Source organism: Oryx dammah, unplaced genomic scaffold, assembly GCF_014754425.2.
Source record: "Oryx dammah isolate SB20612 unplaced genomic scaffold, SCBI_Odam_1.1 HiC_scaffold_9, whole genome shotgun sequence".
NCBI lineage: Eukaryota > Metazoa > Chordata > Mammalia > Artiodactyla > Bovidae > Oryx > Oryx dammah.
Window position 1 is genome coordinate 2494349 of NW_024070193.1, and position 131875 is coordinate 2626223.

At 49.7% G+C, this 131875-nt stretch overlaps 4 protein-coding genes and 1 long non-coding RNA gene across 11 annotated transcripts; 3 read left to right on the forward strand and 2 right to left on the reverse strand.

Annotated features, from left to right (window-relative positions):
* The first annotated feature begins 512 nt into the window (after positions 1–512).
* On the forward strand, positions 513–7698 carry LOC120868082. The gene is made up of 2 exons (XR_005722135.1): positions 513–742; positions 7004–7698. It is a non-coding gene; the product is annotated as an uncharacterized LOC120868082 (long non-coding RNA).
* Positions 7699–44393: 36695 nt separating this feature from the next.
* CHCHD4 (coiled-coil-helix-coiled-coil-helix domain containing 4) lies at positions 44394–50464 on the reverse strand. 2 transcript variants are annotated; one of them, XM_040246678.1, is made up of 4 exons: positions 50283–50425; positions 46148–46246; positions 45283–45459; positions 44394–44975 (listed from the first exon to the last, which is right to left on the reverse strand). In XM_040246678.1, the coding sequence occupies exons 1-4, from the start codon at positions 50302–50304 to the stop codon at positions 44902–44904; spliced, it is 372 nt and encodes a 123-aa protein (XP_040102612.1). In that variant the 5' UTR covers positions 50305–50425; the 3' UTR covers positions 44394–44901. The 2 variants fall into 2 exon arrangements, with proteins under 2 accessions (XP_040102612.1, XP_040102611.1); XM_040246677.1 differs by having other exon boundaries at positions 44394–45459; positions 50283–50464.
* A 125-nt stretch (positions 50465–50589) lies between these two features.
* On the forward strand, positions 50590–68980 carry TMEM43 (transmembrane protein 43). 2 transcript variants are annotated; one of them, XM_040246682.1, is made up of 12 exons: positions 50590–50822; positions 59632–59781; positions 60679–60813; positions 61358–61452; positions 61819–61868; positions 62100–62169; positions 62879–62949; positions 63877–63998; positions 64266–64340; positions 64777–64878; positions 65474–65591; positions 67481–68980. In XM_040246682.1, the coding sequence occupies exons 1-12, from the start codon at positions 50811–50813 to the stop codon at positions 67681–67683; spliced, it is 1203 nt and encodes a 400-aa protein (XP_040102616.1). In that variant the 5' UTR covers positions 50590–50810; the 3' UTR covers positions 67684–68980. The 2 variants fall into 2 exon arrangements, with proteins under 2 accessions (XP_040102616.1, XP_040102617.1); XM_040246683.1 differs by lacking the exon at positions 50590–50822 and adding an exon at positions 59087–59433.
* Positions 68981–70919: 1939 nt separating this feature from the next.
* XPC (XPC complex subunit, DNA damage recognition and repair factor) lies at positions 70920–94499 on the reverse strand. Of its 5 annotated transcripts, none has more exons than XR_005722136.1 (16): positions 94327–94499; positions 88209–88404; positions 85812–85930; positions 83066–83189; positions 82094–82178; positions 81055–81212; positions 80669–80789; positions 79136–79225; positions 77454–78335; positions 76062–76222; positions 74881–74962; positions 73882–73927; positions 73449–73618; positions 72880–72973; positions 72437–72526; positions 70920–71654 (listed from the first exon to the last, which is right to left on the reverse strand). XR_005722136.1 is itself a non-coding variant. In XM_040246679.1 (16 exons), exons 1-16 carry the CDS (start codon positions 94412–94414, stop codon positions 71448–71450), a joined length of 2802 nt encoding a protein of 933 aa, XP_040102613.1. In that variant the 5' UTR covers positions 94415–94499; the 3' UTR covers positions 70920–71447. The 5 variants fall into 5 exon arrangements, 3 of the variants coding, with proteins under 3 accessions (XP_040102613.1, XP_040102614.1, XP_040102615.1); XM_040246679.1 differs by having other exon boundaries at positions 73882–74016; XM_040246680.1 differs by lacking the exon at positions 72880–72973 and having other exon boundaries at positions 73882–74016.
* A 123-nt stretch (positions 94500–94622) lies between these two features.
* LSM3 (LSM3 homolog, U6 small nuclear RNA and mRNA degradation associated) lies at positions 94623–102941 on the forward strand. The gene is made up of 4 exons (XM_040246684.1): positions 94623–94747; positions 95941–96051; positions 98281–98376; positions 102537–102941. Exons 1-4 carry the CDS (start codon positions 94727–94729, stop codon positions 102615–102617), a joined length of 309 nt encoding a protein of 102 aa, XP_040102618.1. The 5' UTR covers positions 94623–94726; the 3' UTR covers positions 102618–102941.
* The last annotated feature ends 28934 nt before the right edge of the window (positions 102942–131875 follow it).

A 131875-nucleotide genomic window follows, 5' to 3' on the forward strand; every position in this document is an offset into this window, starting at 1 on the left:
AGGTGGACAGAGCCTGTCGGGCAGAGCCGAGCGGGGCCGAGCGGAGCCGAGCGGGGCTGAGAAGAGGCGAGCGGGGCCGAGCTAGTCCCCGGGAGCGGAGCGGGTGACCGCAAGGGCGACTGAGTGGGTCCCGCCTGGTGGAGGCGGTGGCGGGATTGTTAGGGGTGAAGCTGCTCTGGAAGTCCTGCGGTCCTTCGCGTTTAGACCTCACCTTTTCAGGCTGAACCGGGGAAGCGGGGCGCTTCGTTCGCCAGGCCCGTGAGTCCTTTCCTGTGGCGGCTTCGGTTTCCCGGTTTGCACAGCTCGGGCTGTGGATGGTGGGGACCTTGTGCCCTGTCTGCCGGGACTGGGTGTCGCCTCTCTGGGTTGGGCCCTCGGGTCCGGTTAACCTGGGAGGGATTCTGGGGGACAGGTCTCCCGGGGCTGAAATTGCCCCGCCTCCCCGCCTCGTCTGGTGGATGTGTCCCCGGGCCGGAGCGGGGCTGGGACGGACAGACGACCCCAGCCGAGCCTGGGCTGCGCCGGCGCTTGGACCTGAGGCGGGAGGCGCTCCCCGGGCTCCGGGCGGTGAAGGAGGCCGGAGTCGGAGGACGGCCTTGGCCCGGGCGGGGGGCGACCTCGCTGAGCCCGGTTGTCACCTGTGAGATGGGTGGACACGCCCTCCTGTTGGAACGATCAGAAAGAGGCTTGGGGGATGCTCGGGGTAAGGACTTCGGCAGTATTATCCTGTGGTCTGTATATGGTAAGATGTCACCCCTTTTAATTCCTAATAAAAAGTGTTGCGTGCCAGGCACTGTTTAAGCCGGGGTGGGGAGGGGGGCATAGACATGAACATATAAGCCAGTAATCCCTGCTTGTATTCTGGTAGGAGGCAGCTATTCCTGGGATCTGGCCCCAAAATTGAGGCAGAAGCACAGCTTGGACCAGCTGTCCACGTGGCATCTGATTCCATCTCACAGTCCGTGCCTGTATTCCTAGGATGGTTTGTTCTAAAACACACATGTGATCGTGTCACTTCGGTGCTAAGAGCCCTTCAGTGCCAATGAGTCAAAGGCCTCGCTCAGAGCTGGCCCAGCCTGCCTTTCCAGGCGCATCTCCTTTCCCTCCCGGGATTTTCAGGAACGCTTGGCTACATTGCTCTTTGCCTTTATTTTACCCCCTCTTGTTTAGAATATTTAGAAGTGCTCGGCTCAGTGTTGACACAAGATGGCGCCAGAACTGTGCGCAAGGCTTTCTCTAGCGCCCGCTGAACGTGGAAACTGGCTTGGTTGTTGGGCCTTTTAGAAAGCCACTTAAAACTTGTTTTATTAGCAGCTTGTGTCTTTTTAGCACACCTCTCAATGAATTTTATGTATCTAATTAATTTTCCAGATATGAACATAAATGGGCTTCCCAGATGGCGCTAGTGGTAAAGAACCTGCCTGCCAATGCAGAAGACTTAAGAGATGTGGGTTCGATTCCTGGGTCAGGAAGATCCCCTGGAGGAGGAAATGTCAGCCCACTCCAGTATTCTTGCTTGGAGAATCCCATGGACAGAGGAGCCTGGAGGGCTACAGTCCATGAGGTCACAAAGAGTCAGACACGAATGAATGGACGTAGCGTGCATGCACACCCAGGCTTGAACACATATTAGTTTATTCTCTCACAGTTCAGCAAATAAACCTGAAGCTGAAAAACAGGTGTAGTTGAAGTTAGTTCCTCATGAAGGCTCTGAGGGGTCTGTCCCATGCCTCTTTCCCAGCCTTCCAGATCACCAGTAACCTTCAACATCCTTCCTTGGTGCTGTTCTTCCTTAACGTGTCTGTGTGTCCTCTTGCTTCTTATAAGGAAACCAGTCAGTGGAGTTAGGACCCACCCTGGTCTAGTATGACCTTGTCCTAAATAACTGTATCTTCAAAGACTTCATTTCCAAATAGGATAACCTTCTGAAGTTCTGGGTGAAGTTTGGAGGTTATGGTTTAACCGATTATAAAACTTCTATATTTGAAGGGGACACCATTCAATCCATTAAACTCTTATGAATGTAGTAAATGTGGGAAATCCTTCAGCTATAGCTCAACTCTTTTTCAGCAGTTGTAAGAACTCTGTTGGGTGCAGACAGTGTAGGAAAGTCTTCAACTCTAAATGATCCTCGTTAGGAATTGGAGAATTCATCCTGGAGAGAAGTCATCTATGCTGCTGCTGCTGCTGCTGCTAAGTCGCTTCAGTCGTGTCTGACTCTGTGCGACCCCATAGACGGCAGCCCACCAGGCTCCTCCGTCCCTGGGATTCTCCAGGCAAGAACACTGGAGTGGGTTGCCATTTCCTTCTCCAATGCATGAAGGTGAAAAGTGAAAATGAAGTTGCTCAATCGTCTCCAACCCTCAGCGACCCCATGGACTGCAGCCTTCCAGGCTCCTCCGTCCATGGGATTTTCCAGGCAAGAGTACTGGAGTGGGATGCCATTGAATGGCGAAAAACTTTTCAAAATAACCTCTCTCTTTTTCAATAAGAAAAATTCATAATGTATATAAGTCTTCTGAATGTAATCAGTATTTATAAGCTTTCAGATGCTTCATTAACCACAGTGACTGCACACTGGACAGAAATCCCAAGAGTATAATGTCAACAAAACTAGCTGGGAAGTAGAGCTCATTTACCTCAAAGATTTTATACTTATTAATATATTTTTATGTTGATACTAAGGTAATATTGGCATATAATGTTATATTACTTTCAGGTGTACAACGGAATGATCTGTTATCGGTATATATTGCAAAATAAGTTTAGGTAACATCTGTTACCATACATAGTTACAAATGCTTTGTTTTCTTGTGATAAGGATTTTTAAGATTTACTGTCTTAATGCAAATCAAAACCACAATGAGGTGCCATTTCATGCCAGTCAGAATGGCTGCTATCCAAAAGTCTACAAGCAATAAATGCTGGAGAGGGTGTGGAGAAAAGGGAACCCTCTTACACTGTTGGTGGGAATGCAAACTAGTACAGCCACTATGGAGAAAAGTGTGGAGATTTCTTAAAAAACTGGAAATAGAACTGCCATATGACCCAGTAATCCCACTGCTGGGCATGCACACCGAGGAAACCAGAATTGAAAGAGACACACGTACCCCAGTGTTCATCACAGCACTGTTTATAATAGCCAGGACATGGAAGCAACCTAGATGTCCATCAGCAGACGAATGGATAAGAAACCTGTGGTACATATACACAACGGAGTATTACTCGGCCATTAAAAAGAATACATTTGAATCAGTTCTAATGAGGTGGATGAAACTGGAGCCTATTATACAGAGTGAAGTAAACCAGAAAGAAAAACATCACTACAGTATACTAATGCATATATATGGAATTTAGAAAGATGATAATGATAATCCTGTATGCAAGACAGCAAAAGAGACCCAGATGGATAGAACAGTCTTTTGGACTCTGTGGGAAAGGGCGAGGGTGGGATGATATGGGAGAATGGCATTTAAACATGTAAATTATCACATGTGAAATGAATCACCAGTCCAGTTTTGATGCATGAGACAGGGTGCTCAGGGCTGGTGCACTGGGATGACCCTGAGGGAGGTGGGAGGGGGAGTTCAGGATGGGGAACACATGTACACCTGTGGCAGATTCATGTCAATGTATGGCAAAACCAATACAATATTGTAAAGTAAAATAAAACTGAAAAAAAAAACCAATTAAAAAGAAAAAAAAAGGTTTACTCTCTTAACAGCAGTCAAATTGCAATATACCATTATTAACTCTAGTCACCATGCTTTACATTATATTCCCAGGACTTCCTTGTTTTGTAACTGTGAGTTTATGCCCTTTGACCCCCTTCACCCATTTTGTCCCCCTTCACCCATTTTGTCCCCCAACCCTCACTTCTGGTAATCACATCTGTTCTCTGTAGAGAGCTGAGGTGTTGGGGGTTTTTTTCTTTCTTCTTTTTGTTTTTTTTTTAGATTCCACATAAAGTGAAACTACATAGCATTTGTACAATCCTTCTCTGACTTATTTTACTTAGCATAATGCCATCAATGTCCATCTATGGCACACAGACAAGATTTCATTCTTATTATGACTGGATAATATTTCATTATATATATCTCATATATATATCGCAGTTAAAAAATCTGTTCATCCATAGATGGATACAGGTTTTTTCCCCTTATCTTGCCTGTTGTAGATAATGCTGCAGTGGACATGGGTGTTCCGATATCTTTTCAAATTAGTGTTTTTTGTTTTCTTTGAGTGAATACCCAGAAGTGGAATTGCTGGATCATATGGTAGTTCTATTTTTAATTTTCTGAAGATCCTCCTTAGTGTTTTCCATAACGGCTGAATTTTTTTTTACCTCTTGAGCCACCTGGGAAGCCACACTACCCTTACTAATGGACTAAATTGATCAGAATGTGTGCAAGCCCCTAAGTTCCTTACCGTGCAAGAACTCACGCATGTGAATGAAAACTAGGAGAGACACATGTAGGTGGAGACACCAGTCTGGGAGATCACCTGGGAATGAAACCTCTTTGTGCATCACTAAATTTCTGTTGTGTACAAACCTAATTATTTTATGAGTTTGGAAAATGTGAAACTCATATAAACATTCAAAAGTTGATATTGTTTGACAGTGGTCATGTATGGATGTGAGAGTTGGACTGTGAAGAAGGCTGAGCGCCGAAGAATTGATGCTTTTGAGCTGTGGTGTTGGAGAAGACTCTTGAGAGTCCCTTGGACTGCAAGGAGATCCAACCAGTCCATTCTGAAGGAGATCAGCCCTGGGATTTCTTTGGAGGGAATGATGCTGAAGCTGAAACTCCAGTACTTTGGCCACCTCATGCGAAGAGTTGACTCATTGGAAAAGACTCTGATGCTGGGAGAGATTGGGGGCAGGAGGAGAAGGGGACGACTGAGGATGAGATGGCTGGATGGCGTCACAGACTCGATGGACGTGAGTCTGAGTGAACTCTGGGAGTTGGTGATGGACAAGGAGGCCTGACATGCTAGGATTCATAGGGTTGCAAGGAGTCGGACACGACTGAGCAACTGAACTGAACTGAACTGATACCAAACTAAAGATAAAAATTTATAAGACCATGAGCCTTCAGGATAAAATTTATAATTTTTTTCCATATTAAATAATTCAGGTAACAGAGTAAAAATTCCATATATTCGAATGGAATAGGAATATACTAGGATATGGCACCCCACTCCAGTACTCTTGCCTGGAAAATCCCATGGACAGAGGAGCCTGGGAGACTGCAGTCCATGGGGTCGCTAAGAGTCGAACATGACTGAGCGACTTCACTTTCACTTTTCACTTTCCTGCATTGGAGAAGGAAATGGCAACCCACTCCAGTGTTCTTGCCTGGAGAATCCCAGGGATGAGGCAGCCTGGTGGGCTGCCGTCTCTGCGGTCACACAGAGTCGGATATGACTGAAGTGACTTAGCAGCAGCAGCAGGATATAACTTCAGTTATATTTTTCAGTTATAACTGGAAGTTATAACTTTCAGTATCTTCACTTTTAAACAACAAATTTAAAAAGATGTATTTTTATGAGGGTCATGTACCACATGTTATCAAACTAGAATTGTTACATATTTTAAGTAACATTATTTTATTTATCACTAAGACTTTTTTAAAAAATTTCCCAGTCAAGCTGTGTCAGTTCAATGATTACAATATCCAGCATGAATCAGAGATGTTGAGATGTGGGTCATAAGTGAGTCGTAGAGCTGCTCATCTACATGGCAATTCGGTAATATTTCCTTACGTATATAGAGAAAGAGCATTGAATATGAGCCCTAATTCACAAAATGAAGTCTTTCTCATTCTACCAAAAATCTGAAATAGTGCTGAAATATGAATTGGACTTCTTTCTGTAATTTTGTGCTTTTCATTAAATCCATTTTTGAAGTCTGATCTTCTGATGTAACAAATGTCTAATATTTTCAGCATCTGTGTGGTGAAGGGTTGGCATCCATTGATCACATTGGTCACATTATCCTGATTCTTTGTATAGTGAATAACTTTAAATTATATTTAGACATTTTGAATGTTGTATTATATTTCAGTCCTGTTCTCTCCCTTTTGAGATGTTTTGCTGTAGAAGGCAATTAGGCTGGTATGCTTCAGCCTGTGTGTCCAATTCCGCTTCTGTGTGTTGGATCCACGAGCTCTTCTTGTGGGTGTAAGCTGTGTGTGTTTGGGGTTAGGCTGAGACACATGTAGGCACACACATGGAATTAGGACCCCTCTGTAGGTTTTCCCCTCTGGAATTCCCTTCCACACTCTCTGGCCCTCAAAGGCATCTCTTCTGTATCCTCCAGCCAGATGGCTATGGTTCCTATTACCACTGCCAGGCCAATTCATGGGTGAAAAAAATCCGTGAGAGAGAAGAAATAGGAACCTTTTTTATTTTTGTGTATTTTTAAAGTCTTTTGACCTCTGCTCATGTTTTAATTCCCATACTTACTTCTTTAATGTTTTTTATGCTTATGTTACAAATGTGATCGTTACAGGCTCTGTACTTTTACAGATACATAGTTCTTTCTTCTTTAATTTCAACAGATACTTGATTTTTCACTGTATTGAAATTTTAGTTTTTTTCCCTTGTATATAGCTCATCTTCCTCTGGAGAATGTTTTATGATTGAATTGTTATTTGCTTCTTTCTTGCTCTGGAGGACTAACAACTAGAGAATATATATTCTTTATCACATATGTTTGTTAATCTGAAGTCAAAATTAACATGAAGGAAATTCATAATTTCATAATTCTAGAAATTAAATGAAAAGGTAAAAAACTGAAGTGAAAATGCAGTGCAAATGTTTCATTTGGGCTATGGTGAAACCCATTGCTCTTGCTAATTGCAGATAAAATCTCTGGACAAAGTATAAAAGACAACTCTGAAGATCTCTGAAAAGTAAACAAAAGTGGGCCAGTTATGGAGGGAGTGTTTTAGAGATGCACACTGCATGAGGGTGAGTTTCCCATTTCTTTTCTCAGAAACCATGTTGTTCTGACAAAGAGCAAACAGGAGGAGGGGCCTCTGAGAGTCGGAAGGAAATTGTGATTCCTGCTGCAGCGAGGATGAGCCTTGAGAATTGTGCTGAGTGATCTGCTGCTGCTGCTAAGGCGCTTCAGTCGTGTCCGACTCTGTGCGACCCCATAGACGGCAGCCCACCAGGCTCCCCGGCCCCTGGGATTCTCCAGGCAAGAACACTGGAGTGGGCTGCCATTTCCTTCTCCAATGCATGAAAGTGAAAAGTGAAAGGGAAGTCACTCAGTCATCTCCGACTCTTTGCAACCGCATGGACTGCAGCCCACCAGTGACATAAGCCAGACACAAAAGGACAAATACTGAATGATTCCACTTACATGAGGACCTAGGACAGTGAGTGTCACAGAGACAGGAAGTACTGATAGGATGGTGGGTGCCAGGAGTTGGGGAAGTGGATGGAAAGTTGTGTGTAATGGGGACACAGCTTCAGTTATTCAAAGTGCAAAGAGTTCTTTAGATGGGTGGTGTGTATGCTTGCACAGCAGTGTGTCTGTACTTGATGCCTCTATACTATACATTTAAACATGGTGAACATGTTACATTTTTTGTTTTGTGTATTTTATCCCAGTTTTTAAAAAGTAAATGCATTGACCCTATGTTTATTTTACCTGACATTAAAAAGAAACTTCTTCTCAGTCTTTATGTGGTGTCTGTCCCACTCTGTATTAAAGTGTTCCTATCTTAGGATACAGCTAATATGGACTTCCAAAAATCATTCTCCATCTTTGCATTTATTTGGATGCTTTCGATGATTTTAACATTTTGGGATCTATCATGTTTTACGTGTTTTCTATTTTTCTCCTCTGTTTATTTTTCTCTCCCCTTTGCTTTCTTTTAAATTATTTGAATAATATGTGCTTTTAATTTTTATTTTTTTGGCTGCACCGTGTGCATGTGGCATCTTAGTTCCCTGACCAGGAACCAAACCTCTGCCCCCTGCATTGAAAGCACAGAGTCTTAACCACTGGATCGCCAGGGAAGTCCCTATTTGAATAATGTTAATATTCTGTTAACAAATGACATTTTGGCAATATGTCTTTGAACATTTTTATCTGCTGTAGCCCAGGGTATTACAATATACATATTTAATTTTTCCAATTAGTTTAGAATTAACATAGTAGCAGTTCATGGAATTTCTCAGACCCTCAGTGCCCTATAGGTTTATCACAGCACCGTTGCTGTTACATTTATTACATATAATGAACCCCCTGCTAGTCCATGTTACACATTTTGCTTTAAACTGTTCTGTGTATTTGAATGAAAATCTGAGAAGAGATAAAAGTAATCTTTCCTAGGCACCCAGGTGTTTACCATTTCTGGGCTCTCCTGTAATTTCTGAGGTACCGTGTTTCCCTTCGGCATGAAGTTCTTCAGCATTCCTCCAGGAGCCGATTGGTGGGCAAATCCTCTCAGTTGTACTTTGAGAATTAATTCAGTTTACTGTTTTTCCTGAAACATATTGTTTCTGGGTATAAAACAGGGTTTTTCGTCTTCTTTTTTTCCCTTGTGGCTCTTAAAAATATCTTCCACTGTCTTTTGATGTCTGTTATTGCTGAGAGAAATCTTTGGTCATTTGAATCATTTTTTCCCAATATGTATCTATGGTTTTTATCTTTAGTTTCATCATGATCTGCCCAGGGATGGTTTTCTTTTAATTTTTCCTGTTTGAAGTTTGCTGAAATCCATGTTTGTAATCACATTTGGGTAGTTTTATGACAATCGTCTATTTATTTTTTAAAATATAGTAAGTTATTTGTTATGTTTACTCTTTACATTTTGGAAGTCTTCCAATATCTTTTCTTTTCTTTCGGTTTTATTGAGATATAATCGACACACAGCACTGTAAAAATTTAAGGTGTACAGCAAATGATTTCAGTTACATACATCATGAAATGATGACCACAGTAAGTTTAGTGAACATTCATCATTTCATACAGTACAAAGTTAAAGAAACGGAAAAAATGTTTCCCTTGTGATGGGAACTCTACTTACTCTCTCAACAACTTTCCTACGTAACATACAGCAGCATTAATTATATTATCATGTTGTACGTCTCAAGTACTTACCTATCTTATCATTGAAATTTCATACCTTTCACGTGCCTTCATCCCATTCTCACTTCCTCTCCTCCCACTAGCCTCTGGTAACCACGGATCTCCTGTCTTGTTCCGTGAGTTTGCTTGTTCAGTTGTGAAGCACAGTTGGCCTACAGCACTATGTGAGTTCCAGATGCGCAACCCAATCAAAATGATCATCACAGTAATCTAGTTACCATCTGTCAACGTACCAAGACGTTATGTAATTATTGACTATGATCTCTACACTGTGCATTTCATCCCTATGACTCATTTATTTTGTAACTGCAAGCTGGTACCTCTTATTTCCCTCACTTATTTCTCTCTTCCGCCCCCCCCCTTCCCCTCTGGCAAGCACCTCTTTCCCCCGCCTGCCCTCTGGCAAGCACCTGTTTGCTCCCCGTGTCTATGGCTCTGCTTCTGTTTCGTCAGGCTTGTTTGTCTGTTCTGTTTTTTAGGTTCCACATATAACTAAAATCATACACTATTGCTTTTCTCTGTCTGATTTATTTCACCTATAGCCTCTTGGTACAGCCATGCCTTGTAAATGGCAAGACTTCATTCTTTTCTTACGGCTGAGTATAATGCTATTGTGTATATATAAACCACATGGACACTTAGGTTACTTCCGTATCTTGGTTATTATAAAAATAATGCTGCAATGAACATAAAAGTGCGTATATCTTTTATAATTAGTTTCTGTGTCTTCTTTGGATAAATATCTCGGAGCAGAATTGCTGGGTTGTATGGCAATTGTCTTTTTTTAGTTTTTTGAGGAACCTCTATACTGTTTTCCACAATGGCTGCAGCAGTTTACATTCCCACCATGAGGGTTCCCTTTTCTGCACGTCGTCACCAACACTTGTTATTTTTTGTGTGCTTGACAATAGCCAGGTGTGACATGATATCTTATGGTTTTGATTCGCCTTTGCCTGACATTGAGGACGTTGAGCATCTTTCACTGTGCCTGTTGGCCATCTGCATGTCTTCACTGGGAAAATGTCTATTCAGTTCCTCTGCCCATTTTCTAACTGGGTTGTTTATTTTTTGATGTTGAGTGGTATGAGTTCTTTGTATATTTTGGATATTAACTTCTTATCTGATATGGCACCTGAAAATATTTTATCCTATTCAATAAATGGTCTTTTTGGTTTTTTGCACAGGGTATTTTTAGTTTGTAGGCCTATTTGTTTACTTTTGCTTTAGTTTCCCTTACCTGAGGAGAAATAGAAATTTTTTTTTTTTTTTTTTTGCTAAGGCCAATATCAAAGAGTATACTGCTTGTGTTTTCTTCTAGAAGTTTTGTGATTTCATGTTTTATATTTAACTCTATAATCCATTTTGAGTTTACTTTTGTATATGTTGTGAGAAAATGTTCCAATTTCATTCTTTTACATGTAGCTGTCCAGTTTCCCCAACACCATTTATTGAAGAGACTGTCTTTTCTGCATTGAGTATTTTTGCCTCCTTGTCCTAGACTCATTGACTATAGGTGTATGGGTTTATTTCTGAGCTCTCTACAATCTGTATGTCTGGTTTTGTACCTGTACCAGGCAGTTTTGATTACTACAGCTTTGTAGTATAGTCTGAAGTCAGGGAGCATGATATCTCCAGCTTTCTTTTTTCCCCCCAAGTTTGCTTTGGCTATGCAGGGTCTTTTGTGGTTCAGTATACATTAAAATCCTAAAGGCTTACTTGTTTTAATTCTTCAAAAAATATCATGAGTATTTTGATAAGAATGGTATTAAATCTGTAGATTCTTTTGGGTGGTATGGACATTTTAGCAATATTATTTCTTCCAATTTGTTAAGACAGAATATCTTTCCACTTCTTTGTATCATCTTCAGTTTCCTTCATCAGTGTTTTACAGTTGCCAAAGTATAGGTGTTTCACCTCCTTGGTTAAGTTTATTCCTAGGTATTTTTTGATTTTTGATGTAATTTTGAACAGCATTGTTTTCTTGCTTTCTCTTCCTATAGTTCATTATTGTGTATAGAAAAATAACAGATTTCTGTATGTTAATCTTGTATCCTGCAACTTTACCAATTCATTCATTGGTTCTAATAGTTTTTTTATGGAAACTCTAGTGTGTTCTCTAGACAGTATCATGTCATAAGAAAATAGTGGTTTTTTTACTTCTTCCCTTCTAATCTGAGTGTTTTTTATTTCTTGTCTGATTGCTGTGGTTAGGACTTCTAATACTATGTTAAATACAAGTGGCAGGTGTGGGCATCCTTGTCTTGTTTCTAATTTTAGAGAAAAAGATTTCAGCTTTTCACCATTGAGTATGCTGTTAACTGTGGGTTTGTCATAACCTTTATTTTATTGAGGTTTGTTCCCTCTATACCCAGTTTGATAGGAGAGTTTATTATGAACAGGTGTTGAATTTTGTCTAATGATTTTTCTGTATCTATTGAGATGATTGTGTGATTTTTTTTTCTTGTCCTTTTGTTAATGTGGTGTCCTACAATGATTGATTTCTGGAATATCGAACCATCCTTACATCCCTGGGGAAAAAATCCTACTTGACCATGGTGTGTGATTTTTTTTTAATGTAATGTTGAATTTGGTTTGCTAATATTTTGTTGAGGATTTTTACATCTATATTTATCAGAGATATTGGTCTATAATTTTCTTTTTTTTGTAATCCCTTTGTCTGCTTTTGGTAACAAGGTAATTATGGTGGCCTCGTAGAATGAATTTGGGAGTGTTCCATCCTCCCACATACTTTCGAATCATTTGAAAAGAATAGGTAGTAGCTCCTCATTAAAAGTTCTGTGGAAGTTCCCTGTGAAGCATCCTGATCTCGGACATTGTTAGTTTTTCGATTACTATAATTACTATATAATAGCAATCAGTCTTTTCAGATTGTCTGTTTATCCTGATTCAGCGTTGGAAGATTATCTGTTTCTAGGAATCTATTTCTTTTTGGTTGTCCAACTTATTGTCATATGACTATTTATAGAGTTCTCTTATGACTCTTTGTGTTTCTGTGATATTAGTTATGACTTTTCCTTTATCGTGTATTATTCCATTTATTTGGGTCCTCCCTCTTTTTTTTAAAGGAAGATGTCTAAAAGCTTACCAATCCCAAAGAACAGCAATGCCAAAGAGTGTTCAGACTACCACACAATTGCATTCATCTCACATGCTAGTAAAGTAATGCTCAAAATTTTCCAAGCCAGTCTTCAACAGAACGTGAACCGTGAACTTCCAGATGTTCAAGCTGGTTTTCGAAAAGGCAGAGGAACCAGAGATAATTGCCAACATCCATTGGATCATCGAAAAAGCAAGAGAGTTCCAGAAAAACATCTGCTTCTGCTTTATGGATTATGCAAAAGCATTTGACTGTGTAGATCAGAACAAACTGTGGAAAATTCTGAAAGAGATGGTAATACCAGACCACCTTACCTGCCTCCTGAGAAATCTGTATGCAGGTCAAGAAGCAACAGGTAGAACTAGACATGGAACAACAGACTGGCTCCAAATCGGGAAAGGAAAACATCAAGGCTGTATATTGTCACCCTGCTTATTTAACTTATATGCAGAGTACATCATGTGAAATGCTGGGCTGAATGAAGCACAAGCTGGAATCAAGGTTGCCGGGAGAAATACTAATAACCTCAGATACACAGATGGCAGCACCTTTATGGCAGAAAGTGAAGAGGAACTAAAGAGCCTCTTGATGAAAGTGAAAGAAGAGAGGGAAAAAGCTGCCTTAAAACTCAACATTCAAAAAACAAAGATCATGGCATCCGGTCCTATCACTCCATGGCAAATAGATGGAAAGACAATGGAAACAGTGACAGACTTTATTTTGGGGGGCTCCAAGATCATTGCAGATGGTGACTGCAGCCATGAAATTTAAAGACGCTTGCTCCTTGTAAGAAGAGCTATGACCAACCTAGACAGCATATTAAAAAGCAGAGACATTACTTTGCCAACAAAGGTCCATCTAGTCAAAGCTATGGTTTTTCCAGTAATCATGTATGGATGTGAGAGTCTGACTATAAAGAAAGCTGAGCACCAAAGAATTGATGCTGTGGTGTTGGAGAAGACTCTTGAGAATCCCTTGGACTGCAAGGAGAGCCAACCAGTTCATCCTAAAGAAAATCAGTCCTGAATATTCATTGGAAGGACTGATGCTGAAGCTGACTCTCCAATATTTGGTGACCTGATATGAAGAACTGATTCATTAGAAAAGACCCTGATGCTGGGAAAGACTGAGGACAGGAGAAGGGGACAATAGAGGATGAGATGGTTGGATGGCATCACTGACTCAATGGACTTGAGTTTGAGCAAGCTCTGGGAATTGGTGATGAACAGGGAGGCCTGGTGTGCTGCAGTCCATGGGGTCACAAAGAGTCAGACATGACTGAGCGACTGAACTGAACTGAAAAGCTTACCAATTTTATCTTTTAAAAAAAGGCTTTTGGTTTCATTGATCTTTTCTCTCCTTTTTTTTTTTCCTGTCTCTATTTCTGCCTGATCTTTATGACTTCTTTCGTTGTGCTATCTTTGGTCTTTGTTCTTCTTTAACTTTGCTGTTCAACACCTTGTTTGATTTATCTGATATATAGTAAACTGTATGAATTTGAAGCATGCCAATGGATGCTATGGATGTGAGAGCGGGACTGTGAAGAAAGCTGAGCACCGAAGAATTGATGTTTTTGAACTGTGGTGTTGGAGAAGACTCTTGAGAGTCCCTTGGACTGCAAGGATATCCAACCAGTCCATCCTAAAGGAGACCAGTCCTGGGTGTTCACTGGAAGGACTGATGCTGAGGCTGAAACTCAATACTTTGGCCACCTCATGCAAAGAGTTGACTCATTGGAAAAGACCCTGATGCTGGGAGGGATTGGGGGCAGGAGGAGAAGGGGACGACCGAGGATGAGATGGCTGGATGGCATCACCGACTCGATGCACATGAGTTTGGGTGAACTCCAGGAGTTGGTGATGGACAGGGAGGCCTGGCGTGCTGCGATTCATGGGGTCGCAAAGAGTCGGACACGACTGAGCGACTGAACTGAACTGAATGAATTCTTTTCAATGTGTATTGAACATGTAAAACAACTACCACAATCCCCCAAACTTTCTTCACGCCGTTTGTAAATCTTACTCTCCTTTTCTTGTTCCCCTCATGCATTCCCAGACAGTCATTATATCCTTTCTGTTCCTTTACAGTTGGTTACTGGTTGAGAGGTTTAGTTCTTAAGACTGGGATTTGAGTGAAACTCATGAATTATCTCAAAGAGATATGCTGTTAAATGACCTGCCCTGTATTTGTGAGCTACATGTGTCAAAGTGAAGAGACTTAACAGACAAAGCCTAAGTCCACATATTTCAGTTAACGCAGAGAGCACAGGCTGTACACTGTAATTAATAATTTTGAAGTCAGTACCTTAAATCCTCTTTTAAATGGCTCACTCATTGCAGAATGGGCTTCCCAGGTGGCACCAGTGGTAAAGAATCTGCCTTCAATGCAGGAGATCCATGTTCAATCCCTTGGTCAGGAAGATCCTCTGGCGAAGGAAATGGGTTCCACTCTAGTATTCTGGTCTGGAGAATCACATGGACAGAGGAGCCTGGTGGGCTATAGTCCATGGGGTTGTAACAAGTCGGACATGAGTTAGCAACTTTCACTTCCATTGCAGAATAATTACATATTTAATGCCATCTCACCCATATGTATTTTAAGACCTTGATTATTCGCTTTTCAGTACTGATTAGCACGAAAGGACTGATGCTGGCATAGCCATTTCCCACAAGCATCTGGACACACATACGCACAGAGTCGATATCCCACAACACTCTTGAGAACCAAGAGACAGTTATGTCCAAAAAGTACATGACCACAAAGAAACTCATGAGGAATAGAATGGTCTGGGTGGCCCTTTCTTCTGGGGATGCTTTTGGAGAAAGCTTGGTGCTCTGAAGATGCTGGGTCTGCCTCTTATGCCTGTACAAGAGAGTCACCATGTATCCACTTGAGAGGGCCATGAGCCCCAACAAGCAGACGTCTTGAATGGTCCTCAGTACAAACTGTACGTACCTAAGGAAGTGAATCACGGGGTGAAGTGAGCAGGATGCAGTGACACGTAGAAGCTGGGCTGAGGTCACATTGGGGGTGGCAACAGTGGACAGTAGGAAGTGACCACTGATGCACATGTTGAAGACCCACAGGAAGAGAGAGCAGTACAGGTTGTGATGGGATGAGCGAGGTTTGAACTTGGCCAGACAGGAGCTTTGGGGGCTGAGGGTGATGGCCCGGAGGACACTCAACAGGCAGGTGGCACAAATGGAGAGGCCCCTCATCGAACTGTACAGGTAGACAACCAACTTGCATTGGATGTCATCCCAGGTTTTCTGAGACCCAAAGGTGTCTGTAGCCATAAATGCCACGGTTAGCAGCATGACTATGTGGATTAGGGCCAACTGACCAATGGTCAGGTCAGTGGACTTGGGTCTGTGCTCAAGAAGGAAGTTGTGGGCGTGGAAGAGAAGAAGGATGGTGTTGGCCAAGATCCCAATGGCAACTTCGGAGAAAAAGGCATTTCTTATGTCAATGAAACTGGAAAGTCTATTTTTATTCATCTTTGTGGAGGAAAATAAGCATGTAGTAAATACCTGTGGAGAAACTCAAGGAAAACTCTTTATCACAGATATGACCAATATCAACAACCTCAGCTGGCACTATTGCCACCATCTGAATAGGTGGGTTGGGCTCCCCTGGTAATCCATTGGCTAAGACTCTGAGCTCCCAATGCAGGGGGCCCACGTTCTATCCCTGGTCAGGGAACTAGATCCCACATGCCACAACTAAGACCAGGTGCAGCTACATAAATGAATGGATATTAAAAATGAACAGGTGGGTTGATCCCAGTTTATGCTGCTGCTGCTAAGTCACATCAGTCGTGTCCGACTCTGTGCGACCCCATAGACAGAAGCCCACCAGGCTCCCCCATCCCTGGGATTCTCCAGGCAAGAACACCGGAGTGGGTTGCCGTTGCCTTCTCCAACGCATGAAAGTGAAAAGTGAAAGTGAAGACGCTCAGTCGTGTCCGACTCTTCGTGACCCCATGGACCGCAGCCTTCCAGGCTCCTCCATCCATGGGATTTTCCAGGCAAGAGTGCTGGAGTGGGGTGCCACTGCCTTCTAGAGCTACACTATTACAATCACTGATCATACATCAAACTATACATTTGATCAACTGCTTCAAGTCTAGTCATCATTTCCGTTGAAGGTTCAGGCATATACTTGGTAATACAAGAAAGAATAATCTTGTAAAACAAGCAAAATACAAATGGTATAGTTAATAACGTTAGTGGAATTAAAAGTAAATATTTTAGCCATGAGCCTCCCACACCAGTTTTTTGTTTTTGTTTTTTAAGATTGTCAAGACTAGGGAATTGGTCACCTAGAGCAGAAATCTGATTTTTCATGTGGTTCAAATGTGTTACATTAAAGGATTTATCAGGTACAAAAATACAGCATTCAGTTTGAATTATAGCACAGATATCTCCCTGAGATGCTATAAGGCGTCAAGGGTCTTGCAGTTGTGTAGCGCTGCCTTTCTCATCATAGAGATCTCAGAATTCAATAGGCTAATAGCCCGGTTACTATCATTTAAAGCTTATGGAAGTTGTCAAGGCTTAGATATGGTCAATTACATCCTCCAACCCCATTGAAGGCACACAAACACACGCACACAAGCTGCTAAATGCTCATACGAGTAGAATATAGATCTTTGACCCATTGGGATCATATCAATGGTAGATAGGTTAGTTACCTGTAATTTGTTAACACCTTAAATTCATGGGAATCCCAGGCTACACCTTCATATCATCCCTGTAGCTGTCAAGGCCATAAATTAGTGCCACAGCTAAGACCAGGTGCAGCTGCATAAATGAATGGATATTAAAAATGAACAGGTAGGTTGATCCCAGTTTGTACTTTACGACTATTCAGTGCACAGGACGCTTTACCTATCCCCTGCCCAAACACCATCCCCAATATTCCTCTGGTCTCACTACTTCCCAGGCTTCACTGGCTTGTGTATCTCATTGCAGTACTTGCATAATACCTGAGATTTCCTCTATAGTGAGAAATAGTTTGCCTTTTATCTGTAGAAACGTGATATAAGGCTACATATATGAAGAGAGCTCTATCGTTTTTGTTGAATGAGAATGAGGAGAAATGCCTACAGGTGGACCTCAGGTCCTCTTAAACAAAGGGTGTCAACTAGATCGCCATGCCCAGAGTTGTTTTATCTTGGTTCTGTCTTTCCTCTAGCTTATTGATTGTCAGACCAAATATACAAAGACTAAATGTTGACAGGCACAGTCCCTGAAGAGGCAGCTTGAAATTAAATGTGTGATTGGACGTTGAGTGCAAGTGTGGCTCCAAGCAGCCACTGTACGTCTGAGCCTCAGTTGTTTATCTCTTGTGTAGAACACAGTAAACCACATTACCTCTATGCTAAAGATATTATGAGAATAATCAGATTAAGCGTGCCAAATGCAGAAGAGTGTATGGTGCCTAAAAGTCTCTATAGAAATGTTAGATACTGTTTTCAGTATTATCTAGTTCCTCATACATGTGACTGGGAGAGTTGGTGCAGTTCTCTTAATTCCTTAGCCCTGCTCCTGCCTCAGGGGAGAGGGGAAATCACTGCCGAAACTGTGGACCATTTAGAAAATCTCTGTACAGAGTGCCCTGATGGAGTGTTGCTCTGTTTTTGGAATCCTCCAAGGTAACTTCACATCGTACATATATTTCATTATCTAACCTGAAAACACGACTTTACGACTCTTTGAGTTGTCAGTCATTAGCAGGAACAGATTTCTTTTCTCTCCACCCTTTGACATATGGTACCAGGGTGGTAAATACAACAGCAGTTTAAATAGATTCTGGATTGTTTTCTTTGCAGGTTTTAATTAGAAAACTGGTGTTCACCCCACCCTGAAGGAGGTTTCTTTCATAGGGCTTCAGTACAGGAGTTCAAGCCTGCAGGTGTCCTTCAAGCAAGCACTGCTGTCTCGCTAGTCAGGAGGAACAAGCATACACCTTATACTCAAGAGTTTGGTGATAGCCTACTGGGATATTTTACTGTGCGATGCACGTATTTACTTTAAGTCAAGCCTTATAAATACGAGGTACATAGCATCATAAAATGGCTTTAGATATTTTCACAGGTCTGTTATCTGTAAATCAAGAGTATAGGGCTATAATATTTTCACAGGTGCTTAGCAAGAAGTTCTAGTGTGTTTAGTTGCTCTGAACATGCTGGGCTGTGATTAGTTGCTCAGTCATGTCCAATCTTTGCGACCCTGTAGACTCCACTGTCCGTGGGATTCTCCAGGCAAGCATACTGGAGTGGGTTGTCATTCCTTTCTCCAGGGGATCTTCCTGACGCAGGGATCGAACTCAGGTATCCCATGTTGCAGGCAGATTCTTTACCAGCTGAGCCACCAGGGAAGCCCATGAATACTGGCGTGGGTAGCCCATCCCTTCCCCCGAGGATCTTCCTGACTCAGGAATTGAACTGGAGTCTCCTGCATGGCAGGCAAATTCTTTACCAGCAGAACTACCAGGGAAGCCCCAGATTATCTCTAGGTTACTTACAATACTTAATAACAATGTAAATGCTGTGAATCTAGTTGCCAGCATGTGGCAAATTCAAGTGTTGTTTTTGGAATTTTCTGGAATTACAGAAAACATTTTCCACCCTGGTTGGTTGCATCTGTGGATGTGAAACCCACACATGCAGAGAACTGACTGCATTATGAAGATATGTAGCCATTTCTGTGCTAACATAGCGTTTTTATTAGAAAACATCCTGGAGGATTTGAATATTTCATAGACACTAAAAGAAGAGAAGAAAGGACGTGTGCACTTTTTCATAACAGTGCATAGTTCTTAGTGTGATGATGTGTAAGTAATACGCTTAATGTCAGCACTTAGGAATTAAGAGCATGTATATTGGTTTATCATTATCTTATAGGTCAGCTTCATCTTTGTTGTTACACTTCTCATCCATAAATCAAGTTAAAATGGTCCAAAGGTGTTTATAAGATGGAGTTGATCACGTACCACTCTAGTGGGTTTGGGGCTGCGGGTATATCAGGTATATTTTCTACCTTGAGGGTATATTCTCTACCTTGAAGCACAGCTGTTGCTGGAAAACTGTTAAGAGAACTGTAGAGAAGCATCTAGCACTCTCAGGAAAGCCCAAGCATCAGCTAGATGTCAGTACGGTGTGCAGAGCATCTGTGACGTGTGTAAACCCCAGAAGAATAAGGAAGAAAAACCTGGGGAGTATGTGAGTTGATGGATGGCAGCTATTTCCCAGAAAACATGGGTGAGAATTATCTATTGATTTTCCTAAGTGAAAGGACTGTGAAGTCCGATCTCAGGTGCTCACTTGAACCACAGTATTTATAATGTAAATATTTTTTATCTATAATGAGAAGAGTAATTATTTTTTCCAATTAAAGGAACATTACAACCCCAGAGGCTCTACATGTCACAAATATTAAGTTGTCAAACCTCAAGAGTGTAAAAGAGTCCTGTGTAAGAGTTGGTTTCCCTAATCAACCGGTGGCAAAATAAGAGCAGAAAGGCTTTCTTGCTAAACTGCTTTCACTTTCATTTATCATCACAGTCTTGGTATTTTAGTAACAAGAAGGGAGATTGGTTCACATTTATCTGTTTATTATTATAAATGCATGATAAGATACAGTTTGAAAAGTAAAATATAGTTCTCACCACAGGAAAAAAAAATTCTGTAAATATTTATGGTGATGCATGTTAACTAGATTTATTGTGGTGATCATTTTACAACATATACAAATATCAAATCATTATGTTGTACGTCTAAAATTACTAATATAATGTGTGTCAATTATGCCTCAACTGAAAAATCACAAAGATAAGAAAAAGAAAATGTAAAACCCAGGCATAGAGATAAGGGTTATAATTTTCTTCCTAATGAAATTTGTTCTGGCATATCCATACCAATGGAAATCTTTTAATGCATATGAAATAATATATGGATTAAAGATAAGCAAATGGACCCCAACAGTCTTTCTCCTCACAGATTTCTGGGAGATAATATCCTTAGGCAAGCATAGGAAATCTCTATCATCATCATCACTTTATTTTCTTAATTTTTAATGTAATTGCAGCCTCATTTTCACTGTTCTGTGATTTGAGGTTTGATAGCTGCTAAAATGTAGGTTTAAGTGCTGACACCATTAAAATTTGTGGCATTAAAACCAAGACAAAAAAGGTTTTCATGAAAAAAAATACTGCAGATATTTTATAGTTATGCAAGGTTAACGTCTCTTTATGAAACAGTTTTTTGAACAAAGAACCTAATTTCCTCATAAGGAATCTAAATTTTAAAAATTATACCAACTACAGAAGACACAATAAATATGATAGTTTTAGTTGCTTTGTGGGGAGAATTAAATTGAGTATATTTAATTAAAAGCCAGAGCTAAAATTTACCCTTTCATGACAAGTATACATATGAATTAGTAAAATTTCAGTCTAAAATGAGTAGATAATATAATCGTATGTAACTTGAGAACTGATACAGTTAATAAATGAAAGTCATTTTATTCAGAGAAATTGAATGGGTACCTAAAATTAATTGACTACTCATTTGAGAATCAAATAATTTTTATGAGTCATGAAATTAAATGATAAGCATATTTAGAATGTTCGTATTGTGTTGTAGATAAAGCAGTCCTCTGAGCTGTGGTAGCTGGCTTAGCTGGATGCCTAATCTGAGGCTACCAGAAAGCCTCGCTGTAGACCTGATTTCCTCCTCCCATGCCCTGTCTAGATCCTACCCACGCCCCGATTCTAAGTGTGTGGAATAAAGAGGCACTTACCCAGATGGACGTGTAGGGCGATCTGTGTATGTGAGAAGGACCCGCACGGTTTTAAGGCAAGGATGTCATCAGCTCATCTCTCTGCAGGCCTGTAATTTTAGTGTCTGTAGAAATGTGACAGGATCTGTCTGGGGACAACAGAACCATCCTGTCCCCAGTGGAATGTTTTACTTGTCCCCTGACTTTATTTTCTCTTGGAAAATAACAAGCTGGGAAGATCTGAGCTCAAAACTTTTCCACCCGTTCCCTTGCCACAGGTGTGTGGAGAGGCGAAAGGTCCCAGTAGCAAGTGCTCTCATTTTCGCGCTGAGATCACATTAGTGTTATCTCACTCCAGACTCTGTCATGTCGCCCTCGGGGGTGAGAGATTTCTGGAGCCTCACATGCGTTCACGGTGGCTGTGTGTGTGCTGCACAGCGTGTGATGGGCACCCTCTTCCCGGGGCTGATTCTCAGGAGAGCACATGGTTTCTGGGTGTTATTGTCCTTCTAGTCCATGATTCCTATTCTATCAGTTTCAGACTGAGTCAGATGCTAAGTTGTGTCCAATTCTTGTGACCGCATGGACTGTGGTCCACCAGGGTCCTCTGTCCATGGAATTCTCCAGGCAAGAATATAGAGTGGGTAGCTGTTTCCTTCTCCAGGGGATCTTCCCAACCCAGGCATCAGACTGGGGTCTCCTGCCTTGCAGGCAATTCTTTACCAGCTGAGCCACCAGGGAAGCCCAGTTTCAGATTAAATAAGACATTAAAGTATCCCTGTGGCCATAGGTGAAGACAGCAGAAACCCTTCGGAGCCAATTTCTTCTCATTTTCCACATATTTCCTAAAGTAGCCCCCAAATGTGATATAAAGACCCACCCCGTATAGGTTAATGGCCCTTTCTGAGATGGAATACACATTCTGAAAAGATCTGGGAACGTTTTGCGTTCTGTGACCGAGGCACTGAGAAGCCCAGCTCCTGATTCTTCCGGGGCAACAAGCGAGAACTATATTGCTATGGCCCAGTGCGGAGCTGTTGGTAGATTGTGGCAGTAGAAGTTCCTCAGAATTCAGGGACATAGTTTGTGAAAGTAAAAATCCCACACAGTTGGGTCTTGAGTGATTCTTAGCTTTTCTTTTTCAATTCATTAGGAAGGGAACCAGAAAAAAAAAAGATCAGTTTCTGCCCATTCAAAGCAGTTAAAAAAGAAAATTAAAATGCTCACGAAAAAAATTCCTATGTACCTACAGACAGTAGAGTCTGCCTGCAGTGCGGGAGATTCAGGTTCTGTCCCTGAGTCAGGAAGATCCCCTGGAGAAGGAAATGGCAACCCACTCCAGTACTCTTGCCTGGAAAATCCCATGGATGGAGGAGCCTGGCAGGCTACAGTCCATCAGATTGCAAAGAGTTGGACATGACTGAGCGACTCCACTTTCACTCTACCTAGACTAAACACATACCACTGATATTTGATAAACTGAGTCTTCATTAAAAAAGGCCCATAAACCATCACATGTCTTTCAGTGCTGTGGGCTAACCCAGACCATGACGTGTGAGGTCCACCATGTATGTCTGCACTTGCTGTCACCATTCAGAAACGTGGAAGCTTTATCTGCGGTTGCTAATCAGACACAGTGAACAACAAGGGAAGCCATGGAAGGGAGTGGGAGTGGTAACCACACAGGCAAAACCAGGGAGCTTCCCTCCCCACCGTGTCAACCAGACCCCACCTGCAGACGCGCCAGCCAGCTACGCTTGGCTTTTCCTTGTGCACTGTCCGTTAGTTAGTTCAGTCACTCAGTCGTGTCCGACTCTTTGCAACCCCATGCATCCTAGCACGCCAGGCCTCCCTGTCCATCACCAACTCCCAGAGTTTACTCAGACTCACGTCCATTGAGTCAGTGATGCCATCCAGCCATCTCATCCTCTGTTGTCCCCTTCTCCTCCTGCCCCCAATCCCTCCCAGCATCAGAGTCTTTTCCAATGAGTCAACACTTCACATGAGGTGGCCAAAGTACTGGAGTTTCAGCTTTAACATCATTCCTTCCAAAGAACACCCAGGGCTGATCTCCTTCAGAATGGACTGGTTGGATCTCCTTGCAGTCCAACAGACTCTCAAGAGTCTTCTCCAACACCACAGGTCAAAAGCATCAGTACTTCGGCACTCAGCCTTCTTCACAGTCCAACTCTCACATCCATACCTGACTACTGGAAAAACCATAGCCTTGACTACACGGACCTTTGTTGGCAAAGTAATTTCTCTGCTTTTCAATATGCTATCTAGGTTGGCCATAACTTTTCTTCCAAGGAGTAAGCGTCTTTTAATTTCATGGCTGCAATCACCATCTGCAGTGATTTTGGAGCCCCCAAAATAAAGTCTGACACTGTTTCCACTGTTTGCCCATCTATTTGCCATGAAGTGATGGGACCTGATGCCATGATCTTCATTTTCTGAATGTTCAGCTTTAAGGCAACTTGTTCACTCTCCTCTTTCACTTTCATCAAGAGGCTTTTTAGCTCCTCTTCACTTTCTGCCATAAGGGTGGTATCATCTGCATATCTGTGGTTATTGATATTTCTCCCAGCAATCTTGATTCCAGCTTGTGCTTCTTCCAGCCAGTAAGGAAGTAATTAAAATCATGAGAAGCCTACTTTTTGCTAATTTTCCAAAGTTTGAGCGAAAAAAAAAAAAGCTTGTCTCACTTTTTGACATCGACTAAGACAATTCCAAAGATCTGACCAAGAAATGAAAAAAATCATTCTCGGTTTTTTCTTTATTATTCTTGCATTCCAGTGTCGATGTTATTTTAACAGTTTATTATACATGATTTAAAATGTAAAACCTGCAGAATAATTCAATGAACACTTCTTAACAGGTTTAATAGTTATGCTCTTTCTGTCATTTGTATCTTCATCCACTGCACACCAGCCCACCACTTACGGTTCATTTAGAGGTTTCAAATTATTGTTTAAATGTACAAACCTTATCCACACAATTTTGACAAATGGAAGCACTTGTGAAACCTCCAAGCCAATCACAATATAGACTGTTTCCACTTTCCCAGAAGACTTGCTCAGGTGCCTGTACAATCAGCCCCTCCACATCCTACAGGCAACACTACGGTGGTTTCATTTTCCCCTTTGGTGAACTCTGACTTCACTAGAACTTACGACATCAGGCAGTATTTCCTCGGGGAGTCTGGCTTCTTTTGTTTGGCATAACAATGCCTGTGGAAGTAGTTCTGTCACTGGGATTGTTGAGCAGTATCCCACTGAAGTAAAATAACAATTCACTTCTTCAGAGACACTTGCCTGGAAAATCCCATGGACGGAGGAGCCTGGTGGGCTGCAGTCCATGGGGTCTCGAAGAGTCGGACACGACTGAGTGACTTCACATTCACTTTTCACTTTCGTGCATTGGAGAAGGAAATGGCAACCCACTCCAGTGTTCTTGCCTGGAGAATCCCAGGGAAGGGGGGGGCCTGGTGGGCTGCCGTCTCTGGGGTCGCACAGGGTCGGACACGACTGAAGTGACTTAGCAGCAGCAGCAGCAAGGACACTTGGATTGTTTCCAACTGTTGTCTACTGTAAATGCTGCTGTGAATGTACAAGCCTTTTCTTTTTTGTGGATGTGTTTGCATTTTTTCTGGGATAAATGCATATTAATATGTGGAATTGCTGAGCAAAACGGTAGGTTTATGTTTGACTCGATAAGAAACTGTCGCAACCTTCCAGAGTCATCGTATCATTTTACATTCCCACCAGCGATGTCTGAGACTTTTAGCTGATTAACATCCTTGCCACATTATATTCTACTGAATGTGTCAGTCAGTTCAGTTCAGTTCACTTCAGTCGCTCAGTCGTGTCCGACTCTTTGCAACCCATGCATCCCAGCACGCCAGGCCTCCCTGTCCATCCCCAACTCCCGGAGTTCACCCAGACTCACGTCCATCGAGTCGGTGATGCCATCCAGCCATCTCATCCTCTGTCGTCCCCTTCTCCTACTGCCCTCAATCCCTCCCAGCATCAGAGTCTTTTCCAATGAGTCAACACTTCGCATGAGGTGGCCAAAGTACTGGAGCTTCAGCTTTAGCATCACTCCTACCAAAGAACACCCAGGGCTGATCTCCTTCAGAATGGACTGGTTGGATCTCCTTGCAGTCCAAGGGACTCTCGAGAGTCTTCTCCAACACCACAGGTCAAAAGCATCAATTCTTCGGCACTCAACCTTCTTCACAGTCCAACTCTCACATCCATACATGACCACAGGAAAAACCATAGCCTTGACTAGACGGACCTTAGTCGGCAAAGTAATGTCTGCTTTTGAATATACTATCTAAGTTGGTCATAACTTTCCTTCCAAGGAGTAAGCGTCTTTTAATTTCATGGCTGCAGTCACCATCTGCAGTGATTTTGGAGCCCCCCAAAATAAAGTCTGACACTGTTTCCACTGTTTCCCCATCTATTTCCCATGAAGTGATGGGACCGGATGCCATGATCTTCGTTTTCTGAATGTTGAGCTTTAAGCCAACTTTTTCACTCTCCTCTTTCACTTTCATCAAGAGGCTTTTCATTTCCTCTTCACTTTCTGCCGTAAGGGTGGTGTCATCTGCACATCTGAGGTTATTAATATTTCTCCCGGCAATCTTTGATTACAGCTTGTGCTTCTTCCAGCCCAGCGTTTCTCATGGTGTACTCTGCATAGAAGTTAAATAAGCAGGGTGACAATATACAGCCTTAACGTACTGCTTTTTCTATTTGGAACCAGTCTGTTGTTCCATGTCCTGTTCTAACTGTTGCTTCCTGACCTGCATACAGATTTCTCAAGAGGCAGGTCAGGTGGTCTGGTATTCCCATCTCTCTCAGAATTTTCCACAGTTTATTGTGATCCACACAGTCAAAGACTTTGGCATAGTCAATAAAGCAGAAATAGATGTTTTTCTGGAACTCTCTTGCTTTTTCCATGATCCAGCGGATGTTGGCATTTTGATCTCTAGTTCCTCTGCCTTTTTGAAAACCAGCTTGAACATCTGGGAGTTCATGGTTCACATATTGCTGAAGCCTGGCTTGGAGAATTTTGAGGATTACTTTACCAGTGTGTGAGATGAATGCAATTGTGCGGTAGTTTGAGCATTCTTTTGCATTGCCTTTCTTTGGGATTGGAATGAAAACTGACCTTTTCCAGTCCTGTGGCCACTGCTGAGTTTTCCAAATTTGCTGGCATATTGAGTGCAGCAATTTCACAGCATCATCTTTCAGGATTTGAAATAGCTCAACTGGAATTCAGCTGTGAAAAGAAGAGAAGTGAAAGCAAAGGAGAAAAGGAAAGATATAAGCATCTGAATGCAGAGTTCCAAAGAATAGCAAGAAGAGATAAGAAAGCCTTCCTCAGCGATCAATGCAAAGAAATAGAGGCAAACAACAGAATGGGAAAGACTAGAGATCTCTTCAAGAAAATTAGAGATACCAAGAGAACATTTCATGCAAAGATGGGCTCGATAAAGGACAGAAATTGTATGGACCTAACAGAAGTAGAAGATATTAAGAAGAGGTGGCAAGAATACACAGAAGAACTGTACAAAAAAGATCTTCACGACCCAGATAATCACGATGGTGTGATCACTCACCTAGAGCCAGACATCCTGGAATGTGAAGTCAAGTGGGCCTTAGGAAGCATCACTACGAACAAAGCTAGTGGAGGTGATGGAATTCCAGTTGATTATAAGTTTCGGGGCCCCGTTTTGTCACAGGTTTTATAGTTGTTTATATAATTTTGTGTAAGCTACATTTGAGACTGAAGCATAATTCGATATTATTTATTTCAGAGAAAATGCAGACTGTTGGCTGCCTCTGTGAGGAAGAGGGCCAGGTCACTCAGGCTCCTCACACAGTGGGGTTGAGGTGGGCGGCACCTCAGCTTTAGTTATGTTCAATATGCCTGTCATGACCTCAGCTCTCAACCTCTAGCTCTGCCTCTTTTTTTTCTATTTTTTCTTTTATTTCCTCTCAGTTCACTTTTAAGATCGACTCACAGCTTGGAACATAAACAAAGATTTTGAAATCATGAACTATGTGAGCACTAATACTCAGAATCTGGTAATACACACTCCACCTGAGAACTGGCCTAAGGGTGTGGGTGTGCATCAGATACTCGAGGTGGAGGTCACGCAGAGCCACTGGAACTCGCCGGAGGGACCAGGAGTCTCTCACCCCAGAGGACAATACCGAGTTGAAGTGGGATTATTTTAGTTTGATCTTAGGATCAAAATGAGAGAACTAGTATTTTCTACCGTGACTGTTACCCTTCTGATCCTTCCACTCAGATGTGGCAAGGGAATTTACAGAAAAGTTTTGAGTACACATCTCCCCGGATATTTATTTTCCTGCAGAGAATGAATTAAAACTAATAGACAAGTAAAATGTTCCACTGGGGACAGCATGGTTCTTTTATCCCCAGCTGGATCCTGTCACCTTTCTAGACACTAAAATTACAGGCCTGCAGAGAGATGAGCTAATGACATCCTTGCCTTGAAATTGTTCCAGTCCATCTCACATACGCAGATCACCCCACACATCCATCTGGGTAAGTGCCTCTCTGCTCCACACTCTTAGAACCAGTGCACGGATGTGCTCGTAGGCAGGCTGGAGAAAGAGGCAAATTTGGTCTAATAGTGATGTTTTTTTCAGATGAGCCATGCTACTCTAACCATCTCCCAGGTCAGAGGATGGTTTTCTCTTTAATGGAGTGGGGAAATGTTCTTGTTAGTGTAGTTTATCCTTTAAGTTGGTGACTCATAAAAATAACGGGTCTTTTCATGTGAAACACTAAATTAATTAATTGCTGATATGTGTTTTTTCCCTGAATAAAATTACTTTTATCTACTTACTATTTCAGTTCTCAAGGAAGAGATTATACTGTTATGTTAGAGTATTACTAATATAATAATATTTTTCTTAAAGGAACAAATTTTTAGCTCTGACTGCGTTTTCATTAAATATGCTCAGTTTCATTTCTCTCATTTTCATAAATCAATTAGAGCTTTTAAAAATAAGTGCCCTCTGGGGTTTGGGTTATTTAAAAAAAAAAAAAAAACAACTAAGCATTTAGAAGAAAACCAGATTGTTTGTTTGAAACATCACTTTGTAAAGAGAGTTTAACCTCACATTCCTCCAAAATATTTACCACTTTTTTCTCATGAAGATCTTTCTTGTCCCAGTTTTACTTTCATAAGTTTCAAATTAATGTAGATAGGACTATGGTCTAGCAGTTAGGGAATTTCAAATCAGAGGACTGTGAAAATGAGGGTGTGATTACATAAAAAATAAAGAAAGCATAGTGCTGATGGTAGGCGTGTCCCCGGCTTGTCTGCTGAAGACCTAACGTAGAATCAACAGTATTTGGTGAGGGAAAAGACTTTGTGTCTTCTTCTCTTTTCTTCATAGGTTATTCATTTTAAAAATATCTGTTCCCTTTCATTTCGGATATGCCAGAACCCATTTCATTAGAAGGAAAATTTGGAACAAAAAACATTTTCATCTGCCCTGACCTCTATGCTTGAGTTTTAGATTTTTTTTTCCAAACTATGTCTTGTGAATTTATTATGAGAGAAGTGTGAACTGATCTTTTTTTGTTACTGAAATACAAAGAAGAAGATGATAAAGTAAAAACTCTGAAGCAAGTAAACCAGACCCATTCTCATGTAGGACTTTCTGGGTTTGTGATAAAGCACCTCTGGGGTTTTCCTTTGTGTTTGGAATAATGATTACTCTTGTTTTGCCTTTTCACAGAATAGATGTAAAAATATCCATGCTGTAAATACCCAAACGGCCATGGGTAAGCAACCACCCTGAGCTATACTTTTCAGTCCTTGAAGTCTGTAAAAACAGTAGATAATTCTCACCCCTGTGATTTAGGAAACTGCTGCTGTTAACATATTCGACCGTACCTCAGGTTTTTCTTTTTCATTCTCCTGAAGTTCATATGTTTTCAGATGCTCTGTACCCATCACTGACATCTGGACGGTGGTGATTTTGCTTCCTTGACCTTTCAGGTTCTTTCTCCATTGTTCTCTTCCCGGTTCTCCAGCTAGAAGTTGCCACAAGGTGGAATGTGTTTTCTAGCACACCCACAGTCCAAACCCACATACACGGCACATTGTCACTCTCTCCTCCCAGATCCTTTCTGTTCATTCCTACTTTGTAACAGAGGATAGCAGCGATGGAAGTGAAGGTGCTGCGCCGTACAGCGGTGAACCGAGATGTGCTCATTCACGTGTCTGCGGCACACTGCATACTGCTGAACATAAACCAGGGTGTTTATGCCTTATCTGCGTCCCAAGGAATTACTCTGCTCCTGGAGAGCGAACACAGGTGCGCTCTCCTCTCCTTCACCCTGCCATCTGTCCACAAGGTCACCCGTGTTTACCTCGGGCTCTGGTGCGGGGTGTCCTCTTTCCACTCACACTCGTCACTTCTCTGACCCCTGGCTCGAGTGAAATGACCTTAACATCCTTCAGGAGCGTGTGGCCCATTTTGATGGCACTGTGTATCACATGATTATCCGTGATTCACATAACTGCACGATGATACAATGTCTAAAGTGACTGCTTCCTTGATCGGGTGTTTGAAAGGCACCTCAGCTGTGAGCCTCAGTCTGCGCCATCCGTTACAGCAGCTCCTGGCGGTAATTTTCCCAAATGAATGCCTACGTTTCTCATTGACATGTATCACCCCATTTATGTGTTGTTTTGTTTCCCTTGTTTTATCTTTTGTTTTTGTTTCCTAATTTTCCCACATAGCTTTTCTTTCCTCTTTCTCAGTATAGTAGCCTCTTAGAATGTGACCTGTTTCAGAGTTTTCGTTTATGTTACTGTGCCTGTGACTTAGATCATTATGATCAAGCCCCTTTGAGGGCATCTCAGGTGTATAAATGAGATTGTTTGTGCTTGGTACGTTAGGCGAGCCCGATACCCTCTGAACATCAGTCACTGCTAAGAGGCTTATTTGAAGAGGGTCTCATAGATTACGCTGTTGACGGGAAAAGTTTCTGCTCTGTCACTACTCTCCTGAACAGTGGTGTGCAGTTCAAGCAGTAAGTGTTATGAAGCATGGATGTGCGAGGACACACAATACGATTTATTTTAGCTTGTTTTAATGAAATATTCATATTTTCCAGAATATGTTTGCTATTGAAGCACAGAAATAGGTATATATCTTTCTTTTTTAAAAACATATTTATTTATTTGTCTGCACTGGGTCTTAGTTGTGGCACTGGGGATCTTTATCATATTCATGTAAAAATAAACAAATAAATATTTGCAGTATGTTTCTCACTAATAGAGTTGTTTGTGAACCTTGAAGTCTGGATGTAGTTGGATGAGTAGAGGCATAATTCCTTTTGTCTCTCCTGTGCTCCATGCCAGCTGATGTAAAGGGGTGCTTTTGATTGTGTTAATCTTTGTCATCTTCCTGGATCAATATTTTGCAGAAAGGAGATCAACTTTTCTGCTTCTACTATGGAGTTTTCCTATAGAGAAGGAAGATTTGCCAGTGGTTTTAATAATGACTGTTGACTGTGAAAAGTAAAAAGTAAGGTAAAAATGAGCAACTGACTGCTATAAAGCATGACACTTAATTGTAGCGTTGCTGCTAGAGCCTGGCCCAGTAATGGGATGCATTATCCACCGTGGGTGGGTTGCGCAGGGGTGGGCTGGGGGAGAGAAGCCTAATGACATCCAGGTAGGCGTGAAGGCAGACTTGAGTATCAAGTCCATGGATGCCTGGTCCTGAAAACGGATGCATTCGGATCAGTCCACGTGTTTTGATGATGGTAATAGTGTTGGTTGAAAATGGTGAAGGTGATATTTGTGGTAAAGAGAATTTTTCTTGCTTTTCTCTTCAGACATTTACTATAAATAGATGTCCCCATAGAGATGGATAAAGATAAAGCCTCCAGTTCTGTTGCTATAAGAAATGCATTCTTCTGCGAGGTTGTGATTGGGAGCTCAGCCAACACTCTCCTCCTTCTCTTCCATGTCCACATCTTCCTTCTCGAGCACAGACCCAAGCCCACTGACCTGATGATTAGTCCCTTGGCCCTAATCCACATAGTCATGCTAGTAGCCGTGGGGTTCGTAGGTACAGACATCTTTGGGTCTCAGAACGCTTGGGATGACATCAAATGTAAATCAGTTTTCTACTTAAACAGGTTGACAAGGGGCCTCTCCATTTGTACCACCTGCCTGCTGAGCGTCTTCCAGGCCATCACCCTCAACGTCAGAAACTCCTCTTTGGCAAAATTCACACTTAAATCGTCAAATCACAACCTAGGTTGCTTTCTCCTCCTCTGGGTCTTTAACATGTCCACTCAGTTCAGTTCAGTTCAGTCCCTCAGTCGTGTCTGACTCTTTGCGACCCCATGAATCGCAGCACGCCAGGCCTCCCTGTCCATCACCATCTCCCGGAGTTCACTCAGACTCACGACCATCGAGTCTGTGATGCCATTCAGCCATCTCATCCTCGGTCATCCCCTTCTCCTCCTGCCCCCACTCCCTCCCAGCATCAGAGTCTTTTCCAATGAGTCAACTCTTCGCATCCGGTGGCCAAAGTACTGGAGCTTCAGCTTTAACATCATTCCTTCCAAAGAAATCCCAGGGCTGATCTCCTTCAGAATGGACTGGTTGGATCTCCTTGCAGTCCAAGGGACCCTCAAGAGTCTTCTCCAACACCACAGTTCAAAAGCATCAATTCTTCGGCACTCAGCCTTCTTCACAGGCCAACTTTCACATCCATACATGACCACAGGAAAAACCATAGCCTTGACTAGACGGACCTTAGTCGGCAAAGTAATGTCTCTGCTTTTGAATATACTATCTAGATTGCTCACAACTTTTCTTCCAAGGAGTAAGCGTCTTTTAATTTAATGGCTGCAGTCACCATCTGCAGTGATTTTGGAGCCCCCCAAAATAAAGTCTGACACTGTTTCTACTGTTTCCCCATCTATTTCCCATGAAGTGATGGGACCGGATGCCATGATCTTCGTTTTAAAGCTTGAGCTTTAAGCCAACTTTTTCACTCTCCTCTTTCACTTTCATCAAGAGGCTTTTTAGTTCCTCTTCACTTTCTGCCATAAGGGTGGTGTCATCTGCATGTCTGAGTTATTGATATTTCTCCCGGCAGTCTTGATTCCAGCTTGTGTTTCTTCCAGTCCAGCGTTTCTCATGAAGAACTCTGCATATAAGTTAAATAAGCAGGGTGACAATATACAGCCTTGACGTACTCCTTTTCCTATTTGGAACCAGTCTGTTCCGTGTCCAATTCTAACTGTTGCTTCCTGACCTGCATACAGATTTCTCAAGAGGTAGGTCAGGTGGTCTGATATTCCCATCTCTTTTAGAATTTTCCACAGTTTATTGTGATCCACACAGTCAAAGGCTTTGGCATAGTCAATAAAGCAGAAATAGATGTTTTTCTGGAACTCTCTTGCTTTTTCCATGATCCAGCGGATGTTGGCAATTTGATCTCTGGTTCCTCTGCCTTTTCGAAAACCAGCTTGAACATCAGGGAGTTCGCAGTTCACGTATTGCTGAAGTCTGGCTTGGAGAATTTTGAGCATTATTTTACTAGCATGTGAGATGAGTGCAATTGTGCGGTAGTTTGAGCATTCTTTTGCATTGCCTTTCTTTGGGATTGGAATGAAAACTGACCTTTTCCAGTCCTGTGGCCACTGCTGAGTTTTCCAAATTTGCTGGTATATTGAGTGCAGCACTTTCACAGCATCATCTTTCAAGATTTGAAATAGCTCAACTGGAATTCCATCACCTCCACTAGCTTTGTTCATAGTGATGCTTTCTAAGGCCCACTTGACTTCACATTCCAAGATGTCTGGCTCTAGATTAGTGATCACACCATCATGATTATCTGGGTCATGAAGATCTTTTTTGTACAGTTCTTCTGTGTATTCTTGCCACCTCTTCTTAATCTCTTCTGCTTCTGTTAGGTCCAGACCATTTCTGTCCTTTATTGAGCCCATCTTTGCATGAAATGTTCCCTTGGTATCTCTAATTTTCTTGAAGAGATCTCTAGTCTTTCCCATTCTGTTGTTTTCCTCTATTTCTTTGCATTGATTGCTGAAGAAGGCATTCTTATCTCTTCTTGCTGTTCTTTGGAACTCTGCATTCAGATGCTTATATCTTAGTAGTCGCTATTTAGTCTCAACCATCGCCACACCCAATGTGACCTTGGACTGTTTTCTGGTTATCACTGAATCCTGCTCACTTTGGACCTTGAGTTACTTTCTCAGGTACATATATTTCTCCCTAGCGACCTTCTCAGATATCTGTCTCATAGGGCTCATGGCCGTCTCAAGTGGATACATGGTGATTCTCTTATACAGGCATAAGAGGCAGACCCAGCACCTTCACAGCACCAAGATTTCTCCAAAAACATCCCCGGAAGAAAGGGCCACTGAGACCATTCTGCTGCTCATGAGTTTCTTTGTGGTCTTGTACTTTCTGGACTGCACGATCACTTCCTTCTCAGGAATATTGAGGAAGAGTGACCCAGGTCTTCTTTTTGTCCAGATGCTGGTGAGCAATGGCTACGCCACCATCAGTCCTTTTGTGTTGATCCGTACTACAAAGGATCAAGTTCTTAAAACTCATAAAAGGGAAGGACAGTAAATGTCTAATTATTCAGTGATAGATAGCTTCTCTTAAGTGAGCCAATTCACTAGTTTTGGGATGATTAATGGTGGTATAGAGGATTTGCTGTCTTGAATAATTCAAATATATGGAGTTATGCTTTTTCTCCTAAATGTATTTACTTTATATTTGTGGCTGGCAAGTACCTAGTAGATAATGTAACTCTACAACTATCTAAGAAGACACAAACTTCTAATCAGTCTCCTAAGAGACAGAGCTCTTAACACAGTTTCAAACTCTAAAGTGAGATGAAGTAGAACAGTTACTATCTGGAGATGCACAAAGGGCCAAGAAGAAACAAAAAGAAAATATAACAAAGGGGCACAAAGAAAATTTGGGGGTTGATTGTGGTTGTAGATACAGGAATAACCACCAATCTAATATAAACATGATACCGGTTAAAGAAATAAAAAGGACTCATAAAAATTCTAGACATGAAATTTTTAGAAATTGAAATTTAAAAATACTGTCCAGTTCTAGACCAGTGGATCCCACTCCTCTTGTTAAATGTGGCTGATATATTTGGACAAAATATTTTTTCAAAACTACCTGAAAACTCGGATAAGTACACAAAAACAAGCTAATTGTGGAGGAAGTCATATCTTGGAGATGCAACCTACGTAGGTGTCAGGTCTCCACTTCTCTTCTCGCATGGACTTCTAAAGATCTCATGAATTGACATGACAATGATAACAGAAATAATATACTTCTGGCCAGAAGAAACAGGCCAAAGGGCCAGTGCAGGTCAGAGACTGTTGGAGGGAAGCCCACAGGAAAGACCACCAGAGAAGTGCCTTTCTAACTCTGTGTATTCTTCAAGAGATGGGAATACCAGACCACCTTACCTGCCTCCTGAGAAATCTGTATGCAGATCAAAAGCAACAGTTAGAACTGGACATGGAACAACAGACTGATTCCAAATCGGGAAAGGAGTACATCAAGGCTGTATATTGTCACCCTTTCTATTTAACTTATATGCAGAGTACATCATGTGAAATGCTGGGTGGGATGAAGCACAAGCTGGAATCAAGATTGCCGTGAGAAATACCAATAACCTCAGATATGCAGATGATACCACCCTTATGGCAGAAAGCGAAGATGAACTAGAGACTCTTGATAAAAATGAAAGAGGAGAGTGAAAAAAGCTGGCTTAAAACTCAACATTCGAAAAACGAAGATCATGGCATCAGCTCCCATCACTTCATAGCAAATAGATGGGGAAACAATGGAAACAGTGAAAGACTTTATTTGGGGGGGTTCCCAAATCACTGCAGATGGTGACTGCAGCCATGAAATTAAAAGACAGTTGCTCCTTGAAGAAAAGCTATGACAAACCTAGACAGTGTATTAAAAAGCAGAGACATGACTTTGCCAACAAAGGTCCGTATAGTCAAAGCTATGGTTTTTCCTGTGGTCATGTATGGATGTGAGAGTTGGACCGTAAAGAAAGCTGAGCACTGAAGAATTGATGCTTTTGAACTGTGATGTTGGAGAAGACTCTTGAGAGACCCTTGGACACCAAGGAGATCCAACCTGTCCATCCTAAACAAAATCAGTCCTGAATATTCACTGGAAGGACCGATGCGGAAGCTGAAGCTCCAACACTTTGGCCACCTGATGCAAAAAACTGACTCATTAGAAAAGATGCTGATGCTGAGGAAGATTGAAGGCAGGAGAAGAAGGGGACGACAGAGGATGGGATAGTTGGATGGCATCACCAACTCAATGTATGTGAGTTTGAGTAAGCTCCGGGAGATGGTGAAGGACAGGGAAGCCTGGCGTGCTGCAGTCCATGGAGTTGCAAAGAGCGGGACACAACCGACTGACTGAACTGAACTGAATTCTGTGTATGCCCCCTCGCAAGTCTTGGTACAACCAGGTACACACACCGGACAGACCTGAACCAACACAGCTGAGACTGGAATAGACCAAAGAGAAGATGAAGCAGAACTTTCAGTTTTCCTCTAAAACAAAAGCATAAACATTCCCTAGAAGACTATAACAGAACTGAAAACATAGTGCAATATTCAGAAGTCCAAAATACAGTTCAAAATTACTCAACATAAAAAGAAACAGGAAAATGCTACCAATATACTAAGGCACAATAAACACATAGATGCCAAACCCAAGATAACACAGATATTGAAGTTATAGACTCAAAGAAGCTCTCAGGAGTTATAAGTAAAATAACGCAATTTGTTCATGCATTCACTTCTTAAAGGACACTGTAATTTGAATACTGTTTCCTCTACACAAAATGCATCGTTTTCCCCTGATAGACTTCAAAATATTTCCTTTGCCTTTAGTTTTAAGCAGTTTGTTTGTTAAGTATTTGTCCTGTATGGGATCCACTGAGCTTTCTAAACTGGTGCTTGCTAAAGGCAAGGGTGTGGGTGGGCAAAGTGGGTGAAGGGGATCAAAAGATACAAATTTCCAGTTATAAAGTAGGTGCGGGAGATGTAGAGTATGGTGACTGTAGTTAATACTACTGTATTACGTATTTGATGGAAGTTGCTGAGAGTAGATCTTAAAACTTAAAATCACGAGGAAAAACTGTGTAACAATTATGGACATGAGGGGTAACGTACTGTGGCGATCGTTTCACAATATCTGCGAACATCAAGTCATTGTGCTGCACGGCTGAAACTGTCAGAATGTTGCGCGTGAGCACGCTTAGTCGCCCGGTCGTGTCCAGCTCTTTGCGACCCCATGGACCGCAGCCCACCAGACTCCTCTCTCCATGGGATTCTTCAGGCAAGAATACTGGAGTGGGTTGCCATGCCCTCCTCCAGGGGATCTTCCCGACCCAGGGATCGAACCTGTGTCTCCTGGGGTTCCTTCACTGCAGGCATATTCTTTACCACTGAGCCACCAGGGAAGCCCAGCCTAATGTTATATGTCAATTATATCTCAATAAAAAATAATGTATATAGCAGATTTAGGAGAATTCCCGGCTTGGCCACACACAACTTGAGGACCAGCTCTTGCCCGGTGAACACAGGTGACTGTATAGAGCCTTGATGGCCCGCACAAACTCCGCCTTCCTTTTCGTTTCCCTTTGAGGTCTTGCTGGCCCTTTCCAGTCATCAGGTCAACCAAATCCATTTTTACAGCTCACACTCTAGTTTTAGTTTAGTAAGTGTCGTCTGTCTCTTTGCAGCCCCATGGATGGTAGCTTGCTAGAATCCTCTGTCCATGGGATTTCCCAGGCAAGAATACTGGAGTAGGTTGCCATTTCTTCCTCCAGGGAATCTTCCTGATCAAGGAATCGAACCCGAGTCTCTGCATTGGCAGGAGGGCTCTTTACCACTGCACTACCTGGGAAGCTGGGCTAGCCATTAGCTTCCCTTACTTTTCTTCTTTTTTTGCCAGTGTTGCTCAGTCATGTCTCACTCATTGTGACCCCATGGACTATACAGTCCATGGAATTCTCCAGGCCAGAATACTGGAGTGGGTAGCCTTTCCCTTCTCCAGGAAATCTTCCCAACCCAGGGATCAAACCCAGGTCTCCTGCACTGCAGGCGGATTCTTTCCCAGCTGAGCCACCAGGGAAGTAAAGACGCTTCTTATGCCATGACTATGCTGGTAGGGAGGGTCTCGGGTGACTGGCATCCAGTGTTGGCACACCCCCTCTGGGGTAATTTGGAGTCTCCAGGAGCTGGTGAATTTCTTTCAAAGAACAAAGTTGGCCGATGTAGTTTCTGCACTGGTTTTTCTCTTTAATAATGAGAATATATCAGCTAATTACTATAATCAACCTCTATCTTCTGAAAGAAGATAAAACAAGTAAAGCTCTAGCTAAAGCCTTAATTGGATCAAGGTAAGCCCTTTCAGCAATAATAGTCCATGGAGGCTGTGCCCCCATGGATCCACCTGGAGTCTGGGCTGGGGTTGCTCTGTGGGCTGGTGGCAGCCAGAGCTGCCCACTCCCTTTGCAGCTGTCCACGCACCTTGCGATGCCTGAGGGTCTGAAATCACTTACTGGAGAATATTCCATGATTGGCACCTGATAAAAACCCAGATTCATATGGCCTTGGAGACTGAGAGCTATACACAAAAATGGTTTCATCCACATGTAACTTCTTCATCATTTTCTGAGGATGAAAGAAGTCCTTTACTTTGGGGACTCCCTCTTTCCCTGTGACATGACAGGTACTGTCACACTTTTGATGCAACAGCAAGATTACTGGTCTGTGGAGAGATGAGCTAAAGCCATCTTTCCATATGAGCACATCCGGCAGCCTCAACACAGAGAAATCCAGCTGAGTCTCTCTTGATTTTTCAGCTTTGGAAGATCTAAGTGGAAGAGGAAGCAGAGGAGGCATGCTGAATTCTGACTTTCACTGAATCAGAACCTGGACATAGTTATTTATCTCTCAATGCACCACAGAATGTCTTTGAACTTTGGTAGCATTAGTATTTAGTGAAGCTTGTCTTAGATGAGTGACTCTTCTTGAATAAAGGCTTATGTAAGTAAAACCATTTCAAAAAGCCAGGAATTCCTAGGCTTACATTCATTTCTACGACTTAAAACTTTTCATATCCTGTTTTGGTAATTCACAAGTTCAGAGAGAAACCTGAATACCAAAAATGCTATTAATGTCATCTAATTTTCTGCATAGAATGTGTTTCCATGAAACTAACACTGCATTCTCATAAAATGTCTTTTGCTACTCTATATTAGAATGATTTCATCTTCCTTTTCAGTGGTTTAGTTGCTAAGTCGTGTCCAACTCTTTGCAACCCCTTGGACCGTAGCCCTTTTCTGTCCATGAGATTTTCCAGGCAAGAATACTAGAGTGGGTTGCCATTTCCTTCTCCAGGGGATCTTCCTGACCATGGAATCAGACCTGGGTCTCCGGCACTGCAGGCGGATTCTTTACCGATTGAGTTACTGGGGAAGGCTTTTCACTACCACGTAGATATTTTTTTAAACTTAGGCCAGGTGCATATTGTGCTCTTCTCTAAACATTCCAGGATGTGCTGCTGCTGCTGCTGCTGCTAAGTCGCTTCAGTCGTGTCCGACTCTTCGTGACCCCATGGACTGCAGCCCACCAGGCTCCTCCATCCATGGGATTCTCCAGGCAGGAGTACTGGAGTGGGGCGCCATTGCCTTCTCCAATATAAGGGTTACTTGAACACAAACACTGGGATGCCATGGATCTGATAATGGAGGCTGCTAGGTAACCAGCAGGGATGTGCTGGGCAAAAGAATGATTCACGTCCTGGGCAGAAGGGAACGGGAGGGCGCAAAAGTCCCTCATGCTGTTCAGAGCTGTGCACAGTTCAGAACTTATGAGTGAGCTTTTTTTCTGGAATTTTTAAATTTAATATTTTTGGACTGAGATTGGCAGTCATAACTAAAACAAAAAGTGAAATTTCAGAAAGGGGGAGTCACTACAATGGTGTCATCATAATGGAGACTCCTCCCTTCTTGGTTCCAAATATCTGACCATATAAATTGGCAGAGCGACTTTATAGGGAAATTCAGAAAATCAAATAAAATGGGAATGTGTCCATTCTCTAACTGAGTAGTTCTGTCTCTGGAGAGGCATCTGTGCACAGAGAGACTGTACCAAGGTGTCCTCACCAGCATGAACTTCAGTAGGTCAGAAATAAGTTAGAAACCATCTAAAGCCATCGAGAGAATAAATGCATAAAAGTTTAAGAGATATATTAAAATTTGAATAAGATATACTTACCTTATGTTGTAAGGATGCCATCAAAAGTCAGAGTGTTAGTCACTCAGTCATGTTTGACTCTTTACGGCCCCATGGACTGTAGCCCACCAGGCTACTCTGTCCATGGGATTTCCCAGGCCAGAATCCTGGAGCGGGTTGCCATATCCTTCCCCAGGGGATCTTCCCGACCCTGGAATTGAACCCAGGTCTCCTGCACTGCGGGCAGATTCGTTACCACCAGGGAAGGCCCGAAGCATGCCGTATGTTACTCAGAATGACCTAGCAGTACACAGACGTTAGAAATATTGTGAGTGACAAAGGCCGGCTGTAAGACATCGATTGGGTCTAGTGTGTTGGTGCCAAATGTTTAAAGATTTAGTATTGGTGACAGGTGTGAAAAATAGATTGGAAGGTGTACAGCCATGTCACAGCAGCACTATTCACAGAGGCCAAAAGGCGGGAACAACCCAAGTGTCCATGTGACCACATGGACGAGCCTGGAGGACATCAGGCCAAGTGAGATAAGCCAGTCACAGAAAGACAAACGTTATGTGACCCCACTCATGTGGGGTCCCTAGAGGAGTCAAAGTCATAGTCACAGGCAGTGGGAGGGGCAGGGAGAGGAGCTGGTGTTTAATGGGGACAGGGTTTCCGTTTGGGAAAATGAGACAGTCCTGGAGATGAATAGTGACGTTGGCTACACAATGTGAATGGATTTAATGCCACAGAGTTGAAAAAGGTTAAAATGACAAACTTTATGTTATGTTTCTTTTTCCACTGCTTTTTAAAAAGCAGAAAAATAGGGACTTTCCTGGTGCTCCAGTGGTTAAGAGCTGCTTGCCAATCGATTCCTGGTCTGGGAAGATCCCGTATACCACGGAGCAGCTAAGCCCGTGTGCCACAGCTACTGAGCCGGCTCTCCAGAGCCCAGGCCCTGCAGACCGCTGAGCGCAGGCGCTGCACCTGCTGAAGCTGCGCGCCTTCAGCCTGTGCTCCACAACGAGAGAAGCCTCCGCGGTGAGAAACCCTCGCACCGCAGCAAAGAGTAGCCCCCGCTTGCTGCAGCTAGAGAAAGCCCATGTGCAGCAATGAAGACCCAGCACAGCCAAAAAAAAAAAAAAAAATCTAAAAATATCATAAAAATGTAGATTGGAAAAAGAGCCTAAATTATAAGTTACATCTGAAGACACAGAGGACAGGAATGGGGACTAAAGGGATGTCAACCCGATCAGTATCTTTTTAAACGACTTTTCCCATCAGCCTTGATTTGAAGCTTGGAGTGTTAATTATAGCTGAGCTCAGGCAGCCACTGTGTGGGACAGAGCTATGCTGCCCTGAACCTCCCCCAGCATGGTTCAACAGTGTTGCTTAGCCTGTGCCTTTTTAACTTTTTCCATGGAAAGTTTCAGACATGTAGGAAAGTAGAATGATTCAAGTACCAGCTCCTGGGGGCCCCGGCTCTGTTTTCTTCCTGCCCTGTTTGGATGAACTAAGTGTCCCCTTTCTCTGCTGTTCAGGTGAGCAAAGGAGGAAGTCTGTCTGCCTATCCCCCTGTCAGCTGTCTTCCAGAAGCTCTTCAGACCCAGTGGATCCTGAAAGTTATTGGTGAAACCATCCAGGCACACATGACTTTTCTTTGGTTTTTCCAGGTGAGTGAGGAACCTTTTATTTTACATGAGGTCTATAGTTTCTAATCATTTGAGACAATACGGGTCACTAAAATATTACTAAGTTAAAATGTGTGCAGTCACATAACTTCCTGAGGACTTAACATTCAGTGTCCTGCTGAAAAGCCTGGCTGGTGTACTTGCCTACATCACAAAATAAAACCGCCACAAACCACTGGGCAACTGGCACTTCCAAGTCAGCTGGTCTTGAGCTGCCATTCTCCAGAAACCAGTTGTTGTAAAGCTGGTTTGGTGTTGCTGAGTTCTCGTAGCTTTTGCTTTTCTGTATAAACTTTTGATTTCTCTATCAAATCTGAACAGGAGCCTTGTTGGGTAGAGAATTCTTGGTTGTAGGTTTTTCCCTTTCATCACTTTGAATATATTATGCCACTCCCTTCTATCGAGTTTCCCTGGTGGCTCAGTGGGAAAGAGGAGAAGGCAATGGCACCCCACTCCAGTACTCTTCCCTGGAGAATCCCATGGACGGAGGAGCCTGGTGGGCTACAGTCCATGGGGTCTCGAAGAGTCGGACACGACTGAGCGACTTCACTTTCATGCATTGGAGAAGGAAATGGCAACCCACTCCAGTGTTCTTGCCTGGAGAATCCCAGGGATGGGGGAGCCTGGTGGGCTGCCGTCTATGGGGTCGCACAGAGTCGGACACGACTGAAGTGACTTAGCAGCAGCAGCAGGAAAGAATCTGCCTGCCAATGCAGGAGATGGGGGTTTGATCCCTGGGCCAGGAAGATCCCCTGGAGAAGGAAAAGGCAACCCACTCCAGTATTCTTGCGTGGAGAATCCCATGGACAGAGGAGCCTGGCGGCTACAGTCCACGGGGGTCACACAGAATTGGACACAACTGAGCAAGTAAACAACACCACCCCCTTCTAGCCTGAGTTTCTGCTGAAAAACCAGTTGTTAACCTTATAGGCATTCTCTTGTATGTTCTCTTTCCTTTGTTGCTTTTAATATTTTTCTCTTTGTCATTAATTTTTATTAACAGCCATTGATTACTATGTGTCTTGGAGTGTTCCTCCTTGGGTTTATCCTGCCTGGGATCATCTGTACTTCCTGGACTTGGGTGACTATTTCCTTTCCCAATTAGGGAAGTTTCTAGCTATTATCTGTTTTGAGTATTTTCTCAGGTTCTTTCTCTCTTCTCCTTCTGGGACCCCTATAATGTGAACGCTGGTACTTTTAATATTGTCCCAGAGGGCTCTTAAACTGTCCTCGTTTCATTTTTCTATTCTGCTCCACAGCAGTGATTTCCATTATCGTCTTCCCGCTCACATATCCATCGTTGACTCATTTACTCCAGTGATCCCTTCTACTGCATTTTTCATTGCAGTTATCGTTCAGTTCTGTTTGTTCTTTAAATCTCCTAGCTCATCGTTAGCCATTTCCTGTATCTTCTTAGTCTGTGCTTCCATTCTTTGTGTGAGATCTTGGATCGTCTGTACTGTCACCACTCTGAATTCTCTCTCAGGTAGATTGCCTGTCTGCACTTGATTTAGTCGTTCTTCTGGGGTTTTATCTTGTTCTGTCGTCTGTCACATATTCCTCTGCCGTCTTATTTGCGGTCTCCATTCTGCAGCCTGCAAGACAGCAGTTCCTCTTGCTTGTGTCTGGCCTCTGGTGGGTGAGGCTAGTCAGAGAGGCTTGTGCAGGCTTCCTGGTGGGACGGACTGGTGCTTGCCCACGGGTGGGTAGAGCTGGGTCTTGACCCCCCCTGGTGGACAGGGTCATGTACAGGATTGTTTAGAGGTGGCTGAGGGCTCAGGAAGACTTTAAGCAGTCTGTCTGCTGACAGCTGGGGCTGTGATCCCACTCTGTTGGCTGTTTGGCCGGAGGCAACCCAGCACTTGAGCCTAAGGGCTGATGGGTGGGGTTAGGTCAGTGCCTAATGGTGATCTCCAGGGCAGCTCAGACCAGCGAGTGCTCCCCAGTACCTGTGTCACTAGTGTCCTTCTCCCTGCAGTGAACCACCCCACCTCCCACCTCCCAGAAGACCCTCGGGACCAGCAGGTAGGTCGGGCCCAGGCTCCTATGAAGTCAGTTTTTTCCCCCCAGGTCCCAGTGTGCATGAGACTTGTGTGTGCCCTCTGAGTGGCATTTGTTATCTCAGTCCCACGGAGTTCCTGTGATCAAGCCCTGCTGCTGCTGCTAAGTCGCTTCAGTCGTGTCCGACTCTGTGTGACCTCATAGACGGCAGCCCACCAGCTCCCCCGTCCCTGGGATTCTCCAGGCAAGAACACTGGAGTGGGTTGCCATTTCCTTCTCCAATGCATGAAAGTGAAAAGTGAAAGTGAAGTCGCTCAGTCGTGTCTGACTCTTCTCGACCCCATGGACTGCAGCCTTCCAGGCTCCTCCATCCATGGGATTTTTGGCCCTCAAAGCCAAATGTCCTTGGGGCTCCTCCTCCCACTGCCAGACCCCCAGGCTCTCAGAACTCTAACTCCTGTGGGAGAACCTCTGTGATATATTCTTTTCATTTGTAGGTCACCTGCTCAGTGGGTGTGATACTTGATTATATTGTGAATGCACCCCTCCCTACCATCTTGTAGTGGCTTCATTTTCTTTGGACATAGACTATCCTTTTTCATCAAAGGTTGTTCAGCAGTTATTTGTGATTTTGGTGTTTTCATGAGAGAAGGTGAGCTCAGGTCCTTCTACTTGGACATTTTTTCCTAGCCCCTGGGATCTGCCTTTCTCCCTACTTTTCTGCTTTTAAGTAAATGCCGACTCCTGGCTGGACTGTATCTTCATGCAGTTGGGGACAAGATGGGTCACCTCCTCATGTCCCTAGGACATGCACCGTAGAGATTCCCTGAATGCATGGGATGCCTGGGGTCCAAGACACGGGCACAGATCAGTGACGCCTTGGTCAAAATGTTTCCGGAAAAAGTATGTCTGTTAAACGTGCAAGGCTCTGTCTGCAGTTCAAAGAAGTCCCAGGGCTTCTCCAGGTGTCAAGGCTTCCAAACCTGGCCACTCCAGCTTCTTGCCCCCATGCCCTCACCTGAGCGGGGCCTGCAGGCTTACCCTCTGGTGTCAGAGGCAGCCTCCTGTGCTGTGTCTCCATGTCCCTTGGGCACCGTGGGCTGTGACTCAGTTCTGACAAATACAACAGAAGCATCGACAGCAATGCCTATGTGAGAGCATCTGCTCACAGACGGCATCACCTGAGCTTTGTTTGAATGCAACACGGAAAACCTGACTCGAACTGATCTACCGGCGTCTTCAGAGAAGTTCAGTTGGGGTTTTCACAACTCCTATTTCCTGGTATCAGAAATACTTTTAATTAGTAAACACAGAGGACACGCTCACAATCAGGTAAAAACCGTGTTTTCCTTTTAATTGACAGTTTGCTCTCTTGCCTCCCACTCGTAATGATTAGGTCCCCACCTCTCAGGAGCGCTGCATCTGGACAGGCTGAGACAGAACCAGTGTGAACACGGTCCCAGAGCAGAGCTTTGGGAATAATAAGAACATCAAAAATCAGCCCTTCTTTTCACTTACAAAGGGATTCACTCAGAGGGTCCAAAGCTCTGCTTTCTAACCGCAGAAAACCTGGAGCTCAAGGCAAAACTGGAAACCAGAAGGAACCGGAAATGAAGCATAGCGCCTCCTCAAATACTCGAGGCCTGATCATCTCACCTCTGCTTACAAGGAATGTCCCCACCCCAGCATTTGTAAGGGAAAACGTTTTGTTTCTATTTCACTTTCCAACTGGGTATAAAATCTACTAAAAGGAACACAAAGAATCAAAACAAATCAGCTCACTCACAAGAGTCCCTCCCAGATAGTGATTTGTGGTTGCTGAGATGATTCAGCACGTTATTTCCAGGTGGCAAAGTTCAGGACAATCTGAGAACTCAAAAAAGTGGCAGCTGTATTCACCAACAGGTTCACGTGAGACACACATACACACAACCCCATTTTTCAGTGTAAATACGGCGAGGGGCCAAGACCCCCGATCAGCACAATAACTTATTTTGTACATTACAGTGCACAGAACAACGGAGGGAAAAGACACTTTCTTGGAGAGGTTCGTCTGGGCTCTGAAGGCGGCTGGAGCCCAGTGCCCCGGCCATCATTAGCTCGACGCCGCCTCCTCTTTGGCTGCGCTGGCCTCGGAGGCAGCGGCTTCCTGTAAGGGATCTGCTGGCTGCTCCTCCTCCTCCCCCTCCTCCTCCTGGGGGTAGAGGTCTGGGTACTTCTGCATGCACTCCTGCATGGCCCGGAACTGGCCCACACAGTCCGACCCCTTGACATCCTCCTTGCTGTAGTGGAAGCAGGAAAAGGCCGCCTTGAACTGCTCCCCGCATGGGCCGCTGGCCATCCCCCCAAGGCACGGGCAGTTCCAGTTGATGTCTCCGTTTGGCAGGATCAGTCCTGGGAAGGGAAGATGGGCAAGGAAGTGAGACAGCTTTCATAAAAAGCAAACCCAAGCCCGGGCCTCACAGGAATAATTGTAAGATGAACTGCTGCCTGGCTGGCACTGGCCGGTGGCCCTGCTTCCCCCTCGGGATGGGGTTTACACTCCGGGCAAAAACCCACCAAGCATTCTCGGCTCAGCTCAAGAGAAGTCACCGCGGGTGACTTTCTCCAGTTGCAGCTCTGCCGGTGTGCTAAGCTGGCCTCCAGGGCTGTGCTCAGGGCTGTGGCCGTGCCTGTGCTCAGGACTACACGGGGGAAACTGTTTAGTCCAAAGGCTTGAAGGAGGAGTCCTGGTCTCCCCCTTCCACACGGATGGTCAGGACCCCCCACGCCCTCCCTTCAAGCCCCTCCTGCTCCTCGGCTGCTCTCAGCACAGCGTGAGGACTGGAAAGTGAGGCTGGATGGTGTCCAAGGGGCGCTGGGCGTGTCAGAGCACTGAGGCTCCTCTATTTTGTCAAAGTGGAAAACTGTTCAAAACTCAGAAGCAACTCCTAGGTTTGGCCTGATGGCCAGGTCAGTGCACGGCCCCTCCCACCTGAGGGAGACGCACTTGTGTCCTGGGAGCAGTGCTGGCCGAGGCGGACACGCAGCCGCGGCCGGGAACACGGGACTGCCGCCCGCCGACCCCAGCCCTCTTGCTCACCATGCTCCTCGTATGGGTCATTGGGGTCGTCGGCCACCAGCTCTGCGTTGCTTGGAGTCTCGTGGTCCTCTTTGGTCACGAATATGATTCGATCCTTTCCTAGAGTTTGCAAAACAGAGGGAGCCACGTTTCACCAGGAACTGTGATGCATCCTGAACCCAAGCAGCCACGGAAGCCTTGTCCCATCTGAAACCGTGATGCGCTCCCCCAGGGGACCTGCTCACTGCCAACCTGGGGGGAGTCCCCACGTGCCTGTGGCTGGAGTGGGGAGGCGGGAGACAGCACGTCTCGGTGCCACCGGGCGTCCTTGGCGGGGAGACGAGACGCCCCGAGCCCTCAAGTGCAGCTGCCCTCAGCCCCCAAGCTGCTGGCGTCTCACAGGCCGGTCCTGCCCTGCTCAGAACTCCCACGGCTCCACAGCTTTGCTCCTTCCCGTGGCCTGGAGCACCTCATCCAGGCCCCGAGGGGCGTGCCAGCAGGTGCCCTCAGATGACACTCTGCCCACCAGGCTCCCCCAGCAGAGGCTTGGGAAGAGCGCCAGGGTGACGGTGTGGAGCTGAGAGGCGTGCAGGAGAGGGCGGTGCGGGAGAGGGCGGTGCGGGGAGGCGGGGCGGTACACCCTCCCCGCTGTCTCCCGGGCGGGTGACAGCGGTGACCGCTGACACTCCGCACACACAGGCCCACGCCTGCTCCAGCACCCCACACTGGACCTCAGAGGAGGCGGCTTGTCCCACATGGCCTGGGGCAGGACTGAGGCCAGGCAGTTAGGGCGTGCTGAAGAACCTAAAGACCTCGGGGACTCCGGCCAGAGTTCAGAACACTCGAAAGCAGTCCACAGAAGTGCTGCGCTAAGCAGAAGACAGAAGCTGACACGACCGCTCAGCTCCGCTCGGACAGTTTTGTTCACCAAGATCTCAGCCAGGCCCAGCCAGTGCGGAAGCTGGTGTTAGGCCCAGAGCCAAGGGGTCCAAGCCTGGGCAGTGACTTATCTTGTATCTCTCGCCCTGGTGCTTGATGGCCATGCTGGTTTAACAGACCAGCTGACAGTCAGGGCTCCACACCGTCAGCAGGAAGAGCTCACACGTGGCCCTGCGCGGGAGAGGGAGGGCCGGCTCGGGAGGCTCTGGCTCCCGGGGCCATCAGCATGCCAGAGGCTCAGGACGGGGGTTCAGACTGGGGCTCAAGCGCACCACAGCTGCTGAGTGCACGCCTACCTCGGGGACCTGCCAGGCTGTTCTGTCGTCCAGGAGCGTATTCAGACACCTCACAGCCACCTCTCCCTGACTTCAGACCTCCTGCTCAGATGGCATCTTCCTTCATCTCTCCCCATTGCCTTTAACTCGCCTTCTCTCACCCACAATTACATATCTGTTTACCACCCATCTCCCCGACTGACATGTCAGCTCCTCGGGGGCAAGAATGTGTCTGTTCCACTCACTGCAGTAGCTCAGAGCCTAGAACAGTGCCCGAGACATAGTGAGTAATCAGTATTCGTTGGAAAAGTGAATGGGGACATGAACTCTGAATTCAGACATGAAGATCCCAGGCCCAGCTGAGTATGGAGGACAGATGGCTATCACCATGAAGTAGGTTACAGGGAAAAAAATAAAACCTTGTTTGGGTGGCCTCATTTCCCCTACAACACATCATCGCTTGCCACACCCAACCTGCCCCCTCCACTGCCTCCACCATGCCACGGGGCAGACTACCCACCTGTGCCCACAGCCTCTGCCATGTGATCAGGGCTGGCACATCACAGGTGCTCAGTGACTGTTTACTGACAGAACAAGAAAGAGCAAGACCAGCACTAGAAAAGGAGGAACAGAGACAGGAGCAGTGCGGCCCGGGCCAGGGAGCCGGCCTGAGTCCATGCTGGCTGACTCCTGGAATGACCAGCTATGGCCTTTGACCCCAAGGCGGGGGGGCGGGCCCCTGAAGTCCAGTGCATGGGCAAGTGATTCCCTCAGAAGACGGGGCAGCCGTGTGTACCGGTTCCCTGGGTAACGCTGCGGGGGAAGTGGCCCATCTAATGCTCTCAGCCTGCTGCAACGCAAACAAGCCGGAAGAGGACAAAAATGCACCAGGTAATTTCAGAGAGTTTAGGATGTGGAAGACACAAAGGCCAGGGAAGACCTCACTGAGGAGGTGGCATCTGCACTGCATCCTAAAGGATGAGGAGGCAGCCGTGAGGAGAGCTGGGGGAGCGATGCACCAGGCCAAGGGAACAGCCAGAGGCCAGCCTGGCTGCACAGTGACAGGTGCGCAGGGACCCGCAGGATCCAGGCCAGGCCTCAAGCACACAGGCCTTACTCAGGGGGGAGCTGGGGCCGGTTCTCTAAGTCCCACGGGAAGCGTAAGGAATCCATGGACAGAAAAACAAGAAGTTCGGGACTGAGGGGACAGTGGTGTGGATAGATAAAAACCAGGCAAGGCCTAAAGTGAGTGCTTTTAATTCTTATCCCCAAAGAAAGAAAGAGATCTTAGATCCAGGAAAAGATATGGGTCTGAACACTTACCTCTGCTTCCCAGATAACATGTGACTCCTAGAAACCCACAAGATTGAGGATTATAGCCTCATTGTACTCAAAAGACTAAGAAAAATCTGCTACATAAAGGAGTGAATTAGACTCAGGACGATGAAATAAAAAACTAGAGGCCTGCTCTCTGACAAACTGGTGAGGGCAGAGAACTTCTGGTCATGGTAGAGTTCAGCATCAATCAATGGGAACTGCTCCTCAGAGACATCACTGAGCGTCCTGGCTTTGCGGCCCAGGGAAGGAGGGTTCCAGAGGCAGAACGGGGTACTGGGAAGTTGGTCACTCAGTCGTGTCCAGCTCTTTGCAACCCCATGGACTGTTGCTCTGTCCATGGGATTTTTCAGGCAAGAACGCTGGAGTGGGTTGCCCTTTATTAGAATTCCATGGGGACAGTCCATGGGGTCACAAAGAGTCGGACAGGACTGAGCCCCTTTCCCTTTCCTCCTCCAGGGGATCTTCCCCACCCTGGGACTGAACTCCAGTCTCCTGCATTGGCATCTGAGCCACCAGAGGTGGCCACTGGCAAAAAGGCTTGGTATTTTAAATTGAGCCGTGAGCTGAAGCTTGACACACGTCTCCTAACTGAAGCATGACCTTGGGCAGGTCACCTCCATCTCTGGGCTCAGGATTTCCTGAAATAACTGAGGGAGCTGGAGTATTCTCCAGAGAATTTCCTGGGACTTCCACTTCTCTCTGGAACTTCAGTCTCAGATATGCACCCTCCCCCTCACCTGGCATGGAGAAGGTACTTCATGAATATCTGCGGAATGAATGAAGACTAACTTCTCATTTTACAAGACTGGACAACTGGGTCTGGAGGGTTTGGGTGTCAGCTCAGGGACAGTTCGTGGTTGCGCGGGGAGGCCCGCGGCCCGCGGCCTGGAGACTTCCTAGGTGAGAGACCGCAGGCGGGGACCAACTTTTGTTTTTTTCTGCGGGATGTCTTCCCAGCGGAGGGCTCCCTGGACTCCACTGGGCACCAGACGGAGAAGCTCTGGAATCGGACCGCGGGCTCCAACCCCAGCTCCGCGAGTAGCCGGCCGCGTGGCTCAGCCAAGTCACCTCTGGGGTCCTGGTTTTCTCTTGGGATAAGAGCAGGGCCTGACTTAGGAAAGTCGCTGCGAGACAGGCCACTCAAGGCTCCTGGCGCAGGGCCCGACCCGTGCCCGCCGGCGGCACTCCCACCGCCAGCGTCGCGCCCACCGAGGGGCGACCTTCCGGGTCAGTTAGAGGCGGTGCAAACGGGAACACGTGGTGTGCGGCGAGAGGCGTAGCAACATAATTAGTAATCAGCACCTTTCCCGTTACCAGCCTCAGGCAGCGCGCTCGCGCCGCTCTAACCCCCGGGCCTAGTTTACGAGTCTCCCCACGTGCTGTTCCCTCCGAGGTCCAGGTTCGAGTCTCTCGGAGACCTGGGACAGCCTTACTCCTCCGCGAGCCTCGGTTTTCTCATCCGAAAAGTGGGGCTGGCGACCCCGCCGCCAACCCGCACCCTCCTCCCGATAACTTGTGCCCCGCGCCCTCAGTGGGGGCGCTGCATGGACCGCGTGTCCCCTGCAGGGCCTCGGAGGCCGTCTCCACGCAGCCCGCCCGCCTACCTTCCTGCCGGCAGTAGGCCATGATGCAGCCCGGCGCTCCGACCTCGCGGCGATCGCCTCACGCCGTGACCTCTCCGCGGCTGGGCGGGCGGCTCGGAGGCCCGCACGGACCCGCCCCCCAGGCCTGCCCGCCGCGCGCCTGCCTCGGCGCTTCCAGTTCGGCGCGCTCAGCCGGCAACTACATTTCCCGGCAGGCCGCGCGCCTCGCGGCCACGCCCCAGGCAGTAGGAACTACATTTCCCAGAATGGCTTGCAGTGCGCGGGCTCGTCTGTGAGGTGTCAGTGGGTTGCAACTTTCGGAAAGCACCCGACCCAGGACTACGTTTCCCAGGAGGCAGTGCGGCACGGCGAGCGAGAGCCAAAAGAGCCCGGGCTCCTTGGGCGGTAGCTCTGTGGCGCGTCCCGGGCTCTGGGCTTGCGCCGCTGTCTGCCGCTCTCGGGCGGGCGAGAGGTCACGGACTCAGTGCTGCGGGCGTAAACCCTACTCCGCGCTGAGCCGAGCGAGGCGGGCAGCGACCGGGCCCCACCATGGCCGCGAACGTGAGTGTCTCCTGGTCCGCCGGCCACACCCAGGCCTCCCGGTCCTCCGGCCCCCTCTTCCCGCGGGCGTGTTGCGGCCCCCTGCCCGGTGGTCCCCTCCGTCCAGCTCGCTCGCCTCCCTCTCACACCCGCGTCCGCGCCTTCCGGCAGCTGTGCCGTCTGTCTTGCTCAGCCCTGCCCGACTCCTTGGGTCCCGCGGTGCTGGGGACCCGGCCTCTGGTCCGTGGCTCCGGCTCGGGGTCCTCTGGTGCGGGGCGCCTCCCCGTAGCCCTTCCCTTCGTTCCCGGTTCCCTCCTGGACCTTCAGGCTTGTCACGTGTGCGGACTCGGAGGGCCGGACGGGGCCGCAGAGAGGTGGCCAGTCCACGGGGGCGGTGGGGAAGCCGATCCGCCCTGGTGGAGCTGTCCAGCGACGTGCTGTACGGGGCGGGCGGTGAGCTCCGTGCCCAGCGGGGTATGTAAGACCGGGGCTGTTATGATACAGGAGCGCAGGCCAGGTGGGGAGCGGAGACTTCAGGGCGGCGGGCAGAGGGGGGCATTTCCCTACGGCCGGGCGCTCGTCCTCCTAGAGGGGTTTAGTTGCAGAGACCCTCGCTGAGGGTGGGTGCCCCTGGAAAGGCTGCTGGCCTCCTGCCAGCAGCCAGCCTTTCTCAGGAACCTTTCTATTTAAGCCAAACATTCATTCAACAAACCGAGGGGCACCTCCCACCAGGGTGTTGGGAGAAGACGGAGCTGGTGACTCAGGCTCCGCTCCTCTGTGAGAGTGTCTGGAGCCAGCTCGGAGCCCTGCCAGCCCGGGCACTCCCTCCCTCTTGCTCTGGTTGAGTGTCCTAGCCACTCTCCGCTGCTCTGCTACACCCTTCCAGGCTCCTCCTCTGTCCCCAAGCGTCCTCTCTGCCTCCCACACCCTGTGAGAAGCCAGGGCTTTCGTCACCCACAGCCCCAGTACACCCTGCCTGGTGTAGAGTTGTTTGGGAGGCCGAGAAGCCTTAAGCGGTGCACCTAGAGGTGGTCCCCCAGATGCAGGGTCTGCCGGGGGAGGCCTGGACTGTGTCAGGAGACAGGCGTGCCCCCAGACCACCGCCACGATACCTTACAGATGGGGGCTTCCCAGCAGGGGCACGTGCTTGCCCAGGGCCCCACAGCCAGCTCGGCGGGTCGTGGGAAGGTGTGACAGGCTTTGGAGTCAGGCCCACCTGGGGAAAGATCCAGATTCTTCCTCAGTAGCTCTGCGACCTTAATTTCTTGGGATTTTTGTTTCCTCGTGGGCTCGGTTACTGTGAAGTTTAAGGAAGAGTCTGCTTTTAGCACAGTGCCTGGTGCACCGTAGGTCCTCACTATATTAAAAAGCAGTTTATCTTCAGTCCTGATGGGCAGAGTCTTGGATACATAGAGTCCTGATCTTTGCCAAAGAGTGTAGATGAATTTGGGTATCTTCTGGCACCAAACCTTCATGATTGACCCAGTACTGGGGTGCACATTTACAGGGACCAGAAGGCCCAGTGCCGAAGAAAGATCAGAGGATTGTGGGCTGGAGCAGGAAGGACACAGGATTCTTAATCACTCTAACCTCCATCCAGTAATGGAGTTACTGTTGACATCTGTGCTTTATAAATGAGTAAACAGGGTCAGAGGGGTAAAGCAGCTGACCCTGGGTTACACAGGAAGTGATTTTCAGGAGCTGTAGGTCAGCCCCTATCCCGCCACGCACTGCTCATCGCTTCTAAGCCTGGAGTAGGGGAGCGGGCAGAGGGGAAATCTCCACCGTCCTTGTTTACTGGGAGTTTGGTCTAGAATGTGGGCCGGGTGTGTCGTGCCAGCCTGAGGATCAGCTTCTTTCTTCTCTTCAAGGCCATCTTTGAGCTACTTATCTTGATGTTGGCTGTTAGGGGAGGCTGGGGGGAGGCCCAGGAGGAAGCCAGGCCTTCCAGGGCCCAAGTTGGAGACTGGCTTCTTTTCCTGTCCTACGTGCCTACCTCGGGCTCCCCGTGTTCAGCTCCCGTTGTGGCCCCAGGCGTGAGGAAGGCAGTCTGGAGTGGAGTGGCAGAGAGTGGCCCCCAGTTGCCCAGGTAGGAATCCTGCGTCTGCCTCTTGGAGGCTGTGTGGTGTGGACTGGTGCTGGGGCGGCTGACCGCTGTGTTCCCGTCTGTGACGTGCGGTCATGATGGTGCCCACCTCCTCGGGCTTGTGCAGGACTGGCGTCTGGTAGACTGGAGTGCTTGCCCTTGCCATCATCATAATGGCTGATGGTCACCTATCTGCCTGCAGCAAATTGCTCCACTGGCATTTCCAAATGGCCTGGAAAGTCAAGACCGTCGATGATGCTTGTGTTAGAGGAAGCTGGATGTAGAAACGGGTCGAAGTCCATTGAGGTGGAGGGGCCTTTTCAAAATGAGAGACTTGAATCCATGAATTCATGTTCACTTTGACTGAGCAGAGATAAGTTAACAACGGATAAAGCACTTGCTGTCTGTCGCGATTGCTAAGAATCATTTATTTGATGTCCTTTTCAATAGACAAAATTTCTGTTATAATCCGTGACCTGTAGGGTTTTCTGGAAGCTGTAAAAAAAAACTTGTTACCAACTTTTTTTTTTTAAGTGTCTCAATAAGACCGTGACCGTAATGTAAAGTGTCCCTTGAGCCACCATGGGGGAAAGTTTCCAAAAATACTTCTTTCCCCCGTGAGCTGTTTTCTCGGGTGCACAGTTAAAGGAGATACGTGCTAGAGTAACGGCGGGTGTGCTCCAGGCATGAGCCTCGTGTGCTGTTTGGTTTTTAAATTAGATCTAAACCAGATTTGGGTGGTGGGGTCAAAATCCCCCTTCTTGTGGCCGTGTCTGTCAGTTTCTTGAGCCTGTGAAGGAACGCTTCTGCTGGGTTAGGAGTGTTCCCTGAGAGCAGCAGGCATTCTGGAGGCTGGACGGCGTGGGGATTTAAGTCGTGGCCTCAGCGCACTGATTGCCTCTAGCTTCCATAGTGTTGACATTCGAACGCCCAGTGTTTTCAGCAGTTAACTGTTTTGGCAGTTGTATAACAATAACTCTTCCTTTTTTTTTTTATATTAGGTTGTCCTGAAGAGGTTAATCACCTCAGTGTTTCCATAGCATTCCAGAGTCGTGTGTCACTCCAGAGGCACAGCGACTGTCCGTGTAAATATGTATCACCGGGTCCTTAGCTAGAGTTAAGGCAGTTCATTCAGCTTGTGCTTTGTTTCCAGTAAATAAAAGCTTTCAATGATGTCCACTGTGGGCGTTACTGCGTATCCGTCTTGGTAACGTCCCTGCTCCTCCCTTAAACAGGACCATCTGTAAGTTACATTAGGTCAGCATTGTCGATACGGGCTTCCTGGGAACAAGAAGACGATCTAACCAATTCACAAAATGCGGTCGTGGCTGTTTTCTGACTGGCGCTGGCAGCAGAGCTGCAGGTCAGGGCTGTCCCGTGGAAGCCAGGCAGCGCCAGGCAGCGCCCCTCGCGGGAAGCTGGGCAGCTCACCGAGCAGCACTGCGGTTGGCGAGAGTGCAAAGGAAACGCGGCTGGGTGCAAGGCCGAGAAGGCAGCGTGTGGCAGTTTCCTCAGGGCCTTCCCGGAGAGCTGTGGCCGAAATGGCCCTCGAACAGGAGGGAGTCCCTTGGCTGCCGAGTCGAGTTTAGTTTGAGAGCCTAAAGCAAGTCATGAAACAGTTTTGTAAAAGCGTCAGTTACTGTGTAGACATAACTGTGTATAAATGATAGAAGACTTAAAATCTTGGTGAAAGACCTGGCTACAATACAGTTGTCAAGGAAACTGGCTGTTTCTGTAGCATACAACATTTTAAGAGGGTAGCCAGAATCATGACTGACACATACCAGGAGATTTCAAAGTTTAGGAACTTCCTGCAGTTTCTAGAATGTTTATATTAATATATTTATCCACACAATATGACCTAAGAATTTATCATTACTCAGTGTTTCCCATGAGCCCAGTTATCTTAATATTTCTCTTTGAGATGTTTAGGGGTTTTCTGAAGCATCCCAGAGTCAGCTGGAGGTCAGAAGAGCTTCATTAAGAATTTGATTCGAGGAAGTTTGTGAAAGATATCAAAAAGTTTTAAATGTTTGACTAAGTAGGATCATAAGTCACTGTGAAACAATATATTAAAATTCATTCATTTAATTAAATTTAGTCTGATGTTAAGTCCTGGCCATGTACAAAAACTTTTCTCAGGGTTCCCTTTTTAAAATTGATTTTTAAAAATATATGTTACTTTATAGTTCAGGCTTGGAGTAAAGCGCAGAGTATATTTGTTAAAAGTCTCAAACACATTTAGTCTCTCTGTGCATGTGTGTTGCTCAGTCGTGTCCGACTCTGCGAGCCCACAGACTGTAGCCCGCCAGTCTGCTCCATCCATGGGATTTTCCAGGCAAGAACACTGGAGTGGGTTGTCATAAAAGTCAGTAATTAAAGACTTATTTAGCAGTTAATCTTTCAGTATTTTCTTATTAAGAAAACGATCTAGACATTCAGTGAATTCCATCATTTGACTGAATTTAGCAGAACTCTAACTCTAAAATTTCAAATCCCCCCAAATTGGGAGAAACTGTTTTTAGGCATGAAAGTGAAAGTTACTTGGTTGTGTCTGACTCTTTGCGACCCTGTGGACTATACGTTCCATGGAATTCTCCAGGCCAGAATACTGGAGTGGGTAAGCCTTTGCCTTCTCCAGGGGATCTTCCCAACCCAGGAATCAAACCAGAGTCTCCCGCATTGCAGGTGGATTCTGTACCAACTGAGCTATCAGGGAAGCCCTGTTTTTAGGTACATATACCCTAAAACAAAATTATTCTTAAAAGAATTCACCCCAAATCTTATTCATTATTTATGAAAATATTACCATACCAAGTTAATTATCTTGTTGACACATTTTATAACCACAATAACATGAGCATGTTAACTTTCAGGAAACCTGGGTACAGCTAAAATATTACACTTAATGATGACGGTAAAGCCATGTCTGTATTAATTAGACCATCAATTCTAACTTGTTTTCTTCCACTAAAGATTAATCCTAGATTATGTGATCCTTTGACAGTTTGGGCCAGTTTAAGTGAAATATTTGATTTGTAAACATTTACTTTTAAATCAGTTAAGTAGAATTCTTTTACATTAGTGTTGATAGTAACCTCTGAAGTTAGAGATGGATCATATTTGTGTATACAGACATACACACAGATGTATACATCCAGATACACCAAGAAATAGCTGTCCTGCTTGAGTTTTACAGAGATCTGTTTTCACACACAGATACACCCCCCCCTTTTTTTTCTTTTGAGTCTACTAATTAAGCCACATAGACTCTAAAACTGGAAAGAAGAAAAAAGGTCAGTCTTCATCCCAGTTCCCAAGAAGAAAAGTACTAGAGAATGTTGAGACTATTGGATGATTGCTCTCACTTCCCTTGCTAGTAAGGTTATGCTCAAAATCCTTTAAGCCAGGCCTCAGCAGTACTTGAATTGAGAACTTCCAGATGTACCAGCTTAGAAAAGGCAGAAGAACCAGAGATCAAATTGCCAACATTTATTGGATCATAGAGAAAGCAAGGGAATTCCAGAAAAACATCTACTTGGTTTCTACATTAAAGCCTTTGACTATGTGGATCATAACAAACTGTGATAGACTCTGGAAAAAAATGGGAATAACAGGCCACCTTACTCGTCTGTTGAGAAACTTGTATGCAGGTCAAGAAATGACAGTTAGAACCTTATATGGAACAACTGCCTGATTCAAAATTGAGAAAGGAGTATGACAAGGCTGTTTACTGTTACCATACTTATTTAACTTATGTACAGAATACACCACACGAAATGCTGGGCTGCATGAGTTACAAGCCGGAATCAAGATTGCCAGGAGAAATATCAACAACCTCAGATACACAGATGATACCACTCTAATGTCAGAAAGCAAAGAGGAACTAAAGAGCCTCTTGATGAGGGTGAAAAAGCTGGCTTAATACTCTGGCCACCTGATACGAAGAGCTGACTCATTGTAAAAGACCCTGATGCTGGGAAAGATTGAAGACGGGAGGAGAAGGGGACGACAGAGGATGAGATGGGTGGATGGCGTCACTGACTCAATGGACGTGAATTTGAGTAAACTCCAGGAGTTGGTGATGGGTAGGGAGGCCTGGCGTGCTGCGGTTCATGGGGTTGCAAAGAGTCAGACACAACTGAGCAACTAAACTGACTGAAAGCTCAATATTAAAGAAACTAAGATCATGGCATCCGTCCCATCACTTCATGGCAAATGGAGGGGCAGGAAAGGTGGACGCTGTGACAGATTTCCTCTTCTTGGGCTCTAAAATCACTGTGGATGGTGACTGCAGCATGGAATTAGAAGACAGCTTCTTCTTGGAAGGAAAGCTGTGACAAACCTAGAGAGGGTTTTAAAAAGCAAAGACGTCACTTTGCTGACAAAGGTCCATATAGTCAAAGCTATGATCTTTCTAGTAGTCATGTACAAATGTGAGAGTTGGAGCATAAAGAAGGCAGAGTGCCAAAGAATTGATGCCTTCGAAATGTGGTGCTGGAGAAGACTCTTGAGCGTCCCTTGGACTGCAAGGAGATCAAACCAGTCAATCTGAGAGGAAATCAACCCTGAATACTCATTGGAAGGACTGATGTTAAAACTGAAACTCCAGTACTTTGGCCACCTGATGTGAGGAACTGACTCACTGGAAAAGACCCTGATGCTGGGAAAGATTGAAGGCGGGAGGAGAAGGGGACGACAGAGGATGAGATAGTTGGATGGCATCACCGACTCAATGGACATGAACTTAGGCAAACTCCAGGAGATGGTGAAGGACAGAGAGGCCTGGCGTGCTTTAGCCCATGGGGTTGCAAGGAGTTGGACATGGCAACTGAACCACAACCGTTAAGCCGACACTAAAGACTCAAGGCAGTGTGGGCTGTGTTCACATTTCAGGAACACGGTAAGGGGTGTAACTTCAGGCTTTCTCCTAGGAATGCTTCTGTTCCTCAAGGTCTGAATTTGGAAGATGTTTTATCAAGCCAGCTTTGGAACATCTAAGGCACTCCGTCCCGGCCGTTTACGAGTTAAGTGTTGGCAGGCATTGGTTCTGTCAAGAAGCCAGCCAGGAGGCCTTTCGGCCTTTGAGGGGTGGTTTCCCATTATTACTTGGGCAGCCCAGTTCAGATAGGATCTCGACAACTTTCTGAGGGCCCTGTGATGGAACGTATCTGGCTCCCTAAGGGGTTCCCCTGGGGTTGGCTTGACTCTCCTGTGTCTTGGCTTCTCCCTGCAACAGTTGAGCCTGCTGCAGGTGCTGGGAGTGCCCGGTGGCCAGCTGCCACGGCGCTCCCCAGCAAGCAGAACTTACTTGGTGGCTTAGTGGGCCCTGCGGGGCCGCTGCGCGTCTCAGGGACGAATGCTCAGGCACGTCCGCTAGGTCCTGTGCCGCCTGGGGGCTGCTCCTGGCTGAGGGAGCAGGCGTCCCTTTACCGTGGAGCTGCGCAGGCTCAGTCTCTCATTCCACTGGCGGTTTGTTCACACCACATATGCAGTAGTCTTTCCAATTTAAGTCAGTCTGTTAAGAAAGACCAGTGAGCCCTGTTCACTCCAAAGCACATCCCAGGTCTCTGCCTAGGAGACCGTCCAGTAACCCCTTTAAGACTCCAAGTCCCAAGGGGAACAGCTTGAGTAAAACTCAGAGTGGGATTTAAAGCGATGATGTCCAGGCATCAGGAGAACTCTCGAAAGCACCGAAGGAACACAGAGAAGCGGGTGGTGCCCCCGGGGCCCGTGCTGGCACCAGGCCCTGGTTTGGGCTGGACTCCAGCTGTCCGCTGGTGAATGCGTCTGACAGCCCCCCAACCACGCCAGTCAAATGTGGATGAAAATTTAGTTAACAATCAAATCAAGAAAAAACAAGGGCATTTTATTTGAGCCAAACAGGATTATAGCCCTGAAGACAGCCTCCCAGAGGCTCTGGGAACTTTGACCTGCTGGAAGTTGAAGACACAGTTGTGTGCATTTCTGGGATAGAGGTTCACACACGGTTCACCAGGGACGCACAGTCCAGGGAGGCCCGTGTACAAAGCGAGCAGCGAGTCACCCTGGCCCCCTGCAGAGCTGCGAAAGACTGCTGCTCCTTTAAGGAGTTTCGCTGCTGATGTCAGAAGAGAGGGGAGAAGGTTCTCACGGCTGAGCAGGCGCTCCCGTCTTTGAGAAGGTCTGGTCCGTGATGCAGATGTGGACTGCGTGTTGGGGAGCGGGGAGGCCCACACAGCACAGAGTTTTCTGTTCAAATTTTCATGTCCTGCCCTCAGATAGAAATTACATCTCACCAGCTTGTAAATGAGTGTTCCTAGAAGCATTGGTCATAATCGCTAGGAACTGGAAATATCCAAGGTATCCATTGACTGGCGAGTAAATTGACAGATGTGGAATTCTACTCGGCCATAAGAAGGAGCGGACTCCTGATACCGTGACGTAGGTGACCCCAGGCGTTAGGCCGAGTCCGAGAATCTGGACGGCAGGAGCTCGTGCTGTGTTGTGACCGTTTGCACCACGTTCAGGAAGAGGCAGGACTAAATCGTAGTGAGACAGATTCAGGTCACTGTTACCTCTGGGCGGTGGGGAGATGGGATATTGGCAGGGAAGGGGCACAGGGAGCTTTCGGGCGAGACATGTTTTGTGTGTTGACGAACACGGCTCTGCACTTGTCAAAGCCGAACACTCAGTCTGTGCATTTAACTGAGTGTAAAGGCAGTTTGGTTTTTAAAAACTAGTTTCATTTTTTGTATTTTTCAGTATTCTAGTACGAGTAACAAGAAGGATCACGTCAGAATCACAAACAAGTCCCAGCCAGGCTTCTTGGAGCGGCTGAGCGAGACCTCGGGTGGGATGTTTGTGGGGCTCATGACCTTCCTGGTCTCCTTCTACTTAATCTTCACCAATGAGGTACGATGTTCGGGGTCCCTCTGTGCAGAGTGAGAGTCCCTGCAGTATCTCAATGCAGAGGCTGGATGTGGTAATAAGGGTTAAGATTTTATGGGGATGAGGGTTGAATTAGTCAGTTCGTTCTGTTGGGCCCCGCTTCATGACTAACATAAACAGGAGGGGAAATGGATCAATTCACATACCTGAAATGGGGTGAAAGAAAAGGTGAAAAGTGAAAGTCGCTCAGTCGTGTTTGACTCTTTGCAGCCCATGGACTGTACAGTCCACAGAATTCTCCTGGCCAGAATACTGGAGTGGGTAGCCTGTCCCTTCTTGAGCAGACCTTCCCAACCTGGGAATTGAGCCAGGGTCTCCTGCTTTGCAGGCGGACTCTTTACCAACTGAGCTATTTACACTCTGAAATGGGGACAGCCTCGGCTGCAGGCGTGGCTGGATCCAGGCGTTCACGCTGGGCCACCAGGAGCCTCCGTTTCTCCATCTGTTGCCCATTTTCCTCTGTTGTTCCGCGGCCTCTTTCCCTGTGGCGGCAGAGGTGGTCCGGCAACAAGCCCGGAGAAAAGAGGCCGCGTCTCTGTTCCTAAGTCAGTTTAGCCAGAGGTGCAGGGAGATCTCTGAGTGTCCTCAGTCTGCTCTGAAGCACTCCTTGGGGCCAGTGGACACAGGGTGCAGTTGGCGAGGCCTGGGTCACACTGAACAGCTGTGCCATCAGCCCTAGTGAAGCACATGGATGCAAGGGAGGGAAGGGGAGGGGTGCAGGGCGGAGGCAGCCGCTGTTCTTCCTGGCACAGCTGGTGCTGCATGGGTGCGGGGAGGCCTGGAGAGCGGGCATCCTGGGTCCTCCTCGCCCCAGGCAGCAGGCATCCAGCAGTTGAAACCCTCGCTCTCCGGCGTGCACAGGGCCGTGCGTTGAAGACGGCAACCTCGCTGGCCGAGGGGCTCTCACTGGTGGTGTCTCCCAGCAGCATCCACAGCGTGGCTCCAGAGAACGAGGGGAGGCTGGTGCACATTATCGGGGCCCTGCGGACGTCCAAGGTAGGCTGGCGGTGCCCGCCGACCGCAGGGGCTCGGGCACCTCGTGGGCGTCATCTGGAGGCCTGGGCCTCGGAAACACACTTCTGGTGTGAGTCGCGCTGCGTCGCTTGGCAGCTGGGGACCCGTCTCTCCAGAGCCTCAGAGGCTTCCTCTGTCAAACGGGGAGAAGCCTTGTAACAGTCCAAGTGGGCTCTGCAGATCAGCCCAGATTCAGGAGCTCCCGTCCCGGCACAGTGGCCCTTGGCCGGAGCCTCACACAGAGGCGCTTTAACAGTGATGATGGGCCTTTGTGCCCGGGGCAGCGTCTCCTATCTGAACACCCTTCATGCTGCCGGGCCCTGCAACCCTGGGCTCGCAGCCTGAGCTGTGCGTGCAGCTTGGGTCACAGGCTCAGCTCTTGGGGCGGCGGCTCTGCTTGGCGCCCATACGAGCAGCACAGAGTTCTCTGGGCTGTCCTGCCCTCTGGACCTGTTTCTTCCCAGCCTAGCTTCCCCTGAGCTGAGTATTCTTGTCCTTTGTTTTCCTGGTCTGTTTCTCTGTGAAGCTCCTGTCTGATCCTAACTACGGGGTCCACCTCCCGGCCGTGAAGCTGCGGCGGCACGTGGAGATGTATCAGTGGGTGGAGACAGAGGAGTCCAGGTGAGGGGCTGGCTGGGGCTGCAGGAGGCACGGGGTCAGGGGGACGCGCAGCCGGCCTTCACTGCAGCACTGCTGAAGGCCACCGTGGGAAGTCTTCCTTTCGGAGGAACGTCAGATTGTCCCTGAGAGACTGGCCCATGGTCTCGATTGGAGGCGGCAGGGTCTTCTGCGGAGTGCCTGGGGGAAGAAAGTGGCTGGGCTAGTTCCCGGGGATCGCCACGTGTCTGGGCTGGTGTGGACCAAGCCTGCGCCATGTGGGGAGAGTCTGGCCTGGGAGCCCCGAGGCCGCTTCAGGCTGGAGACGCCTAGAGGTGGGGCCGCCTCGGGGATGGCGGGCTGATTCGGGCGCCTGTGTTTTCCCCGCAGGGAGTACACGGAGGACGGGCAGGTGAAGACGGAGAGGAAGTACTCCTACAGTGAGTCGCGGGCCCCTCCCTGCTCTCCGCAGCCTGTGTCTTTCCTCAGCCAGCATCAGGCCCCGGCGTGCTGGTCCTCGGAGCCGTGCTCCCCCGTCTGTCCATGGAGGCACCAGGAGCTGCCCCTTTGGCCCTCGGGTGGTCCCAGGCTTGGATAAGAGGACGGGGGGCCGGCGGGCCTCAAACCTGAGGCTTACCATGGTTTCCGCATGTTCCTTCTGCTCAAAACAGACACAGAATGGAGGTCGGAGATCGTCAACAGCAGAAACTTTGACCGAGAGATTGGCCACAAAAACCCTAGGTAAGAACCAGCCCCTGGCAGGTTCCTAGCCCTGCGTCCTCATCTGAGTAATGGGGCTGAGTTAACTTCTGTCTCGTGGGCTGGTGAAATGTGGGCCAGGGTTCAGAGGCCCACTCTGGCACCGTGAGCAGAGGCGGGGCCTGACGCCCCTGGCCCTAGGGCCTGGGTATGAGGCTGGGCCAAGTGCCCAGAGGGCTGGTCTGTGGTGGGTGTGGGGAGACTGTCCGCAGGGCTTTCAAGAGCGGCCGCATTTGACTCCCCCGTTCAGGGGTCCGGCAGAGGATGGTTAGCTCAGGGGCAGGGGTGAGGGTGTTGAGACGGGCGTGATGCTGGACAGGGCCCTTGTGGGCTGTGTGCTGTGATGACCTGGGCAAGGCCAGAAAGGGCCTTGAACGTTGCCAGTGAGGCTTGGATGCTGGCAGGAAGGGTCTGGAGGGGAGGGTGTGAAGTCCATGGCAGGGCCGTCTGACGGCTGGGGGGCAGGGTGGGACAGGCTGGCAGGGGTCCAGGCAAGATTGTAAGAAGCTCTGGGCGACGGGAAGCCAGCGGAAGCTGCCCTTCCTCTGCAGGGGATGGGGTCAGGGGAAGACAAGACTGCTGGGCCGGGCTGGCAGGAGCCCCCTGGGTGTGGACCTTGCCTGGCACCTCCCCTGGGATGCAGGCGGCTCCCCTGGTGCCCCACATCGCCAACAGCTCCCCCTCTCCTCAGCGCGATGGCCGTGGAGTCATTCACCGCAACAGCCCCCTTCGTCCAGATCGGCAGGTTTTTCCTCTCGGCGGGTGAGTCTCAGGCCGTTAGATGAGCCACCGTGGACCCAGAACCCTGCACTTCCACCTGGTCGCCTCCCAGGAGCCGGGGCCCTGACTCAGTCCTTGGGTGGATGAAGGGGTCTCCCGCGGCCCTGGGCAGGGGCCAGCCAGCACTTCTCCAGCGTCATACTTTTGGGCTGGGGCCAGAGGGCAAGTGTGTCCCCAGGAAGGGGGCCCTGTGTGGAACCCCCTGAAACCTGTTCAGGGAGCAGCTGCCCGGTGTGGGTCCTGGCCGGGCTGAGCAGGCGGGGCTGAGAGCCCCTCCTTGGCAGCCCTGGAGGGCAGCGCACACAAGGCCCCGGGCTCCACTCCTGAGCCCTGCGGGCCCCCGGCCCCGAGCCAGACCCCGGAGGGCCTCCCACAGAGAGGGGCTTGCAGGGGACAGCGTGGCTGTGCAACTGCCATCGAAACTCTGGGGCTTGTCCCTGGCCAGACCTGATGAGGGAGAGGGAACACCCAGGGTCAGCACGTCAGGGGCAGGGCAGAGACCGTGTGAGCAGGGCCTGGCCTGGCGGCCGTGTGCTCTGGCCCTCGGTTGGTGCCAGCCATGCCAGGCAGCCCGGCCTCGTGCTGCGGGGCAGCAGGGAGCCAGGCCGGGACGCAGGTGACTGGACGTGGGGACCAGTGGCCACAGGGCTGAGGCCCTCCCGGGCTGTGGTCGCTGCCTGACGGGGTTGGCTTCCTGGAGGCGCTAGAGGCTGAAGGGGCTGGCCCTGTGGACGGAAGGAGCCGGAGCAGGGCCTCCGGGTGGGAGAGCGGGCGTGCAGAGGCCCCAGGGGACGCACCGGCAGGCGGCCCCGTAGCTGGGCTTGTGGGGCCGGCTGGGAAGGCGTCAGGCTGCAGGTTTGCAGGCAGGCTGCAGCAGACACGCACTGTTCCTGACCACCCGCCTCCCAGGGCTCATCGACAAAGTGGACAACTTCAAGACGCTGAGCCTGTCTAAGCTGGAGGACCCGCATGTGGACATCATTCGCCGGGGGGACTATTTCTACCACAGTGAAAACCCCAAGTACCCTGAGGTACCCAGCGGGTTCGGGCGCTCGATGGCAGAGGTCGGGGCCCCTGAGTCCCGCCCCCAACAGCACGTGAGAGTCTGAGCCGCGCTTCAGCTCCGATCGGTTCCATGACTCGCGGCTGCACTTGGCCGAGGGTGGAGGGAGAGGCTGTCTGCGCAGTGGGGCTGCCTGGGCGCAGGTGGGGGTGGTGTGAGCCCCTCGTGGGCGGGTGGGCGCCCTGGGCCCCAGGTGGGACTCCCGCCTCCCTCACGCGCCTCTCTTCCACCCCAGGTTGGTGATCTGCGCGTCTCCTTCTCCTATGCGGGACTGAGCAGCGACGACCCCGACCTGGGCCCGGCTCACGTGGTAAGCGGCTCCCCAGGCGGACAAGGGGGCCCTCCCGGGTGCAGACACCTGGGCCCAGGTGCATGCTTAGGGCATACCCCTCCCCGTCGTGTGTGCGCACGTCCATGGGCCCCAGGCGGGCAAGTGGCCCTGGAGGGTCTCAGCGCGGTGCCTGGAGAGGGTCTTCCAGCCCTGTGCAGGCGCTCTCCCTGGGCGCTGACCTCTGCTCCGTAAATGCTTGGTCCTGCGCTCCAGACCCTGTCACCCCCGCCCCGCCCCCCCCATGTCCTCCCCGGGGCTGTGGAGGGAGCAGCCCAGCGGGAGCGCCTCCCCCAGGCCCACATGGCGGCAGGGGCTGGGGCGGCCCGGGGCTCCCTGCTGCCTTGGCACACAGTGAGGAGGGCAATGGCCCCGCGGGCAGATGCCCCGCAGCTCTGAGCCAGAGGTCTCTGACCAGGTCACCGTGATTGCCCGGCAGCGAGGCGACCAGCTGGTCCCCTACGCCACCAAGTCGGGGGACACCCTGCTTCTCCTGCACCACGGGGACTTCTCGGCAGAGGTGAGTGGCCGCGGCGCGCCGCGTGGAGCACTGGGGGAGCTCCAGTGCTCTGGTCACCAGCCGCCCCCACGGAGGCAGAGCCAGGGCCGCGAGGCAAGAGAGGGCAATAGAGGGCAGAGGTGTCCTTGAGGTGTCCAGAGAGAGGGAGCAGTGAGCAAAGCAGAGAATCCCCCAGACGCCCCCAGACACTCAGAGGTGACAGACGTGGTAACAGGAGCCTCCTTTGGCAGCGGGTGGCGAGCAACATCTTTGCTGAGTCCCAAGTGAAGAGCCGGGTGGGTCAGTCTTGTCGCAGCCCAGGGCCCCCGTTGCCAGGGCCAGGGCGCCGTGTGGCCCTGAGCACAGAGGGGCAGGCAGAGGCCCCTTCGAGCTGAGTGTGAGCTGGGGTGAAAGAGTGAGCTGTGCAGGACCAGGTGAGTGAGGGCAGGCGCCCCCAGGGAGACCTGCGTACCCCCATCCGTAACATAGGGTCAGGCCTTACCCACACCACGAGGACCGGGTGCAGAGAGGGGCCTCTAGTCCAGCGCCTGCTGGCGGGGCGGCGTGAGACCCCTTGGTGGGCTGTGGCCACCTCCCCTCCCTGCTTGTCCTGCAGGAGGTGTTTCGTCGGGAACAGAAGAGCAACTCGCTGAAGACGTGGGGCCTGCGGGCGGCCGGCTGGGTGGCCATGTTCATGGGCCTCAACCTCATGACGCGGATCCTCTACACGCTAGGTAGGTGGGCAGACGGGGCCTCTTGGGCCCCCACCGCCCACTGGGTGCACTCAGCCCCTGCTGTGACCTCAGGGCCTTGGGATGGGTGAGCCGGGGGTGGACGCTGACCCCCGAGGCTGCGGTCTCCCTGCCCTGCACACCGCGCATCCCCTCAGCCTTCACCCCTTCACCCACAGCTGAGGAGCTGTGCTGGGGGCTGGCCGGCCGGGACATCTCCAGGTTTCTTTCCTGCCCCAGCCTTGGTTTCCTCACACCTAACTTGCTGAGTTTTGTGAAGAGCTTGGCAAATAGGAAACACTCAAGAGCTGTCATCCTTCACACCCCACCCCCCAAACCCTGAACTAGATTTGGGACAGCCCTAGCAGGCCTGGAACACAGGGGAGGCTGTGCCAGGCTGCTCATGGGCCCCAGTTTGGCCTGCTTGAGCCCAGACGCTCGGCTCTGGACCCAACCCCAGGGTGGGTGCCTGGCGCTGGGCCCGGCTGCTGTGCAGGAAGATGAGGCTTCTCGGGGGACTGAGCCCTGTCCAGTCAGGTTATGGTTCCTGGAAACCCCTTCTCCACTTAGCCTTTCCAGCTGGGAGAGTCTGGCTGCAGCCCCCAGACGATCAGCCCATTTTACAGGTGGGAAGACTGAGGAGCAGTGGGGGTGGGGGAGGCTGCTTCCCCCAGAGGGCGGAACCGCACCCAGGAACGCAACCCGCGTGGTCACGAGGCCCATCGTGGCCAGAACCTCGGGTAGGCCCTTTCCTCTTGGGGCCTGGTCCCCCTCGTCAGGTCTGTCTTGGGGCTGCCCTCTGACTGGTTCACTCCACGCCAGGGGCTGAGGCTCTAGGGTCAGGACAGAGTGAGCACACAGAGGGATTCGGTGCAGGGGAGGGATGCGGGAAGCTCCCGGTGGGGCACCCGTCCACCCCACTCCACCCTCCATTCCTGTGACAAGCACCTTCTGAGAGCCTGCTGCGTGAGCATGGGCTGTGGGCCCTGGAGGCTGTGCCGCCAGCAGGACAGGCAGCGTCCTGGTCCTCTGAGCTTAGCGTGGTAGCTAAGAGCGGAGGCTCTGCACTCAGACAGCCTGGATTTAAATTGTGGTTCTGGCACCTTCTGGCTGTAAGTTAACTGCCAGGCCTCGGCGGTCTTGTGGGTGAACCGAGGTTAGGAGCGGCACCAGCCTACAGGAGGGCGGGGTTGGATGAGATGCGTGGCCCCCCAGCCAGCGCCCACACACGAGCCCTGCTTGTTGTGGGGGCTGTTGGGCCTACGTGGGGCTGGACCCAGATGGGCCCCAGGTGGCCTATGGGCCGCTGCACCTCGAGAGCACCAGACCCCTGGCCTCTTGGGAACTGAGTGCAGGCAGGCCGGCCGGTGCATGCCGGCCATGGAAGGCCTGCCTCAGCGGTCCACAGGCGAGGACAGGGCAACTGCAGAAGGGCTGATGGAGCCCACGTTGGGTGGCAGCCTGCGGGGGTCTCCGGGTGGGTGGCTCCTCCGGTCCATCGAACCCTCACAGGTCCTCCCTGGAGCTGGCACACAGGTGGCTGGCACGCAGGTGACTGGCCACAGCTTGGGTGAGCGACAGGCTCCTCCAGGAAGCGCTGGGCGGCCCAAACAGGCCTGTGGGGGGTTCAGCCCTGCTGCTTTTGTCGGGTAGCAGAGAGGTGCTCGCCACCATCTCTCATCTGCCCCAGGGCCTGCCCGGGCTGGGCTGGGCTGGGCTGGGCTGCGGCCGTGCGCAGGGCTCTTCCTCGTGTGTCCTGGCCGCTGCGGGCCATGTGTCCCACCGCTGCCTCTCCCTCCGCACCTGGTCCAGAGACAGGTGGGCTGCCGGCAGGGGGAGCAGAGGAGCCGAGTTGGGGGCCTGGGAACCCTGACTGCACTCTCTCTCCTCAGTGGACTGGTTCCCCATCTTCCGAGACCTGGTCAACATCGGCCTGAAGGCCTTTGCCTTCTGCGTGGCCACCTCACTGACCTTGCTGACCGTGGCCGCCGGCTGGCTCTTCTACCGGCCCCTGTGGGCGCTCGGCATCGCTGGCCTGGCCCTGGTGCCCATCATCGTTGCTCGGACTCGGGTGCCGGCCAAGAAGCTGGAGTGAGCGGGTGCAGCGCCCGCAGACACCCCCGCGCCTCAGACCCAGGCCGCCCTCCCCCAAGCCGCCTGGGTCTTGGATTCCACATGCGCCCCGCCCCGGCCACGCACACTGGCAGCGGGTTGGTGTCCATCAGTTAGCCCTTCACACCCCTTCTCGCAGCGGGCAGCTTTGCTGGCAGGAGGCAGCTCCCGTCTGGCAGCGTGACCTCCGCCCTCCACTTGTCTCCTTTCCCTCTCTGGGCACCACGTGGCCGCCCGTGTCTCTTAGCTGATGTCTGTAGAGGTGGTGACTCTCAGACCGGAGACGGTGCCAGGACCCGCCACAGCCACCGCCACACCAGGGTCCAGGACAGGGTGGCCTGGGCACCACAAACCCGCTCTGCGTGACTCAGCTCGGTGCTCAGAGGGCCACAGGTTGTCTCGATGAGTGTGGATGTCTGTCTGGCTTCGCACGCATGTTGCAGTTTGTCAGAATCCTTTTGGTGTGCAGGACCTTCCGAAGTTCTGGTTACTTAATGTTTCTTATCGCTTCGTGTCTCTGCATGAAACTCCCTGACAAGGGGATTGTTTGGGGGGTTGTTTCAAATAAGACTTAAAAAACAAAACCCCTCCTGAATGATTCATATCTCAGACTGTTACACGAAAGCCCTCTGTGATCTGTCTGTTGAAGTCAGTTCAGAGCATGGAAAGTTCGGTGGGGCTGTGACTTACCTGGTTGAGGAGGTTACCCGTCCGTATTCTGGGCCTCTGGGAAGGTTTTCAAAGCTTCAGGTGCTTTGAAACCAGTGTTAGCAGAAGGCTTGTTTTCCCTCAGAGAGGAGATGGGTGTCTCTGCGTCTGAGAGAAAGGCATTTCCTGCATCAAAACGCACTGTTTTCTTGAAGATGATTTTGCATTATTCAGCTATCCCAAGTGGGTTCCTTTGTGGTGACCCCCTTGCGCGCGCACACACACACAGATCGACCACAGTTGGGCATCAGAGGCTGCGTGTTGGGAAGCTCTCACCCGGCTCTGCTCACCACACACTTTGCCGTTGGCACCCAGCCCCAGGTGGCTGCTCCGGGGGCCTTATGTGTTCAGTGACCACAGCTTTATTCCTAACTCAAATCCACCCACACTTAGTTCACAGTTTCTAAGTTTCCTACCTGCTTTCACACCCTTCGAAAGATAAAGTATGTCGATGTCTTAAGAGATGGTACGTCCTTTGACTATTGGAACTTGCTATGCCTTGCTGGGGAGAAGGCGATGGCACCCCACTCCAGTACTCTTGCCTGGAAAATCCCATGGATGGAGGAGCCTGGTAGGCTGCAGTCCATGGGGTTGCTAAGAGTCAGACACAACTGAGCGAGTTCACTTTTCACTTTCATGCATTGGAGAAGGAAATGGCAACCCACTCCAGTGTTCTTGCCTGGAGAATCCCAGGGATGGGGGAGCCTGGTGGGCTGCTGTCTGTGGGGTTGCACAGTCAGACACAACTGAAGCGACTTAGCAGCAGCAGCAGCAGCAGCATGCCTTGCTGGGGTGGCTGCTTTAGTGAGTGAGTAATCTCTCTGTGTCCTGGGGGACTTGTGGTGTAAATTGAGCTTTTTCCTGTACAAAACAGCCAGCCCCAGGGATGTTATCTGGGTTTAAGGATTGAAATCGTGTTCACTACTGCTTGTTAAATCAATGGTTTCTTTCATCAGCTCCTAAAGGTGCATCTGGAAAGCACAGCGACAACATGATGGCCAGATACAAAATCCTTGACATTCGTGTAACTTTTTTCTAGTACAGATTTTAAATTACTGCCAATTTCAAGTGTTCTTAAAGAACAAAAGAATGTTAATAAATATTTCAAGCATTTGGAAAATCATAATGAAACTTTGTATTTTTGATAAAAATTCAAAATAAACTTCTAAATATCTTTTGATATAGAACTCGCCATATTCCCCTTTTTGCATTCTTTCTGAAATTTCTATCTCATAAGAATTCAGCCATAGAGTTTATTTAGAACCTATGAATTTTGCAACTTATGTATTGCTTTTAGTAGTTAAACTTGGTTTTAGTTTTTTTTTAAATGGCACCTCGATATTCGCAGCACTTGAAAATCTGCCTTGTTCCGTGTGGACTGAGTGGGGTTCCCGCGGCACCCATCTGTAGGTGGTTCTAGGAGGCGGGAGGGAGTGAGCGGGGCCCAGCACAGAAGGCGTCCCCGCCTTGGCAGATGAGCTGTGTGGCGCCTGCCATGGCGGTGACTGAGCCTCAGCTTCTCCTCACCTGTGACGTGGGGGGTGTCTCTACCCCACGGGTGGTGGTGGGCACGGAACGAGGGGAAGCCCACGAGCCCCTGTTCTGAAGCAGCGGACGGCCGCCAAGCATCCATCCTGCGATTTGAACTTCTTTTCCCCTTATTACAGGATTCGAGGCAGGTGAGTGCTAACTTGTCAGAACCTGAGGTTAGGCTCCATTTACACGATGTGTCCCCAGCAGCTGCCTGCCATCTGCCTGAAGAACAGGTTATTCCTGCAGAAAGCGGGCAGTGTTCAACTCCACTCCCAGAAAACAGGGCGCTCACCTGCAGGAGGGTGAGACCAAGCTCTGACTCAGAAAGTGCCAGAGCCAGTGGTTTCCATGGCAACTCCCCGTGTTTCTCAACAAGAGCCTTCCTGCCAGTTCCTGCCACATGAGTCACACTCCAAAGGGTTTTGTTTGTTTCCCTTGGATAAAACACTCTGATTTTTAATGGCTACTGTCAAGACTAAGTAATACCTCCTCAACTAAACAGAAAAATATTCCTCTGTAACGCTAAGTTCTCAGCCTGCGGGAAAACAAACTCCGATCTTTAATGTAGTCCTGATCTGTGTACCCGCTTCATGGACCAGACTTGTGGAGCTGTGAGCCATGCCAGTCAGTCCTAAAGGAAATCAACCCTGACTGTTCATTAGAAGGACTGATGCTGAAGCTCCAAGACTCTGGCCACCTGATGCGAAGAGCCAGCTCACTGGATAAGACCCTGATGCTGGGAAAGATTGAAGGCAAAAGAAGGGGGCAACGGAGGATGAGATGGTGAGATGGCATCACCGACTCAATGGACAAGAGTTTGAGCAAGCTCTGGGAGACAGTGAAGGATGGGAGCCTGGCGTGCTGCAGTCCGTGGGGTCACAGGCGACTGAGCGACCGAACAGATGACGTGTGTGCACATCGCCGTCACCCCGGTGTCCTCAGCTGATGTGAAATCTGAAAGAAAATGTGGAGCCAAGCCTTTTTAGATAAGTGCTTTATTTTTTTCTCAAAATGTTATAAAAGTTATTTCTCCTAAATATCTACAGTGTTTAGGGCTTTATACATGTATCCAATAATGAATAAAATCTAGTTAAACACTGGTCCATTCTTCCGAACTTTTAAGTCACGCCTTCCTCCAGGGATCTTCTTGACCTGAGGATCAAACACTGTCTCTTTCGTCTCTGCGCTGGCAGGCGGGTTCTCTGCCACCAGTGCCACCTGGGAAGCCTCTCAGTGGCGTGCAGTCTCGTTGTTTTTCCTTATTGTAGCTCTTTGTTCTAGTCCTCTGCTGCCCTGAAGTGTCTGGCAAAGCAGGCAGCAGTACTGCCTGAGAGGGCCCGAGCTGACCTGCTCTGCCTGCACGCAGTGTCAGGGAGCTGCCTGGGAACCACAGGGGCCTCGAGGCCGGGCCTGAGCCGTCTGCAGCGGCTTGAGTGCGGACGCGGGACTCTGCCCTGGAGCAGGGTCTGGGGCAGAGCCGAGCCGCCGAGGAGGTGACTGCCCGCGTCACAGCTTCTCAAACGGGAACAGCTGGGCAGCCGCTTCCTTCTTCTCCCTCCTGGTCTTCCTGGGGCACTTGGGCTTCTCGGCCTCTCGGTTTTGGGGCCAGGAGGCTGCCAGGATCCTGGCCGCTTCCGCTTGAGAGCTGGTCCCCTCCTCCTCGTCTGATGAGAGCCCGCCTCCCGCGTCCGTGTGGGGAGTGGCCGCCTCACTCTGGGGGGCCGGGCCGGGGCGGGGGAGACAGGAGAAGCAGCGGCGTCAGGAAGCCCGCGAGTCCCAGAACATGGCCGTGGGATGCAGGGGCCAAGGCCAAGGGACTGCACACAGGGAGCTGAGCCCAACCCAGCAGGTGACTGCCAGTGGCACCCTACACTTCCTGGGTTTTGAACCAAAAAAGTGCCCAAATGCTCAGCCCTAACACTCAGTGTCGGATGCTCTGAGGGAGCAGCCAAGGAGGCCTCGAGTCTGGGGAGGAAGGGCAGAAAGCTCGGGTGGGAGGAAGGAGCCCATGGGAACACGGAGCCGGGAGAGGGGGCATCAGGGATCTGAGGAGGGAGCAGATGCAGGTGGGGGGGGCGGTCAGATGCTGCCAGAGCACGTCTCCACATCCGTGACCCAGCACTGACTGACCACTCCATGTGACTGTGCCCGGGAGCATCTGTGCCCCCGACAGGAGCCCTCAGGGGCCACAGTACTGCAGAAGGGCCTGAATGAGCACTGGGGGTGGGTGGGCCTGGGGGTGGGTAGCAGCCCCAGGGGTAGTACCAGGCCAGGAGGTGCAGACACCTGTCCGCCCGAGTGGGCTCAGCACCGGGTCCAGCCCACGGCGGGCACCCTTGTGTAGACAGGGCAGGGCCCACGGCCTGACTCCGGGACACCTTTCTCAACACGAACAGCACAGGCCCGGGAGACACAGGTCTGCGGCACCCGGACAGAGCGGCCCGCGGCCCCCGAGCCCTCCCCCAGGCACGCCATCATGCGGGGGCCACACTGACCTGGGCCCCGTAGCGAAGCTTCAGCCGCTCCCGGATCAGCAGCCCTTTGACCAGCAGCTTCCAGTTCCCCAGAGCCCGCTTCTCCCTCTTCTGCAGAGGCGGACAGAGAATGGGAGATGCTGAGCACGGCCATTCAGGAACAGATACAGGGGACACAGTGAGTCGGCAGAGTCGCTCATGAAGCGATACACAGGAGAGGCACCAAAACCAAACCTCTCTCCTTAACCGGTACCAGCTCTGAGGTGTTTTGTGGAGGATGGGGGCGGGGGGGCCCTGGACCACGGCAGATCCCTCTAGGAGGCAGGTCGCTGCTCAGCACCCCCAGGGAGGCAGTCGGAGCCAGAAAGCGTGCTGGGCCCAGCTTGCCGCTCCTCACAGCCATGGTGCAGGCGGCCTGGGGGGGGAGCAGCCCCGCCCTGTGTGCCCACAGCCCACCCACTCACCTCCTTCTCCTTCTTCTCTATGAGCGCCTGCTCGTTCTCCCAGGCGGTCAGGAGCACGTCTCTGTACTCCTCGCAGACCACGTAGCCGTCGGTTCTGCGGGGTCAGCACACGTGGTCCTTGAGCCCGCGCCTGCTCTGGCCTTTCTGCTCCCCGCCGCGGGGACAGCCAGCCGCCCTTAAGCACTCGGGCCCTGAAGGACTTCCTGGCCGGTGGTCCACCGTGCCGGCCAGGGCTGCTGGCAGACACCACCCGGGCAGAAGGCGGGGCAGTGGACCCTCCCCTCTCCTCCTCCACCGCGCTTGCGGGCAGAGGCCACCAGCCAGGAAGCATGCTGCTTGGTCGTCCTGAACGCCCCCAGAACAGTGTTTAACCCGGCACCTCAGGGTGCTGGTTTCACCGGCTTTACAGCCTCTGGACGGAAGCCCCAGAGGGAAAGTGTGAAAAGGTCAAGGATCGAGGCTGATCCTGCAAATCCAGAGGAAAACCCTGAAAGTAAGAGCCGGGGGCCTTGCCCCCACGCCAGCCTGCCGCCCCGCCTTCCCGCCTCGGCGGAACGCCCCTCACGCACATGGGATGGCAGTAGCCTTTATGGAAATCGAAGCCGGTGACGGCCTGCGCGCAGTCAATGTTCAGCTTCCGGGCCACGCGGTGCAGGTTGGGCAGGTTCAGCTGGACGCAGCCGACAGGCATCATGCTGGGCAGGAAGAGGTACACGTTCCCAAACTCGTTCCGGGGCACCTGCGGAGGGAGGCGCCCAGGTCCAGCCAGCCGCGGGGGGAGGCGGCCCGGTCCAGCCAGCCGCAGGGGGAGGCGGCCCGGTCCAGCCAGCCGCGGGGAGAGGCGGTCCGGTCCAGCCAGCCGCGGGGGGAGGCGGCCGGGTCCAGCCAGCCGCAGGGGAGAGGCGGCCAGGTCCCGCCAGCCGCGGGGGGAGGCGCCCAGGTCCCGCCAGCCGCAGGGGGAGGCGGCCTGGTCCCGGCCCCCGCGGGCGCAGCCCTCCTCACCTTCCCGTCCACGGCCACCGGCGGCTGGTACTCCTCCGTCTGCCATCTGCCAAACAGGCCCAGGTCGTTGTAGTCCTGCAGCTGCGGCTCGGCCTGGCGGGCTCTCCGGGCACGGTTGGAGTAGCCTTTCACCATCTACACCAGAGGGAGTAGCCACTGCTCACACCACCACTCCCAGCATAGTGGGTACTGAGCTCAGTGCAGCCTTTCCAGCAGACCCGGAGGCGGGGTGCGTCATTAGCAAAACCTCCGTATCAACAGGTGAGCAACCTAGGAGGTATAAGCAGTTCACCCCCCGACACGGCCTTAAACTGTGTCCTGTGTCCATCACTGAAGGGCAAAGTGGCCTCGAGATGTTTCCATGGCTGGTGAGCGATAGGCCTGCTTTGGGCCATGACCGGCTCCCTGCGCCTCAATCCCTTCCCATGAACCAGAGGCCTGCTACCCGGTCCAGCTCCCCAGGTCTCAACAACCCAAAGGGCTCCTCCCAGGGATCTCTCAGAAGCGCCCGTGGCTCACGACTGCCCACTGTCCTCTGCTGGCTGAACTGGGCCCCACGTCCCGTCCCAGCCTTGCGGTCTGTGCTGAATTCACGTGTCTCTGGGCAGCCGACTGAGCCGGTGTAGCCCCGAGGCTGGGGCAGGGCCCTGGGGCCGCTTTCTCACTAGCTCAGGCCTCAGACAAGCTGCCCTTTCTCAGCTCCTGCTTTCCTGTCTGTCAAACTCATGCGTGATGCCAACTCCAAGACTCAGCAGAGACCTCAGAGCTGGTGTGGGCGTGTCCACACTAGGCAGGGCTGTGGCCTCTCTGAACACGCAGAGGACACCGATCTGACCCCAGGACCTCAGGCACACACCAGGGGTCAGAGGGCTGCTTTCCGGCCCAGCTCTCCTGTGTGCCCACCTCTTACAAAGTCCTTGGTGCAGACGGACAGCGTGCCCACGCTCTTCCCCTCTGATCCCCAGGGTGTGCAGCCGCCTTCCGTCCCGCAGCTCTTACCTTGTACGGCACTTCTCCAAGCCGCACCACACGCGCTTGTTTCAGCCACGTGTCCCTGGAGTGCAGGGTGTGCACGCAGTCCCTAAGGAGCGGACGGGAGACAAGGACTGCTCACACCCACTGGAGCACCAAGCGCCCCGCTGCCTCGCCCAGGGCACTGGGGAGGCCCCCGTCAGCTCATGGCCTGCCGTCTTGTGGGGGATGCGTCCACTCAGACCCCAACCCCAACAGCCGCACACAGCGCCTCCTTCCACGGGGAGGTCCTGGCAGCTGGGTCAGGGGGCAGAGCACCCCAGCAGTGCAGGTGAGGTGCATACCCCCTGCCTTAGGGTTTGGTTGGCTGCTCAACACCAGATAAAGAAAGAGAGGAACAAGCGTCTAGGTGGCGGCTGGGGCCCCTGACCAGGCAGCGGACAGGGAGCTCCCACAGAGACCCTAACCCCTTGGGGTTCACCCACAGGAAGTAGCTCCCAGGCAGGGGCCTTGAACCACCCACTCCTGTGCACTTCCCGAAGCTTCCTTTTCTGCCTTTCTTTTCCCATTTACCAAGATCATCCTCTATTTTTTGGTCTGGTGGGTCACTATTTTTAAAAAGTCACTTATTTCCTATTACCATTTCTTAAATTTCTTCTGGTTGTTAAGTTTTACTCATGTTATTAAAACTTTGTTCAGTTTTAACTATATATATTTTATGTTCATTTTCCATGTTTATTTCTCCTTGCTCCTTGGCAATTTCTCTTTACTGCAGAAAAGATACACATAACATAGAATTTACCACCTGAGTCATTTTCAGGTCTGTGGCTCAGCGGCACTGTTACGTAACCATCACCACCATCGTCTCCTGAACCTCTCATCTTCCCAGGCTGAAACCCTAAACCCTTTAAAATATCCAGTCATTTTGATTTTCACTATCAAATCCTTTATTCCTTTATGTGTTTGACCTCAGTTTTGGGGTCTTTTTTTTATTGCCCCTATAAACCTTACCTGCCCTACCTATTTGTCCTCCTATAAAATCGGCCTGCCCCCCATCTTTTAATCCCTGTGGTTTTAACTTTCAGGCTTTAAGCGCAGTTACACACTCCCCCACGCCCCGCCCCTGCCGCTGCACACGTCACGCATGCGCAGTCAAGCTCGTCTCCCAGCCCTCGGAAGGCCGCGAGCCCCGCTGGGCGGCTCCGCACCTGGAGTAGACGGCCTCCCCGCGGCAGTACCCGAGGATAGCGGCCGTCTCAGGGTAGATGGCCTCGAACTTGAGGAGGTGCCTCTTGAGGGCGTAGAGAGGGTGGTTCTTATACGTGCCGATGACGGTGGGCAGAGGCTGGTCCAGGTGCTTCGCCTGAAACTGCAAAGGCCAGAGACAGTGCCGGGCGCGCTACATGGGCGCTGACTCTCTGCGACCCCACGGACGGACGGTAGCCTGCCAGGGTCCTCTGTCCACGGGACTCTCCAGGCAAGAAGACGGGAGTGGGTGGCCATTTCCTTCTCCAGGGGATCTTCCCGACCCAGGGATCGAACCCACGCCTTCTATATTGCAGGCCAGTTCTTCACCACTGAGCCACTGGGGAAGGCCCAGGTTTGGCAGGGGCAACCCTCAAACAACTTGCTAGGGTAGCAGATGGTGGCAGGGGCTTTCGGGGCCCCAGGCTGCTGCCCTGTGCTGTGCCCTGGCGCTCTGCTCTGCAGACGCAGATGTGTCGAAAGCGCTGCAGAGTCTGGTGGCTTTGCAGCTCCCAGCGCTAGAAAAGTCACCCCTGCCCTTTGACAGCGTGGCCGGCCCGAGCAGAGCCTTCATCGGGAGAAGGCTGCACCGTAAGTGACACCATGATCCTGTGATGCGGGTTCTAGGGCCCGGCTCCCATAGAGACCAAGGCAGCGCCCACAGCTTCTCCATCCGCCTAGATCCACGCCTGTCCCCTCCGCGGCTTCCAGGGCCTGGCTCCTCACAGGCAACCCCACTGCTCTCACCCTCATCCCTCTCCCCGGCTCTCCTGCGCTTGCCCGCAGCGTCTCTTCAAATCCCCGACAGACGGGGAGGACTGGCACGTGGGGAGGCGGGAGCAACCCGGCACGGCCAGCTTCTGAGCAAGCCCATGAACTAGGTCACAGCAGGCTCGGCACGAACGCGCGACCCCGTCACCTCGGAGCCACTCCCTGAGCGAGCTCCCGGTGCGCCCTGTAGCCAAGGCACCTCCTCAGCCCTCCGCGCTCCTCCCCGGGGCTGAGTCCGGGGTCGCGGCAGGGATGCTGGTTTGCACACCTGTGCGCGGGCACGTGGTGAGTGGGGGCTACTGAGTGTCTTCCTCTTTCACTCGGGATGACTTACCTGACTTACAACAAGCTCCACATTTCTAACCAGGCAGTAACTGCAAGGACACAGGCTTTGGAGCCAGAGCAACCTGGGTTGCAATACCAAGTCAGCTCATCTCTCAGAGCCTCAATGTGTAGCTGGTGAAATCAAAGCTGCAACACCCCAGCTTGATTTTGATAACCAGAGCACCCTGGCCGCTCTGCCCGTTAACTGAGGCAGCACTCCAAACCCCTCAGCGCGGGCCCGACCGTGCCCCGGTCCTCACCTCCTGGTCCTCCCGCTGCTCCCTGTCCACCAGCAGGCTCCGGTAGGGGCGCAGGGTCTCTGCCCACCAGGCAGCGTCCACGCGGCTCTTGCGAGTCACCGTCAGCCAGGCGGGGTCGTACCTCTGCGTGACGTCGCGCACACAGCCGGCGCCATCGATGCCCACGACGTAGGTCACGGGCTTGGTGGCGTACTGGTAGCAGGTCAGGGGCTGGCCCACCACGCCATGCACACAGTCCACACACACCCACTTCTCGTCACGCTCCGAGAACACCTCCAGCCACTGGTCCACGCCGGGCACTCCCTGTCTGCTGCCTGCCTTCCCACTGCCCCCCGACAGTTTCTTGCCTCTCTCCGGCTTACTGCCTGCAGTGCTGGCCGATGCTTCTGCGAAGCCAGGGGGCGGATGGCGGCTTCCGTGCTGGGACTTGGACCTGCTCTTGGACCCCGCCTTCGTTCTCTGAGGGGCGGGGGCCCTCCGCCGCCTGGGCAGGCCGGGCTCGGAATCCTCATCGGACGGGCGGCAGCTGTCCTCGCTGGAAGGCTCAAAGTCAGAGCCGCTGCTGGCTGCGTCACTCCCGCTCTCCTCCTTGTAAGACACCCTGGCAGCCGCCCGCCGCCTCCGGGCCTGCGCTCGCCTCTGGGTCCCCCGTCTCTGCCCCCAAGCCTGGCCCACGTCCTCCCCGCTGGACGAGGACTCCCCTCGCGGCCTCCTGCCTGCGGCCGCCTTGCCCCCCTTCCCTCTGGCACGGGCCCCACCAGCGCCCCCAGAAGACGCGTTGTCTCCTCGGCTTCCTCCGCTGGGCTTTCCCGGAGTGTGGCTGGAGGCTTCTGAGGAGCCCCCAGGCGCCTCTGTGGATCTTTCCTTGGAAGGTTTCTTTCCCTTAAACAGAACAGGAAATTTCTGCTTTTTATCTTTAGCTAACGATACGATAAAGATTCTGCCATCTAACAGGCCTAAGTCCTGCTGGAGCGCCAGCATACACCAGACGTCCCCAGCTCAGTGATGGGCTGGCTGCCCTCCAGTGGGGGTGAGAAAGCGTTCACTAAATCCTACAGCACCCGAGAGGAGCCCACAGTCTGATTCTTCTCACTGTAAAGTGAGCACAGGATGTGGGACCAGACAAACCCAGGTTCAAACCCACTTCTGCATCTTAGTTTTATGTGACGTGGATAAATCATGTCACTGCTGAGTCTCAGTTTCCTCAGCAGGAGCACCCATCTTACACATAAGGCACTTTGCAAGCAAAATTGCATTATTCAGAATTTAGAAATTATTAAAACTTGACTTCTGGACCAAATTTCAGACAGTGCCTGCACCCCCAAGGAGCACTGTTCATCCCCCTTCCTGGATGACGGCAGAGTTCAGAGGCTCCCCATCCTCACCCCACACCGCTGAGGAGGACGAGCAGCTCTTTACCGTACCATCCACAGACCAGAAATGAGAGCACCAAGGAGCCCGGCCCACAGGCCCCTCTGCACACGCAAAGCCCAGGCTGCTAGATACCCGCCCTGCACACAGCTTCCCTGCACAGCGCCTGAGCCAGGCCCACTCAGAGGAAGCCTGTTCTGCAAAGACTGCCTTTAAAAGTAGCCTCATGAGCAGGTTTGGTTAAGTCTCAGGTAATTTCTCACTCCTCCCTGACCACCCATCCTTTCCTCTGGGAGGCCCAGGAACGTCACCTTCGCTGCTGATAACTTCAGAGGAATTGGCTGCAGAGACAGTACGAGGCGGGTAGGGAGATGCAGGGCCCGGAGAAGCAGCAAAAATATCTAGAATGAGAAAGAACAACACACTTAAAGAAGTAAGGATTGGAGTGATCCCGTGGGGTGAATGAACCCTGAAGAGAAGGCAAGTCCAAGGAGCCGCACACGGAAGGCCACACGGAGCTGCCCCTCGGCTACCGCGAGGACCACCCCCAGGACCCGCTTGGGTTCCAGAGCGTGGGATGCCGGCCCACAGCCGGCCCTCTGTACCCTCGAGTCCGGCCTCTGCGGGCTCAAGCCCTGTAGGGAGACGTCTGATCGGCAGTCAGTGAGTCTGTGAACGACAGGTGGCAGACAATGAGCCCTGAAGTATCCAAGCTATGTACATCCACAGACAGAACACGGGCCGGTGGCTGCCAGCCCCCGGGGAGGTGGGAGGACGGAGAGTGGAGTGGCTGTGTGGTGGGCACGGGGCTCCCTTCTGGGGCAGCAGACGGCCTGTGGGAACAGGCAGTGGTTGGACAGCACTGTGAACAGAACTGCTCACTTCTTTTTCTTAAAACAAAAAACAAAACACGATTGCTTTTGCTTCACAAAACTGTAGGAAGAACGTGCACACAGCTGGGAGGATGCTGCTGAAACACCACTGTGCTGCTCTGGCTGGTGGTTAAACAGCACAAGTCCTGGCCAGATCCTCAGACGTCTTCACGCCAAATCAGAAGAGAAAGTCAAGATGCCGGTCATACGGTCTCTCAAGATACAAAATGTCTGTCTCTCTCCCTAAACAGAATCCGAGGCTCGGACACAAGTATATATGCGCTGACAGGAATCTTCGAGGGTAAGACCACGTTTCTCCCTGTTTCACTGAGACGGAGCTCTACCTGAGGGGATTTTGAGCGTGTGACAAACCCTGTGTGCACAGAAGCTCTCCACTACAGCTCCTGGACAGAACTCTCCTCGCCACACAGCCGTCTGCCAGGTCACTGCCCAATGTGGATGGTACGGAAACACTCCCTGCAGGATTTCTGCAGCCAACATTAGGCCTTTTTTTTTTTAAATGTTTATTTATTATGGCTGCACTGGGTCTTACTTGTGGCATCTGGGATCTAGTTCCCAGACCAGGGTTCGAACCCAGGCCCCCTTCACTGGGAGCATGCAGTCTTAGCCGCTGGACCACCAGGGAAGTCCCTCCTTGGGACTTTTGAACACCACTTCTGAATACTGTAAACAACTGTACCTGACCACGAGCTAAGTGCTTTACTCCAGGACGCCGAGTGGAGACGGGAGAGGGCCAGCTCTCAGGGCTCAGGCTGGCCCCAGGCCTGACTCCAGTGCTTAGACTGGCCATAAGGAAGTCATTCTGCTTCTCTGAGCTCCGGTCCCTGTTTTTATCTTATGAGAACTGAGCAAGGAAGCGTCTGTACAACAGCCTGAATGGTGCACGGCACATGACTGTCACTGTCGTTGGCTCACAGACCTACAGAACAGCGCTGCCAGGGCGTCACTCACGTGGACCAGCTCCTCGTTGTCTCTTGCTGAGTAAATAGCGAATCTCCGCTCCAGCGTCGTCTGCAGGCCGTCCTGCTCATTGGTTGAGAGCTCTGCATTTACTGTGAACGTCCCGATGAACCTGGAGAGAAACCAGGTACTTCTCTGTGTGAGAGGCCAGGGCCAAGAGAAGCCTTGTCCTCCTACGGCCAGAACTCACAGCGGGGAGCCTCGAGAGGGGCTCAGGAGTTCCCCTCCCTGTGTTCTTCTTCCCAGCCTGTCTGGCTAACTCCTGAAGACCCAGCTCAGACCTTCCCCTCAAGAGGGGTCTGTGGGACTGACCTGCACCCAGTCCCTGAGACCCAAATCCTGCCCTACGCTCTGCAGGACAGCCCGCAGGGCCCTACCATTTCACCAGGTTGGACAGGTAGGAGACGTCCACGTCTCGGGGTGGCACTTTGGTGAAGCGCGTTGGGATGATGGAGAGGCCAATGGCCTGCAGGTCTGGCTGGTTGCAGACGCTGTTTCGGTAGAAGCCGTTTGCCAGCAGACACAGCAGGTGAACCTGAGAAGAGGGAAACGGGAAGCCTGAAAACCAGAGGGAGTGAGGCTGCCAGCTTCGGAGACGTTTCAAGGACAGGAAATACCTGCCGTCATTTCTACATACAAAAACGTAGAACTCCTAGCACAGCCATTTCCCAAGGCTCTTTCACCCCCCTCTTCTCTCTAGACGCTCCTTCCCTCAGAGAAACAATCAAATCTCAAAGCTGCGAAGCACCAACTTCTCTTCTCTAAGAGGTCTTGTCTTTTGCAGGTTCATCCTGAAGGGTCCGTGGATGCAGCGTTAGGAAGCCCGGGGTCTAAAGGACCGTCGGTGCGGCCTCTCCCCGCGCCGGCCTCCCCTGACCCGCCCCGACCCCTCTCCTAAACGAGGCCTTGCTCAGCTGCTGGGGCCCGCCCTGATCTCCCCTCGATCTGCGTCCTGCGTCTCCCTGTTCTGAGGTCTCTCCCGTTCCATCTGTGAGACAGAAGGTCCTGAACGGTAGGAGACAAGCTTCATGCGAGTCTCTGCCCACAGCGCCAGGCTCCTCGCAAGGCCTGCGGGTGTCCGGTAAGTGCCAGCTGAAGTCAGGAGCGGCCACGCCTTCAGCTGAGGCCGGACCCAGTGTTACCGATCAGCCGAGCGAAGGGAGGGGAGGGGAGTGCGGAGCCGACGCCTCACGCGCCCTCCCAGGCAGACGCCACCGTCAGCCCCTTGTCACCCCACCTCGCTTCGGGAGAGCCGGAGGTGTGGCCGACGGAGCGCCAGCGCCCTGCACACTGCCCTCTCGTCGGAGCTGCCCGCCTGCCCGGCCCGTCCGCCCCATCCGCCGGCCCATCGTCCGTCAGTTGTCCACCCGACCGCCATCCGCCCACCCACCCCTCCGCCCGTCTGCCCCTCCTTACCTTGTGCGTGTCCTCGTGAACCTCCTTACTGAAACGTTTCATCATCCTCCGAAGATACGTCTCAAATTCCATTTTGATCTTTTCACTGCAACGCACATTGAACAATCCCAAAGTGGAGGGGGAAGCCTGACCCCACTCGCCCGTCCCTGCCGACGCGTTTCGGGGACAGTGACTCAGGCCGTGCTACCCAGCAGACCTGCTGCTGGCCGGTCCTACGCCTCCTCGCCCACAAACCCCGGCCCAGGTCATTCCCTCCCCTGACCCGCACCTGCCAGGCCTCCCTTCTGACCACCCCCCGACTGCCCCACCTCCTGGGGCCCACTGCCTTGGCGTTAAGTCAGCACACGTTGCTTGTTTCTGCAACGCTGTCCTGCCGTAAGATCCCTCTCGTCTCTGTCCCAAGCCCCTTTAAGAAAACCTCTTGAACGACTTCTTTTATCTCCCTCCTTGACGCCTGATAAAGTGCCTATCACGTGGGAGACTCAAGACCAGTTAACTACCAGGAGATGCGCTGCATACAGCCAGGCCACAGGGGCTGTAGAGGGACCAGAGACCCCTGGAAGGAGCGGGGGAGGCCCCCAACCACGGGGGGCACTGCCGCAGGCCCTGCAGCGATGTCGCGGGACACAAGCTGGGCTGTCCGGTCAGCCGGACAGACACAGATGAGGGCTCCTCCACTCGCAGCTGAAACGTTCCTTAGCCTCTGAGTCTCCGGGCCCTCAGTCACACGCTGTCCTGAACAGTCAATATGGTAACAGGTGCTGTGCATGGCCCTTGGCATGCCTGCACTCGCCTGGACACAAAGGTTTCGCCTTCAAGTCCTCAAAGTGAGCCCAGGGCTCTCTCGCCTAAGGCTCCTGACAACCTGGACACTCAGCCCGCGAATCCTATGTGCTTTTCAAAAGCTTTCCTGGGGAGCAGCTGCCGATGGTGAGACGTGACGGAAATCTGGAAGCAAGTGCTTGATCGTACCTTCTTTCTCTGGCCTTCACCTGCTCCGGTGTCTCAATCTCTATCTCCACTGGCTTCACGGGCAGAGCAGATGCAGAGAAGGCTGCGCTTTCCCCCACGGCACCCGGCACGGGCTCACTAACTTCTAGCAACAGTAATTTTTTAGATCAATGATAACAATTATTGTTATAAGAAGCAGTGTACTGAACAACAATAAGGTTCTGCTGGGGTGGAGGAAGTGAGGCAGGAAACCGTCGAGACCCCTGCTCCGAGTTCCTAGGAGAGGCCCTGAGCGCCCACGTCTAGGTGTCTCACTAACCTGCATGAGCGCCCAGAGCAACAGCCCTGGGGGAAGATCCTCAGACACAGGGATGGGGGGTGAGTCAGACACAGACCCTGGGGCCGTGGAGCCGGGGGGCGGGAGCAGTGTTCTCCGAATTACTCAGTAAAGCCCCCCACAGCTCACTTTGTAGAGGCGTGACTTCAGACTAGCCTGTAAACGCACACAGGGCGAGGCTTGCACCTTTTTCATCTCCTTCTCCGCTACGCTGCTTGTAAACACTGCTGCTGCTGCTGCCAAGGCGCGTCAGTCGTGTCCGACTCTGTGCGACCCCACAGACGGCAGCCCACCAGGCTCCGCCGTCCCTGGGATTCTCCAGGCAAGAACACTGGAGTGGGTTGCCATTTCCTTCTCCAATGCAGGAAAGTGAAAAGTGAAAGTGAAGTCACTCAGTCATGTCTGACTCCCAGCAACCCCATGGACTGCAGCCTACCAGGCTCCTCCGTCCATGGGATTCTCCAGGCAAGAGTACTGGAGTGGGTCGCAGGCCGAAATTAACTTTGCTGAACTGAACATAACAGTGAACTTCATTAGCTAAGCTCCTTTCAAAGCGGCTCTGGACCTAGAAGCAAAGACCACACCCGGTGTTGAGACCCTGGTTTCTGTGTGCCAGCTCCTACTAAAATGAACAGGGCCGATTCCAGCTCTGCCACAGGGAGACCCGGGAACCTCCATATGTTTATTGTGCCAAAGAACAAAACCATTCTCAGAAACTACTGAGGCCACGTCAGACACCACAGCGCATCTGCTTAAAGGGGCTCCTGCTCGCCAAATGTGGGGGCAATCTGAAGGTCAAAAGGCTAAAGAGAATAATTGCTGACATAGGTAAATTTTTACGTCCACGGTGATTCCCGAAAGAAATGACCAAATAAACACGGTCCTTAAGAGGGAGACCTCTGTTTTACAGATCAGTCAGCTAATAATTATACGTGAAATGACAATCAAAATAGTGCCACTTTGTAATGCTCACGATAATAATCTTTGATTCAGTCAAGATCACGCCGACACCATTAAGTAGAAAGGGACTGGTGCACGGGATCTTCACAGAGACTCAGAAGGAAAATGAGCCTTTCCACTGGCACAGCCAGGCAGGGCCACAGACACGGCCGAGCTCAGCATCGCCAGCAGGACCACCTGGCGCCAGGCGCCTCTTACTGGATGTGCTAGGAAGCACAGGGCTCCGTGATAACACGGAGCATTATCACTGGCAGTATTCCTGCCAAAGAATGTTTACTCTAAAGGCAACCAAGTCTTTGGACTCACGGTTCATAAGACATGCAGGAGGGCATTCAAACAAGCGAACCACCCTTATAAACCAGAACATCAGACATTCTACAGAACAAGAGGCCAGGACTCTGCCAAAATTTAAAAAAATAATAGTGCTATGAATTGGAGCAAACTCCAGGAGATACTCGAGGACAGGAGATGCTGGCGAGCTGCTGTCCATGGGGCCACAAAGAGTCAGACACGGCTTAATGACTGAAAAACAACGGAAAGCAAAACAGTGAGGCGGGGGGCGGGCCGCTTCCCTGGTGGCCCAGTGGTTAGAGCTCCTCACTCCCATGCAGGGGGCACAGGTTCAGTCCCTGGGCAGTAGGTGGTGGGTGGGGTCTCTGCTCGAGATTAGAGAGATCAACTACTTTGATTAGATCCTGCACTTGGGGCGAGGGGGGGAGGCAAGAAAAAAAGGCAGCTTTAATAGACCATCTCACAGGAATGAGGGCCTTAATTACGTGAGGACAGAATTTCATCGGGGAGGACAATGCCCTACTCTCAGGAGGTAAACGCTGAAGCATTTACGTGTGAAGAGTCAGGATGTCTGCGACCTACTTCCGTGTGGTCCCACCAGCAGTTACAGAAAGAGAGACACGGTCCCTACGGCACCACAGTCAAGTCAAGGCGTCGAGGCGAAGAGAACCTGGACTCCAGGCTCCATTTCTTTGTAGGTTTGAACACTTTCAAAAGGAAAAGCTAGGAAAAGCCCTGCTAGGCAGCAGGGCTCAAGGACGGTGACCCTGGCCGCTGTTTACTCCAAGCACAGGACGTGCCAGGCCTGTCACGCTCTCCCACAACCAGCCGGCTCACAGGGAATGTGCAGTGTTTACCGACCGTCCTGGAGAACAAGCTCAGCTCGCGGCGCTGGACACACTCACGCACACAGCTGCACGAGGGGCAGAGCTGGACCCGAGGCATGCGTGAGCACGCGTCTCTCTTTCACTGAGTGCCTCCAGAGGAAGAGGAGGCACAAGCCTCTGGGGTGACCTGGCTGTGAACTGTTCCTTACATCAAAAGCAAGTCCCTACTGCGACCTTATCTTCACCTTCCTTGTTTTCCAAGAAAAGGACAGGGCTGCCGTGACATGACCCCGAACAGAGCCAAGCAGGCAAACAGGATGAACCGTTCTGGGAGCAGAGGGGGCCACTTTACCTTCCACTTCTTCCCAGTCCTCCTCACTGTCTTCCTCATCGTCCCCCTTGCAGCTGCCTTTGTCCGCAGCGGCCTCTCGCTCCGGGGGCTGGCCCTTCCTGCGGGCGCTCGGCAAGTCCCTGTGCAGAGATCACAGAGGAAGGTGAAGAAAGCTCGCACGTCCCGGTGCCACGGGGAAGCTAAGCTCCTCTTTCAAGGCTCCTTCTGTTTACTGTGAATCTGCTGCCGTTAGTTGAAGATGGTTTGGGAGCTCTGAGCCTCACGCCCTGCATGATCCTGGGCCTCGGGTTCCCACCAGGATGGGCTCTGATCAGGGGTCTAATACTAGACGCGTCTTTGGAAACAGGAGGAGCATGAACCTGCACCCTGAGGCCGTGTGAAGGGAAACAGCCATCTGCAAACAGACGGGGAAGGGAGACGAGACCACGAAGAGAATGCAGGTCCCAGAAGGAGAAGCCACGATGCCTGTGTGCACACGTGCAGCCAGACGCCAGCAAGAAAGAGGGAAGGGTTTGCACTTGCTGCCCCTCACCGCCTCTGAGAGGTAAGATGAAAGGCGACTGAGGCTGGTAGAATTTAACTCCTAGGTGCGTGGGGGTGTGTCACGAGGAACACGGACGCCTGGAGCGGAGGCACAGAACTGCAGCTGCGCAGCTGGCTACACACTGGCTCAGGACTCAGTGCTTGCTCACACGCAATGTATTAACATTTCTGCAAACTCACATGTAAAACATCTTTAGAGCCCCGAGTTACTTTTAGCTTTTGTTAAGATTTGACACATGGTGTCCAGTGAGATATTACCCAAGATTTTAGCACAAACACTTAAATTAACAAGCTTCAGACTTCAGCTCTAAAAAGACAAGACACTCCCTTTTTAGCCTGCCGCTTCCTTTCAAAAGCACAGAAACAAAAATATCCCCTTAAGAGTAAACGTGGGAGAAATGTCACTTCCCAGCCTAGAGGCAAAAAGGGGAGCCGGGCTTTCCCTGGCAGTGTCCTGGCTGATCTGTACGTGGACTTCTCTGCAGAAAGAATCCAGAAGGTGAGAGCGGGAAGCGGGAAGCTCAGTGGCGCTGCAAGGAAGAGTCTTAGGGAAGAGGAGGCGAATGATGGTCGTGAGTCCACGTGCCTGCCATGCTCCTTCCCACAGCTGCCCTGTCCTGGGCTACCTCCCAGCCAGCACTGGGGGATGCCGGGAGAGCTGACACTGAGAGAGGCCTTATCTCTGATGTAAAGCGGCAACTGCAGCCTCTCTGTTGGTCCTCTTCCCTGCACACCCCCACCCGCTCCCGCAACATTCCCAGGAAGCAGATGATCAAGTGATCACGAGGTTTACAGGCATGGTTCACCAAATTGTCAATATGCTCACTGTGAGGCCCTGCCCTAGATGCCATGGGGCATACAGAGGTGAGCCGGCGTGGTTCCAGCCGTCTGAGAGCTCACAGGGGTGTGTGGCTTGGACACAACTAAGTGTAACAGCCGTCTGTGCACTCACAGGAGGGTATGATAGAGACACAAGTAAGACTGAGAGCTCACAGGGTGTGTGGCTTGGACACAAGCAAGTATAACACAAGGAGGTGAGTTACACTCTTCAGAGATGCAGCAAGAAGCCAGAGGAGGAGAGGAGGCCGAGTGGCGGGTGAGTTCTGTTATGCATCGTCAAGGTGGCAGGACGCTTCCAGGCTGCAGGCAGTCGGTGAGCACGTGTCGAGTGAAGGGGGGCGTCCAGCTGGGCAGGAGCAGCGCGAACGCAAGGGGAGCAGGACAGGACGTGGCTGGGATGTCAGGGAAATGCCTCAGGTACCTAACGTCTGTGTGGCAGAAACAGCACTGGGCCAGGAGCTGAAGCCCTGCGTCTCATCCTGGCTTCTGCCACCATCTAGCTGTGTAGCCACGAGAAACTCACTCTCTGCAAGCTGTGGTCCTCACCTGCAGGGGCTGGGAGGTGACCTATCGTCACCACGACTCTTCCAGTCTTACAGTGGCCACAGCACTACCTGCTGCTGCTGAGTCGCTTCAGTCGTGTCCGCCTCTGTGCGACCCCATAGACGGCAGCCCACCAGGCTCCCCGCTCCCTGGGATTCTCCAGGCAAGAACACTGGAGTGGGTTGCCATATCCTTCTCCAATGCATGAAAGTGAAAAGTGAAAGTGTAGCCGCTCAGTCGTGTCCGATCCTTTGCGACCCCATGGACTGCAAGCCCACCAGGCTCCTCCATCCATGGGATTTTCCAGGCAAGAGTACTGGAGTGGGCTGCCACTGCCTTCTCCGCAAGCGCTACCTAGATCTGTTTAAAGATCCCACTTTTTCCACAGACCCCAGAGACGAGCAACAGGAGCAGGTTTCCTTAGTCATACTTCCCTGATGGACCCGGTCAAGACGTTTTCCGCCGTCTCACCTGAAATCCTCCCCTTCACTGAGGGCTTCATCCTTTACAGCTTGGGGCTCTTCAGATTTCACTGAAACCTTGGCCGCCTTCCTTCTCACTGGACCGTCTGCTGAGCTCCCAGGATCACCGCAGCCTCTCTTCCTCTTTCCTCGGGAGACTTTTGTGGGAGGGCTCTTCTTTGGTGGTTTCTCATCTTTGACGCCGCCTGGATGACCACACAGAGCACCAGAGGAGGGAGACAGGAAAAGCAGAGACATTGCAGGTTCATGGGCAGGGTCACGGAAGCCCTCCCTGGTAACCTCTCTCCAGACGCCCAGCAACATCCCATGTTTGGTCAACAACCAGCGTTCAGCCCCTTCCACCTCCAGCTGGTCTGCACATTACACGCTCCCTTCATCAGTTACTCTGTTCTACCTCCTAAGGCTATAGAGACACCAGCACACGACCCATAAAACCTAAACTGCAAACCTTAAATTTTACCTAATGTCCGGCAAGGAAAACGCATCAATCCATTAATTAACACCTTGCTTGTTACTACCTGCTGAGACTAATTATTTCAGGGATAATCCACTCCTACTAAGTGAAAAGCTTCAAGTTTAAACAACCATGATTTCCCCTAATCTAAGCTTCTGCTGTCTTTTAAAACCAAACGCTGCTCAAGACACACACTTTATGAAATCTATCCAGTCTAACCCAAATGTCACTCATACAAGCCTGTGTGTCTGCTAAGCCGCGTCACTCGTGTCCAGCTCTGTGCAACCCCATGGACTGTAGCTTGCCAGGCTCCTCTGTCCGTGGCATTTTCCAAGCAAGAAGACTGGAGTAGGTCGCCGTGCCCTCCTCCAGGGGATCTTCCTGAACCAGAACTTGACCCCGTGTCTCTTATGCCTCCTGCATTGGCAGGCAAGTTACTCACCACGAGCTCCACCTGGGAAGCCCCTCAGCAGGCTTCAGGTTGGAATAAGTTAGCGGTAATTGAAAAACAACCTTAATAACTAACCATTATTAATAATTAATTAATAAAATAATACAACTTTGTTCAAAGGAAATATAAAAAACCCATACACTATTCATTTTAGTTCAACTAGGGTATCCAAAAGCATGGTCTCTTAACATATAACTATATTACATATGTTATAATATACTAATACAACAGGGGGAAAATATTTTTCTATTATAAATATAGCCAGGCAAATTATCTTAAATCTGAAATAAATCATCTTTTTTCCTCTGCATAACTATGCTTCAGTTAATATTGCAAAACAAAAATACTCTAACCTTTTTTGAGGTTCCAGAAGGAGCTGTGATAGTAACCTAAAGTATCAAATTAATTCATTCCTTTCATTTATGGTTTGAACTGCTGACACCCTGGATATGTATTTTTAGTCCCCAAGAATACAATTTTGCATGGAAGAAAAAGACTCCTTTTGAGCTAAAAGACAACAACAACTAAATTTTAATAAATTTCACCTTTTAGCAGCGTTTGTTTTAATGCTGGCTAAAATCACTGATTGGGTTCTGTTTCTTCAGATTTCTTATTTCAAGGCCAAAAGTTTATTTATGACCTGACAATTTGGTAGGGCACGCTGAAAACCAGGATTTCTAGACCTTACAGTGGTTTTTAGCCCTCTGTTAATGAGATGCTAAAGACTTTACTAGTCTAACACGCAGGTGGGCAGCTGCTTCGGAAGTCTTGTTTCTTCCTCTCTAAACCTACTTGGTTGGTTGCAAGGCAGAGGTGTGCGTTTCTGTGCTTTGAATAGAGAAATAGAGAAGTTAGAAGTGAGAACAACGGAAAGAAACCGTGACTCAAAAAAACGTTTATAGTATCATTATTCAAAGTATCCAAAATTTTAAAAATCTGAATGCCCATCCATTAAATGGACATTGAGGAAATCAATTGTGGTACAGTCACACAATGATATACAACGTAGTCATCTCCTAAGACAAAGGAAGAAGATATGTGACAAAACGCTGAGAATGCAAAGTTGTCGGCCTAGTTTCTACTACACAAAAAGACGCAGACTAGAAGGAAACATAGTGTTATTTGGTGGTGGTGGTTTCTGGACGGGAGACCTATGGTAACATTTTCCCCCTAAATTCTTTGTGTGTGCCCCAGGGCATCAAAGAGGCTATTATCTAGATATTCCAAGCAAATGGAAGCGAAAATATAGCTCAGACAGCAATAATCGTATCAGGCAAGATAGACCATAAAACAAAGTCTATAATAATAGACAAAGACATTATATAATGATAAAGGGGTCAATACAAGAAAATGATATCACTGATAAACATATATGCATCTAACATAGGAGCATCGGAATATATGCAAAAAAATTAACAAAAATAAAGGGAGAAGTTGACAGTAATACAATAACTGTAGGTGACTTCAACACTCCAGTTACGTCAATGGACAGATCATTCAGAAAGAAAAATCAATAAGGTAACGGTGACCTTAAATGACACATTGGACCAGATGAACTTAATAGATAACTTCAAGACACTGTGTCCAAAACAGCAGAATACACAGTCTTTCCAAGTGCGCATGGAACATTTTCCAGGATCGATCGACCGCATGCTAGCCACAAAACAAGTCCCAACAAATTTGAGACTGAAAAGGTATTAAGTGTCTTTTCCAATGACAACAGTAGGAAACCAGGAATCAATTACAGGGGAAAAACGAAACACAAACACTCGGAGACTAAACAGGACGCTACAAAAAGCAGACAGCCAGTGACGGCTCACACCGCCGCAGAGAACCAGAAAATACTGTAGGACAGCGAAGATGAAAACACAACTTTACAACATCTCCAGGGCACAGCGAAAGCAGTTTTAAGAGGGAAGCTTAGAGCAATACAGGCCCACCTCCAGAAACAGGAAGAGTCTCAAACAACCTAAGCTACCATCTAAAGGAATCAGAAGTATCAGTCATAAAAAAGAAATCCTGCCATTCGCAACAAGAGGGAGGATGTTATGCTTGGTGAAATACAGAAAGACAAACACCATGTTTCCCCTTATACAAAGAATCTAAAAAACAAATGAACAAATTAAGTAAAAACAGACTCACAGATACAGAGAACAAACCAGTGGCCACCAGTGGGGAAAGGGGTAGGGGCAGAGGCAAAACAGGGGAAAAGCATGAAGAGGCACAAAGTCAGTAAATTACGAGGATGTAATTAACGAACAGCACGGGGATGTGGTCAATACCTTGTAATAACTTTATGTGGAGTATTAAGTGTGAAAGTGCTAGTCGCTCAGTCATGTCCGACTCGTGACCCCGTGGACTGTAGCCCGTCAGGCTTCTCTGTCCATAGAATTCTCCAGGCAAGAATACTGGAGTGGGTGGCCATTGCCTTCTCCAGGGGGTCTTCCCGACCCAGGGACTGAACCCAGGTCTCCTGCACTGCAGGCAGACTCTTTACTGTTTGAGCCGCCAGGGGAGCCCTTATCTGGAATATTATCCAATATCCAATATCCAATCATTGTTGTACATCTGAACTAATGCTATAATAAGTCAACTAGAATTTAAAAAGAGGCCATTTTCCAAGACTCTCCAAGATCTAGAGCTGTGTGCTACAGTCACCCCTCTATCCTGGATGCCCTGGTTCCAAATCTGTGGATTTAACTAACCTCGGATTGAACTTTGCTTGAATCCACAGATGTGCAACCTGTGGAGGGCTGACTGTACTACACTGTTATATAACCTGGGTATTTCAGCAGGGCAGGAATTAACCACTGGGCTTGCTCGGCCAGCTACCAATTTAACAACAACCAAAAAACCCCACCTGCTTAGAACTGCCGGCAGCGCCTCACAGCACCAAGAGTAAAACACAAACTCCTTAGTCTGGTCTCCAGCCTAAGGTTCCCAGTTATTTCTCTCACCTCAATTCTAAAACATTCCTAAGAGTTTTAAACGTACTGATTCCTCTGCCCACATCCTACAAAAGGCCCCTCATTACAGCCAGTAGTTGGCTGGAAGCACCAGGTCCTCGGACGGGACTTCGAGACCACCGATTCTGACTCTGCTGCGTCTTCTGACCTGCTCTGCCTTCTTCCTGGCTCCTGTCACCGTGGGAATTTGTTTTTTAACTTGTTTGTCCGACCTCCCCTTCCCCAAAGATTACAAGCATCATGAGAGCGGAACCTTGCCTGTCCTGTTGACTGCTACCCTTCCAGTGCGATAACTGGGCCTGAACACAGCTAGGCGCTCAGTAAGTATCTGCTGAAGGAGCTAATCATGGAGCAGGAAATCCACGAAGCAATGTTGAGATCCATTAGGCAGAAACTAGAGGGGCCCTAATAGAAACAAAGATAATGGGAAGCCAAATAGTTGGCTGTTGAAAGCAGCCAAGTGTCTCCTTTATCTGCATGCACGGTGGTGCTGTTACACGCTACACTGACGAGTCACCAAATCAATGTCAGCTGCAGCCGAAACCACAGCCAAACTATTCCTCCACCAACCACAGCAAAGACAACAGCTCTTCCCGGAAGCTGCCTTGGAAACTTACTGCAGCTCCACTGGCTCAGAGTGCGAGTGAGGCTTGAATGCACCCCTTGCCTACGCATAGGCTGAATGATATGAGTTAGCCCATCTGATCACCTCACCCAGACCAGGCCCGGAGCCTTATGTGCCATCTCACTGAAAGCTCACAACCACCCTGCAGAATCACAGAATTACTCAACCCAGTGTCATAGGGGGCCTTACTAGTGATTTGGTCCAATCGTCTACTCAGTTACATGGGGTACCCCAGAAATTCCTTCTACCGCATGCATTATGCAGTTATTTATACTATTTATTGAGCACTTATTATATGCAAGGAAGTGGAAAGGACAAGATGAGATACAGCAAAAAGTAAGACATGTTTTCATAAGCCTATCTGGTTAAGACAGGTCAAAAAGGAAGCAAATAAATTACCAAGATCCTCTGTGATGAGGTGTACCTGGGAAAGACCACCTTAGGCAAGACACTCAAGGAGTGCCTGGGTTGAGACCTGCAGGAAAAGAAGGCAGCCATGGCAAAAGCCACGAAGAACATTCAAGGGAGAAGGAACATCAGAGGCAGAGGCTCAAGTGAGAAATAACGCGGGGTGCCTGAGGAACCAAAAGGAGGCCAAAAAGGGGATTATCTGGGAAAGGAGAGAGCAGCAGCGAAGTCATGTAGGGTCTTGAAGGCCGTGTGAGGGATCTAGATTTTATGCCAAGAGCAATGGCAGCCAGAGCGTTTGAAGCAGGAGCGTGGCAAGATCTCATTTATTTTTTTCTTAAGATCACTTGCTGCGCATGGAGAACTCTTGCGAGTAGATGAAAGGAAGTACAGAGAGGTAAACAGACGACTGCAGTCGTTCAGCTGAAAAGTGAAGGTGGCGTGGGCAGGGGGTGTGGCCAGGAAGATAAAGAGAAGTGGAGAGATTTGAGACAGGGTTCTGAGGTGGGCCTGACAGAACCTGCTGAATGATTGGCGGGGTTTGTTCTAACAAGTGAGGAAGGGATCCGTGAGATGGGGATAAGTGGGGAAGGGGCAGGCTTAGTTTGCCCAGGACAAATATAAGAAACTTATTCGATATGCACGTGGAGAAGTCGGCTGGGATCCGAAATCTGGGGCTCTAGGGTGGGATTTAGCTGAAGGTACCGTTAAGGAAGCCTGGCGTGCTGCAGGCCATGGGGTCGCAAAGTGTCGGGCACGACGTAGCGACTGAACAACTACTATTCAGGAGATCAGCACACTCCCGCACTCTTAAGTATGGGTCCGCTGGTCTCGTGGGGGCACAAAACAAGTGCCTTTTGCCTATTCACCCTCAGCATCTGCCAGGAGACCGGACTTGACCCTGCGGGCGGCAGGGCGCAGGAAGAGACCGCGCAGGGCAGCTCGCGGTCCGGCCAGGATCGGCGGAACCGCTCAGTGCGCATCCGGCACGGAGGGCAAAGGCGCAGCGACGTCGGGGTGGCCCGGGGCGGGCGCACGCCGCCTGCCTCCCGCGGTCACCGGGACGCGGTCTCCTCCGCGCAGGTGGGCGCAGGATTGCCTACCCGCACACGCGGGAGGCCGGCCTCGCCCTCCCCGCGCCCGGCCCGCCTCCTGCCCTCCTCCAGCCTCTCCCCGCCAAGCCCGGCTCGGCCTCGCTCTCACCCGCCTCCTCCTCCTTGCGCCGGGCTTTGGTTTCGCCCTTGGCCGTCTGTCCGCTGGGGCCCCGGCCAGCCGCGCGTTTCCGAGCCATCTCTGCCCAGGCAAGACTCGCCCGGCACGGGACGCACTGCGCCGGCGCCGGACGCTGCCCCGCGAGCTGGCTCCGCCCCGAGGCGGGGCGAGGGCGGCCCCGCCCCCTCGCATAGGCCACACCCCCACCCCGCGCCCCCGATGAAGCTCCGCCCCAGCCCCGAAGTACCAATGCCAGTTGCCGGAAGCGAGAAGCCGCCAGACATTTCTTTCTACTTCCGGTGCGTTGCGTTCTCGCGTTTCCAGAGACCTGAGGCGGGGGTGGGGTTCTCGTGCTCTCGCGAGAGGCGGGAAAGAGCGCAGGGTTTGAAAGATGGCGGACGACGTGGACCAGGTGAGTGTCTTCTGAAGCGCCAGCTCCGGAGCAGCTTACTCATTCCCGGGCCTGGTTCTGCCCGGCTTTGCCTGCCAGGGTTGCTTTTTCCAGTCTCACAGGAAGGTGGCCAGTTGTGCCGCCTCTTTCTGGGTCTTCACGGCCTCAAATCTACCTTTTGGCTAACCGCGCCCCCTCCGAATATCACGTCAGGCCTTGACATCTTTTACTGTTCGAAACCCGCTGAAAACTCATTATTCCTCACTCTCGTCACTTCCTTTCTCGTGGTTGTATTTCTGTTTGCCAGATACTGTTTAAAATACATCAAGTTTAATACGTGAGCCCTTTTTTACTTCTCGCAGTAATCACGAAGGGAGGATGGTGCTAAGTCGTGTCCGCCTCCTGCGACCCGTGGACTGCAGCCCGCCAGGCTCTTGTCCATGGGGTTTCTCAGGCAAGAGTACTGGAGTGGGTTTCCATTTCCTCCGCCAAGGGATTCTTCCCGACCCCGGGGTCAAATCCGCGTCTCCTGAATTGCCAAGCGGATTCTTTACCAGTCACTTGTAAACAGGGAAACTGAGAATTAGAGATGGCACGATTTTTAATCCCAGTTTATAAGTGTCAGAATCAGGAGTTGAGCCCGCACTCCCAGAGTCACAGGCAGCGCTTTCACCGGTTATTCTATACTGGATGCTAAATACTGATATATTCATTTTACTGGCCAAATGGCTCCCTGAACTCAGCCTGCCCTGCACTGAATTCATAATCCTCCTTCAGACATTGATCTCTGGTTAGGATTCTCTCGTATGTGGTAGTCATTAAGTGTATGGTCTTCAGGCTACCAAATGATACTTGAAATAAAAGTGAAGTCCCTGAGAGAGTGACTCCCTCCACCCTGAAATGGGGTCAGACAGTCTGGATTTTGAGGGAACAGAGTCATGATTATTTTGTCCTAAGTCCTCTCTGTCTTCTTCATACATTTCAGCCCCCATTTATCCAGCACTTAGTGTCAGGCACTGTTCTGCATCTTCATATACTGTCCCTTAAGCCTCACGACAGCAGTATTAGGCAGGCACTGTTGGCGCACAAGTTTTACAGATTAGGAGACTGAGGCACAGAGGGGTTACGTGGCTCGCCTGCCGCCACACGGGCGTGGGGGGCTCCATTCCTTCACTCTAGTCCTGTAGCATCACTCAGCCTGTTTCTTTCATCAGCAACAAACCACCAACACTGTGGAAGAGCCCTTGGATCTCATCCGGCTCAGCCTGGACGAGCGCATCTACGTGAAGATGAGAAACGACCGAGAACTTCGAGGCAGGTTACATGTGAGTAACTGTCTCCTGGAGGTTATTTCCCTCTCCCTCCTCCTCTGAAAGGTGGAAACTGTCTGCTCTGTTGACCAGAAGGAGGTGGAAAGTCACCCATATTTCTGTAGGCCAAATGCAATGGTATTTTATTCATATTTTTAACATTTTTTCCTCTTAATGGAAATGGTGTATTTATTAAAGAACACTTTCATTTCTTTCATTTTTTTCCTTTCTATTTTTTGGTAAATAACATTTACTTGTTCTCCATTCTCATTTAAGTGTTCTTTAAACTACTGACACATATATATATATATTAACTTGTGTTTTGTTGTGAAAAATTTTAGATAGCACAGACATACGTAGAGTAAAAGTAGAACACTATTGCTTCTACCGGTAGCCATTCCTTCTGTTGGGTCTATAGTCTTTCAGGTCTTTTCTCTATATTTACGTACATGAATATGTGTCTGTGTGCCCATATTTGCACTGTATACACCACTTCTAAAAAAATAAATGGCATCTCTCTATACCTTTTGGGAGAGCCGTTCTTTTCCACTTAATCTTTCTTGGAAATTATTGGTCATGAGTACATGTTAAACCTTCTTTATTATTATTTTTTAATGACTTTGCAGAATGCTTTACGTGGTAGTAGTGATACCAACGGAGAAGGCAGTGGCACCCCACTCCAGTGTTCTCGCCTGGAGAAGCCCAGGGACGGGGGCGCCTGGTGGGCTGCCGTCTGTGGGGTCGCACAGAGTCGGACACGACTGAAGTGACTTAGCAGCAGCAGCAGTGATACCAAAATCGTTTTCCATTTCTTGCTGCTAAAAGTAATGCTGCAATAAGCATTTTTATATGTAGACCTTTGTTTATATCTGCAAATATAAATATTTCTATAGGATTGGTCCTTTGAGGCGGTTCCATTAATTCATGAAGAGTATATTAAAGGTTTTGTCTCTTCTTGGTAACATATTTCTTTGCTGAGTGTGTTCTTTTCATTATTGTCATTCTACCCTAAAGTGATTAAAAGTAGCTAGTTTTTATCCAGCACTAAACCGGGTGCTGTTATTCTAAGTGCTTTGCCTGTAATATCTCATTTAATCTCCATAACAACTCTGTGAGTGCAGATACTCATCCTCCCCAATGTGCACTTGAAGAAACTCAGGCTCAGAAAGGTAAAGGTGCGTGATTAAGGGGACAGAGCCAGTGGAAAGCAGGGCCAGACTAGGAGCCTAAGCCATCTGACTTCCAGTCTCTTCAGGACCATGATTCTACCTAATGTGAAACCTAAAGGCAAAGGACCTCCTGTGCTTGGAAAGGAGGTTGAGACCTAAATCTTTAAATTGCAGAAAGGAAGATGCGCCCCAGGACATGGAATAGTGGTGACTTTGCAGAGAAAAATAGAACTGAGCTTTTTTACCTGGGCCAGTGGCACATAGACAGGCCCTCCCGGACAGACATGTTGCCTTAACTCTTGGAGGCCTCTTCAGTTCTCTGTGTGGACTCACTTCCCTCTGCACTGAATGACCCCTCCCCTCCCCCCAGCCTTTTGTTTGGGGGCCCTTGTCTGGGGCTCCTTGCTCTTGTTTGTGTGCTTTGCCTGGCATTTCCCTGTGTTGCTAAATGGCTGCTTTTATTTTGATGTGAGCTGGTGTACCATTTAACACTTGACTAGAAGTGACTGAAGTGGATTCTAAACAAGACCCTCTGCCCCTCGCTCTGGAGGTTCACCATTTGGTCAAATGCATGAGCTTTGGAGGTTAGATTGAGGACATCCCTGAATATCTGAGTTGCGTTATCTGTTGGTTGTGCTGAGCAGTTAATTCCGGCAAGGCTGTACAACGTGCAGGGTGCTGCTCCCCTCGAGTACTTTGTGGTGCTTCGTCTGGGACAGGGAGGTCTGAGTGACAGTGTCTTGGTGCCTCCAGGAAGCTAGCGCTGTCGTCTTAGCAGTTAAAGAATTTGTTTTCCTTTACTATATATAACTTCAAATTATTTTGAGTAAATTCATCTTTGACCATAAACAGTTTTATATTTGTGTTACGTCAATTAAGTAGTCATGAGAGATGATCTGCAAAGAAACAGTGTCTTAGTACAGCAGGGTTATTTTTCATTTGCATGTAAAAGTTTGTGGTGTAAGTATTAATGTTATATGTTACTTGTAATTGAGCTATCTGCATATTGTAAGCCCTGTTTATTTTTTCCTAATTTGCTTATTAAATTTCTTGGTCCCTCACCTTCCCACTTCAGGCTTATGATCAACATTTAAATATGATATTGGGAGATGTGGAAGAAACTGTGACAACTATAGAAATTGATGAAGAAACATATGAAGAGATATATAAAGTAAGTCATGCAGTTCCAGTCAGCACTTTGAAAATGTCAATTCTCAAAATACAACAACTTAATACTTATTTATGGAAAGCCTTTCATGTTTTGATACCTATTCATGGGGCTCAGTAGAATGTAACAATTAAAAGCAAAGGCTTTGGAGTTGGACAGACCTGGGTTTCCAGTGTTGGCTTGGCCACTTCCTACCTGGGATATGTTGGGCAGGAAGTACCTTGGCAGATGTAACTTCCTCACTGGTGGGCAGGAATACTGGTCACTTCTGTTTGGCTTGCCAGGATGCATTGAGATATGGCTGTGTAAGAGGCCGCTGTGTGCTGTGTGTAACGGTAATACAGGACAATGTTTTGTTTGATGTGATTTATCTATCAGTACTTGTTGGAAACTAAAACTGAGAAATTTAAAAAATATTAACCCATTAAAAACAGTAAATCTATTGCATGTTGACATAAGTAACATTCTTATGAATACTAACTGTATTTTCTGAAACAAAACATTTAGTGAGGAGTGTCTTTGTTTTATGTTTTGCAAATGCTTGATTTAATAGACAACATTTAATTACATCTTTTCTTCTGCATTTAATCTGTTGTGCTATGTTATGGTTGAACATCACACAGATAGGTTAACTGGAATTGAGAGCGTATTTTTGTGGCTACTTGCCTTTGATGCTACATCCAAACTGAACAAGCAGTAGTTTCTTAAAGATTAGTTGTAGTGCGGAATCTAAAACTACATCGGTGAACTCTCCATACTCTTGTTCTATGTAAGTTCATTGGTACCTTGCACTTGGAATGGATCTCGTATACATGCATAGTTTTGTTACATCAGACTCTGGTCATTTGGGAAATACTGGCTCGCTGAGTCACGCAGATCTTCCGTCTGTCGGCACACTTCATTCTTCGGTCTTGTAAGGATTGAGGAGCCAGTCTCTGACCCTCCTCTAGTATAGTGCTTTACTATGGAGGCTCAGGCCACAGGGCCGCCTGTGGCCTGGATTCGTGTCTTGACTCTGTTGTTTACGACTCTATAATTTTATCAGTTACCCAGCTTGTCTGTGACTGAGTTTCCGTGCCTGTAAAATAGGGATGGTAATACCGACTCATTTCATACTACCGTTGAGGATTCATTGAGATTCCATGAAAAGCCTTCAGACAGTGACAGGCACATAGTAAGTGTTCCGATGTTAGCCTTTGTTGGTTTTTGTGCTTCTGCTTTATCCCGGCCCTCCTCTTTTCAGGCACTCTTGACTCCTTGGCTAGTTTTCTTTTTCCTTCTGAACATGGATTTTTCTTTGTTTTGCTGTGCCTTTTTCCCTCTCACATCACTGTTTGATATAAGCCATCCGTTTGTAATGACAGTGCAGCATAAATGCTTGAGCTCTGGGTGAACAGATCTTTGTTCACATCCTGGCTGCTGCTGATTAGTTTTGTAACCTTGGGCAAATTCTAGAAATTTTCTAAGCCTCGAGGACCTCCTCAGTAAAATGCCAGTGCACTGGATTTGGTACTTGCAAAGCTGGCGGCAGGTGGTGATTGCTGGCCATTATGATTGTGGATAAATCTGTGCCTTTTCTGAGCATCACTCTTTTCTAATATTCTTACTGCATAAATACTCGCTTTGGATGTTATCTCAAACTCAGTACATCTCAGTACACTAGACTGGTGTTCTTCACCTTCAAAATGAGGTCATTCTCAATTCCTTGTTTCTGGTCGTGACTTTCTTAGTTATTTGGACCCTTTATCTCAGAATTTTGTGTAACAAGTCAGCCCAAACCTTAGTGTCTTAAAAGCACACCCACTTACCAGCTCACAGTTTCTGGGGGTCAGGTGTCCAGACTCAGCTGGGTCTTCTGTGTTAGGGTCTCTCACAAGGCTGCACAGGGTTTGCGGTCTCATCTGGAGACTACAGTTGGGAAGGTTCCACTGCTAAGCTCACTTTCGTGGTTGTTGGGAGGATTAATTTCCTCAAGGGTTTTGAAATATGGGCAGACCCAGAGCTTGTTAGAAATGCAGGTTCACAGGCTCCACCCTGGCCTATGGAGTGAGGATCTCTGGGCATGGAGCCAGAAAACAGCCTTAAAAGCTGTTAAACAGGTGATCTTATGTATAGTAAAACTTGAGAACGCTGAGATACAAAGAGTTAGATATATTCATGGCTGACAGATAGGTATACTCAATTTAACATACTAAATTTATAGGTATTATTTGAATTTACCATTCAGGGTTCTCTTTTTATGTTCCAGTGCCTAAGAAGCTCATAAAACATAGTTTTTACATGTTAAAAAAAAGTTCTGGAAACCTAGCTATTACCAGTACTTTCTGCCTGGCACAGAAACAGTTCTCTGTCAGAGCTACATGTGGTCAGCTGTACAGATTCCTGTAAGCTAAGAAGGATGGATTGTCACTGTCCCTCCCGCCTGCACTGTGGCAGAGCAGGGACAGGATATCCACCGCCATAAACACTCCCTTTCAGAAAAGGGAAGGACCCGGAGCAGTCACTGGTCCTTCTGTGACAGATCCCCTCGGAGGTGTGAATAGTAAAAGAAACCTTGCTTAGGTCAAGTATGACCTGTGCAATATTTGGGACATACTTATACTAAAAAAAACCTTATTCTTTCTTTGTATAGAACTCTTCATTGGTTACCTATATTTTTATTGTTAAATATGGGAGCTGCAGAGTGTTGACAGAAACACTCAAGTATGCTGGGATATTCAGTTTGTCAAAGGCTTTTGTTAGCCAGTCACTGGATCCTTTGTGAGAGCCATTTCTTTAAAACAGGACTTCCTGTGTTTCCCGTCTGTTTACTTCCAACCAGTTCTTTGGGCTAGTAACCTCAAAATCCTTCTCTAGATGAAACTTGCATATGCCTTTGTTTCTTTAGTTACCCACCTCTAACATGGTTCCTTTCCTACAAAGTAATATTGGCTACCCTGGGTCACTTGCTAATGTGAACTTGAATGGGAAGGCAACACCCTTAATCTCATCTTCCCCTCAGGGCTGAGTTTGTTTAACTGAGAACATTGACAGGGCTGCTTTGTGCCTCAGAGCTGTTTTTCTTGCTTTTTGTCCAGTTTGGAGTCTAAAAACAGTTGGCTTTTCTGACCTTATGAATGCTGTTTAGTTATCGAATCGCCTAAGCTCATCTCTTCTTACACTGCCCTGCCCAGCACATCAGATTAACAGCAACACTACGAATGTTTGGCTTTTTCTAATCTTTTACCCAGAACCTAGGTCTGGGGCGTCTTTATGCTACTCTTTAGCTACTTTCTAGGCAACAGTTTTGGGACTTCCCTGGTGACTCAGATGGTAAAGCGTCTGCCTACAGTGCGGGAGACCTGGGTTCGATCCCTGGGTCGTGAAGATCCTCTGGAGAAGGAAATAGCAACCCACTCCAGTACTCTTGCATGGAAAATCCCATGGACAGAGGAGCATAGTAGGCTATAGTCCATGGGGTCGCAAAGAGTCGGACACAACTGAGCAACTTGACTTGACTTCACTTCAGGCAACAGTTTTACTGAGGCATGAGAAGATTTCAGACCTTCCTTGTCTGTTTTCTTACTGCCTAAGGCTCGTCCCCTGGTTCACACAGAAGATAGCCATATGTGAGTGGATTAGTGCCACAGTGAAGCAGATGGGAGGGCTCACTGGTGCCCACACGACAGTCTCTAGCGGGGTTTCAGCTCCGTGCACCAGCCCTCCTCCTCATGCTCAGTCAGGGATCCCGGCTTACTGGCTGTGCCGTCCCCAGGGTTCTCCGTAGTCTGAGTCCATGTGGTGGGGGAGACCCCAGAGGGGCCTTGGTGGGAGGCTTAGGGTCAGCAGTCACTCCTGCTCACTTCTCGTTGGTTAGAACCCCGTCCGTGGCGACACGTGGTTGGCAGGGAGTGTGAGGAATGTCTAGCTGTGTGCCGGGAAGAGGGGGGAACGGCTGCGTGGATGGCTGCAGCCCCTCCCCCGACTGTGTTCCAGGAAAAGAAACATTCAGGAGATGGTTCTTTGTGTCATAAAGGTAAGTGACCCGGGTTTTAAAGCCATTTGTTTGTGTTATGATGAATCTGTGGGTTTTTCTTTTCAAATTTCTATCTCACAAAATGACTACTACTACTACAAATTTGTATAAGTGGGTTCTGTGTTTTGTTTTTTTTTCCCTCTTCCAGTCAACAAAACGGAATATTCCAATGCTCTTTGTACGGGGAGATGGCGTTGTGCTGGTTGCCCCGCCGTTGAGAGTCGGCTGAAACGAGAATTTATCACGTGTGGAAGATGGGCTGTACTGTGCGATTGCCTCTCTGAATGTGGAAGATGTTCAAAAGAGAGACCAATGTACATCTTGATACGAAGAAATAACCAAGAATTCTTCCACTCCTGAAATAAGTCGATCTGTAGATAACTCACAAATTCTTGAGCTAAACGGCATTTTTGTTTTTCTCCAACCCTTCCAATAAATGTGATTGCCGCAATACAGAGCTTTTTCAGGAGTTGATTTGCTCCACTGTTTTTTTGGACAATTTCTGGGTTTCTTCCTTTAAATTAAATGTGTCGTTTCCTTTTTTGGTTTTTAATGTGGTCTTCTGTTTTGTGAATTCTTTAAAATAAGCACGGCTTCCATTCCCTTGTCCACTTGTTTTGCATCTGCTGTGTTTGCAGCACCAAGTTGAGTCCTGGGAACTGCAGTTTTGTGGGTTTGCGTCCCCCTCTGGACCCTTCTGGGAAGGCACTTGTTGAGTGCAGGGCAGTGAGGGCCGTGCTGATGGTGGCGTACGTGTACGGGGTGCCGTGAGCACGCGGGGACTAGCGCCCAAGCCAGAAGCACCTGGCTGGGCGGGTATGGTGCTGGTGATGGGTCTCATCGGAAACACTAGCGCTGCAGTGACCGGTGAAGCCCGGTGCTCTTCCATCTGTCTGGCCTGGTTTCCTAAGGTCGGGCTTCAGTGGGGGTCAATCCATTGTCTAGCACACTGTGCTCACAGGCAGTGTTTTAAGCCATGTGCAAGAAAGATGCTTTCGTTAGACATTGTATGAAGTGGTTTCATTTTCTTTATTATGCCTGTTCCTACAAGTTAACGGAGGAGATGAGGAAAGCAAGTGTGGGCAAACCAAAAGAGGCTTCATCTGCGTCAGAGCCGGGAGGGAACTCTTCTGCCGCCCACTCACTTGTCCTGGCTTCAGGGAGTCCCAAGAGCGGACCTACTTACAGCAGCCTCTTCACCGTTGAAGAAGTGGGACTGTGTTTCTGATGGTGGCCAGTGGTTGATCCTCGGGATCATTCTTCCTGAACAGAACACTTGTTTCGGAGCCGCTGTTGTTGGTCTGCGTGATAATTGCCATCTCCTGTCAGTGCACCGAGCAGAGGCACTTGGTGCCCGTCTTCGGCGCCATCCCCGTGGCAGCTCTCCTGCAGGACGTTACGAGAAGCTGAAGCTCCATGAGCTCTCAGTTCTGGCCTGTGGGTCCCAGGCAGTTCCCGGGGGAGCATGCGGGCAGCCCTGGCTCCTGATGTCCACCACAGGCTGGTGTGATGGCCACTCCGATTCTCTCCCTGTGGTATCCGAGATTTGTGCTTAATTCTTGAATATTTCTCCTAGAGTTGATAGGTTACATAGAACTATTTTTGGGTGTGAGGACTGTTGTCTACACAACTATGTTTCTAAAAACCATGAACCTTACCATCTGACCCAGTTGCCATTGTGTGCGCATAAAACCCAGCTGCTCTGTACAAACGTCTGCTTAGTCCTGGCTGCTAAGATAACGGGATAGGGACTTGCTGATGGTCCAGTGGCTGGGACTCTGCGATCTCAATGCAGGGTGTGTGAGTTCGATCCCTGATCAGGGAGCTAGGTCCCACATCCCACAGCTAAAGATCCTGCACACCACAGCGAAGATCGAAGATCTGAGTACTCAACCAAGACTTGGCACAGCCAAGTAAATATTAAAAGAAGACAAAGTGTACCTGCAGGATAAGCCTCTGCATGTCCCCAGAGGGGGGTTTTGTGAGCCCTTACGGAGCTCAGGCTGCCTGCCTGGAGGGTGGGAGCTGGGGCCCAACCCACAGTAGGGGCCATTCAAGCAGCGTCCTGCCACAGTGCCCCCTCCAGCCTTCTTCTCCAGGGCTCCAGGGGTGCTGCCCTCTGAGAAGGTGCAGTCAGAGGGCCCCGGAGCCGTGCCTTAGATTTCCAGGGCTGCACGACACCCTGAGCTCCAGCCAGCTGGACGGCCTGATGTCACCGGAGCTGGGGCCTGGTAGTCTCTGCGATGTGGTATCACATCACTCAAGGGGGGGCTTCTCAAGCAGATGCCACAGTTGGACCCCCGTGTTGGTGGCTTATGGTCCCGACTTGTGGTTTCCCACGAACAAGGATGGACAGACAAAATGTGCGGCTACATACTCAGCATTGAGATGACACATGCCCCAGTTGAAACCTGAGTAACTTGAGTAAGACTAAAAGCATCAGCTGCAAATAGGTATTTTTCATACATTTTAAATAGTGGTTTTTAAAGATCTGCCCAAACTAGGCTGTTTCACACATCCTTCTGTGACAGATGCAGGCACATTGTGGAGCTATTGCAGGTTTGGTTCCAGACGCCCACAATAAAACGAGTATCGCTGATCACAGATTACCAAAACAGTGGAAGAGTTTGAAATAGTGCAGGAATCATCAAAACGTGACACAGACATGAAGTGAGCAAATGCTGTTGGAAAAAACGCTCCAGGAAACTTAATGCAGGGTTGCGCAAACATTCAATTTGTAAAAAAAAAAAAGCAATAAAGTGAAACGCAATCAACAAGGAATGCCTGCAATACATACCTACATTTCAGCCTGCAGGCAGAGGGGAGGAATGTTCCACTGGGCGAGCGGTTGCCAGCTGTGAGCAATGCTCACCTGCACTGGATGGAAAGTCACTGAAAATTCCGGGAGTCGCCCTGGCAGGCTCCGGAGGCTCAGTGACGTTTGTATCCCTCGGCTCTGGTGAGCTTCATGGATTCCATTCTTGGGTAGGCCCTGCCCAGTAGCAGGTCCAGGATTACAGCCTGCCTGCTTGCCAGCTGCCGTGCTTTCATTCTCGACTGGCTCACGTGCTGGTCCCCGCCTAGCCTTCATGGTGAGGAGAACCCAATAGATGTTAGGATCAGAAGAGCAATGGCCCCTGAATCGCTCGCTCAACTATTACGTGAGCTCACAGTTACGTGTGTTTTGTAAAAGAGCAGGGGAAAGAGCCTGTGTAGAGGGCTTCCCCGGTGCTCAGTGGCGAAGAATCCGCCCACAGTGCAGGAGCCACAGGAGACTCGGGTTCAATCCTTGGGTCGGGAAGATCCCCTGGAGGAGGGCGTGGAGACCCGCTCCGGTATTCTTGCTTAGAGAATCCCATGGGCAGGGGAGCCTGGGGGCTGCAGGCCAGAGGGTCACAGAGTCGGACCCAGCCGCGATGACTTGGCACGCATGCACCGTACGTAGAGGCCTTTGTGCTATTGCAGCCGGGGAAAGGGAGTCAGAGGACTACCACCGTTCAGCGCAGAGATCTGAGAGGAAACCCAGCGGGCTAGCTGGACCAAACTTAAGATTCCTGAGGGAAAAACCAACTGAAGGGCCATCAGAGTTTCTAGAAATGATTTATCAGGCTTACAGGCGCTACACAGATAGAGAGCCTGAGGCCCCTGAGGATGTAAGGATGACAAATATGACCTTCATCAGGCAAAGTGCCCCAGAGGTTACGAAATTACAGAAGTTAGATGGTGTATGTGAAATGGACCCTTCTCAATTAGTAGACGTCGTTTTTAAAGTGTTCAGCAGGGAACAAGGGCTGAGCCAAGGAGATGAGAGGCAGAATGCAGCTCTTGTGGCAGCAGCGCTGAAAGCGAGGAACCTGGAGGACGGCTTCCCAGGTGACTCAGTGGCAGAGAACCTCCCCGCCAGGGTAGGAGATGCGGCTTTGGTCCCGAAGTTCCCCTGGAGAAGGAGGTGGCAGCCCACTCTAGTGCTCTTGCCTGGAGAATCCCATGGATGGCGGGGCCTGGCGGGCCACAGTCCGTGGGGTGCCAAGGAGTCGGACACAACTGGGCGACTGGGCGACTGAGCACACTGATAGGTTGGGCCTGAGCCACATGCCCGTCATGGAACTAAGGGTCAGATTATCCACCTAGGGATAATCCGGTCTGAGTGAGGAGAGGGGTACTTCTCTCAAAGGAACCAGGGGCAAGTGGGTGGGAGCTGGAGACAGAGTGCCTGTTAGGTAAAAATAACTTGCCATCTCCCCTAACTTACACAAAAATAAACCCTTTGATTATTAATGGATTATTAGTGGCAAAGTTTTTGGAACACACTTCATAGCAGAGATGTTACGATTTGAAATCACTGCTCTGGAATCTAGTAAGAGGCCCTCGAGTACCCTGGGTGGTGGGGTGGGGTAGTCAGTGTGGTTGGAGCTCAGACGTGTTTCATGACTGGGCGTGACAGTAGCTGGAGTCCTCTTGGGGGGCCGAGCTGGGGGGCCTGCAACATGAGTGTATTGGGCTGAAAGTAAGTACTGGGGTCCTTGGAGCTCTGAGGAAGGCGGGTTATTTGCATTATGGGACTGAGAACAAGTCCCACCCAAGAAGTGGCTTCTTGTTAGCAGGTACCATCGTCTCAACCGCTGGGCCCAGGGCCTGGCCAAGAGCATGTCCCCAAGAAATGCTGAATGACTGAGCAATTAAACTGTAAGAAAGCCAGGGACAACCCTACCGTTGGAAAGAGTAAATGGTACTTTTTTTTTTCCGCTTTATTGAAGCGCAATTGATATAACTGTGAGGTGTTTCACGTGGGCATTGTAATGATTTGACGTCTGTATACATTGTGGGGATTCCCACCTTCTGGTTATGAGCGCATCCGTCACCTCGTGTTCATCTGTCTGTGCATGTGTGGTGAGAGCTTTCTACTTTCTTAGCAGATTTCAGTGTGGTCAGCTTAGTCACCGTGGTTTACACTCAGTCGTCAGATTTTACTCATACCTGAAAGTCTGTACTCCTTTTCTACCATCCTCCAAACCTAGAAACCATTTTTCTAAGAGTTTGACCTTTTCTTTTTTTTTTAGATTTCACCTATGGTACCAGCAGTGTTTGGCTTATTCCACTTAGCATAATGCCCTCAAGGTCTGTCTGTGTTGTTGCAAATGGCAGAATTTCTTCTTTCCTCAGGGCTGAATAACAGGGCATCATATACATATATACATATATCACGACTTCTTTATCCATTCAGAGCAAATGGTTCTTTCACAGGTGAACTTTCATACTGCTTTCCAGACACTTGTGATGTCCTGCCCACAAGTGGACGCTTGCCCTTCTAGCCATCTTGTCCCATCACCATTTACCTGAGAACCACAGCAGACGCCTCGCTAGTCAGCAGACAGCCAACAGTAGACCCCTCATTCAGTTCAGGTCAGTCGCTCAGGCGTGTCTGACTCCTTGTGACCCCATGAATTGCAGCGCACCAGGCCTCCCTGTCCATCACCAACTCCCGGAGTTCACTCAGACTCACGTCCATCGAGTTGGTGATGCCATCCAGCCATCTCATCGCATCCTCAGTCGTCCCCTTCTTCTCCTGCCCCCAATCCCTCCCAGCATCAGAGTCTTCCAATGAGTCAACTCTTTGCATCCGGTGGCCAAAGTACTGGAGTTTCAGCTTTAGCATCATTCCTTCCAAAGAAATCCTAGGGTTGATCTCCTTCAGAATGGACTGGTTGGATCTCCTTGCAGTCCAAGGGATTCTCAAGAGTCTTCTCGAACACCACAGTTCAAAAGCATCAATTCTTCGGCACTCAGTCTTCTTCACAGTCCAACTCACATCCATATATGACCACAGGAAAAACCATAGCCTTGACTAGACGGACCTTAGTCGGCAAAGTAATGTCTCTGCTTTTGAATATACTATCTAGGTTGGTCATAACTTTTCTTCCAAGGAGTAAGCGTCTTTTAATTTCATGGCTGCAGTCACCATCTGCAATGATTTTGGAGCCCCCAAAAATAAAGTCTGACACTGTTTCTACTGTTTCCCCATCTATTTGCCATGAAGTGATGGGACCGGATGCCATGATCTTTGTTTTCTGAATGTTGACCTTTAAGCCAACTTTTTCGCTCTCCTCTTTCACTTTCATCAAGAGGCTTTTTAGCTCCTCTTCACTTTCTGCCGTAAGGGTGGTGTCATCTGCATATCTGAGGTTATTGATATTTCTCCCGGCAATCTTGATTCCAGCTTGTGCTTCTTCCAGTCCAGCGTTTCTCATGATGTACTCTGCATAGAAGTTAAATAAGCAGGGTGACAATATACAGCCTTGACGTACTCCTTTTCCTATTTGGAACCAGTCTGTTGTTCCATGTCCAGTTCTAACTGTTGCTTCCTGACCTGCATACAGATTTCTCAAGAGGCAGGTTAGGTGGTCTGGTATTCCCATCTCTTTCAGAATTTTCCAGTTTATTGTGATCCACATACCTCACTAGTTACCAATTTACACAGAAAACTAACACCAAGAAAATAAAGAAGCCTAGTGTTTTAAATTCATTTTAGATCCATTGCCCAATTTTTGTACCTGGAACATGTAGATTCTTGTTTTCTTGACTGCTTCTAGAAGCGTCCTGGATGTGGCAGTAGCAGGCCCACTGTAGCTTGTGACATTGATTGTTGTTGTTGAGCCCCCAAGTTGTGTCCGATTCTTTTGTGACCCCATGGACTGTAGCCCGCCAGGCTCCTCTGTCCGTGGGATTTCCCCAGCAAGAATACTGGAGTGGGCTGCCATTTCCTTCTCCAGGGGATCCTCCCGCCCCAGGGAGTGAGGCTATGGCTTTACCGCTGAGCCGCCAGGGAAGCCCACGTCAGATAAACCCGCCTCACATCCCAGCTGGGCCACGGACCAGCTGGGCCAGTTACAGCCTAACGACAGCCTGTAAGGGCTGGAAAGCGTTTCTGTAAGAAGCCGGGACAGATCCTAGAACGTCGCTGACACATCGCGGACCTTGGGTTTGGATGTCATGAAAGGGAGGCAGTCCTGGGAGGCCCATTCAATTTGCTCAGGTCACTCACTCACTGTATTCCAACTATCCCCACTTGTCTTTTTTCTCCCCAGATAGGTTTCAGGAGGACCATGAATGTGAAAAAATTTAACTCAATTAAAATTTATTCTCAAACGAGTTCTCAGTGCCAGGCTTTGTCAGTGGGGCACTGACCGCAAACTGCCCAGTGCCGGTGCTGTGCAGGACGCGGCGGGCCACGTGCCGGGCTGAGCAGATGGTGGCGGAAGCGGGTCCGGTCTGAGCTGTCCTCTGAGCAGCAGGAAGGGGCGTGAGGCCAGGGCCCTGGGAGCCCCGCCGAGCTCCGAGGCAGGAGCCGTTTTCGCCCGGTCAGGGGTCTGCAGGGAGGCCAGTGACTGGAGAAGGAGCGAGGCCGCACGCGGGCCCTGGCGTGAGTGACGTGGAGTCTGCACGGCCCCTCCTGGTCGCACGCCGACTCTTTTTCCTCCCTGCCTCTTTTCCTCTCCCCTTTCTCGGGGTGTCGGTGGCTCCCCACGCATCCTGGCTCAGCGTGGTTTCGGTGGTCCGTAAGCCCGGCTTTCCCGCCGTGGCCTGGTGAGGGCAGGGGAGCGGCCAGCGTGCAAAACCGGCGCGTGCGCGGCCCCAGTCCGTGACTGCACAGAGATCCGGGGCACGCTGGGCATCTCACACCCGCGGGTGAGGCAGGCCCCGGGGCTGTGCCCCCGGAGCTGCCGCCACAGAGCGCCCACCCTCCTCAGAGGGCGGGGGTCTCCCCCTGGGCCGGGGTCGGCTGCGAGGAGCAGCGTCTGCAACCAGCTCTCGCGTCCGCGTCGTGCGAGTTCCAGCGAAAGGGCCTCCGCGTCCAGCTTCCGGCCTCAGCGCCTCGCCTGGAGGGAGGGCCGAGGAGAGCTGCAGCCCGGGCTCGCGCTCGGCCCGGCTTCCGGCCCCGGGCTCGCCTCCCGGCCGCCTCCGCTGGCGGCAGCAGGTGGCGCTGCGCTCCGTGCCTTTCTGCCGCCGCGGTCCTCGGTTCGCACCCAGCGTCTTTTGGAAGTGGCCAGCCACGGCTGCCATTTATTTGCTTAAACCCGGACAGCGTGAGCTCCAGCCTAACAGTATCTGTCGCTACGAGGAGCAAAGAAGGAAAGAAAATCGCGAGCTGTTCAGGCCCCAGGGAGCAAGTCGTCGGGTAAAACGCCCTGCGTGCCCACATACTGCTGAGTTAAAACGAGACCCGTCGCCGGCCCGGCCACATCCCAGACAAGATGCCTCGGGTCCGCACTGCCCTGTGTGTGCCTGTAGTCGGCGGGCGGTGGAGCGCCCTCGTCGGGGTTTGAGTCAGGAGGCTGCCACCGTTGCGGGGACGTTTTCACCTCGCGGCCTCGGGGCCTTCAGCTGTGCACAGTCCTTTCAGCTTCAGCTCTGTGTGTCGCCGGAAGGCCTGCGGTCATTCTGTTACTGATTAACAGAGCCTCGGCTTGGAGTTCTTGAAAAAACTCCTGGTGATGGTATTTGCAAGCCAGCAGTGTGTGCTCCACGAAGAGGAGAGATTTGGAGCCCAGAGGCCTTGTGTTTGTTTGCCAGCACGAGTGCTTAGTGGCCCAGCCTCTGAACCTCAGTCTGTGGTAGCTGCGCTCAGGAGGCTGAGCCTTCAGCGACGTTCACGCAGGATCTGGCTCAGGGCCCGCGTGCAGTGGAGTTCAGAGTATCTCTTGTTTTCCTAATTAAACCAGTGGTTCCATGCCATGGGCTCCCTGACTCCTGACTGTCAGGCCTCTGTATTCGTCCAGAGTACAAAAGACCACTTGTAAACACTCCTCTGTCTTATAATAAGGATCAGAGCTCTTCTTTATGAGGTCATAGTTTCTACCTGGCTGACTCTACTATAACATTATTTAAAAAGTAATCATCACATTGATATCTGCCATGGTTTTTCCTTTAAGACTTTCCCAGGCTGAGGACTGCTAGCGTGGGTTGGATAAAAGTGAATCATGATGAGGATTTGGAAGTCAGATGAAGGGCAGGGGGCTTCCCCTGTGCAGAGTTTCGACCCCCCTCCCTCCTTGCTTCTCGGCGGTGTTTTTCTCATACAACTTTAGGATCCAGGGGAAACGAGTGGAACCAGCTCTTTAAACAAGGTCACCCAGCAGCATCACGAGGTGATGACGTCACTGTCAGCTCTTGCCCAGGAAAAACCTAGGGCTCAAATAACAAGGAGAGGACAGGTCATCTCCAAGGCAGGTTGGCAGAGCTGGTTGCAGGCCACCATCAAACATCAGGCCCGGAGTGTTGTTAAAATGACCCGGGGCCACGCCAGCCTCTGCTCAGTCTGCCCTGGGTGGCCTTGCTGCCCTTGCTTCCTCAGGACAACTGAATATCACCAACGGGTGGCTTTTTTGGTTGTTCCATTTCCTAGAAGAAAGGTTACCAAGTGCCAGAATCAAAATAGAATGTGGATGGTGTCCCAGGAATCCTGTGCAATCCAAGCACACTCATATTGTCCCCTCCGGCCTGGAGGGGACGGGGCAGATAAGCGAAATCGCAAAGTTATTATCGCTCTGTTGGAAGTGACATCACGGAAGGCCTCTGGTCAGCCTCTCTCTCCCAGCTGGTCATGTTTCCGCCAGGCTGTGTGTCAAAGTGAATCCTAGTTTTAGCGCCCTAGAGGGACACTGGTGCAAAATCCCTTACCTAAGGAATTCTTTTGTTAAAATGAGCAGTTATGCCCAACTTTATCCATTTCCCAATTCATCATTTAGACTTTTCTTTTTCTCCTTGGCTTAAATTTTTTATTATTATTAATGGTATAATAGAGTTTTCCAAGTGGTAGTGAAATACCCATGATAGCTTGCCTGAAGAACAAAAAAACAAAAATTAAATTGAAGAATTCAGAGCTTTGTAGATTTGTCTTTCACATATATGGTGGATGTTACCTCTTTTTTAATTGTAAAAACCCAGTGTAAAGTTTACTGACTTTAACCATTTCTAAGTGCACGGCTCAGCAATGTTAGGTATATTCACGTTGTGCCACACACATTGCGTCTCTTAAAGCAAAGCACTCCTAAACGTCTTTATCAACAATTAGAGACATCCCCTATCTGTAACGTTTTTCTCCCCTGACATAATAATTTATTACTATGCCTAAACTTACTTTCCCAGGATTTCAAAGCCTCAAAAACTAGTTCTAAACAAAGTCCATAGGCAGTACTTCAAGTGTAGGGAGCACTAAGAGAAGGCTGTGGAGCTTCATCCTCGATTCATCACAGTCCAGACTCGCCTGGGTAGAAAGCCTCTGGACCTGCATAAGGAGAGCTGCCTCGGGACTGGCTGGTGAGGCTCATGGTCAAGGCATTCGGGTCACAGCATCCTTGCCTAAAGCCGCCTGTGGCTTCCCATCTCACCAGAGTAACCTTGCGCGCCCAACCTGTCTCCTCCCCTCCCCATCCCACCCTGGCCCACCTCTCTGATCTCATTTCCTTCTGGCCTCCTCACTGGCCTCCTCGCTGGCCCTCAAAAATGGCAAGCTCACTCCCTTTCAAAGGCCTTTTTATTTACTCCTACCTCTTTCTAGAATAATCTTCTCAACTTGTGCTGAGCAATAGAAACCCTTATGAAACTCACAGCATTCTCAATGCCCAAGCCACATTCTGTACCAACTAAATCATCATCTCTGGGGTGTAAAAAAAAAAAATTCCACAAGAATTCCAATATAACCACGTTCCAAAAGCAGTGTCCTGGTTCAGTGGTTCTAAATCAGAAATAGTAGCATCACCTGGCAGCCCAACCCTAAACTTACTGAATTAGAAACTTGAAAAGCAGACCCTGGGAATATGTATTTTAACAAAGCCTCCAGGCCCCCGGTGCATGCGGAAGCTTGAGAATCATTGTCCCACATGCCAGTGCTCGAGAGGTGGCCTGTGGGCCAGCAGCGTCAGCATCCCTTGGAGGCTTGTTCAGTTCAGAAAAGCAAAATCTGACACCGGCTGGTGAACCCAACCTGCTGAGCCAGAAGCTGCTCTTAGCATCCCGGCGTCTCCTGCACGTTCCCGTTTGAGAAGCTGTCTAGCTCCGTGCCCCAGGAGACCCAAAGAGCAGTAACTCCCTGGGAGCAGGAGCTCCCAGCACCTAGAGCTCCAGTTCTGAACTGAACACCCAGAGGCTTGGAGGAAAGGCTGCTTCTGGCAGTAGTGGGTTGTAACCTGCTGGATAAAATCAAAGCTGATGAATTCGTTGTACTGTAAGGAAATGACAGTGTGAGATGGTTGGATGGCATCATGACTCAATGGACGTGAGTTTGACAAACGCCAAGAGATAGTGAAGGACAGGGAGGCTTGGCATGCTACAGTTCTTGGGGTCGCAGAGTCAGATAGGACTGAGTGACTGTACAACAAAGGAAGTAGATGGTTGTATAAATATGAGAGAGAAGGGAGACTCCTCGTGGTAGAATGCCAGCTAATAAGCATGGAAGGGAAGATGGAGGAAGAAAATCACCCACAAATGCTAAAGCTGATGGTGAAAATTTGAGGAACAGGATGTTTCTCTTCCAAAAGTGCCTCCCCACACGTGATTTACTAATTGCAAAGTGGACAATAATAACTTCTTAGTGGAGAAATCTGGCAGCGACCCCCTTCCTCCGGCAATCTTAGCATCGTCAACCCTGGGACAGCCCGGCACCACCCGCCTCCTGCTGTGAGGGGCCGAGGAGGGCGCAGTGTCCCTCCCGTGGCATTCTTTCCTCAGGAAGCATCAGGAAATCCAAATAAAGCAACAGGTCACAGAGTAACCAGCCTGCATGCTTAAAAAATGCCAAGGTCAAGACAGACAAAGGATGGCCAGGGAACTGTTCCAGATTGAAGGAGACTGAAGACCCGTCAGGAACCCATGCAGTATGAGATCCCGGACCTGGAAAAATATATGTCATTTTAAAAGAAGCAGCTGACAAAATTTAAATATGGACTGTGGTTGTGTAAGCGAATGTTTTTATCTGAGAAGTTATAGGGTGATGGGGCAGGATGTTTGCAGTATTTACTCTCAAATGGTCTGGAAAAAAGTGTGCGTGAGTGAGTGTGTACAGGTGTGATGTGTGCTATATATGCAGAGAGAGAAGAGGGCAAAACAGCAACACCTGGTGGTGAATTAGAAGACGGGAGTTCCTTGTACTGTTCCAGAACTTTTCTGTGTGTTTAAAACTATATCAGAATAAGAGTCATGTCCCCTCTCCTCAGGAAAAGACCCGTGAGAACAAACGAAATAGAGCAAGGACGCAGCAGTGACCGGAGCGCCCGGGCTTCCGAGTCCAGCCTGCTGGCCTCCGGGTTGTTCAGGCCTCCTCCATGGATCGCTCTGGCTAATGCAGCCCAGCCCCCACTGTGCCAGTCAGACCCTCCCTCCCTGTTGTCTCACCTGCACTCCTACCCTCATAGCACTTCGCTGGCATGTAGAATTATCCTTGTTCGTACACCTGCCTACTCGCTTACTGTCTCTTTCCCCTTGGATGTGAGCTGCGTCAGCACAGAGCCTGTATCTGTCTTGATATACCCCCAGCACAGAGCCTAACAGCTCAGAGGCACCTCCTGTGTGTGTGAAGTGAATGAACAGACATCGGACCTCAGTCCCCTCGACCCGAGGATGAGCGAGGCGCTGCTCTACAATGCAACAGCAGACCCTTGCCCAGCCCTGACACTGACCGGAGTCTGACAACGTATGAACTGCTGTTTAAAGAGCATCTGAACTCTCCCAGGCCTTTGGTTGTGTGCCCTGCGTGCTAAATCACATCAGTTGTGTCCGACTCTCTGCGACCCCGTGGACTGTAGCCCGCCAGGCTCCTCTGTCGTGGGATTTTCCAGGCAAGAGTACTGGAGCAGGTTGCCATGCCCTCCTCCAGGGGATCTTCCCAACCCAGGGATCAAACCCGCGTCTCTTACATCTCCTGCCTTGGCTGACAGGTTCTTTACCACTAGCGCCACCTGGGAAGCCCTTTTATTTACAATCTCTTGTTTAATCTTCACAGTGACCGTTTTCCGTTCACCTGTTTAGCAGACAACATATCGAGTGCCTGTTCCTCACTAGGCACTAAGCAAACACTGATTATGACAGGCATAGCCCTTACCCTCAGGGAGCTAGCCAGATTAGCCAGGGCTGGCTGAGAAGGCCAGGACTCAGAGAGGTTGCCCAGCTTGCTGAAGCCCACAGCAGGCTTAGGGTGGAGCTGGGAAGGTAACCAGCGTCTCACCCCAAAGCCCTTGCTGCTCTGCAGTGCTGAGACTTGGCCGCCCCCCAGGAGCTTGTGCTGCTGCCAGCTGGCCCACTACTCGGACTCCCCCAGGGCGCCCCCAGCCCCCCGTCTCCCGTGACCTCGACTCTCACCCTCACGGTGCCCCTTTCCTCGGAAAGAAATAGAACGTGCTGTATCTCAGCCATTCTGATTGTGTTTTTGATTACTCCTGGGCCTCTTGGTGCCGTTTGCTTCAGATAAGCTAGAGCCTGCTCTGCCTCACTGGGCAAAGGTTAAGTTCAGTGTAACCTAAGAAATAATCTAAGCAGGAGATACAATCAAACAGCCTTACCAGAAAAAAATAACTGAAAAAAGCAAAAACCAAGAAACAAAATAAAAACCCACTTCAGAAATGTTTAATGAAGAGACCAAGCATGAGGAATTAAAACAATGTAAGAGAGTGGGGAAACTTCCTAAAAGATGTTTGATTTTTCTTCAACCCATTGATCTTTCCCCTCCTTGAAAGCATTCTCCACCAATTAATCACTCAGCTTATTACCCGGCCCTGTTTCCCTGTTTATAATTTTGAGCCTCAGGAATCCCTATGAAAAGACCACAATAAATCTCGCTGGTCAGCGAGACAAACATTTATCTTAAAGGATCAATCACTGTGGTGGGAGGTCTCAGGTTCTGGGGTTTGGTGCATGCCTCCACCCTTGGTTTCTTGGGTGGCCCTCGCCTCTCTGTAACTGGGCTTCTGAAGCTGCACAAGGAAACTGCTACCCCCCTGAGTTGTGTTCTGAAACTTCCCTGGGTCCCCTGTTGGGAAATAGAAGAGGGTATTTGGCCAAGGACATGATTTATCTATGCCCATGAATGCCTTTCCTCCTCCTTCTGGAAGCCAGCTAATTATGTTCAGGGTTGGAATGCATTCTCTCTGGGCACCTAAAGTAGATTCCTTGTGGGAATGTCTGGTGAGTGGGTGCATAGAAGAGACACATTAACAGAGGCTTGTCATTCTAGAGAAAAATGTCTGATCTCCTTTTCAGTGGCCACAAAGTTCAGAGTTAGGGAGGGGGGTGGACAGGAAAACAGTGTTATTCTTTGGAACCACAGTTTTACCCACAGATTTACCCACGAGAAGCTTTCTGTCGCCATGGGGTGACACTGTTATCTTTTTCAAGCAAGCCGGGCAGCTAACTGGCAACCAGGTGGGTGATGAGACTATCACCTCTGTGTTTAGTGAGCTCTCCATCACTGGAGGTAACTAAGGGTAGGTCCCAAGGAGCCCTCCGCAGAGGGTGGAGCAGAGAAAGCTCAAGCACCAGAAGAGAGTTTCAGCTCAAGGCCATTCATCCCCTCCGACCCTGAGACTGGGGGATTCTAGTCCCGTTCTGTGTCCCGTGCTCTTCTGAACGGACAGTCTGAGCTCTGCAGCTGCATGTGGGACAGAGGGTGGTTCGGGTAAGATCACAGGAAAATTTGAGATGCAGATCTCACAAAGAAAGATGACTTCATATCTGCTACAAAGCCTGAACCAGAATTAGAATTCCAGAAGGAGAGGGTGAGTAGGGCATCGTGTGTTTGAGGACATACCTTTCAGTAGAAAGTGTTTCCTGGACCATGGGCTGTGCAGCCTAAAAGGAATTCGAGGCAGCCTCTGGGATACCTCTGGATGTAGCTTTCAGCCATAGAAGCCCCATCTCTGATTACAGACAGAAGGCACCCCAGCCTCCGAGACCCAGAGACAGTGAGCATGGTGGTGGAGATTGGGGATGGTGTCAGCTTTTAATCAGGCACTTCTTTTAGAGTAAATAACAGCCACAGTAATAATAGGAGCTGCCAGTTCTCCTCTGCGTCTCCTCTGATCCTCTGCTTTGTGCAGGTATGATGCATGATCTGCCCCACTTGCCTCTACAGTGCTTCGAGGTAGATGCCATATGCCTATTTCGTAGATGAAGAAACACAGGCTTCCAGAGAGCAGAAGTGACTTGTCTCGCAAATGGTGATGCCAGTGTTCACACTCAAGTCCATCCAGCTCAGCATTCGTGTTCTCTCCACTGGGTCAACAGTCTTGATTGAAGAGTAGGGATTGTTAACCCCAATTTTGCAGATAGAAAAACTGAGCTCTGAAAGTGGAAGTATCAGGGAAAGCTGAGTTTTGACTAACTCCCAATCTCTGCCAGATGTCCTGTGAGAAGAACCTTGCAGAGCCTCAGAGCCGGGCGGCGCACGCAGGGCGATTGGGATGATCCCTTCAGTCTGCAGAGGAGAACCCGGCTTGGGGTGTGGTGGAGGTGAGCAACTCGAGGGCATGAGGCAGGATGGTGGCTGGCCAGGCAGGACGTGTGGGTGAATGGTCTTCGGGTGGAGTGGGATGGGCCTGCGCTGACCACCTCCCGGGTACCTTTGGGCTGGCAGGGATGCCTGGCTCTGAGGCTGCGGGAGGTCTGTCTGTGACCTTGAAGAGCATCCATGGGGCGGGGGCCCCGGGGGCTAAACTTCTGGCAGGAAAGCTGGCTCCCTGTGTGAGGACGTGGACCGGCAGACCAAGCCCCGGGGTCAGAGTGTCACCAGCCCGGTAGCTGTCCCTGTCGCAAACCTGGGGAAAGGCAGGGAACACGAGTGGGGCTTTCTCTGAGGAGGCGGGTCTTTATTCCCAGGTGCCGAAGCTCATTCTGCACCTTCTTCAGAGGCTCTGGGGGTAGTGTGAGGGTTCTCCGCATCCACCTGAGCTCCCTTCTCCTCCTCTGGCTGCAAGGGCCACGATCCTGACCGCCCTCTTTAGAAGCCATTCAGGTGCCAGGCCCTAGGCTTGCTACTCCACGTGCAAGATCTGACATAGAGCTTTCCCAGCAATCCTGTGGCCGTGCCCTAGTGAGCTAAGGCTCAGAGGCAGTGAGTGACTTGGCCAAGCTCACACAGCTGATGTCACAGGGCCAGGATGGCAGCTCTGTCGGGATTTCCCACTCTTGATTCACTGCGGTATCCCTGGTGCGTGGCACAGCGTGGCCGCCCGATGCGTATTCCTGAGACAATGTCTGACTCCAGGGTGGCTCCTATTGCGCCACACCTCGCTGCCTCTCGAAAACACCATGATGAGAGAATTCAGTTTTGAGTGACAGTAGATTTAAAGGACGTCATTCAAGAATGAATCCACGAAGTCCTTTCCCTTGTGTATTTTTTATACTCAGTAAAGTATGACAGTGAAGAAAGCTCCCTGGATAGAATGTAAGTTGCGTTGTGTGTTTTTATAATTAGTAATCAGGGCTGCTGAAGAATTAATTTCTTCCCCAAGCAGGTTCAGCAAGATGCTCATTGGTTCATTTTGCTTTTTTGCTTCCCTGCAGACAACATGCGCGCTAACAGGCAGTTGCTTCTCCTCTCTGAAATGGTTCAAGGTCCTTTGATTTTACAGCTCAGAGTCTCTAAGTCACTTTCCTCAAGCCACAAATTTGTGACTTTATATATTCCCAGACTCTGGTAGTGCAGAAAGGGTAGCCTGTATATTCTCAAATTTCCAAAGAGGAAACTTGTAGCAAGGTCGGCTTACAATATCACTCCCTCTGTTGACTGGCATGGTCCAAGTTCACTGAATGTTTTGTTTACTGGATCATAACCCTCCATTCACTCCTGGGCTCTCTCATTTTCAGCAACTGGAATTCTATAAATTACAACTGAGCACCACCTAAACTTTGCTGACTATTAATTATTTCTCTTCTTTCATACTTTAGCGTGTATTTAGCATATCGCAGAGCCCTGTGCCAAAACAGTGAATTTTGAATGAAAACCTCTCCGAGTTGAAAGGGATCCTGCACACCCCTTAATCTAATTTTTCCCAAATTCTGTTTCACAAAGCAACTTCCCCGTAAGACAGTGTAGTCAGAAACATTTCCTCTGCCAAGCAAGGTTGGCAACTGCTGTGTCCTCTGCCCTCCTGTCCGAGAGTCACCGTGTGTAGGAGCAGCTGAAGCTCCCAAGAAGTCCAGCAGCACACACATTGCTGTTTGACTTTGTCCCGCCCGGCATCCCCAGAATTACTGGACCGGGTCAGGGGGAGGCTTGGGGGGTTTTATTTTAACTTCTGAAAACTGCCTGCTAGAAAACCCCTTGAGAAATGTCAGACTCTAGTTAGACTACACACGCACACACAGACGCACACGCACGCACGCACACGCACGCACACACACACACACACACACACACGCCCACACCTGCCAGCCTTACAGATGTGGGAAGTGAGGTTCAGAAGGGGAAGGAAGTGGCCTGAAGCCGTGCACGGTTGATGGCAGAGCTAGGCCCGGAACCCACATGCCTTAACTCCCAGGTTCAGAGTTCAAATCACCTATAATGCCCAGGTAAGATTGGTGGAACAGAGATAGCCAGGTGATAAAGTATGGATTGGCCCAGCTTTTATTGTACTTGGACAAGCAAGTTTTTAAAATTTTGTTGAAGTATAGTTGGCTTACAATATTGTGTTAGTTTCAGGTATACAGCAATGTGATTGAGTTGTGTTATACATACACACATATTCGGGTTTCCCAGGCAGCACTAGTGGTAAAGAATCTACTTGCCAGTGCAGGAGACGTAAGAGACGCGGGTTCCATCCCTGGGTCAGGGAGATCCCCTGGAGGTGGGCATGGCAGCCCACTCCAGGGCTCTGGCCTGAAGAATCCCATGGACAGAGGAGCCTGGTGGGCTGCAGCCCACGGGGCTGCAGAGAGTCGGACACGGCTGAGGTGACTGAGCGCGCACACACATACGCATGTTCGTTCTTTTCCAGATTCCTCCCTCGCGCAGGCTGTCACAGAGAACAGCTCCCTGTGCTCTGCGGCAGGCCCTTGCTCGTCGTCTCTCTCCGGTGTACTGTGTGTGTGTGAATCCCAAATGCCCACTTTACCCCCTCCCCTGCCTCTCCCCTTTGATAACCACAGGGTTTTGATATCTGTAAGTCTGTTTCTATTTGGTAAATAAGCTCATGTGTCTAATTTTTTAAAAGTTAGGTTACACACACAAGCAATACTGCCTGGCACCTGCCTTTCTCTTACGTCCCTCAGTGTGATAATCGCTCGGTCCAACCATGTTGCTGGAAATGGCATCACTTCCTTCTGTTTGTGGCTGAGTAATACTCCATTGTGTATATACGTATATCTATATACCACGTCTTCTTTATCCATTCCACTCTCGATGAACGTTTCACTTGCTTCTGGGTCTCAGCTGTTATAAATAGTGCTGCTCTGAGCATTGGGGTGCATGTGTCTTTTTGAATCATGGTTTTCTCTGAATACATGCCCAGATAAACTGGCTTTTTGAAGCTTATCATATTGAAAAAGATAGCTGGGGAACAAGGAAACTTTGTGTCCACCCCAGGTGACTTTCTCCCTTCTGGAGTATGGGTCCTCACATGGCTACTTTCCCTCTTATCCAGCAGTAGATTATTTCTTATAAAGCAAACTGGAGTAGTGGGAAGATGGAGCGGGGCCAGCAACCAGGCCATCGCGTGGCAGCGCCCGACTGTCATTGTTAGTAACAAGCGTCACAGCCACCTACTGACTGGGGACAGGGCGCTTCACCGTGAACTGAGCTCAGGAACCACACACCCTAGGTATGAGTCCTGGCCCCATCATGAAATAACTGTGTGATCTTGGGCAAGAAATTTAATCTCCCAGGCCCCTGTTCCCCATGCGAAAATGCGGATAATAATAGCACCTGGATTTTCCTGGCGCTGCGGCCTCAGAGGATTTTGTGTCACGGTTTCTTCACTGGGAACACTGAGTAACAAACACAGTAGTTCCTGTCGTAGAAGAAGGAGGTCTTCCAAAAGACGCACGGAGGCTCATGAGGCAGCTGTGTCATAAAGCTGGAGGCACTGAGCAGGGAGCCCCGGAAGGGCCTGTAGGTTGGCGTGCAGCAGTCACAGGGAGGCAGGGGTAGTGATCCGGATGCTCCATCCACGCAGGACAAAAAGGCATATTTTCTGGCAATAATTGAGGCAAAGAACAGCATTGGAAGACAAATAGGTCATCTTAACCAGGATGTTGTCATTGACAGTTGACAAATAAACAGCTCCAGCTGGGGTAGGAAATGGGAGCAGGAGAGCTGACCAGACACGGCTGGTCCAGGGGCCAGAGCCGTGTCAGCAGGAACCTGTCTCGCTCTGTGTCTTTCGGCTCTGTGTCACTTCTGCTGACTCAGCTCTCAGCCCGGCCTGCCCTTCATGCTGGCTGGACGGCCGCAGCAGCACCAAGGGGACATTCTATGGCCTAGCCGTCCTGCCTCCTTCCCAAATTTTCACACAAAGTCCCAGGATTCGTTATGCTGGGCCCGGCCTAGGGCACATGCCTCTTTCAGTTGCTGGTTCTCATTGCCCGAGTCACTTGTTTCCTCCTGGAAGTGAAGCAGATGTGGGGCTGGGACCCTCACCTTCTCCCTTTATTTCCTCCCATTTCTTTCAGTTTCCTGACCCTTGTCTGTGTCTTCAGTTGACTGACTGCTTCCCAGGCTTCATGACCACACCTCATCTGGCCCCAGAAGGAGGTGGCCACCCTCCTAGAGGAGTCTTCTGGATTGAGTTGGGCCTTGCTGTTGCCTAGAAGTAGATTTGGGGGATGCCAAGATCATGGCATCTGGTCCCATCACTTCATGGGAAATAGATGGGGAAACAGTGGAAACAGTGTCAGAATTTTGGGGCTCCAAAATCACTGCAAATGGTGACTACAGCCATGAAATTAAATTTGTTTTAATTTAATTTAATTTCCTTCTTTACTCCTTGGAAGGAAAGTTATGACCAACCTAGATAGCATATTCAAAAGCAGAGACATTACTTTGCCGACAAAGGTCAAGACTATGGTCTTTCCAGTGGTCATGTATGGATGCGAGAGTTGGATTATGAAGAAAGCTGAGCACCGATGAATTGATGCTTTTGAACTGTGGTGTTGGAGAAGACTCTTGAGAGTCCCTTGGACTGCAAGAGATCCAACCAGTCCATTCTAAAGGAGATCAGCCCTGGGATTTCTTTGAAAGAAATGATGCTAACGCTGAAACTCCAGTACTTTGGCCACCTCATGCAAAGAGTTGACTCATTGGAAAAGATCCTGATGCTGGGAGGGATTGGGGGCAGGAGGAGAAGGGGACGACTGAGGATGAGATGGCTGGATGGCATCACCAACTCGATGGACATGAGTCTGAGTGAACTCCGGGAGTTGGTGATGGACAGGGAGGCCTGGCGTGCTGCGATTCATGGGGTCGCAAAGAGTCGGACACGACCGAGCGACTGAGCTGAACTGAACTGAACTGAATTCAGATAAACAGAGGCAGTGTGATGTGTAACGCTAGCACAGCAGAGGAGTTTTCCTCCTAAGTGCCAACTGTGATTTAAAGTGGCTGCCTCGCAGAGGATGGTAAAGCTGAGCGCAGACTCAGAGGGAAAGGAAGCCGTGATTAACAGTGTCTGCCAGGAGCACTGGGGTGGGTGCCGGTGGCAGACCTGCCGAGTGTTCCCCAAGCCTCGTTAAAGAAACAGCGCGGGTCACGGGGTGTGACAGCCCTGTTTGCGGTTTATTGTGATCGCAGGGCAGTGACTCAGCCTTACAGGCGACAGTTCCCCGACTTGCACAGTGAGGGCGTTCCCCCTCAAGAGCATCTGAAAGAATCCGTGGAGAGTGCACACAGGTGCCAACCATGTTACACCATGAATGGAGCTTTGTGTTTTGATAGAAATAGAAAGATATCTTGTTTTTCCAGGGGTCCCCTCCCTGAAGCGCTAACATTGCCTTGCCTAGGATACCTCAGGTAGGAAGATTTTCACGGATTAGAACTTCTCCTTTGACAAATGAACTGAGGTTCCTCACCCTCATCCCATCAGACCTTCATAGCACATTGAATCCAGAGCCAGCTTCCGGCAGGGCAGCCAGCGTCTGCTTCTCATCACCTCTCCTGCCGCGGTGCCGCAGCCAGCACCACCATCTGAGCACTCACAGAGGTCTGCCTGATCGCCATAAGATCCCACATCACCAAAGAGAGCACAGGCATTCGCCTCACAGTCGTGTCCGACTCTTTGCAATCTCGTGGACTGTAGCCCACCAGGCTCCTCCGTCCATGGGATTCTCCAGGCAAGAATGCTGGAGTGGGGTTGCCATTCCCTTCCCCAGGGGATCTTCCTGACCCAGGAATCGAACCTGAGTCTCCTGCATTGCAGGCAGATTCTTTACCAACTGAGCTACGAGGGAAGCCCATATCAGTATAGCCACTCCAATTCTTTCACTTACCATTTATGTGGAATATCTTTTTCCATCTTTTCACTTTCAACCCATTTGTGTCTTTGGATCCAAAGTAGGTCTCTGTAGACATTATATAGATATTGTTATTGTCACAAATTACATCTTTATACACTGTGTGCCCATTAATATATTTAAAATTGCTGTTTTATGTAGTTGTGTTTTAAATGATACAGGAAAAAAAAGAGGAGTTACAGACCACAAATGCTTGAAAATTGACTTTTACCTTTACTTATGAGATTACTTTTACTGCTGTTCTTTCTTCTGCAGATTCAAGTCACCGTTTATTGTTCTTTCACTTAGCCTGAAGGGTCTCCTTTAACATTTCTTGTAGGGTAGGTCTACAGGCAATAAACTCTCTGTCTGTTTATCTGAAAGTCTTAATTTCTCTTTCATTTTTGAAGGATACTTCCCGTGGGTATAGAAATCTTGGTTGACCATTTTATTCTTTCAGCACTTTGAATACATCTTCTCACTACCTTCTGGCCTTCATGATTCCTGAAGTGAGATTAGCAATTAATCTTATTTAGAATTTTGTACGTGTTGAGTCATCCCTTGCTGCTGCCTTTAGGATTCTGCCCTTGGCTCTCAACAGTTTGGTGACAGTGCGTCTCAGTGAGGATCTTGAGATTCATTGAGATTCTTGGATGTTTATGAAACATATATTGGATGTATGTGAAACATGTATTCGTATGTTTCATCAAATCTGCAGCATTTGGCGCCATTATTATTTCAGATATTCTTTCTGCTCCTTTCTCTCTCTGCTCTCCTTCTGGGATTTACATACATATCTTTGTATGCTTAATGCTGTACTATAAGTCTCTTAGGCTCTCTTCATTTTTATTATTTTTTTTCTGCTGCTCAGACTACGTAATCTCAATCACCCTATATCTTTAAATTTGCTGAATCTTGCTTCTGCCTGCTCCAACATGCTGTTTACCTCTCTAATAAAAATTTCATTGTAGTTTTGTACTTTTCAACTTCAGAATTTCTCTCTAGTCTCTCATATAGCTTCTGTCTCTGAATTGATAGCTTCTATTTATTGGCACATTATTCTCAATGTTTCCTTTAGTTTTTCTGAACATATTTTTAAATAGTTGACTTACAGTCTTGTTTTAAGTGAGTTCAGTGTCTTGGCTTCCTCACGGAACACCTCTATTCATTTCTTTGTTCCTGTGTACGAAGCATACTTTCTTGTGTCTTTGCATGGCACCTAATTTTTTGTTGAAACCTGGACATTGTTAACGACTGGTCGATTCATCTATGGCTGCACTGGGTCCTGGCTGTGTGTGAGGGCCTCCTCTGGTTGCAGTGAGCGGGGGCTGGGCCCCAGTTGCGACGCGCAGGCTTCTTGCCATGGCTTCTCTGGTTGCAGAGCCTGGGCTCTGTGGTGTGCAGGCTTCAGCAGGTGTGGCACACGGGCTCAGTTGTCCCGCGGCGTGTGGGATCTTCCTGGACCAGGAATCAAACCCACGTCCCCTGCATTAGCAGGTGGACTCACCACCACCGAGCCACCAGAGAAGTCCCGGAAACTGGACCTTTTTACTATAGAATTACTATAACGTGGCAGCTCTGGAAGCCGTATTCTCCGCCCTCTCTAGTGTTTCCTGTCGCTGTTGTCATTCCTGTTTGTGTGCTCGGCTCTCTTCTCTGAGCTAAGTTTGTGAAGTCTATAGTCCTTGCTGTATACAGCCACTGAAGTCTCTGTTCTGTGAGACAATGGTCAGCTAATGATTTGACAAATCTCAATAGCCTTACATGACAAAAAATATGAATTTGTATTCTTTGCTTATAACAACAACAAAATCTCCCAGTTTATGCTAATAGACTTCAGGTATGTGTTGGGCCATACCTTCAGATCTCAGCCAAGTTATTTCACAATTATGCCTTAATCTTTGCCTCCTGCTTGTGGAGAGCTTCAAGGTCAGCCAGCGGTGAGGGTGAAAGAGGAGAATGAAAAGCTGAGTTAAAACTCAACATTCAAATAGCTAACATCATGGCATCTGGTCCCATTCCTTCATGGCAAATAGATGGGGAAAAAGTGGAAACAGTGACAGATTTTATATTCTTGGGCTGCAAAATCACTACAGACAGTGAATACAGCCATGAAAATAAAAGATGCTTGATCCTTGGAAGAAAAGCTATGACAAACCTTGACAGCATATTAAAAAGCAGAGACATCACTTTTCCAACAAAGGTCAGTATAGTGAGAGCTATGGTTTTCCCAGTAGTCATGTATGGATGTGAGAGTTGGACCATAAAGAAGGCTGAGCACTGAAGAATTGATGCTTTTGAAATGTGGTGCTGAAGAAGATGCTTGAGGGCTCCTTGGACAGCAAGGAGATCCAACCAGTCAATCCTAAAGGAACTCAACCCTGAATATTCGTTGGAAGGACTGATGCTGAAGCTCCAATAATTTGGCCACCTGATGTAAAGAGCCAAATCATTGGAAAAGAGCTTGATGCTGGGAAAGATTGAGGGCAGGAGGAGAAGGGTGACAGAGACTGAGATGGTTGGATGGCATTATCGACTCAATGACCATGAGTTTGAGCAAACTCTGGAAGATAGAGAAAGACAGGGAAGCCTGCTGTGCTATAGTCTGTGAGGTCACAAAGAGGTGGACCTGACTTGTGACTGAACAGCAACAACAGGCCTTTCCTGAGCTTGCATCCATTCCTGGGCATGCAGGCGACCTTCTTGATTCCCAGCTTTTAAAACCCTTCCCTAAAATGTCTCCGTCTGTAGCCTTTTCTCCTAAGCTTTTTTATTTGTCTATAGTTTGTCCCAAGTATTATCCTTTGCCTAAAGTGGCAGCAGTTAATACATTTACCTTTAAATGTTTTTGACAAACGCCCTGTGGATAACAGTTGCCTCAGTCCTTGGAGAGTTTAGTGGTAGCTGGAATAAAGAATTGGTCCTTTAGGGAGCCACAAGACAGGTCAAAGTGAACAATCACAATTCTTTGGGAATTAGATTTATTCTGTTCCATTATATACTAGACACTATACCAGGAATGTAGGTTGTTGTTTTCAAGACCACTGCTGAGTCGGGGTAAGTCAGAACACTACGAGGCTCTGTTATCAAGACTCTGGCGGGTTTTTCCTTGATTAGGCATTCTCCTGGTTGCTATGAATTTTTCATTAGTTTCTCAAGTCCCAATACATTTGGTTCTCTTGCTAATTTATTTGCTCCTTTTGTGGATTAATGAAATTTTATAGTTCCCTACTCTGCCATTTTCACTCTGGAGTGCTGTCTTTTAAGATGCAGTGTGCAAAAAAAAGATTCAGTGTGCACTTTGAAGCACTGGCCATTGTATGAGAACCAAGTATTAGGAGTAGGAGAGGCCCTGTCTGTCCCCATTTCTTCAAGGAAGCTTCATGCCTTGCTTCTGGCTGTTTTCCTTTCTTTTCAAGCATAAAATAGTGAGTGCTTAGATGGACATAATGGTTTGCTCATTGAGTGGCTGCCCATTGTACTTGGAATGAAAAATAAAACCCAAAGCCTTCTCTAACAGTCTGCAGGACCCTGCAAAGCCTGACCGCAGCCTCCCTCCAGCCTCCCGGAGGCCCCGTCCTCCCAGTCTTCCTCTCAGGGCTGCACCTCACCTCAGAGCCTTTGCACCTGCATTTCCACTGCAGCGGTCTTCCCATCTTTTGCTGCATGGTGGATTCTTCCTTCTACTTTAGCTTTAAAGCCACTTCCTGAGAAAGGCTTTCTCCAAGACTTCTAATACAATCATTTTCTTCCATTATTCTCTTTCAGAGTACACTTTGTCCATTTTGTGCTTACAGTAAGTTGTCTTGGTACCTTTGTTGTATATTATACATATGATTAATATCTCTCTTTTGACAGCCACACAGCAATGTTGCAATGGGCCCTGACTGTCTCCAGAGCAGATGGGTGGCAGTGGGGAGGCTCTGAGGGTTGGGTGGGAGTGAGGAGGCTTTGCTAGGAGCACTCTGAGCTGGAGCCTGGCTTCTCTCCTGGCCATGGGGATGTGGGATCCGGGGGGCAGGGGGGAATCGTATTTCTAGTAACGTTGAGAGCTGTCTCCTGTCTTGACCCTGTACCCTAGTGCTAACCCTAGATAGCAAGAGTCTATCCTGTCTCCAGGTGGTGAGGACTTCCTCTCCTCCTGACCGCAGAGCCAGGCCTCTGTACCTGCTACTTCACTGAGACCATCCACCAGGGCCAGCAGGGGCGCCAGCGGTCCCTCCTCTTTCTCTCCGGACCACTCCACAGCAGCGGACATGGCTCTGGGGCGCTCTCCTTGAGGCACTCCCTCCCCCAGCTCCTCTGCTCCAGCCACACGCGCCCTTGGTCATTTCATCGTATCTCCTTTTAGAAGGTTTTGTTACATCTCGTAGATGGCTTTAAAGGCCTCCTGTAGGTCAGCAACCCCCAAATCAACATTGTCAGCTTGGGCCTCCTCTGCACGCTGTCTTCAAGCTCACCCCTGCCTCAGGCCCTTTGCAGGGTTTCGGTCCTGCCTGCACAACTCCCCACAGTGCCCCCGAAGCTTGCTCCTTTATTTCTTCAGTTTCTGCTCAAACGTCAGCCTCTCTGCAGTACCTCCCTTGGCCACCCTGATTAAACAACAACCCACGTCCTCCGAACTTTCTGTGCCTTTAATCTGCTTTATTTATTTTTTTTTTTCAAAGCACCTATCATCATCCGAAATTCTATTTTCTCTAATTCTCTGTTCTTATTTGCTTATTACCCACCACCCCCGTGAGTTCTGTGAGAGTGGGCCCATCTGGTTCACCTCCACAGCCCCTCTGCCCGGAGCAGGGCTGCTGCAGGAATGGGTGGGTGCGCTCAGCACACACTTATAGATGGACCAGTGGGCATGGATAGGTGTCTTCCTTCCCTATGGGTCTCACGGATACACATTTGAGCAACTCATCTAGTCATCAGAGTTGTGAACTGGGAATTCTTTGTTTTTGTTTTCACCACTTATCATGAAAATACTCTAACATAGTTACTCTAAGTATGGGACTATACAAACCTTCATATAGTTAATATTGCAGCTTATTTGGAGACAGCTATAAAGTCTTTGTATGCTGCTTGCTGCTAAGTCACTTCAGTCGTGTCAGACTCTGTGCAGCCCCATAGACGGCAGCCCATCAGGCTCCCCTGTCCTTGGGATTCTCCAGGCAAGAACACTGGAGTGGGTTGCCATTTCCTTCTCCAATGCATGTGAGTGAAAAGTGAAAGTGAAGTCACTCAGTCATGTCCGACTCTTAGCGATCCCACGGACTGCAGCCCACCAGGCTCCTCCGTCCATGGGAGTTTCCAGGCAAGAGGACTGGAGTGGGGCGCCAGTGCCTTTTCCGATTGTGATTATATATACCAATAAAATTTTTACACGTGTTACCACCTCAGAAACGGATGACATTTTTTTCTCTAGAGTTGCACTTTAAATTTACAGTAGCCTTCACGATACTGTCACACATATCGCCTTTGGCTGAATGAACGTCAGTGAACTGGATTGGATTTTTTAAAAAATGAACATCAGAGGAATTAAGCGGTTTTCCGTCTGACCCGTGCGGTGCCACTGACATAAAAACGATCGTCACTTAGCAGTTCTCAGTGTACTTCTAATGTCGTTTTATTTTTATATGTACACAAGAAAATCTGAAAACGAGTGCAGTTATTATTTTTTAAATGTGAAACCTGCGTCTGTCTGTTCATTCGTCTTTGGCTGCGCTGGGTCTCCGCTGTGGTGTGGGCTCCTCTCTCGTTGTGAGCGTCCAGGCCACTCCCCGTTGCGGTGCCCAGGCTCTCGTTCCGGTGGCTTGTCTTGTGCGGAGCATAGGCCCCAGAGCGAAAGCGCAGTGGTTGTGGCACGCGGGCTCGGTTGCTCCAAGGCGTGTGGGATCTTCCCGGACTGGTGGTCAAAGCCCTGTCCCCTGCACTGGCAGGTGGGTTCTTTTACCACTGGACCACCAGGGAAGTCCTGAATGGAATTTTTTAAATACAGACACTTGATGGGAGTGAAAAGTCCTGCTTCGAGTGGGGTTCTAAAGAAGCAGTTCGCTCCTGACTTCCTGCTGACCTGCAGAAAAGCAAGGCATTCACACCCTCAAACCTCCTGCTCCTCCTTGGAAGCCTGACGCTGCTTGCAGAGGGCAGCGGGGCTCTTCTCCTGTGGACCCAAGTCTCTGACCTGACCTCTCTGCCAAACCCTGGACAAGACTTGTCCTCACGCTGGGTCTCCTTCCTCCCTCCGTGCAGCCTCCCTGGGCGTCCGGCTCTGCCCTTCTGTGGTTTGTTTCCACCAGGGGAGATGCCGTGGCGCTGGTGTCTGACCTCACCGGGAAGGCACGCCAGATAAGCAGGCCGGCTGTCTCCACAGCCTTCATCCACACCTCTGCTCCTTCACATGAGCCACGCCAGAGCTCCCGGCACAGCGGCCCTCATTGATAAAGTGTCCCGAAACTTCTCAATGAGCCCACACACTGTACCCGCAGCGATAACAGGCTATATCTGGCTCGCTCGGAACCCTGCCCGTGTTCCACACGGGGCCGTGGCCGCGGTTATCTGCTGAGCATGAATGGCCAGAGGCAGAACAAGCGCAGGAGCCTGTGCCGGCGAGAAGGGGAAGTGATGGACTTCTGTGGCAGGCTCCAGCGCTGGTCTCAGCAAGTGAGAGGCAGAGTGGATGTTGACAGCCGCCTCGGAGCTCACACCCGGCGTAAGCACCCTGCAGGAAACAGATGGCTTCAGGGCCGCTCTCAAGCCTTTCGACAGCTCGTGTTCTCTGAGAGTGTTGTCAGAGAGCGACAAGGACGGGCCCAGGAAGTCAGCATTTCCTGGCCCTGGGGCGCTCTGGCGGAGGAGGGTAATGGAGGCCAGGCACCTGTGGAAGAGGTGCAGGCCCCCCGGGCTGGGGAGACCGCGTCTGTCCCGCTAGCGCTGCCCGCCACCTCCTCCCTGCTCCGGGGGCTCGGGGCCCGGCTTCCCCACCAGCAGCGAGGGGTGAGCAAGCGAGGCCAAGCCCGAGAAGGAGAGCCAGGACCCCAGAGTCAGGACGGGCCAAATCTGGAGACCGTCAGAAAGGGGGAGCTGCTCGGGGCAGGAGAGGTCAAGTGAGAGCAAGTGGGGACCAATAGGTGTGGCGGTCGGAGACGGGAAGTAGCCACTCATAAGCCCAGCGGGCGTGACGCCCCGCGCAGCGGCCCGGCTTTAATAACGCCCCAGAGTGGGCGCTCTGTTGACACTGCCTGAGAGCATCAGTTCACAAGAGCAGACTCTTCAGGGTCTTCCCCCGCGCACGCCTGAAACGGAAGTGCCTTTGTCGTCTTCTCACACCGAGTACCTGTGTTACGCAGCATCCGTGAGCCAGTCGGTGCTTCCTTCAGCCACATTGATGTTACTCTCTAGGCCGATTGGAGAAGAAGCGCTAAAGCGGCAGCTTCCTAGTCTCTCCCCTCAGTGTAGCCAAGCCATAAGCTATACCCAACCCGTGAAGCCGCCCACACGGCCTCGTCTCTGCACTCCAGTGTCGTTGAATGCAGCCGCAGAGGCACAGTGAGGTCAGCACAGTGAGGTCTACACAGTGCAGTCAACACGGTGCGGTCAACACAGTGCCATCTACACGCTGAGGTCAACACAGTGCCGTCTACACGGTGCCATCTACACAGTGCCATCTACACGGTGCGGTCAACACAGTGCCGTCTACACGGTGCAGTCAACACAGTGAGGTCTACACGGTGCGGTCAACACAGTGCCGTCTACACGGTGCGGTCAACACAGTGCCGTCTACACGGTGCCGTCTACACGGTGCCGTCTACACGGTGCCGTCTACACGGTGCGGTCAACACGGTGCCGTCTACACGGTGCCGTCTACACGGTGCCGTCTACACGGTGCGGTCAACACGGTGCCGTCTACACGGTGCCGTCTACACGGTGCCGTCTACACGGTGCGGTCAACACGGTGCCGTCTACACGCTGAGGTCAACACAGTGCTGTCTACACGGTGCGGTCAACACAGTGAGGTCAACACAG

Coding starts and splice junctions, on each gene's coding strand:
- LSM3 (XM_040246684.1), top strand. CDS start 94,727: ATGGCGGACGACGTGGACCAG. Junction 94,748..95,940: donor TGGCGGACGACGTGGACCAG/GTGAGTGTCTTC, acceptor TTCTTTCATCAG/CAACAAACCACCAACACTGT. Junction 96,052..98,280: donor AACTTCGAGGCAGGTTACAT/GTGAGTAACTGT, acceptor TTCCCACTTCAG/GCTTATGATCAACATTTAAA.
- TMEM43 (XM_040246682.1), top strand. Junction 63,999..64,265: donor AAAACCCCAAGTACCCTGAG/GTACCCAGCGGG, acceptor CTTCCACCCCAG/GTTGGTGATCTGCGCGTCTC. Junction 64,879..65,473: donor ACGGGGACTTCTCGGCAGAG/GTGAGTGGCCGC, acceptor CTTGTCCTGCAG/GAGGTGTTTCGTCGGGAACA.
- XPC (XM_040246679.1), bottom strand. CDS start 94,414: ATGGCTCGGAAACGCGCGGCTGGCCGGGGCCCCAGCGGACAGACGGCC. Junction 88,405..94,326: donor GCGCAAGGAGGAGGAGGCGG/GTGAGAGCGAGG, acceptor GTGGTCATCCAG/GCGGCGTCAAAGATGAGAAA. Junction 83,190..85,811: donor GGACTGGGAAGAAGTGGAAG/GTAAAGTGGCCC, acceptor TACTGTTGCTAG/AAGTTAGTGAGCCCGTGCCG.
- CHCHD4 (XM_040246677.1), bottom strand. CDS start 50,304: ATGGCCTACTGCCGGCAGGAAG. Junction 46,247..50,282: donor GGCCTACTGCCGGCAGGAAG/GTAGGCGGGCGG, acceptor TGCAAACTCTAG/GAAAGGATCGAATCATATTC. Junction 45,460..46,147: donor TGACCCATACGAGGAGCATG/GTGAGCAAGAGG, acceptor TTCCCTTCCCAG/GACTGATCCTGCCAAACGGA.